The 121,896-nt window shown below is 37.7% G+C and overlaps 1 protein-coding gene across 2 annotated transcripts; it reads right to left on the bottom strand.

Annotated features, from left to right (window-relative positions):
* Positions 1-5,257: 5,257 nt before the first annotated feature.
* On the bottom strand, positions 5,258-64,932 carry VAMP7 (vesicle associated membrane protein 7). 2 transcript variants are annotated; one of them, XM_045470612.1, is made up of 8 exons: positions 64,779-64,932; positions 54,157-54,311; positions 48,916-48,973; positions 46,483-46,620; positions 43,911-44,001; positions 14,161-14,228; positions 11,258-11,350; positions 5,258-7,140 (listed from the first exon to the last, which is right to left on the bottom strand). In XM_045470612.1, the coding sequence occupies exons 2-8, from the start codon at positions 54,300-54,302 to the stop codon at positions 7,072-7,074; spliced, it is 663 nt and encodes a 220-aa protein (XP_045326568.1). In that variant the 5' UTR covers positions 54,303-54,311; positions 64,779-64,932; the 3' UTR covers positions 5,258-7,071. The 2 variants fall into 2 exon arrangements, with proteins under 2 accessions (XP_045326568.1, XP_045326569.1); XM_045470613.1 differs by lacking the exon at positions 48,916-48,973 and having other exon boundaries at positions 54,222-54,311; positions 64,779-64,919.
* Positions 64,933-121,896: the final 56,964 nt, after the last annotated feature.

The raw sequence follows: 121,896 nt of genomic DNA, 5'->3' as shown, positions 1-121,896 counted from the left end.
AATGCAAAACTGCTGGGTGCCTTGGTACTTACTGGTGGCAGTGCTGGTCTGGAGGAGGGGTCGTCTGGTTTGTCAGCATCTATCCCGCTCCAGTAGATATGCAGTTACCAGGTGCAGAGGGGTGTGGTTTCATGTAGGCAGGTCCTGCCTCCACTGTGGACCTGCTGTCTATTCCCTGAAGCCCCACCTTGTTGGTGATGGAGAGAAAAATGGCGACACCCCAGTCTCTCCTCCACGGGCCAGGTTTCTCAAACCACTCTGTTCAGTCCATCCTCAGAGTGCCACAGTCACAAACAAGGCAGTTTTTTCCACTCCGCTGACTCCCACACCTCCCTGGCACTCAGCTGGGATTTAAACCCCGATGTCTTAAAGGGTCTTGCTCCGTGTGCGTCCAGGTTCCAGGGAAGTGCCACTACGTGCCCACTGATATATGGTCTCTGGCTGGTGGGCGCAGGCAGTCTTTGTCCTTCGAATGGTTATATACCTTCTTCCCACAGCTCTCCATGCCTCGTGGGGGTTGCTTTCTTTCACTGAGGACTGCGCCTCTGAACTAGTTACCAAGCCCAGGGCTGGCTCCCCTCCTCCCCAGGTGCATGAATAGGGCAAACGGCCCCAGTCTGGAGAAAGCCCCACAGAGATTGGATCTTGGTTTTTCTCTTGTCCAGATACAGTCCTACACTTCCCAAGCCTCTCTCTCTCTCTTCCCTTTGTCTCTACGCAGAAGGGGATCCCTCCCATCTGTGCCTGCACCACCTGTTTTATCTCTCCCAGTTTGCAATCACACACCTATGGCCCTCCAGGTTGTCTCTGTGGGCCCCTGGAGACATCTCTGTCACTCTGCAGCCCTGACTCTTGGAATTCAAAGTCTTTTGGCCTCAACACTGCTGTGTTTGAAAGACAAGGGAACTTTGGGTCCCCACACTTCTCCGCCATGTTGGATCTCCTCCTACCCATTCATTCCTTAGTAGGATGTTCTTTAATCTCCATAGATTTGTAGCCTTTCAAAATTTTTTATGGTTGACTTCAAGTTTCATAGCATCGTGGTCTGAAAATATGCATGGTATGATCTGTTGTAGACTCTGGGTCTGGAGTTCTCTCTTGTCCAGCAAGAAAGCAGGACACAGGATTAAAAATGTGAGAGAGGCTAATGTCCAGGAGGAAACAGCACCAAGTAAGGGTCCTTTCTCCATTTTTATTAGGATCAGAAGGCTTACAAACATGGTGATGGATGTGCACAGAGACAATGAAATCATGAACATTAATTCATGGGCATGAGGGAAAGGGGGTTTTGAAGATATGCAGTAAGGGTTTGGGTCAATACAAAACAAAATCTTGGTTTACAGCTGAGGTGAGGCCCCACCTCTGTTTACCTAAACTGGCCTAGGGGACATGAAAGAGCATGCTACCCCAGGGTCAACAAGGCACCTTTCTTTTGTTAATTAGTTCCACTCTGGGCAACTTCGCTCTGCTACGGTACATAGCCCTATTTACCTGTTTACCTAATTTGGCCCTTCCTTCCTGTGAAAGCAGCTTTCTGCTATTATACTAAGTCGGGGTGCAATTCCGTCCTGAATACCTAATCTTTTTTACCTCATCTTGGATGTTTTCATCCTGAGATACCCTATTCCTATACCTTTGTCCTATACTGGGGGCCTTCGCCCTGCTTGTCCTATACTGGGGGACTTCGCCCCACTTACCTAATCTTATTTACCTAATCTCATTTACCGAAACTTGGGTGTGTACATCCTATGGCTATTTCTTTATGCTTTGTTACCCATAGGTGCAAGCTCAGGAAATTCCTGAGCTTATTCCCCACAACGATCTAAATATTTTTGTTCTTGTTGAGGGCTGATTTGCGACCCGGTATGTGATCTATTCTGGAGAATGTTCCATGTGCACTCTAAAAGAATGTGCATTCTGCTGCTTTAGGATGAAATGTTCTGAATATATCTGTTAAGTCCTTCTGGTCCAGTGTGTCACTCAAAGCCATTGTTTCCTTGTTGATTTTCTGCTTATATTGTCTATCCATTGTTATAAGTGGAGTATTACAGCCCCCTACTATTATTGTAGTATTATTATTGAGTTTCTTTATGTTTGTTATTGTTTTATATATTTGGATGTTCAAGTTGGGGGCATAAATATTTACAACTGTTAGATCTTCCTCATGGATAGACCCCTTAATTATGATGTAATGCCCTTCTTCATCTGTTAGTCTTTGGTGTAACATCTAGTATAAGTATGGCTACTCTGGCTTTCTTTTGATGTTCATTTGCATGATGTTTCTCCATCCCCTCACTTTCAATCTGCTGGTGTCCTTAGGTCTAAAATGAATCTCTTGTAGGCAGCATATAGATGGGTCTTGTCTTTTTTAATCCATTCTGATACCCTATGTCTCTTGATTGGAGCATTTAGCCCATTTACATTCAGAGTGATTATTGATAGATATGAATTTTGTGCCATTGTACTACCTGTAAAGTCATTGTTTCTGGAGATTTTCTCTGTTCCTTTCTAGTCTTTGTGGCTTTTGGTCTTTCTTTCCCTTTAATATTTCTTGTAGTGCTGGTTCAGTGGTCAGGAATTCCTAGTTTTTGTTTATCTGGTTAACTTTTGATCTCTCCTATTCTGAATGCCAGCCTTAGTGGATAAAGTATTCTTGGCATATTTTCCCCATTCAGCACACTGAGTATATCATACCACTCCTTTCTGGTCTGCTAAGTTTTTGTGGAATGATCAGCTACTAATCTTGTCTTCCCTTGTAGGTTAGGGATTTCTTTTCCCTTGCTGCTTTCAGTATTCTTTCCTTATCTCTATTTTGTAAATTTTACTATGATGTGTCTTGGTGTTGGCCAGCTTTAGTTGATTTTGATGGGAGTTCACTGTGCCTCCTGGATTTGGACGCCTGTTTCCTTCCCCAGATTAGGAAAGTTTTCAGCTATAATTTGCTCAAAAAAATTTTCTGTCCCCCTTTCCTTCTCTTCTTCTGGGACTTCTATGATATGAATGTTATTATGCTTTATGGAGTTTCTGAGTTCCCTAAGTCTACATTTATAATCCAATATTTTTCTTTCCCTCTTTTCAGCTTCATTTTCCATAATTTTATCCTCTATATCACTTATTCATTCCTCTGCTTCTTCCATCTTTATGGTCATTAAATCCAGTTGATTTTACATCTCAATTATAGCATTTTTTATTTCAGCCTAATTTTTAGGTCTTTTATCTCTGCTGTAAGGGACTCCCTGGTATCTTCTATGCTTTTCTCAAGCCCAGCTAGTATCCTTATGATAGTTGCTTTAAATTCTGGTTCATATTACTTTTATCTTTCTTGATTAGATCCTTGTCCATGATCTCTTTGTGTTCCTTCTTTTGGGACAAATTCCTGTCTTGGCATTTTGTCTAGGTCTCTGTCTTCTGTATGTTAGGAATGCCTGTTACGTTTCCTACTCCTGACAGTAATGGATCTATTAAGAAGATGTCATATACTGTCCAGGGCCTGGAGCTTCAGTGTTTCTGGTGCATGCTGGGTTCACTCTGCTGTTGTGTTTTGGCTGCTGTTTCCCTCCGTTAAGTTCTCTGCAGAGTTTCTCTGCCTGTGTTGGGGAGTGTTTGGACCCTGCCCACTGGTTGGTGGGTTTTAATTAGGTGTGTTTTGGTCTGCTTGTTAAAAGAGGCTAGATCCTATTTCTCTTAAGAGCTGAAGCTTTGAAACACTCTATGGCCAGCAGACTTGGTGTGTGTGTGTGTGTGTGTGTGTGTGTGTGTGTGTGGATTTGTGGTCCTCTGGGGGAGGGGCCCACTGCTGCTCTCACAGCACACATGCCCTAGTAAAAAAAGCACCTGCAGAACACGGGGGTGGGGTGGGGTGGTGGGGCTTGGCGCAAGCTGCTCAAGACTCCACTGTGGGCGCTGTGCTGCTCACTGAAGTCTGTCCATACTGATGGGCAGGGGTAAAAATGGCATCATCCCACTCCTCTCTCATCCCTGAGGAGTTCATGCCCACTGCTGTTCATGAAGCTCTCACAGAAGAGTAAATAATCTCCCCTCATGTGTCCCAGGTATCCCTCAGATCCCTGATTTCACCCTGTGTCTGAGCTGTCTGCCCACCCAATAGCACAGTCCTGTGTTTTATCTGCCCACCCAGCAGCACAGTCCTGTGTTGTACCTCAGATGCACTGGTTGGGTTTCAAAACTCCAAATTTTACAGATCTGTCATGGCATGGACCTGCACTGATCTTCTAGGGGAGAGTCTTGCTGTGCTGCAGCTGGTGGTGTGTTCCAGAAGGGCAGTTGCACAAATGCACAGGGGCTTGGAGTTTATGGTAAAGTGCAGCAAAAAGCCAACATCCAAGTTAGCTGCCCTCAGCAGGTGCCTCTGCTATGTTAATGAACTCAATGGTACCTAATGACTCTGCTGTCTGTGGAGAGATAGTGCCACCTCTCCTAAATGCACTCCAAGAAGGGGAACTGTCTCTCCCAGTGCCACCCAGAGGATTCTCAGACCATGCTGTCCATTCTCGGGCCTCTGCCCTCCTCCACAGGAACACCTCTATGCCCACCAAGCTCCACCCTGGTGATGGTGTGCACTTCTAAGACTTCAGACTTTGAGCTCTGTTGCTTATAAAAACTTGGGATAATCAGGTCCTCTCATTTTCCCCATCAATGATTTTGGGGAATTTTTTAAAAGTTTATTTATTTTGAGAGAGAGAGAGAGAGAGAGAGAGCATGCAAGGCAGGGAGGGACAGAGGGAGAGGGAGAGAATCCCAAGCTGGCTCCATGTTCAGCACGGAGCCTGATATGGGGCTGATCCCATAACCTGGGATCATGACCTGAGACGAAACCAAGAGTCAGATGTTTAACCCACTGAGCCACCCAGGCACCCCTGGGGAATTGTTTACCTTGTGCACTGCACATGCACTCTCACTCTCCTTCTCTCCTCTCTCCCTAATCAGGGGTTCTGCTTCTCTGCAGCACCCATGATTCTATTCTCCTCCAGATCCCATCTCTACATCTACCTTCCTCAGTGTGGCCTCTTTTCTCCCACCAGTTGTGCAGTTTGTTCTCTAAGTCCTCAGATTGATTTCTTGGGTATTCAGAATGATTTGATATTTATCTGTGCTCAAGTGATGAGGCAAGCATAGGGTCCCCCTATTACTCTGCCATCTTAACTCCTCCCGGGCCACAATTCTTAATGTATTTTTAGCATAAGTGAACTATGATAAAACGTCATCAGACGAAATTAGATTCAAGGAGGAAAGCTCATTGCAGTAGTCTTAAATTTTATTAATGCCTTCAATTTGTGCGTCATTTAAAACAAGATATGTGCTTTCAAAAGCATTCTTATACATAAATAGACCAATGAACAGTTAAGTAATTTATCCCTAAAACATGCACATCATTTTTACTCAGGTGTGTATAAGAAAGGGAAATAAGCTTTTAAGTCTTTTTCTTTGGATTAAAGACATTTGGAAATTATTATTCAGGAAGGCCAAATGTTCTCCTGGAAGAAATGTGTTTTCCAGTAGGAAATGCTGATGTAATTAAAAGGCATTAGTGTTGATAAAGAAGACCGAGAAACACTTGTGCTATGTGTGATCACGAAGAGTTCCAGTGGGCCTAAAGTATATGTCAAAGAAATGAATCGGAGAGCAGGAATGAAAAGGTGTACGCAGATGGAAGAACAGGTAGCATGAGTCAGATTATGTGACACGTATATATTCAAGGCACGTGACTAGGATTACACAGATGGCTAGGTTTTACAGACTACATTGTTCTTTCATTTGGAAAACAGTCAAATGTAATATAATTTCCATTTACTGGCATTTATTGATAAATAAATGCAATTAGATTTAGGGCAGCAAATGTCCTTTCAGATACACACCAAACTACATAATAGCTAACAGATGCCAGTGCAGCCAAAGCAGTATGATCACACTCCAGTTTTCCCACACTGCAGTTAAATGGATGTTAAACTTTCTGGTATTGTTTCTATACACCATAATGTCTACTCTCAAGTTTCACAAAAGAATTCTTTAAAACTAGTCAGATTAGAGAATTTATTAATTCACAAAGGATACTAAAACTAGTATTCAACAGGAGTCAAACCCAAACCCTAGAGTTGGCAGTTGACTATATTCAGTTTGGGCTTCTCCCAGACTGGAAAAAATTACCCACACTACTCCTCTTCATACATCTCTAAAACACTAGCACATCCACTGTGGTTCTTTTATTTTTCTCTGGTGAGCCAGAAGAATTTGCCTTTCCATCTCCTATACTACCCATTCTATTAACCGTACAATTGCCCTAATTATCCACCAAAGAGAAAGAAATATATAAAAAACCACAACCTTCAACAACATTTAAACCATCATCTTTTCAAATCAACTGCAATGGGGGAAAGAGAGGATATCAAGCTCTGCAAAGTTTGTGAATGGTTAAAACTTTCTTCCTGAAAGTGAATACTAGGAGGACAAGGTTACATCTGTGTGTTTCTAATGGGCTAGCAAAATGTTCCCCATATGACTGAAAGAAAATGTTTAAAACTTTACCTGCATGGGCTCCTGGAAACAAGCAGCACCAACAAATTAATTACAATTCCCCAAGTAACAACAATTCTCCATTTATATTGTTTTCAAGCACCTAAAACTCTTCAATAGCAAAAGACATTAGGATGAGATGTTAGCAATGCTTTCTCTTGAATACTGTTGTGTGCACAAACAAAGTTCATCCAAAGTCTTAGTAGACAGTGTTTAAGACTGGTGGTTTCTACCTTGGTGATAGCTTTGTGCAATTGCAAACAAAAATGTTTCTCTAAGCAGATGACTCTAGTTAATGAACTAAAGAAACAAAAGCCTTTTTAAGGCTACTGCTGCAATAAATGGTTCAATCTGAAGTGCACTGGAATAAACTGGACAAAGATAAATCTGGAAGCATACAACAAGATTAAAAAAAAGAAATAGAAGAGAGTTGAAGAGACTGGCAGACACCATCTGTCAGTATTCAAAGGCTTGAATCACATGGATTGCTTTAACTCCTTGTTCTCTCATATCCTTGGTTAATGATAACTTTTCCTTGTTTTATTTCTTCACACAACTTGGCCATGTAAATCCACCACAGAGAGGTGACACAATGATATAGATGAACACCTAGAGGGAGAGGGAAGGCAATTTTTTTTCTTGAATCTATCATAGGCTCATAAATATAAAGCAAAGCAAAAACCTATTAACAGATATTAGTTCCATTACAGTAGCAGTTGTGTAATAATATAATACACCAACCAAGTATTTTCAAAGGTAGAAGTGGAATTAAAATGATCCTTTTTTTTTTTTTTTTTCCAACGTTTTTTATTTATTTTGGGGACAGAGAGAGACACAGCATGAACGGGGGAAGGGCAGATAGAGAGGGAGACACAGAATCGGAAACAGGCTCCAGGCTCTGAGCCATCAGCCCAGAGCCCGACGCGGGGCTCGAACTCACGGACCGCGAGATCGTGACCTGGCTGAAGTCGGATGCTTAACCGACTGCGCCACCCAGGCGCCCCAAAATGATCCTTTTTATTATAGCTCTCACACGTTTGAATTCCACTATACTTTCTTCATTGGGAGAGAAAGCACTGGAGTTGTTTCTCTTCACTAGGAACCAGGCAGAATCAAGCTACATGAGTTAACTCTCATGAAACATCATTAATTATCAAGATTGCAAATTATCATAATTCTCCTGAAGTATGATTTTATTATGAAGCACATTTTTAGGTTTTACACATGCATTGCTTTTCATTATTAGGATGATTAGAAATATTTAAAAGTATAAGGAGAGATTCTACGTCTATATAATCTATGAGCAAGAATGTTATGAAACTTTTAGTGAATAATGATATAATTACAATTACCGAATCAAAGGAAAGCTGACGATACAAGTAACAGTAAAAACACTAGTCCTATTGTAGATGTGTTAGCTTTTTAACACTATTGTAATTTTAAAGTATGATTTTTTAATGGTATATGCTTGTTCACATTACTAAATTCCAAAGATATATTTATTTTAAAAATTAGGTTCACTGCATTAATTCAGTCATTTGTCTTTCTTTAAATTTCAACTTTTTTGAGATCTTTAAGTGGCTGATTTCATTACTCAGTGCCTGGAAAAAAAATACATTTATGAATTCCATGCTCACTTCCAAAAGTCAGCAGAGTGTTTTTGCCTACTCTATAAATGTCAGGGAGGGGGATGGTTTATAGCAAATTCTGGCTATTAATGAATAGTTTAAACTCTACACACACACACACACACACACACACACACACACACACACAGACAACACACACACACACACACACACACACACACACACACACACAGATATTCCAATTTGACATGAAGTTGACTATTTGCCACAGACGAAATATAAGGATTTTTAAAGCTAAAGTACAATATATTAGGTGACAACAGCTTTTGGGAAAGACTGATACTGCATTAAGAGCGGTGCTATGCATGTAGTAAGTAATCAATAAATACAGTCTGAATTTAACAATAATCTAGCTTTATAAATCAATCTAAATTCCCAGACCCAAGCAGAAAGAAGAAGGCTAATCTAAGGAGCCTGGAATGTGCCACCTGAGTATCCTGAGCAAGGAAACATTCAAGGCCATGGCACAATTTCCAGTATAACATCAACAGATCGATGGCTGCCCTTCTCTGTTAGGTAGATCCAGCTATCTAAACTGGAGGTCTTTCAACAGGGGGTCAAGGAAAAGTGGAGCTGATTCAGAGGAATCTGCTCAGAATTAACTTTGGGCTTCTGCAAATGGCAACAGGATAGGGAGAAAGGCTGCTTTGCCCAGCCACAAACTACCTTCAATGTAAAGCATCTTCCTCCCACTCTCCTTAGAGCAGCAAGTCTCAAACTTTTGGTTCAGAACCTCTTTATACTCTTAAAATTTACTGAGGATTCCAAATATCTCTTAAAATAAAAATAATAGACCCATTAGAGATAAACATGACTATTTTTCTCCAAGGTCAGTTTTATGTGTCAATTTTGCTAGGCTACAGTACACAGTTACCCAATCAAACACAAATCTAGGTGTTACTGTATTTTGTAGATGTGATTAAAGCTCATATATCAGTTGCTTTTCAGTAAAGCAGATTATCCTACATAATCTGAATTAGCCTAAATCAACCAGTTAGAAGTCCTTAAGGGCAGAGCTGAGGTTTCCTTGATGAAGAAGAAATTATGCCTGTGTATTACAGCTTTGTTCCTGCCCCAGAGGTCCAGCCTGCCCTTCCTGACAGCCTGCCCTGAGGATTTTGAACTTGCCTAGCCGTTCCCACCATAGCATAAGCTACTTCCCTGTGATGCATATCTTTTTTTTTTTTTTTTTCTTCAACGTTTATTTATTTTTTTGGGACAGAGAGAGACAGAGCATGAACGGGGGAGGGGCAGAGAGAGAGGGAGACACAGAATCGGAAACAGGCTCCAGGCTCTGAGCCATCAGCCCAGAGCCTGACGCGGGGCTCGAACTCCCGGACCGCGAGATCGTGACCTGGCTGAAGTCGGACGCTTAACCGACTGCGCCACCCAGGCGCCCCGCTGTGATGCATATCTTAATATATATCCGGAGAAATTCAAGGAGATGGTACATCTGTTACAAGGACAATTCCATGGAAAAAAAAAGGTTATACTAAGAATAATAAGAGTTCTTAGAAATTTAAAGCACGGCTATGAAAAATAAATACATAGAATGAAGAGAGCTGAAAAGAAAACTTGCAGGAAGAGTGAACTGAATGATTCTTCCAGAATGCAATGCAAAAAGGAGTTTAAGCATATTAAAATGGTTACCAGACATTTAGGATAGTTCAAAGAGGTCCAATTTATTTTTACATAGGGGTTACAAAAGGAGAACAGCATATAGACTCATTTATATTTATAGACAAGAGAAATACTAGATAAGAGAACTACTAAATAAACATTATGAAACAGAACTCATAATGCATTAAAGGAATACTACATAATAGCCACTTAGTATTTTATCCCAGAAATGAAAGGATAATTTTAAGTATGTTTATTAATGTAATTCTTTATATTAATATTAAATATAGATAGTCATATTATTAATTCATTGGGAACAGAAATATCATTTCCCAAAAATAAATGCCTATTCCTGACTAAAACTTTAGGCAATCTAGAAACAAAAATAAAATTATTTAACTTGAAAATAAAAATCTAACAAGAATTCATAGTACCTATTACTCTTAAAAATGAAATATTAGAAGCATTCCTATTAAAACCAGAAACTAAAGATGCCACTGACACCATAATTATTCCACATTGCTAGTAACTTTAAATTATATATATGTATGTATACATACCTATATGTAATTACACAGAATTATATATAATGTGCATGTATAAATTTGATGAGGTTGAAATTATTAACAGATGGTATCATAATTTACCTATAGCAGGGGCCAGCACATTACAGCCCATGGCTTGTGAGCTAAGAATGGTTTTTATATTTTTAAAGGTTTGTTTTTAAAAAAAAGGATATGTGACAGAGACTACACGCAGCCTAAAAAGCCTAAAATATTTACTACCTGGCACTTTACAGAACGTTTGCTGACTCCTGACGGAAGAATCAGAATACAGAATAAACTGACCAACTACTATAACTAGTAAGAGTTATGGAAAGTTGCCAGACACAAAAACAGATTAGAAAAGAGGAAAGAGAAATAAAGAAATGGAACATGCAATCAACTAGAAAATAGAAATGTAATTAGAAAATATGGAGTCAATTACAAAATGTATTTTTTTAAATACAAAAGGAGAGAGAGGGAGACACAGAATCCGAAGCAGGCTCCAGGCTCCGGGCTGTCAGCGCAGAGTCCAACACGGGGCTCGAACTCACGAACCGTGAGATCATGACCTGAGCCGAAGTCGGAGGCTCAACCGACTGAGCCACACAGGCGCCCCACAAAATGTAATTTTAAAAGAACGCCATTTCAGTAGTGACAAAAACATGAAATATCCAGGAATATTTGGAATGCCTTGCATGACTCCTTACATATAAACATTCTCAATAGCAAGATGAGATGTAAGTAGGATATTTTGGAGTGAATGCATAGCAAAGCCTCTTCTTGCTCACGTGTCTTACCACTGAAAGTTATTTGTAGCTCATTTCAGAGTGCTAACAACTGAGAAAGAATTCCAGCTTCGAACTTCTTAAAGTTTGAAAAATAAAGTAACACACTATAATGCCAAAAACTTACGATTGATACGATGATGATGATGATAGTGAGCTTGAGATTCTTCATACACATGGCTCGTGCAAGATTTCTGCTGGTTGTTTTGAAGGTCACAGACTAGGGGAAAAAAAACATGAATTATTTGATCCCTGGCACTGACTGCATGACTGATTTGTAGTAATTTCTGTAAACATTTTACTTTCATTAATCATGTTGAATCAAGAATTTATTGGGGCGCCTGGGTGGCGCAGTCGGTTAAGCGTCCGACTTCAGCCAGGTCACGATCTCGCGGTCCGTGAGTTCGAGCCCCGCGTCAGGCTGTGGGCTGATGGCTCAGAGCCTGGAGCCTGTTTCCGATTCTGTGTCTCCCTCTCTCTCTGCCCCTCCCCCGTTCATGCTCTGTCTCTGTCCCAAAAATAAATAAACATTGAAAAAAAAAATTAAAAAAAAAATTAAAAAAAAAAAGAATTTATTACTGTCATCACAGGTAGAGACTAGCCATTCATAATCACTAGTTCTCAGAAGCAGGACTCTGTCAGGTATACAGTAAGCAGTATGAGCCCACTGGAAAAGCTTCTCCCCTTTTTCTTCTCCACCAAAGTAATATGTATGGTGCCAAGCATCAGAAGTGGTTCTTCCTGCTAGTGTGAAAGCCTTTTCCTCTTTACGCTTTTCCAGTAAGAAAGGTTCCCTCTAAGTCAGTTGTTTGCAAACACATTTGCCTGTTCTGCCTAATATAATCGTGGGATTTGAGCCATAAAAATCTGTTCAATTTCCACAAGAAGGTTATGTATTTACTTGTATGAGGCCCAAAACCCAAGGAACTTTGCTTCATCCATTATCCATTTTCTTCTGCAAGAGTGACTTCTCAATAATTCCCACCAGGACACAAACAGTTTAAAACAACCGAACAACAAAATTCCCTAAGAGCCCAGCAATTCCACTCCTAGGTATATACCAAACAAAGTTGTATGCTCAAGTTCACCAAAAGTGGAAGAAACATTTCAATTATACATATACTTCAGATACTCAAGAAGGTAGAGGAAAGTATGCATCTGCAAAGGAAACATGTGGAAGATCTAAAAAAGAACCAAATCAAACTTGTAGAGACAAAAAATACATGAGGAGGGAATAATACCAGATTACAAACCACCGAAGAAACGTAATAGAAAGTATCCGAAATGAAATGCAGAAAGAAAAAAGGCTGAAAAAATGAACAGATCAATGGGACAAAATAGAGAATCTAGAATTAGAATGGAATCCCAACAGGTGAGCATGGATAAACAAATTGTGGTAGGTAAATTTATACAATGGAATAGTATAAAACAATAAAATAAACTACTACCACGTGCAACAATGTGGATGAATCTCACAGGCCTAATAGTGAAAGAGGCCAGAGAGAAAACAGTATATAACATATGAATCCATTTCTATACATTTAAAAACAAGCAAAACATCATCTAGAGTGAAATAAGTCATAAAATGGCTACTTCTGTTGGGGATTATTAATAGGAAGGAGCATGAGGCAGCTTTCTGAGGTATTGGAAATGTTTTTTATCTTGACCTAAGCAGTGGTTACATAGGTATAGATATATGTGTAAAAGATTACTGAATGGTACACTTGCCGCACTTTATCCTATATAGGTTATTCCTCCATAAAGAGAGACATCTGTTAATTAGTATCTTTCGTTATTCCGGGTCACACAGCCAACAAAATTAAAGACTTATTTGGAAAGTACAAACTATACTAACACTGGCCAAACACAGACTGTTCTAGCTAAATATAGGGCAATCTTTATAGATTAAGAATTTGGTCTGCAGATCTGGAATCAGATACTTCTTTGCCCCATAGCAATGGGTGACAAAGTGAGCCATTATAAAAACCTGGTATTCTGACTTGCTGTATGGTACCACCCTTCCTCCAATTTCCATGTGCTTTGACTGAAATAAAACTATTATCCTCCTAAGAACTATTGTTAATAGATGTCTCTATAAAACTAACAATAACAGTAAACATTGAAATAGCTCTTATTTTGCACCAGATACTGTGTTAGGCATTTTGCATGCATTACCTGCTTTAATGAGGTACATCTCCATTTTACAGATGATGAGGACTGAGGCATAGAGAGGTTAAGTAATTTGCCTAAGATCACAAAACTACTAAGTGGCAAAGATGTGATTCATCCCAGGCATCCTGACTGTGGAGCTTGTGCTCCTAACCACTACGATCTAGCTGCCAGTAAGAATAAACATGATTACTTACTGATCCATTTCAAGGTGTAAACTACTCTATATTTAAATTTGTAATTGTGTAGACCTAAAATTTAACTGATCTCTGCCCTCCATCTACTCACATCTATTCACTGTATATCTATCATCTTTTCCTCAAAACCTTCATCCACTTTCCGGATGCAAAGTGCAAAGACACATATAACTGTAGCATAAGCAGGGCTCATTGGCCCCTCCCAATAACAAATGACTCTTGCTTGATACAATGAAGGCTCAAGCTGCCATGGTCAGCAAGAAAGAGACTGAACTGTTCAGTTTTCATGATTCATGCTGGATCACAACTGGCCTGCATATTTGTTTCATGTTTCACAAAATGTACAGAAACTGGTATATGCTGCTGAGCTAAATTATAAAGGCACCAATCTAAAGCTTTACAAAACTGTTTCCATACTGTATATTGAGTATATTCCCCAAAACAAAATTTTCTTAATGGCTTCTAATGGGTTGTGGCTTTTATTCTATACCTATACCTCATTATTATCCTCATCGTCACAACATTATCACATAATGGAGGTTAGAAAGGAAAAAAAAATCGCAAATTATTAAATTTAACATATTTCCCTATTATGTTAGCCATCAACCACAGTTTCTCTACTTTATTTAGACCCTGAAAAAACATTACCATATCCCATACTTACCGAATCCACAAGATTTTCTGTTTTATCTATCAATAATTCCAATCTTTCTCCTCGCTGAGCTACCAAATCTGAAAATGTTGGGAAAAAAACCCAGTAAATATCATTTTATATTATAAATCTTCTATTTTTGTTTTTAAGACAAATATGATTTTAATTGTAGTTGGTACTCTTGACAACTCATTTACTACAGGAGCACCTTTAAGTAATAAAAGACTTTAGTAAAGCTGACCAACTAAAGTAGGGATTGGCAGATTTTGTTTCTGTAAAAGGCCAGATACTAAATGTTTTAGGCTTTCTGGGGCAAATGGTCTCTGCTGCAATTACTCAACTCTGTCAGACATAGACAATATGTAAACAAATGGGCATGATGGTATTCCAATGAAACTTTATGTGGATTTGATCCAAAGGCTATAAGTTTGTAAAGCTCTAAATTAAGGGTGTGATTTGAGAGTTTTCAAAGATGGAGCCCTCAACATGAGTGAGAGTTGGACACTTCCAGAATTTCAGTGTGAGAAGTTCCACAGATGCTCTCTCCAACAAAACAACTATAGCTTGAAAAATTATGAAAACAAACCACAGCCACCACCATTTAAAGTGTCCTACGGGCATACAGAAAATGGGAGAAACATACACAAGAAAATTAACTAATTCTTAGTAAAAACAGTGAGTCTACAGCATTTGAGCCATGACCTGCCCCATCTTTCAGCACACTGACACAGAAGTTCTAGTCCTGGCAAGTAAGGCCAGGAGGCTCTCTTTCCCTCCAGGTCCCAGTCAAAGGCTATGCTTTCTCCCCACAAGGGACAAGTCATTAACATTTCTCCTCCTATCCCACGCTACCCCTAGCTCCATAATGCAAAAGCTCTGTTCCAGCAAGGCACACCTGATAGGCCTGGGTTCCTTTCCTTCACCTACTGCCACACATAGGGCAGAAGCTCTATTGGAAGCTTTATTAGATTACACTGGAGTAATTTATGTCTGGGGGACCTCTTACCAAAGAATACAGCAATTAGTGGAGGCTGACATCTGGGTGTGACAGCAACAGAGGCAGACCAGCTATCAGCCTGACAGGGAGATTAGGAAAAGAGACACTCGAAGAGGATTGTGTCATTCCAGGGTGACTGCATATGCTCAAGGCTATTCCCTCTGAGAAATGACATTAGAGGCTGCACACTGTAGGAGAACTCAAGTTCAAAGAAAAAGTGCAGCCCAGTCACTAAGCAAATAAACAACAAAACAACAAACTCTGGAGGATGGGAATCAGTACCCAGAGTTGCTATGATACATTACCTAAAACATCCAGTTTTCAACAAAAAATTATGAGATATGAAAAAAAGGGGAAACTGATCTACAGGGAAAAGAGCAGAGCTTGGAAACTTACCTGGGGGGGGGGTGTCAGCTATTGGACTTAGCAGTGGAATGATATTTGAAAATCAGTAACAGAAGGAAAGCTTATGGGGTGAAGCAAAAGCAGTTCATAGAAGGAAATTTAAAGCAGTAAACATCTACATTAAAAAGAAGAAAACTGTTATGTACTGAATCATATCCCCCCAAATTAATATATTGAAGCCCCTAACCCCTAATGTGATGGCTTTGGAGATAGGGGCCTTTAGGAGATAATTAGGTTTAGATGAGGCCATGAGGGCTTATGGTAGGATTAGTGCACTTGTAAGAAGAGACACCAAAGAACTTACTCTGTCTTACTTTCTACCATGTTAAGACATAGTGATAGGGGCCACCTGCAATCTGGGAAGAGAGTTCTCACCAGAATCTGACTAGGTAGAATATGACTAGGAAGGCACCTTGATCTTGGACTTCAAGCCTCCAGAATTGTGAAACAATGAATTTTTGTTATTTAACCCACACAGTCTACAGTAATGTTTTTATAGTAGCCTGAGCAGAGTAAGAAAAAAAGAGTTCATACTAATAACCTTTCTACCTTAATGAACTGGAAAAAGGAAGAGCATACTAAATCCAAAGCTAACAGAAGGAAGGAAATAAAAATTAGAACAGAAAAATTTAAAACACAGTAGAGAAAAACACTAGAGAAAAATCAGTGAAACCAGAAATAGGTGTTTGGAGAAGATCAACAAAATTGACAAATCTTTGCATAAACTGACCAAAAAAAAGCAAGGAGAGACAACTCAAATTACTGAAATAATCACTATCAACTTCACAGAAGTGAAAGGGATCCTAAGAGAATGCTACGAATAAGAGTATGTCAATGCATTAGATAACTTAGATAAAATGGGCAAATTCCTAGAAAGACATAAACCATCAAAACAGACTCAAGAAGAAACAGACAATTTGAACAGTTATAATAGACTGAATAATTATAATTTTTAAATTTGAGTACAGTTGACCCACAATGTTACATTCGTTTCAGCTGCACAACACAGTGATTCAACTTCTGTTATGCTCTGCTTACAAGTGTGGCTACCATCTGTCACCATATACTACTATCATTGACTATATTCCCTATGCTCTATGCTCCCTATGTTATGACTTGTTAACTCCCATAACTGTATCTCCCACTCCCCTTTCCCCATTTTGCCCATCTCACACCATCCTCCCTTCTTGCAGCCATCAATTTTTTGTCTATATTTATGAGGCTATTTCTGCTTTTTTGATATATTCATTTGTTGTTTAGATTCCACACATGACTGAAATCATATGGTATCTGCCTTTCTCAGTATGACTTATTTAACTTAGCATAATACCCTCTAGCTGCATCCATGTAGTTACAAATGGCAAGATATCTTTTTTATAGCTGCATAATATTCCATTATATGTACATACCACATCATTTTTATCCATTCATCTATCAATGAGCACTTAGCTTGCTTCTATATCTTCCTTATTGTAAATAATTCTGGAATAAACATAGGTATGCACATATCTTTTCCAATTAATGTTTTCATTTTTTGGGTAAATACTCTGAGGTGCAATTATTGTATCATATGGTATTTTGATTTTTAATTTTCTGAGGAACTGCCATACTGTTTGGACAGAGGCTGTAACAATTTATGTACCCACAAACACTGCATGAAGGTTTTTTCCCACATCCTCACAGGTACTTGTTGTATCCTGTGTTTTTGATACTAGCCATTCTCACAGATGTAATGTGATATTTCATTGTAGTTTTGATTTGCATTTTCCTGATGAGGAGTGATGTTGAGCATCTTTTCCTGGGGCTGTTCGCCATCTAGTTGTCTTTGGCAAAATGTCTATTCAGGTCTTCAGCCCATTTTTTAATCAGGTTATTTGGGGCGTTGAGTTGTACAAGTTTTTAAAATATATTTTAGATATTAAACCCTTATCAGATGTGTCATCTGCAAATATCTTCAACTAAGTACATTGCCTTTTTGTTTTGTTGATGGTTTCCTTCACTATGCAAAAGCTTTTTATTTTGATGCAGTCCCAATAGTTAATTTTTGCTTGTTTCCCTTGCCTCAACAGACCTATCTAGAAAAATGTTGCTAAGGCAATGTCAAAGAAATTACTTCCAGTGTTCTCTTCTAGGATTTTTATGGTTTCAGGTTGCACATTTATTTCCTTAACCCATTTTCAGTTTACTTTCATGTATGGTTAAAGAAAGTGGTCCAGTTTCATTCTTTTGTATGTAGCTGTCCAGTTTTCTCAACACCATTTCTTAAAGAGAGTGTCTATTCGGAGTCTTTTGTGGTTCCATACAAATTTTAGTTTTAGTTGTTCTAGTTCTGTGAAAAATACTACTGGTATTTTGATAGGGATTGTATTGAGTCTGTAGATTGCTTTGGGCTAGTATGGACATTATAACAATATTAATTCTTCGAATCCATGAGCATGGGATAATAGCTTTCTGTTTGCTTTTGTTGTCTTCAATTTCTTTCATGGACCTTTTTCTAGTTTTCAGATTACAAGGCTTTTGCCTCCTTGGTCAAATTTATTCCTAGGTAGTGTATTTTACTGTATTTTATTTATTTTATTTTGGTACAACTGCAAGTGAAATTTTTTTAATTTCTCCTTCTGCTACTTTAGTTATAAGCATACAAACTACTGATTTCTGAGTATTATTTTTGTATCCTGCAATTTTACTGAATTTATTACCTCTAGTACATTTTGGTGGAGTCTTTAGGGTTTTCTATGTATACTATCATGTCATCTGCAAAGAGACAGCTCAACTTCTTCTTTTATCAATATGGATGCCACTTATTTCTTTTTACTGTCTGACTGCTATGGCTAGGACTTCTAGTACTATGTTGAATAAAAGTGGTGAGAGTGGACATTCTTGTCTTATTGCTGATCTTAAAGGAAAAGCACTGCAATTTTTACCATTGACCATGATGTCAGCTGTGGATTTATCATATGGCTTTATTATATTGAATTATGTTCCTTCTAAAACCAGTTTGCTGAGAGTTTTATAGTGAATGGATATTGAATTTTGTCAAACGCTTTTTCCCCACCTATTGAGATGACTGTATGATTTTTATCCTTTGTTTTGTTGATATGGTGTATTTCATTGATTGATTTATAGATGTGTAACCATCTTCGCATCCCCATAATCAATCCTACTTGATTGTGGTAATGATCCTTTTAACGTATTGCTGGATGTGGTTTACTAATATCTTGTCGAGGATTTTTGAATCTATGTTCATCAGGGATATTAACCTGTTTTCTTTTTCTGTGATGTCTTTGTCTGGTTTTGATATCAGGGTAATGCTGGCCTCAGAGAATATATTTGAAAGATTCCCTTCCTCTTCTACTTTTTGGAATAGTCTGAGGTGAACGGGTACTAACTCTTCTTTAAATGTTTGGTGGAATTCCCCTGTGAATCCATCTGGTCTTGAACTTTTAATTTTTGGTAGGTTTTTAATTCTGATTTAATTTTGTTACTAGTAATTGGTCTTTCAGATTTTCTCTTTCTTCTTAATTCAGTTTTGGAATATTGTATGTCTCTAGAAAGTTATCCATTTCTTCTAGGTTGCCCAATTTCTTGGCATGTAATTTTTCAAAGTAGTCTATTATAACCTTTTTATTACTTTGGTGTTGGTGAGTACTTCCATTTCATTTCTGATTTTATTTATATGGGTCCTTCTCTATTTTTCCTTCCTTCCTTCCTTCCTTCCTTCGAGTGAGTGAGTGAGTGAGAGAGAGAGCACACACAAATGGAGGAAAGGGGCAGGGGGAGAGAAATAATCTTAAGCAGGCTCTGTGCTCAGCAAGGAGACTAATGCGTGGCTTGATCCCACAATTGTAAGATCATGACCCAAGCCAAAATCAAGAGTTGGACGCTTAACTGACTGAGCTACCCAGTCAGTTTTTTTTTTAAATTAAAATAATTTTATGCATTTGGGTTATTTCAGTATTTAATAATATAATTTTACTTTGAGAGCCATTTAAGGCCTTAACTGTGTGACAGGTGGTGTTTAGCCATCATATAGACTGTTTTGTTTAGTAAACAATCAGGTAATTAGTAAAAGGCATATTTATAGAAACAAGAAAAATATAGATTAATATATAGTATATATATTACATACCAACACGGTTCACTGGCTTTATATATATATATATATATATATATATATATATATATATATATATATATAAAACAGAGCAAATTAGAAACCCAGGGTCTACCAGTGCTGCCAGTGAAAAGTTTTTTAGATGTCAGGCTTGAAGCATCCTCAAATGGGAGTTGGAACAAACAGCAGGAATCAGAAGGGTTTTCTGGTTTGTAATCCAAATGTCTGTGATGATCTTTTTGAACGGCCCATTTTAAGAAGGAATTATTAGTATAAATTGGGGGAAGGAGAATGAAAAAGAAAGGTACAACCATCATAAGAGAAGTTTGACGTTTTTCGCAGGTTCACAGGAATGAGAAGGCACATTAGTTTGCTCATTAGCTTCCTGTGAAGGGGGTACAGGTTTTATTTTGGATATAGGAGCCCATGAAAACTGCCCCTATAGCTTTACTGCAGTGGGTGACATAATATGACCCAGTATCGCCCCTCCACAGTGATAGGAGGAACAAAGGCAAGAAGGAAATGGCAGGTAAAATTAAATTTCCTTATAACCTGCAGCCCATTGACAGATACCTGAGGCAAGCAAGCATAGCATTTCTCCAGGAACCCCCTATGGTCCTAATGTTAATGCTTTGCTAGAGGGAAAAACAACCTTAGCTTGACAATAGCAAGGCCTCAGGTATCTTAGGAGTCCTCTTTAGCATATCAAAGTCCCTCTGGAGGCCTCCCCTTTGACTGTATCCCCCCAACTCCATAGTATAAAACCAATCATTCTTCACAACCCCAATGTAGCTCTTTCTGCCCATGGGTCACCTTTTGCACCATAAATGAATGAATGAATGAATGAATGAATACATTTTAATTCCAGCAAATAACATACAGTGTTGTATCAGCTTCAGTTGTACAATATAGTGATTCAATAGTTCCATATATTACTCAGTGTTCATCAAGATAAGTGTATTCTTAATCCCCTTTACCCGTTTCACACCACTCCCCACCTACCTCCCCCCACTGTTAATCTTCTGTTCACTATAATGAAGAGTATGATTTTTGATTTGTCTCTTTTTTCCCTTTGTTCATTTGTTTTGTTCATTAATTATACACGATTGAACTCATGGTATTTACCTTTCTCTGACTAGCATATTTCACTCAGCACTATACTCTAGATTGATCCATGTTATTGCAAATAAAAAGATTTCATTATTTTTCATGGCTGAATAATATTCCTGTGTGTGTCTAACATTTTCATCCATCCATTCATCTATTAATGAACACTTGGGCTGCTTCCATAGTTTGGCTATTGTAAATAAGGCTACAATGAACATAGCCATGCATATATACCTCTGAATTAGTGCTTTGTATTCTTTGGGGAAATACACAGTAGTGCTATTAAGGATAGTAAGGCAGCTCTATTTTTAACTTTCTGAGGAGCTTCCATATGGTTTTCTACAGTGGCTGCACACTTTGCATTCCCACCAATAGTACAAGAGGGCTCCTTTTTCTCCACATCCTTTCCAGCACTTTTTTGTTTCTTGAGTTTTTAATTTTAGCCATTCTGACAGGTGTGAGGCAACAGCTTATCATGGTTTTGATTAGCATTTCCCTAATGACAAGTGATGCTGAGATCATTTCAGGTGTCTGTTGGCCATCTGAATGTCTTCTTTGGAGAAATATCTGTTCATGTCTTCTGCACATTTTTTAATTAGAATATTTGGTTTAAATTTTTAGTGTTGAGTTGTACAAGTTCTTTATATATTTTGGAAAAAACCTTTTATCAGATATATCACTTGCAAATATCTTCTTCCACTCATAGATTCTTTTAGTTTTGTAGTTTCCTTCACTGTACAGAACCTTTTCATTTTGATGAAGTCCCAATAGTTTATTTTTGCTTTTGTTTCCCTTCCCTCAGGGGACATTATCTTGGAAGATGTTGCTACAACTGTCAGAGAAAATACTGTCTGTGCTCTTCTCTAGGATTTTTATAGTTTCAGGTCTCACATTTAGGTCTTTAATACATTTTGAATTTAATTTTGTGTATGATATAAGGAAGAGGTCCAGTTTCAATCTTTTGCATGTTGCTGTCCAGTGTTCCCAACACCATTTGTTGAAGAGACTATTGTTTTCCCATTGCATATTCTTGTCTCCTTTGTCAACGATTAATTGATCTTATAATTGTGGGTTTATTTCTGGGCTCTCTGTCCCATTCCATTAATTTGTATGCCGGTACCATAGTGTTTTGATCACTATAGCTTTGTAACGTAACTTAAGTCTGGAATTGTGACATCTCCAATTTTTTCATTTTCAATATTGCTTTGGCTATTGGGGTCTTCTAGCCCTGTGAAAAATGCTGGTGGTACTTTGACAGGGTCTTCATTAAATGTATAGACAGCTTTGGGTAGTATAGATGTTTTAACAATATTTTTTCTTACAATCCATGAGCATGGAATGCTTTTCCATTTCTTTGTGTTATCTTCAATTTATTTCATCAAAGTTTGATAGTTTTCAGAGTACAGGTCTTTTCACCTCTTTGGTTAAGTTTATTCCTAGGTATTTTATTATATTTGGTGCAACTGTAAAAAGAATTGTTTTGTTAAGTTCTCTTTCTGCTGGTTCATTAATTAATGTATACAAATGCAATGGATTTCTATACATCTATTTTGCATCTTGCGACTTTACGGAATTCATTTATCAGTTGTAGTTTTTTGATGGAGTCTTTAGGGTTTTCTATATAGAATATCACGTCATCTGCACACAGTGAAAGTTTTACATCTTCCTTACCAATTTGGATGCCTTTTATTTCTTATGTTGTCTGACTGCTGTGTCTAGGACTTCCAGTACTATGTTGATTAAAAGTGGTGAGAACAGACATCTTTGTCTTGTTCCTGACCTTAGGGGTAAAGCTCTCAGGATTTCACCATTGAGTATGATGTTAGCCATGGGTTTTTCATATATGGCTTTTATTACGTTGAGGCATGCTCCCTCTAAACCTACTTTGCTGAGGGTTTTTATCATGAATGGATGTTGTACAATGTCAAGTGCTTTTTCTGCATCCTTTGAAATGATAATATAGTTTTTATCTTTTCTCTTCCTGATGTGATGTGTTACATTAATTGATTTGCAAATACTGAACCACGCTTGTGGCCCAGGAATAAATCCCACTTGCATGTGGTGAATGATTTTTTTTGATGTATTGCTGATTTGGTTTGCTAGTTATTTTGTTGGACTTTTGCATCTATGTTCATCAGAGATACTGGCCTGTAGTTCTCTTTTTTTGATGGCATCTTTATCTGGATTTGGTATCAGAGCAATGATGGCCTCGTGGAATGAATTTAGAAAATTTCCTTCCTCTTCTATTTTTTAGAAAAGTTTGAGAAGAACAGGTATTAACTCTTCTTTAAATGTTTGGTAGAATTCCCCTGGGAAGCTGTCTGGTCATGGGCTTCTTTGTTGGGAGTTGTTTCATTACTGATTTAACTTCATTGCTGGTAACTAGCCTATTCCAGGTTTTTTAATGTTTATTTATTTTTGAGAGAGACAGAGCACGAGTGGGGGAGGCACAGAGACAGAGAGGGAGGCACAGAATCTGAAACAGGTTCCAGGCTCTGAGCTGTCAGCACAGAGCCCGACATGGGGCTCAAACTCGAGAACGGGAAGATCATGACCTGAGCCGAAGTCAGATGCTCAACTGAGCCACCCAGGCACCCCTAGTCTGTTCAAATTTCTATGTCTTCCTGCTTCAGCTTTGGTAGGTTATATGTTTCTAGAAATATATCCATTTTTTTCTAGGTTGTCCAATTTGTTGGTATGTAATTTTTCATAATATTCTATTATAAGCATTTCTATCTCTGGTGTCAGTGGTTATTTCTCCTCCTTTATTTGATTGTTTATTTGCATACTCTCTTTTTTTATGAGTCTGGCTAGATTGATGGATTTTGTTGATCTTTTCTAAGAAGCAGCTCCTGGGTCCTTTGACCTGTTCTATTGCCTTTTTTTTTTTTTTAAACTTTCTATTTCATTTATTTCTGCTCTAATCTTTATTACTTCCTTCCTTCTGCAGGTTTTAGGTTTTGTTTGTTTTTTTTCTCTAGCTCCTTTAGTTATAAGGGTAGGTTGTTTACTTGAGATTTTTCTTGCTTCTTGAGGTAGGCCTCTATTGCTATAAACTTCCCTCTTACAACTGGTTTCACTGCATCCCAAAGATTTTGGACTATTTTATTTGCATTTCTCTCCATGTGATTTCTGATTTCTTTGATTTATTGGTTGACCCATTCATTGTTTAGTAGCATGTCATTTAACCTCCATGTATTCGTGGTCTTTCCAGATTTTTTTCTTGTGGTTGATTTCTAGTTCTATAGCATTGTGGCCAAAGAAAATATATGGTATGACTTCAATCTTTTTGAATTTGTTGAGACTTGTTTTGTGGTCTAATATGTGATCTATTCTGGAGAACGTTCCCCGTGCACTTGAAAAGAATGTGTTTTAGGATGGAATGTTCTGTACATATCTGTTAAATCTATCTGTTCCAGTGTGTCGTTCAAAGCCACTGTTTCCTTCTTGATTTTAAATTTGGATGTGTCCATTGATGTAAGTGAGGTGCTAAAGTCCCCCACTATTATCATATTACTATCAATTCGGTCTTCTACGTTTATTATTAAGTGTTTTATCTATTTGGGTGCTTTCATGTTGAGTGCATAAATGTTTATAATTGTTATATCTTCTTGTTGGGTTTTCTCCTTTCTGATTATATAGTATCATTCTTTGTTTCTTGTTACAGTATTTGTTTTAAAGTCTAGTTTGTCAGATAGAAGTACTACTACTTCAGCTTTCTTCCGACATCCATTTGCATGATAAATGTTTTTCCATCCCCTCACTTCTCATAACCTTTTTCTTATTTTATCAGCTACTCTGTCACCCTGTACCTTTTGATTGTTTAGTCTATTTACATTAAAAGTAATTATTGATATATATTATTACCATTTTGGTACTTGTTTTGTGGTTGTTTTTGTAGTTCTTCTCTGATCCTCTCTTTTGTCTTTCATGGTTTACTGGCTTTCCTTAGTAATATACTTGGGATTCTTTTCTCTTTATTCTTTGCATATGTATTACTAGCTTTTGATTTGTGATTACCATTAGGTTTGTATATAACATATGCATACAGCAGTCTGTATGAAGTTGATGGTCATTTAACTCATTTCTCACTCCTCTTCCCCCCACCACGTTTTACATATATAGCATCATATTTTCCATCCTTTTGTGGATCTCTTGACTGATTTTTACAGATATACTTATTTTTATTGCTTTTGTGTTTCCTACTCTTAATTACAGTCTTTCCTTTCCACTCAGAGTCACCTTTAATATTTCTTATAGGGCTGGTTTAGTGGTCATGAACTCCTTTAGCTTTTGTTTGAGAAACTCATTATCTCTCCTATTCTGAATAACAGCCTTGCTACATAAAATATTTTTGGCTGCAGATTTTTTCCTTTCAGCTCTTTGAGTATATCATGATACTCTTGTGTGGCCTGAAAAGTTTCTGCTGAAAAATCAGCTGACAGCCTTATGGAATTTCCTTGTGTATAATGGTCTTTTCTCCTGCTCCTTTTAAAATTATCTCTTCATTACCACTTTTTGGCATTTTAATTACTATGTGTCTTGGTGTGGACCCCCTCGGCTGAATTTTGGGAAGGGATCTCTGTGCCTCCTGCATGTGGATAGGTTTCTTTCCCCATATTAGGTAAGTTTTCAGCTATTGTATCTTCACATAAATTTCCTGCCCCTCCTTTCTCTTCTTCTGGGATACCTACAATGTGAATATTATTATGCTTGATGGAGTCGCTAAGTTCCCTAAGACCATTCTCATTTTGCATAACTTTTTTTTTTTCTCTTGGCTGCTCAGCCTGATTATTTCCCACTGTTCTGTCTTCCAGGTCGCTAATTCACTCCTTGTTTTTTTCTAGCTTGGTATTTATTCCAACAAGGATATTTCTAATTCCATTTACTGTATTCTTCACTTCAGATTGGTTCTTTTTTATCTCTTTTTTAAGGGTATCACTGACGCCCTCCACTCTTTTCTCAAATATGATGAGTATCTTTATGATCATTACTTTAAATTTTCTACCAGGCATATTACTTATATCCATTTTACTTATGTCTCTTGCTGTGGTTTGGTCCTGTTCTTTCATCTGGGATATATTTGTCTTTCTCCTCATTTTCTCTGTGTCTGTTTCTGTGTGTTAGTCAGCTGAAAGTCAGCTACATATCCTACTCTTGAAGGTGTTGACCTTATGAAGAAGAGGTGCTGTAGTACTCTGCAGTTCAGTGTCCCTTGTTCCCCAGGACCTGGTGCTTCATGGGATATACCAATGTGTGCTGCATGCACCCTGCTGTTGTGTCCTGGTCGCTTTTTCATTCAATTGATACATCTGCAGAGGCTCTCTTTGCCTGCTGTGGGCAGTGTTTGGTCTCTGGTCAGGGTAGGCTGTAAAGTTTTAACAAGGTGCACACCAGTCTGCTTGCAAAATGAGACCTGCAGCCACCACGAGGACCAGGACCAGGTCAGCCTAGGCAGATCTGCAAGGCATACAGGACATGTAATTTTAATAAGGTAAGTCTCAAGCTCCCACAAGGCCTGCCACCACCGCTGCTGCCCCCACCTCCAGGACCGAGGCCCTGAAAAACATGTGGATAGGAAGCTGCAGTGTTGATGAGGTTTGCACTGCTCTTCTGAGCGAGGGGATCCACAGCACTGAGAATGAGGCAAGTATGACTGGGAAGGGTAGATTCAACAAAGCACAGGGAGAGCGGAGTTTCATGTGAGCAGGTTAGGTAGTAAGTGTTGGCCCCACACTTGTTCCCACAGATGCCCTGTGTTTATGCTGGGGGGTGGGGATGTAAGATGGTGCCTGCCGGCTACTTTGTTCCTATAGAAGTCTATCAGCCATCCCTGCTTCTCTGGGACATGCTCTGAAATGAGCAAGCTACTCTCCCTCCCATATGTCCCAGGCGTTTTCCAAACTACTGCTTCTATGCTGTATCTCCACAGGCTGTTCATCATGCTGTCTCTATAAAGGTGGGAACTCAGTTTCCTCTCACCCTTCTAGGCTCTCCCAGAACTGAGCCCCCTGATTTTTAAAATTCCAGGTGTTAAGTCCCACTGGTTATAAGAACTCATGAAATTTGGCCCTTCTAGCTTTCAAAGCCAAACATTACATGGATTTGTCTTCACCACGCAGGCTTCCTGGTATAATAGTCTATTTCTCTCCCCTCTTCACACCCGTGGCTTGCCCCACCACCACCACCATGGATGGCCATGGTCCATTTTGCTCTCCACCACATCTCCACCATTCTTACCCTCTTCAGTGTAGCCTCTTCTCTACCTTTAGTTGTGGAGTTTGCTCTGCCAGTCTTCCAGTCATTTTCTGGGTTATCTACACTGATGTGACTGTTATGTAGTTGCATCCATGGGCCAAGGTGAGTGTAGGGTCCTCCTATTCAACAATATCCCTAGCCTCCTTCCTTTTCTCTTTCTTTATTGATGAGTCTGGCTAAGGGTTTGTCAATTTTGTTTGATCCCTTCAAACAATCAGCTCTCAGTTTCATTATTTTTTTTCTATCATTTTTTCTTTTTTTCTAGTCTCCATGTCATTTATTTATGCTCTGATCTTTATTACTTCCTTCCATATACTCACCTTGGGCTTTGTTCTTTTTCCAGTTCTTTAAGGTGTAAGGTTAGATTATTTGAGCTTTTTTTTCTTTCTTGGAATAGGCTTGTATATTATTTACTTCCCTTTTAGAACTGGTTTCATTGTGTTCCAAAGATTTTGGACCATTGTGTTTTCATTTTAATTTGTCTCCATGTAGTTTTGGATTTCTTATTTGATTTCTTCATTGAACCATTGGTTGTTTAGTACCATACTGTTTAGGCTTCACATGTCTGTGTTTTTACCAGTTCTTCTCCTTGTGACTGATTTCTACTTTCATATCATTATGGCTGGAAAAGATACATGGTTAAGATTTCAATCTTCTTAAATTTGAGACTTGTTTTGTGACCCAACATGTAGTCTATTCTGGAGACTGTTCCATGTACACTTGAAAAGAGTGTATACTCTGTTTGTTGAATGGAATGTTCTTTATATATCTGCTAGATCCATCTAGTGCAGGGTGTCATTCAAAACCACTATTTCCTTATTGATTTTCTACCCAGATGATCTATCCAATAAAGTAAATGGGGTGTTAAAGAACCCTAATAATATATATTACCATCAATTTCTCTCTTTATATCTGTTAATATTTGCTTTACATATTTAGGTGGTCCAATATTGAGTGCATAGATATTTACAATTTTTATATCTTCTTTTTGGAGTGATCTCTTTATCATTATGTAATGCCCTTCATCTCTTACTACGGTATTTGTTTTAAAGCATATTTTGTCTGATACAAGTACTGCTACCCTGGCTTTTTTTTTTTCCACTTCTATTTTTTTGGTAAATATTTTCCTATCCTTTCACTTTCAGATTGTATATGTCTTTAGGTCTGAGGTGTCTCTGATAGGCAGCATAGAGATGGGTATTTTTTTCTTTTCAATCCATTCTGCCACTCCAGATCTTTTGATTGGAGCACTTAGGCCATTTACATTTAAAGTTATTATTCACAGATATATACTTATTTCCACTTTTGTTAATTGTTTTCTGGTTGTTTCCGTAGTTCTTCTCTGTTCCTTTCTTCTCTTGCTCTCTTTCTGTTTGACGAGTTTCTGTACTGTTATGTTTGGCTTCCTATTTTTGTGCATCTCTTATAGCTTTTGATTTTGTGGTTACATTGAGGTTCATATACAATATCCTTATACAGCAGACTATACTAAGTTGATGTTCAAACACATTCTAAAAAAACACTATTTTTTTTTACCTCTCTCCACATTTTGTGTATATGCTGTCATATTTTACTTCTTTCTATTCATAATTTTCTTATGTCTAATTATGGTCTTTTCTTCTTCACTTGAGGAAGTCCCTTTCACATTTCTTGTAGGGCTGGTTTAATGGTAATACACTCATTTAACTTTTGTTTGTCTGGGAAATTCTTTATCTCTCCTCAATTCTGAATGATAACCTTGCCAGATAGAGTATTCTTGGTTGCAGGGTTTTTTTTTTTCCTTCCAGCACTATGAATGTATCATTCCACTCCCTTCTGGCCTGCAAAGTGTCTTCTGAAAAATCAGCTGATAGCCTTATAGAGTTTCCCTTGTAGGTAAGTTTTTGCTTCTCTCTTGCTGCTTTTAAAATTCTCTATCTTTAATCTTTGACATTTTAATTATTATGTGTCATGGTATGGACCTCCTTCAATTCATCTTGTTTGGAATTCTCTGTGCTTCTTGAAACTGGATGTCTATTTCCTTCCCTAGGTTAGTGAAGTTTTCAGGTCTTAATTCTTCAAGTAAGTTTTCTGTACCGTTCTCCTCCTCTTCTGGGATCCCTATAACGTGAACATTTGTTTGCTTGATATTGTCCAAGAGATCCTTTAACCTACTCTCATGTTTTCAAATTATTCTTTTCGCTTTTTGCTATTCAGTTTGGGCGCTTATCATTACCCTGCCTTCCAGATTGCTGGTATGTTCTTCTGCATCCACTAATCTATTGCTGATTCCTGCTAGTGTATTTTTTTTCATTACAGCTATTGTATTCTTCAACTCTGATTGGTCCTTGTTTATATTTTATAACTCTTTATTGAAGGTTTCACTAAGTTCTTCCACTCATCTTCAGCCCAGTGGGCACCTTTACAATCAGTACTTTAAATGTTTTATCAGACATGTTGCTTATCTCCATTTCATTTAGTTATTTTACTGACATTTTTGTCTTGTTCCTCTTAGAGCATGTTGCCCTGTCTCCCCATTTAGCTTAACTTTCTATGTTTGTTTCTATGGATTATGTGGACCAGCTACCTCTAAAATTGAAGGAATGATCTTGTGTCTGGTTGTTCCCTGTGTAGACTGTGTGTGCTTGGTGATTTTTGCTGGCTGGCTGGAGCTGTGGCTGGCATGGGTTGGGGGACGCAGGGTTCTCCACACAGTGGGCACCCTGGCAGGAAAGCTAAAGCTGAAGTAGCTGCAGGCCAGTACAGTCCCTGGGCTCTCCACACAGCAGGTGCCCTGGCAGGACAGCTATTGCTTAAATGGGTGAAGTCAGGGTATTCCACGTTGCCCATGGTGGGGCGGGGCGGGGGGGGGGGGGCGGGGTATGCCCGTATGCCCTGCAAGGTGGCTGGAGCTGAGACCGTGTGTGGGCTGGGAGGCCCATGGGCTCTCCACACAGAAGGTGCCCTGACAGGATTAGCTGAAGCTGAAGTGGCTGGAAGATGGGAGGGTCCTGGGGAATCTATGCACAGAGGCCATCTTGGCAGGACAGCTGAAGCTGAAGTGGATATAAATCAGGATGTTCCAGGACTCTCTGCACAGTCATTGCCCTGGAGGGGCAGCTGGAGCCAAGACAAGGTATATGTCAGGGGGTCTTGGAGTGCTCCATGCAGTGGGCATCCTGGCAGGATGGGTAAAACTGAAGTGGATGTGGGCCAGTGTGATGTCTGGGTTCTCCCTACAAAGTATGCCCTGGCAGAACAGGTGAAGCTGAAGTGGGTACAGCTGACATGTCCTGGGGTGCTCGATGCAGGGGTGCCTTGGCTTGGTGAATGGAGCTGAGGCTGGCATGGGCAGAGGTGCGCCAGGGTGCTTCATGCAGGGGTGCCCTGGTGAGGCAGCTGGATCCAAAGCAGACATCAGCCAGGAGGTTCCAGAGCACTCTGCATCAAAGGTTCCCGAGCAAGCTGTCTGAGGCCAAAGTGGTGAGGTCCTGGAGTGTTCTGGGGTGCCTTGCACCTGTGTCACCTTGGCACAAAAGCTGGAGCTGTACTGAGCACTAACCAGGGGTGTCCCAGTGTGCAGCATGCGCTACTCTGTGGCCACCTTGGTGGGATGGCTTGGGCTGGTGTGGTGTGGTGTGGGCTAGAGGCCTGGGGCTCACTGAGGCGGCAGGTCAGTTTTCATGCCAAGACTGTGTACTGGTCTGTGCTTTCAAGGTGGAGCGGGGGACACAGACCACGTCTGTCAGTCCCTCCCACCCGCAGAGTATGCCAGCAGCTCCCTCACCATTTGGTGGAGTTCTAGGGCTGGCTCTTTTATGTGCTAGTTTCCCTTTTACACTGAGTTTTCCCTGTACCCCAGCTATCCAGGGCTGGTGTGCGTTAGGGAACCTGGGTCTCAAGAAGTGGCAAACTAGTTATGGCATCCAGACCTTGCTGGGTCAGTGCTTTCAAGGGGAAGCAGGAGCATAAACCATGTTGCTCACCAGTCCCTCCTCTGACCCAGAGATTTCCAGCAGCTATGTGGTGTTTGGTGGAGTTCTAAGAGTAGCTCTTTTATGAGCTAGTTTCTCTTTTAAACCATGCCTTTTTTCTGTGCCCAAGGACAGATGACTGCTCCTGGTCCCTCGGTACTATCTCTCCCCACTGCGGTTCACAGCGTCAGGGGTGGGGGTTCCCTTCACTGCTGTGTCTCCATCTCTCTTGCCATTGTCTTTTGCTTTTCTATCTTCTGTTGTACAGAAGCTGTTCAGTTAGCCCTCAGTTCGTCCTCGGGAGGATTTGCTCTGTAAATAGGTGTAATTTGGTGTGTTCAATGGAGGAGGTGAGTTCAGGGTCTTCCTACATTGCCAACTTGAACTGGAACTTCTGAATCAGTAATTTTTAAACTTTGCCCAAGGAAAAGCCCATGACCAGATGGCTTCAAAGATGAATTTCAAGACGACTTAATACCATTTTTTCAAAAACTCGTCCAAAATAGAAGTGGAGGGAATACTTCTCAACTCATCCTATGAGGCCAGTTTTACTCTGATATCAAAATCAAAGACATCACCAGAGAAAAACAGATCACTATCTCATGAATATAAGACATAAAACCACAGTAAAATATTAGAAGAAATCCAGCAATATATTAAAGGGATTATACCTCATGATGAAGTGGCATTTATTTCCACTATTAAAGGTTGATTTAATATCAAAAAACCAAATATTATAATATGCTGTATTAACAGAATAAATCCGAAATCCATATGATCAACTGGTGCATAACAGCACCTGGCAGAATCTAACATCCTTATGTTTATTCTATGTATATAGAAAAACATAAGGAACTCACTAAAAAACTATTAGAACTAATAAAAAGTTCAACAACGTTGACAATACAAAATCAATATGCAAAATCAACTGTATTTCTATACATGAGCAATGAAACCATCCGAAAATGAGAAAAAAATCCATTTACAATAGCATCAAAAAACTAAAAAATAAAATACTTAGAAACAAGGCAAGAAGTATGTTGGAAGAGAGATACTATTAAAGGGAAATTATTCTGACACCTGTCAAAAATGGTAAGGAAAATTTTATTCAAGATGACTGCAATAGGGATCAAAACTATCAAAATAGGTTAAGGAAGATTGAGCTCCACTGTAAATATAACAAGAAGTGGGGTGATGTCAGCATCACGGCAGTGTAAGACATCCCTCTATTTTGTTCCCTCTTTTAAAAAACTAATTAGGCATCCATCGTCAAACAAAAGCACCTATGTCGAAGTTGTCAGATCCAACACCATATGCCAAAGACCTGAGGGGGTCTCATGCACCCATACATTGGTAACAGGCAGACAGACCTAAGTGCAGGCTGTGGAAGCAGCAGGACCAGTGAAACTGCCCTAAGCCCTCTTGGCCACAGTTGGAGAAAACCCGAAGAGTACTGACTTAGGCAGGTACTCATGGATATAAGACATAATTTATAGAAGGCCAGCTTTGCCAAGAGGAGATTTCAGCAGGGGATTGGAGCATAAAATATAGCTATTAAGTTCAGATGCATTGGAGAGGGTAAGAGGAACTCTGCCAGCACTGACCATCCCCAAGGTAACACAACATTGGGCTGACTAGCTGGTGGCAATCTCTCTAGCAGGGGAAAGGAAAAACAGTGAGTGAGTACCTGGCTACATCAGCTATGTGACAAGCTACTGGCGAAACTCACGTCTCTTCAGCAGCACCCAGAGCACCGAGGCAAGAGCTCCAAGACTGTGGGCAGGGAGGAGACTGGGAAAGAGGTGAATAAAAATATCACAGGACACGAAAAGAACATACTTCCTGATGACTGTGCTCAGAACTTAAGCAGGAAGTCCACCCACAAACCTCTTGGAGACCCTCACCCAATGATTCCTCCCCACACACCAGTCGCAAAGTCACCTCCTCCCACTCTGTGGCCAGCTCCTAATGCATGCTCCCAAGTGCAATGGCAAGAGTGAGCTCCAGTAAAAGGAGTGCTCTCAGAATATCAGATCAGGGTCTGAGGGCAAGGGAGAAACCATAAACTCAAACTGTAGTGTCATTTTCTGGAAAACAATAAAAAGGTTTCTAGCTGCCAGCATGGTGAATTTTAAGACCAGAAAAGACATAAAAGCTTAAGAATTCTGCCACAAGAGTAAGAAACATGTAGCAGGAATATCCAGACAAAGTTGCAGAAAACCCCGGATAAGAGGACGACGAATGCTATTTCCTACCTGAGGGTAACTAGCAAAGACTTTAGGAGGTGTCCGCTACTTTAAAAGTGAAGGCAGCCACACAAAAGTTCAAGGAACATAAAGAATCAAGGAAATATGTCAACACTGTAAGATAACAACCATCCTCCAATAACTGAAATCAAAAGCATGAAATTTTGCAATCTAGCTAATAATTCAAAATAGCTGCTTTGAAGAAACTCAACAATCTGCAACCCCCTCCCCCTCAAAAAAAAGGAAACAAAAAACAAAAAAACCCCAGAAAGATAATCAACAAAATCAGGAGGGGAGCGTGGGTGGCTCAGTCGGTTGAGTGTCCGACTTTGGCTCAGGTCATGATCTCACAGTCTGGTCTGTGAGTTCGAGCCCCGCGTCAGGCTCTGTGCTGACAGCTCAAAGCCTGGAGCCTGCTTCAGATTCTGTGTCTCCCTGTCTCTCTCTCTCTGCCCCTCCCCCTCTCGCACTCTGTCTCTCTCTCAAATAAATTTTAACAAAATCAGGAAAACACTACATGAATAAAATCTGAAATTTAACAGAGAGATAGAAATCATGACAAAGAATCAAATTCTGGAGCTGAAGAATTCAATGAATGAGATGAAAAATTCAATAGAAAACATCTACCTCAAAGTAGACCAAATGGAAGACATAAGTGGGCTAGAGGATAGGAACTTTGAAACAACACAGAGGATAACAAGGAGAAAATAATGTAAAATAACCAAAATGCCTACATGATCTATGGGACTCCATCAAATGTACAAATATTAGAATAACTGGGGTTCCAAAAAGAGATGACAGGGAGAAGAAGACAGTAAGCTTATTTAGAGAAATAATAGTGGAAAACTTCCCAAACCTGGAGAGAGACCTGGAAATCCAAGTTCATGAAGTTAAAAGATCACTCTATTATCTCAACACAAAAAGACCTTCTTAAGATACACTATAATAAAACTGTCAAAAATCAAAGATAAAGAGAAACTCTCAAAAGCACTCAAAGAGAAAACAAGATTGTAATCTACAAAGAAATTCCCATTAGGCTATCAATGGATTTTGTAGCAGAAACCCTAAAGGCCAGAAATGAATGTGGAATAACATATCCAAGGTGTTGAAAGAAAAAAACTTGCCAGCCAAGAATACTCTATACAACAAATTTATTCTTCAGATATGAAGCAGAAATAAAGATATTCTCAGACAAATAAAAGCTGGGGGAGTTCATCACCACTAGACTTGCCATACAAGAAATGCTAAAAGGAAAAGACACTAATTAGTGGCATGAAAACTTACAAAAGTATATAATACACTGGTAAAGGTTAAGTATACAGATTTAGAAAACTCTAATTCTGTAACAGGATGGTGTGTTAAACACTTAACTATAGTATAAAGATTAAAGGAAATGAGTATTATAAATCTCTACAGCTACTATAAATTTTTAACAAATACACAATATAAAAAGAGGTAAATTATGACATCAAAAGTATAAAAGGGGAATAAATAGGTAGTTTTGTATTCAGTCAAAGTTAAGTTGCTATCACCTTAAAATGGACTATTTTATCTATTAGATGGTTTATGTAAGCCCCATGGTAACTGCAAAGCAAAAGCCTAGAATAGATTCACAAAAGATAAAGGGAAAATGGAGCACACAATCCCAAAACATCACCAATTTTAAAAGGTAGGCAGAAATTCTGGACAATATAGATGGACCTAGAGAGTATTATGCTAAATGAAATAAAGACAAATACCATATGATTCCACTAATACATGGAACCTAAGAAACAAAACAAACAGAAACAGATCATAAATAATTACAACTGGTGGTTGCTAGAGGGGAAGGGGAGGGGGGGATAGGTGAAATAGGTGGAGTGGATTAAGAGGTGGAAAGTTCCAGCTATAAAATACTTAACATGGATGAAAAGTACAACATAGGGAATGTAGTCAATAATATCATAACTTTCTATGGTGACAGACTCTAACTGCACTTCTTGTGGTAAGCATTTCATAATGTATATAATTGTTAAATCACTATGTTGTATACTTGAACACAATACGGTGTGTCAACTATTTTCCTTTTCTTTTTTGACAGAGGGAGAGAGTGTGCATGCAAGTGGGGGAGGGGCGGGGAGAGAGGGAGACAGAGAATCTGAAGCAGGCTCCATGCTGTCAGCACAGACCCCGATGTGGGGCTCGAATCCATGAACTATGAGATCATGACCTGAGCCAAAAATCAAGAGTCAGACGCTTCAGACACTTAACAGAATGAGCCATCCAGGTGCCCCTCAACTATATTTCAATTAAAAACTACATATATTTTCTGGGATACACACACACACACACACACACACACGTATGTATGTACGTATATATGTACGTACATACATATGTATGTATATATATAGTCTGGGGGAAAATAATAAATAAAAGGAAAAAATTAAAAAGTAGGCAGAAATGGAGGAAAAAGGAACAATGAAATTATAAAAACAACCAGAAAGCAGTGAATAAGATGGAATTAGTAAGCTCTTATATTTCAAAAATTAACTGTAGTAAGTTCACCAATCAAAAGGCACAGAGTAGCTGGATGGATTTAAAAAAAAAGATCCAATAATATGCTGCTTACATGAGACTCACTTTAGATTTAAGTACACACATAGGCTTAAAGTGAAGGGATGGAAAAAGATATGTCATGCAAGTGGAAACCAAAAGAAAGTGGGGATAGCTATACTTAGAAAAAATAAGACTGTACAGAAAAACAGTAAAAAAAAAAAAAAAGGACAAATACAGTCATTATATAATAATAAAGTGGTCAATTCATTAGGAAGATATATAACAATCTTAAATATACATGCACACAATATCAGAGCACCTAAATAAGATTTTTAATACTAACACATCTGAAGGGAGAAAGAGATAATACAATAACAGTAAGGGACTTCAATACACTACTTTCAACAATGGGTAGATCATCCAAACAGAAAATCAACAAGGAAACACTGGACTTAAACCATACAAGTGGTCATAACAGACATACACAGAACATTCCATCCAACAGCAAAATACACATTTTTCTCAAGTGCACAAGGAACATTCTCCAGGATATACCATATGATAGGACATAAAACAAATCTTAACAAATTTAGGAAGACTGAAATCATACCAAGTATCTTTTCCAACCACAGTAGTATGAAAATAGAAATCAATAAGAGGAAAGCTGGAAAATCTATAAATATGTGGAAAGTAAACAGCACACTCTTGAACAACTAACGGGTTAAAGAGATAAATCAAAAGGAAAAAAAAGAAACCTCTGAGCAAATGAAAATAGAAACATAGGACACCAAAACACATAGGATGCTACAAAAGCAGTTCTGCGAGGGAAGATTATAGTGATAAATGAATATGTTAAGAAAACAAAAGACCTCAAATAAACAACCTAACTTTACCCTTCAAAGAACTAGAAACAGAAGAACAAACTAAGCCCAAAGTTAGTGGAAGGAAGGAAATAAAGTTCAGAGTGGAAATTAATGAAATAGAAACCAGAAAAATAATAGAAGAGATCAACAAAACTAATAGCTGTTTTTTTAAAGATAAAATTGACAAACTTCTAGCTAGACTAAGAAAAAAAGAAGATTCAAATAAATAAAATCAGAAATGAAAGAAGAGACATTACAACTGATACTACAGAAATACATAGGATAATAAGAGATTCTTAGGAACAATTATATGACAACAAACTGGATAACCTAGAAGAAATGGATATATTCATAGAAACATACAACCTACAAGACAGAATCAGAAAGAATTAGAAATTATGCATATTCCAATAATGAGTAAGGAGATTAAATCTGTAACCAAAAAGCTTCTAACACAGAAAAACCCAAAACCAGATGGCTTCACTGGTGAATTCTACCAAACATTTAAAGAAAAAATAATGCCAATCCTTCTCAAACTCTTCCAAAAAACTGAAGAGGAAGGAATACTTCCAAACTCCTTTTACAAGGTCAGCATTATCCAGATAAGGACACAACAGGGAAATAAAACTATAGGCCAATATCCCTAATGAACACAGAGGCAAAAATTCTCAAAAAAAAAAAAATTAGCAAATTGAATTCAAACTACATTAAAATGATCATATACCACGACCAACTGGGATTTATCTATGGCATACGAGAATGGTTTAACGTACACAAATAAACAGATGTGATATATCACATTAATATAATGAAAGATAAAAACTTATAATCACCTCAATAGATGCAGAAGAAAACATTTTACAAAACACAACATCATTTCATAATAAAAACCCTCAACAAATTGAGTATAGAACATATTTCAGCATAATAAAAGTCATATATGACCAACACACTTCACCACATATATACATATATACATATATATATACATACACACATATATATATATACACACACACACACACACACACACACACACACACAGAATATTACTGAGCCATAAAAAAGAATGAAATTCTGCCATTTGTGACAATATGGATGGATCTTGAGGGCACTATGCTTAGTGACATAAGCAGACAAAGATTATATACTACTTATACATAATGCAAGAATCTAAAAATGCTGAATTTGTAGAAACAGGAAGTAGAATGAAGGTTACCAGGAGCTGGAAGATGCAGAGCAGGGAGATGTTAAAGGGTACAAACCTGCAACTAGGACATGAATAAATTCTGGAGATCTAGTGTACAGCATACTGAGTATAGTCAACAACACTGTTATTATATACTTCAATATTGCTAAGAGACTAGATCTTAAATGTTCTCACTGCAGAAATGACAATTTATATGATGTGATAGAGGTGTTCTCCAAAAGCTAAAGTGGCAATCATATTGCATTATTTAAAATGTATTAACATGTTGTACACTTTAAACTCACATGATGTTTATGTAAATTATATCTCAGTAAAATAAAAAAACAAGGACAAGTAGGGTTTTATTAACCAACAAGTAGAGTGAAGGGGTGGTCAGTAGATGAAAAATTACTGGCAGAAATCAAGGGTAGGCCTAAACTGGCTTAAAAGTATCTTCCTAAAGGCAAGCCAAGGACTTTACATCAAAGGTAGAGGATGAGGAACTTGATCACCTATCAAGGGTGATCAGATATCAAGGGTAAGGAGTTGACTTAGCAGGATTCTTTGGTTAAGACTCAGGTAGACATGGGACATAGCCTAAGAATGAGGCCGGACAAACAGAGGGCTGAGAAGAGATGGTCTAACATTCAGTCAAGCAGAGAGTCTTTATCATGTATGATCTGTATGCCAAAAACTATAAAACATCGTCAAAAAAAATTAAAAAGACCTAAATAAATGAAAAGACATCTCATGTTCATGGATCAGCTTAATATTGTTGAATTTGGCAGTATTTCCCAAATTGATCTACAGATTCAACACAATCCCTATGAAAATTCCAGCTACCTTTTTTTTTCAGAAACTGCAAAAAATTCTTATGGAAAGGAAAGGTACCCAGAATAGACAAAGCAATCCAGAAAAAGAGGAACAAAGTTGGAAGAGTCATAATTCCTGATTTAAAAACTTACTACAAATCTGCAATAATCATGACAGTGTAATACTGGCATAAAGACAGACATAAAGATAAATGGTACAGAACTAGGAGTACAGAAATAAACCCATACATCTATGGATTAACTGATTTTTGATAAGGGTGCTAAGATCATTCAATAGGAAAAGAAAACTCTTTTCAACCAATGTTACTGGGACGATTGGATATATACATTTGAGAGAATTAAGTTGGACCCCTTCCTTACCTTATACACAAACATTAGCTCAAAAGAGATCATAGACCTAAAGGTAAGAGCTAAAACTATAAAATGTTTAGAAGAAAACACAGGAGTAAATCTTTGTGACCTTGGCTTAGGCAATGGATTGTTTTTTAGATATGACACCCAAAAGACAAGCAACAAAAGAAAAAAAATAAATTGGGCTTCAACAAATTAAAAAACACTTTTGTGCTTCAAAGATCACTATCAAAAAAATGAAAAGAGGGGCGCCTGGGTGGCGCAGTCGGTTAAGCGTCCGACTTCAGCCAGGTCACGATCTCGCGGTCCATGAGTTCGAGCCCCGCGTCGGGCTCTGGGCTGATGGCTCAGAGCCTGGAGCCTGTTTCCGATTCTGTGTCTCCCTCTCTCTCTGCCCCTCCCCCGTTCATGCTCTGTCTCTCTCTGTCCCAAAAATAAATAAATGTTGAAAAAAAAAAAAATTAAAAAAAAAAAAATGAAAAGATAACCCATAGAATGGGAGAAAATATTTGCAAATCATATCTGATAAGGGCCTAATACCCAGAATATGCAAAAAACTCTTACAGCTCAAGATTAATAAGACAGCCCAATTAAAAAATAACAATGTGGGGGGCACCTGGGTGGCTCAGTCAGTTAAATGCCCGACTTTGGTTCAGGTCATGATCTCGGTTTGTGAATTTGAGCCCCTCATTGGGCTCTGTGCTGACAGCTCGGAGCCTGGAACCTGCTTCAGATTCGGTGTCTCCCTCTCTCTCTGCCCCTCCCCTGCTCATGCTCACTCTCTCTCTCTCTCTCTCTCTCTCTCAAAAATAAACATAAAAAATTAAAAAAAAAAAGAAAAAATGACAATGGGGTACACCTGGGTGGCTCAGTCATTTTGGTGCCCAACTCTTGATGTTGGCTCAGGTCATGATCCCAGGGTTGTGAGATCGAGCCCTGTGTCGGGCTCCATGTTGAGCATGGAGCCTGCTTGGGATTCTCTCCCTCTCTCCCTTTGCCCGTCTCCCCCACTCTCTCTGTGTCTAAAAAATAAATAAGTAAATCAAAATAAAAAATAAAAAATATAAAATGATAATGGATAGAATAGAATAGAATAGAAATTTGAATAGAAATTTCTCCAAAGATCTATAAATACAAATGGCCCATAAGCACATGAAAAGATGCTCAACATCATTAGTCATATGGGAAATGCAAACCAAACCACAATATGATACCGTTTCACACATACTAGCTTGGCTATAATAAAAAACACAATAATAAATTTGGACATGTGGAGAAATCAGAATGCTTGTACACTGTTGGGAATGTACAATGGGTGTAGCCACTTTAGGAAAGTTTGGTCTTACTCAAAATGTTAAACGTAGAGTTCCGATGTGACCCAGCAATAATAGTCCTCAGTATTTCCCCAAGAGAACTGAAAACATAGGCTCAAACAAAAACTCATACACAACTGTTCACAGAAGCATTATTTATAATAACCAAAAAGTGGAAACCACAAAAATGTCCATCAACTGGTTTCAATACAATGGACTATAACATAGCCATAACAAGGAATGAAGTACTGATACATGCCACAACATGAATGAACCTCAACATCATTAAGGTAAGTGAAAGAAGCCAAGATACAAAAGGCTACGTATTATATGATTCCATTTGTATGAAATGTCCAGAAGAGGAAAATCGACAGAGACAAACAGAAGATTAATTGTTGCTTAGGTCTGGATGTTGAGAGCGAAAGAGAAGTGACTGTAAATGGGTACAGGATTTCTTTTAGAGGTGATGACAATGATCTAAAGTTGATTACAGTGATAGCTGCGCAACTCTGAATATATTATAAACCATTCGATGGTATAATTTAAATAGGTGAATTGTATGGCGTGTGATTTTTATCTTAATAAAGCTGTTTAAAAAATCAAACTGAGATTATTAGAAATGCTTTTGCTAAATTTTAATTGGATATCTCTGTAATTCTAAAAATAAGTAAGTCGTTTAAAAGTTGACTTAAAAGGTTCATTTTCTGAGAAATTTATGCATTTGTAATAACACTGTAGCAGTTGGATGCTTCACTTTCAGGAGAAGTAAATACATCTGACAACCAAAAATAGAGGAAAAGTAAGTATTAGTAGTTCATTCCATAGGTTCTCTAGTTTGCATCCAGACACACAACTAAAACTAAAATCAATGGTAGGAAATCACTTCAAATAACCAAGAGACAAAACATATCAAGAATTGCACGTTTCTCCCTTTTTATGTTTAACATCACTGATCATCAGGGAAATACAAATCAAAACTACAATGAGATATCTCCCCACATCTGTCAGAATGGCTAAAATTAACAACTCAAGAAACAACAGATGTTGGTGAGGATGTGGTGAAAGGGGAACCCTTTTACACTGTTGGTGGGAATGCAAACTGGTGCAGTCCCTCTAGAAAACAGTATGGAGGTTCCTCAGAAAGTTTAAACAGCTCCTCTACAATCCAGCAATTGCACTACTAGGTATTTATCCAAAGGATACAAAAATACTACTTCAAGGAGATACACGCAGCCCAATGTTTATAGCAGCATTATCTACTATAGCCAAATTATGGAAGCAGCCGAAGTGTCCATAGACTAATGAATGGATAAAGAAGATGTGGTTTATGTATACAGAGGAATATTACTCAGCAATCAAAAAGAATGAAACCTTCCATCTGCAATGATGTTGATACAGCTAGAGAGTAAAATGCTAAGCGAAGTAAGTCAGTCAGAGAAGGACAAATATCATATGATTTCACTCACATGTGGAATTTAAGAAACAAAACCAATGAGCAAATGGAAAAAAAAAGGAAATGAGAGGCAAACCAGAAACAGAATGTCAACTATACAGAACACAGTGATGGTTACCAAAGGCAAGGTGGGTGGGGGAATTAATGCAGGGATTAAGGACTGTACTTGTGGTGATGAGCACCAGGTGTTGCATGGAAGTGTTGAATCACTATATTGTATACCTAAAACTCATATTACGCTGTATGTTAACTAACTGGAATGAAAATAAAAATTTTAAAAAAAGTTCCTCCCTTTTGACTATTAATCTCATTCCTGGGAATAGGCACAAAACCATATATAACAGTACTATTACTGTAACACAAACCTCTAAGTCAGTGCTACCTAAGAGTGTTTGCTACTGCTTCAACTATCTCTAATCACAGAGTTCAGTCCAACTGACATATTCATAACAAGATGTTCTCAATGAAGGAAGCACAGCACTGACTTACATGCTGGAGCAAGCTCTTTATCTGGTTGTAAAACAGTATTCTGAATACCACTTCTCTAAAGAACCAAAGGTCCAAAATAAGGACATGATTTGTAACCTAGAATATAACCCAATTACATACTATATGAGCAAAAAGTAGACTCATGATAGCTAACAGTAATTCAGCTTTTACTATATGCTAGGCACTGTACAATATGCTTCACAAATATTCTCTCCTTTATCCTGGTAACCTTAGGTGCTATCATCTCCTTTTTGCAGATTAGGAAACAAAGTTCAGAGAAGTTAGAGGATTGACCAAGGACTGACTGGAGGTAGAAGTGACATCAGAACTCAAACTCCAGCACACAGGACTCCAAATTTTGGTCACTGTATTATACTGCCCAAACAAAACTGAATATAAACTATTATTATAATATGTATATAGCTAAAAAAATTTTTTAAAAATGGAAATAAATCTTTAGAATGGTGAGACCAAGAGTAAGTAATCTTTTTAAAAATGTCTTTACAGTTTGTACCTGTTCTAATAATAAACGTAAAAGTAATTCAAATAGTAAATCCAAAATTACAAGTAAACTGACATTTATGAAATTTAACAATCTCAATTAAGTATCTTATAAAACAATAATATAATCAGCTTCATTCAATTTTATACAAGTTATCGTCTGAGATGTTCCCCTTAGGAAGAGTGGATCTCAAACTTGAATATGCATTAGAATCCTCTGGAGGGCTTCTGAAAACACAGATTGCTAGGCCCCACTCACAGTTTCTGATTCAACAGGTCTGGGGTGGGTCCCAAAAACTTGCATTTCTAACCAGTTCCCAAGGCATGTTGATGCTACTGGCCCAGGGACAGTTTGAGAACCAGTGTTTTTAGAAAAATTAGCATCATCCCAAATCTAAATACAACTGCATAATCAATTAAAAAATAAACTGAGCCTGGATGGCTCGGTCGGTTAAGCATCCGATTTTGGCTCAGGTCATGATCTTGTGATTCACAAGTTTGAGCCCCGTGTTGGGCTCTGTGCTAACAGCTCAGAGCCTGGAGCCTACTTCAGGTTCTGTGTCTCTCTCTTTCTCTGCCCCTCCCCTGCTTGCACTCTGTCTCTCTCAAAAATAAAGAAACATTAAAATAAAATAAACTTGATGAATTTCTCTGGATTAGTTTAATGTGCTGAACAGCTGGAGAAAACACAGGCTGACTGAATTTCTATCATAGTTCGTCCTCTGAAGAATACAACAGTCAGTTTTTTTGGACCAATTCTTTCTTTCTCTCAATCAAGAGCTACAAACTTTCTAAGGAGGTCAAATAGTTATACTTTAGGCATCTACTGATAACATCAGCTATCTGGGTATCTCTAGCCAAAACTGATTAATTTATTCTTCACTGCTGAACTTTTTTGTAAGAGTCTCAGAAATTAGTATTGCTAAGTCAACTAACAAATTAGAATGAAGAACAGTTATAGTACTAAGAAAAAACCATTCATACAGCAGGCAGTATCATAAGTAGGTAATACCCATATCTTAGCCAATAATTAGTTTCCAATAGTAAGAATAAGGAAGTATTATTTCAGCCTTTCTAGAATAATTTGATCCCAATCAAGTAATCTATTATCATTTTTGCCCACATGGATGTGAACTATGCCATGAAACGTACCTATGTTTCTGACCATGATTCCTTTCAGTTCATCCACTTGGGCTTGAGTCTCCACCACTTTGTCTATGCCCTTATTCTCAGAATGATGCTTCTATAAGAAAATAAGATTTAACTTACCAGACATTATTTACAATAGGAAAACAAAAAGAAGAGGAATGACATTGAGGAATGCTATTAAATTATGCTGGTATTGACACAAAGGATACATGCCATTTCATTTAAAAATTGTTATCAGACCTAGGGAAAAATATAGGCAGCATAAAAAAGTGACAATCTAGGGGCGCCTGGGTGGCTCAGATGGTTAAGCGTCCGACTTCAGCTCAGGTCATGATCTCACAGTTTGTGAGTTTGAGCCCCGCATTGGGCTCTGTGCTGACAGCTCAGAGCCTGGAGCCCGCTTCAGATTTTGTGTCTCCCTCTCTCTCTGCCCCTCCCCAGCTTGCACTCTCTCTCTCTCTAAGATGAATAAACATTAAAGATTTTTTAAATAAAAAAGTGATACCACGTGTTATAGTATAAAAATATCACCTTATTTAAATAATTAAATTAAATGAAATAATACAAAGGTATGTTTATTATAATATATCAATATACATTCTGCCTTGGGACAGAAGTATGTGGTTCTATAATCTATGCTCACACAAGAAAGGAAAAAAGAGGACTGTAGTTGGGGCAGGGGGAACAGGACAAATAAAAGCACCCCAAATTGTTCCCCACTTCTTCGGTATGATGAAGTAGGGACTGGCCCAGCTTCTGAGCATCTGTTCTTTTATCTGTTGAGATCTGAGTATACATCCTATTTTCATTGGCTTCTTATAGGATCTAGAAATCTAAGACACTGATAATAGTATATATATATACACACATATATCCATATGTGTATATATATATATATATATATATATACACACATATATACGTGTGTATATATATACACACACATATATATATATATATACACACGCGTATATATGTGTGTGTGTGTGTGTATATATATATATATATATATATATTTTTTTTTTTTTTTTTTTCCTCCCTCACTCTTCCCTACGCCCAGCACCTCCTCACTGCTAGACCCACTACCGCTCCTCTCTCCAATAGTATATATTTTGAAATTATTATCCATAGCTATCCATGGAGTGCTTAATATACAATATTCTGGTCACTTCACCATGCTGAATGCTTCAAAGAAGAAACATTATTTAATCCACCCAAAAACTCCATGATGAAGATGCTTTTATTATTATCTCCATCTGTAGATAACAATCCTGGCACAGATTCATTCATAGGTCACCCACAGATCTGGAGCTAATGATGAACTGGCTAAGTTGAAAGTTTTGCTGCCAGTTCACCCTATTTACCTTTGACTGTGCATTGGTATATTTCTGGTTGGTGATGTTTTACATGGTTTCGTATATTTGATTGTTTTCTAGTGGGAAGTATGAAACAAATGAACTGACTGAATAAAGATTTATAACTATATAAAGGAACTTCATCCCCAGAAGAATGCATATTTATAAGTGTAATACTCAAAAAGAATATTTAAAAAAACACTTAAAGGAGAAGTGAAAAGGAACGCATTCAATTATAATAATTCTTTTTTCTCTCATTCACAACACAATCATAGAACATATGTCTTTGCACTCAAATAGTTTCATGGATAAAAGGGAAGCATTTATAAAGGTCTCAACATCATTAGTCATCAGGGAAATGTAACTTAAAACCACAATGAAGTATCACCACACACCCACCAGGATGACTAAAATTAAAAAGATAGACTATGGCAAGCATTGGCAAGAATGTAGAAACACTAGAACTGCTGGTGGGAATGCAAATGGTACAACCACTTTGGAAAAAAGTTTGATGATTTATTACAAATTGTGGTATATGCATACAATACTATTCAGCAAAAAAGAGACCTACTTATTTATGCAACATGAATGAGTATCAAAAGCTTTACACGGAGCATGCAAGACACACGAGAGTACATAATGTATAATTCCCTTTATAGGAAATTCTAGAAAAGACAAAACTAATTTATAGTGACAGAAAATAGAGCATAGGGTGCCTGTGGCAGAGTGTGGGGGAGGGGACTGACTGCAAAGGGACATCAGGAACTTTTAGAGTAATGGAGATATATCTTGGAAAGGGTGGTATTTCACAGGTGTATATATATGCAAAACTTCACCGAGCTGATGATTAGGTATTCGTATAGATCAGCAGACTTGAAAATGACTAAGTTGAGCTGTTCAAAAATTACAATTGCCTCATGGGAGGGTAGAAGGTTAATGTACGAGTTAAAGAGGCCATTTGGCATATTAGTGGATTCATGCACTAGACAGGTAGCTAAAGTAGATGATATTTAATGTCCTTCCCCATTCCCAGATACTTTGAACACTAGAATAGAGAATATCACATTATTTAAAATTTTTCTATCTGGTAAGTTTTCTTATGTTCACATTTAATGGCAAAATCAGAAACATATTTGCAGGTCAAGGTCTCCTTTATTCAAAGTGCCTTAAGGTAATAAAGAAGATAGGAATCAAAATACTACATCCTAAAAATATCTTACCAGCTGTGCAGCCAAAACACTTGAGAACTCGCTATTCATGGCATATGGGAGTGCTGTCTGTGCTCTTGAACCATATGTTGTCTGGAACCTCTTCTTTATCTCATTCAGAAAATTAAATGCTCGGGAACGTTCAAAATCCTGAAAAGAGACCAACACAGAGTTCACATCAGAAAGTAAATAAAGATGATATGGATGATTAACAACAACCATAAGAACGGCTAACATTACTGAGCAATGATTCCATGAAGAGGAACTAGCACTGACCTCATTTTACAATAAGGAAACAAAGGCTCTGAAAAGGTAACTTGCCAAAGGTCAAACAACTAGTAAAAGAGCTGAAAGTCCAATCCAAATATTAAACAACTAGTAAAAGAAAGAGCTGAGAGTCCAATTCAAATGTTTGATTACTTCCTACTAAAGATAACAGGATCTAAGTTATCTTCTTGAGAGCAAGAATTGGGCTTTACTTCCTTCATATCTTTCACAGCATCTAATAAGAAGGCCCAGCACAAGAAGATGCTTAATAAATCCGTAATAATACTGCAGTCTTTCACACACAAAGATAACACTACTGATAAATACTTTGAACTGGGTATTTTCCAGTAGTGATGGTACACTTGAAAAGATCAAGTGATGTACTCTTGTCTGGCCCCAGACAAAAAGTATTTACATATGTATAAAATTACAACTCAAGAAACAGAAAACTCAACTCTGATGAACCCAAATTTAGTGATATTTCTCATCTATTCCAATAAAGATTAAACCCTGACCTATGGCAATCGTGCCAATTCCATGCCTCTTGTCATTGATCAATTTAGAAATAAGTATGTAACCTACTCCTAGCCAATGAGCAATTTCAGATATAGCTGGATTTTAAAAATAATTTTAGAAAACAATGGGGCGCCTGGATGGCTCAGTTGGTTGAGCATCCAACTCTTGATTTTGGCTCAGGTCATGATCCTAGGGTCATGGGATCGAGCCCTACATCAGGCTCTTTACTGAGCATGGAGCTTGCTTAAGATTCTCTCTCTGCCCCTCTCACCCCTCGTGCCCTCTCTCTCTCTAAAATGAAAAAAAAACAAAAAACAAAAAACAAAAAACTACTGTGAAACCAGGGATAAATATCATTGTGATGGTCACTATGGTTGACACTCATCTCCATTTCACCCAAGATGATTATTAGTCTATGCCAAGGGTTCGTAAGCTGGGGTCAATGGTCCGAATTCAAGGGGTCCATGTACTTGAATAGAAAGAAAAATGACATTATTTTCAGTAAGTTTTAACTTAAATTTCAAATCTGAGTGTAGGTAACAAACCAAAACAGTACCAAACAGTATCTGTCACTCTGTCACCAACAGAAATCTTTTTTTCACATACCATTAGTTATAGATATCTCAAAATCTCATTTATATCATCGCCATTTCAAAATTATTAGTCATTAGACCTCTGACCAGATCTTGTTACTTAACGAATTCATAAAGAAGCATATACATTACTCTATCAATTTTTAAAACACTCTGAATACTGTATTTCAATATAATTGGTTTTGTTTATAATAACGTATTTCATACACTTAAAAACATCCTAGGAGGGGCCTATGAGTGTCAAAGGAGTCTGTGGCACAGTAAAGATTAAACCCTGACCTATGGCAATCATGCCAATTCCATGCCTCTTGTCATTGATCAATTTAGAAATAAGTATGTAACCTACTCCTAGCCAATAAGACATGAAAAGAAGTTCACTTCGAAAGCAGGGAGAGAGGACAGTGTGCTTTGGAGAACTTCCCTCATTCTTACAATAAGAGATTTGAGAAGACATAGTCCCTCTTCTCTGAATACAAAATAAGTAAGCATGTGGCTGCATGCAACCATAGGGAAATGTATCTAGGAAGAAGCTGACACCAAGGATAGCAGAGGAGAGAGAAATGACCTTGATGGCATTGTTAAGTTACTGAGCATTTTGGTCTAGAACCTACAAACTCTAAAAACAGCCTACCAATGTGAACTACAGGTCTACAAAACTGATTATGATATACTGTGATTTTGTTTTCTGAAAGTCTATATACATTAAAAAATTCATTATTGATTGAATAAAATAACCTATTTAATATTTCAGATAAATAAATTTTGGACTGGATACAAAAAAGTCACGATTATGAAGACCAATTCTCACTGCACAATAGGATAAATGTAGAAGCTGCAAGAAATTAGTTAACCTAAAACTCTACCAAAACTGAGCTGATATGCATGTACTCAGACATCACCTCTTCTTGTCATTTGCTGCTCCATATGATAAATGCAAAGTATAGAAAAAAATGTATCTATGGACACTTATATTCACATCATGTTTACCTACCATAAATATAGATAATTAAGAACTGACTCTATTAACAGTATACATACTTAAATAGCAACATGTCTTCAAGTTACTTACATCATCAGTGATACAAAGATATACAATCCTGTCTTGGCAGATGTAATGAAACAAATAACTGTAGGATAAAAGATATAAAACTTACTGTGGTTATGAGCAATATTGCTTTCACTTCCATCTTCTATGTATAAGCAAATTTAGTACTGCCAATGTGACCATATCATTTACCGATACTATCTATTCTCCCTCTCCCCCTCCCCTATACACCTGTTTCTCTCAAGTCAAACTGATAAGAATAAATAAGACATTAAAAGAAAGTCTCTACCTTAACTACATAGCACAACAGTATGCACAGTACCTATCAAAATGACAGCTGCAAAAGCACAACTGGACTCTTAAGGCCTGAACAAGAGATGACATCTTAGGAGGGACACATCATTAAGATTAACCTCCAATGGGTTATCCGGTCTTCCTTGCCTTCTTTTACGATCTCAAAGCAAACACTTTTTCTACCAAACACTCAACATTAACATTTGTTTGGCATCTACTTGGAGCCAGTTACTGGGCTGGGTGCTGAGGATACAAATAGGCAAAACCATCAGTCCCCGCCTACACCAAGATCACAGTGCAGGGAATTACAGAGCAACATGGTAAAATAGGATGAGGAGAGGCAGTACGCGGTGCTCTGGCAACATAAAGGAGACACCTACAGAGTTTAGCAGAGGGTAACGGGAAAGACATCCTGGAGCAAGTGATGTGTAAGCCAAGACCTGAATAGTAAGTAAGAGATGGCAAGGTAAAGAGCAAACAGAGTGTTCCAGAGTAGAAAACCAATAAACATAAAGGCTTGGAGATTAAAAAAAAAAAAAAAAAAGCACATAATGGGTTTAGTAAAGTCAAAAGAGTCCACATGACTAGAGTCCACATGACTAGAGTATGAAATGGAAAGACAATTTGGCTGCACAGATGAGGCTATGGAAGTAAGCAAATACTAGGTTATAGAATATGTTACAACCTCACTATGCTTTATCCCCAGAATAATGAACAAGCATCAGAGGGTTTTAGCCTGAGGAGAATGTGGTAAGATCGGCCAAGTAAAAGGATGTTTTGGCTAGACCACGGAAGACAGACTGAAAGGAGGACCTGACAGGAGACTGCTGTAGTAGAGCAGGTAAGCAAATGAGGAGGGAAATAAACTAAAGCACTATGGGCAATGGAAAAGAAAAGAGAAGAAATAGAACAGAACTTGACAACTGGCTATTGGAAGTGAAGCAGAGGGAGAACTCAGTTTTGCCTCCTGGATTTTACCTTGGGCAAGTGGATAGATAGGAGTACCTCTTGAATTATACTTTTAATGTCCATATAGAAGCTTAATATGAATAACAAGGAGGTATGGGGAACTCAGGCAAAATGTCTTCCTCCACTACTCTAAAACCGTTCACATCAATTCCATCAATGGCTTCCACATCGCCATGTCCAGTGGCTCTCTCTGAAACATGGTAGTGTTGACCACTTCCTTCTTCTGAAAAGTGTTTTCTCTCCACTAGATTTCCTAACACCAGGCTTGCCTGGTTAATGTGGTAGTCTCTTTCCCTCTCTATTGATGTTTTCCAGCATCTTCAGCTCCCTGCTCTTTTCTCACACACTCCCTGGATGGTGGCATCCACTGTCATGTTTCGTTGTTGTTTGTTTTCAGCTACCACAATTATGATGATGATTCTCACATCTAGATCTGACCTACTTCCTGAGCTCCAGGCTTACATACACTACTGTCTACTAGACATACCCAACTGGACATACCAGTGACAACTTAAACACAATGTTCAAAATGGAAGTCATCAGTTTCCCCACAAAATTTGTTTCTCCTAAACCACATTAGGGAGTAACTTGGTGCAAAGACCACAAAAAGTTACAAGGCATGGTCCCTGCCACCGAGGAGCCTACCGTCAGGGGACAGAGACAAAAAATAAAGATTGCAATTATGATACAGAGTGCTAAGTGCTACAATATGAATAAACAAAGGATGCTATGGAGACAAGCAAAAGGGAGGCACTTGGTCTGGTCTTGGAGTTCAGAGTTTCTAGAAAAGGAAATATCAAAGCTCAGAAAGACAAAGTCAGATTTTTAAAAAAGATAAACATTTTCCAGTAAAAGGTAATAGCTGCTGCAAAGAATAGGAAGAGAGAAAAAACCCAGCACTGAAATGAAAATAGCTGAGTATGGCTGGAGAACAAAACCAAAGGCTAAAGTAGTGACAGAGGAGACCAGAGAAGGAAGCAGTGGCAGATCTTGAAGAATCTTCCTAGTCACATTAATAACTTTACCGACTGCACAGAGTAACTGCTGAAGAAAAGGGACATGATCAGAACTGCCCTTTTAGGACTAAAGTAATAATGAAGAAAATAGTTCATCTGGGACCTGTAAAATTAGCAAAAGTTTACCAGGGGGCTAGGAGGAGGAAGACAGTCCAAAAGCATGAAAAAATATATATATACATATATAACAAAGCCGGGAATAACACAGCTAGGACAGGGTATGGCAAGGAGTCCTGTAGAGATAAGGGTAGAAAGGTCAGGAATGGACAAAATTGTGAAGGCAGAGTTCGGCCTTTACTCTAAAAGCAATGGGTTTTAAGGCATAAAGTGTAATCACAGGAATATGCAAAACAGATTAAAGGAAGGAGCAACCAGAAGCCGAATGGTTAGGAGGAAGCTATTAAAAATGAAAAACAATAAAGGCCTAAACTACCACTATGACAAGTGGGGACAGAGGAAATGGAATGGATTGAAAAATGTCTTGTAGGAGAATGGCAAGGATTTGGTGAGAAAGTCAAATACGATTCTTAAATTTTAGGCTTAGCCAACTGAATGACTGGTGATGTTGTTAAAGAAGAAAGAAATAGCAAGAGGAAGATCAGATTCAGGCAGAAATGGTTGTAATACAGTAAAAAAATGGACTTTTTTCTTCTGGTGTACAATAGTTAAAGATATTTTTAATAGAGATTATGGAACATGATTATAAGAAAGAAACAAAGACAGAAGATTAAAAGGAAAAAACTCAGTGATGGAGCCTCACTCTAGAGAATACTGGGCAGGGGTAGATTAGGAAGCAGGTGGGGAGGCATGGCAGGTGCATAATGTTTCCTTCTTGTACTGTAACCATATTTTCACTGGATTACATACTCTAGCTTCCCTTGTAGTTAGATATGGCTATGTGACTAAGTTCTGGTTGATAAACTGCGAGTGGAAGGTATATCCCCTACTTCCCGGTCTTGTCTCTAGAAGGTCTGAATGTGCTTTTCCCGGGCATTTTCCTGAGAACTGATTTGGAACACAGAGACCACAAGCCTAATAAGTCTGACAAAATTATAAAGCCAGACTCACAAGAAACTGGGATCACTTGACCCCTGAGACCACGTCTGGACCGGTAAACTATACCAGCGGGCAGCAGACTACAAAACCTGTATAGTTCCCAAAGATGACACACTCTCTAACACCCATTTTGGATGTGGCCAGATGATAACGGACCAGGAAGAGCCTCGTGGAGAACAAAGCCAAGATTCAGGGAGAAAAGACAAGGGAGTTCTTCCAATAAAGCAGAACCACTAACCACCCTAGGATCAGAACAGGAAGTCTTTGAAATGGCTGTGAAGTAGTTATTTGAACACTGCTAGGAAGCAGTGACCTCTACGTGTTTCTCATTGTTCCCTTTTCTAAATTGGAGTTTGTAACTTCCACTGTGGTGATGTTGTTCTTCTTCTACAATTGTCTATTGGGTTGGCAGGGGGAGCAGGGGGAACATATGACTTCTCTTTTAGTTTATGGTCAGTAGGTCACAGGAGCCACACCTGGGCCTGATGGAGAAGACTGCATGTCACCCAGACTCTCTGAGCTGGACAGTGACCAGGAGTCTTTCGGGCCATCTCCTGCAGAGAGGATACGTGTTCTAGGTTTGGGAAGAAAAGTACACACAGATATTTGAGTGGCCCAAAAGAGCAGAATGGAAGACTGCACAAGTTGTCTCCTAATATCCTCTAACTTCTAGAGCAATAGAATTTTAGCTGAACATACAGTTGCACAGCTATAAAGGACAAATTCTAACCTCCCTTCTAGCTAGGTTAGCTACATAACTATGTAGAGAAAAATAAAATGTAAGCAGAAACTTCTGAACAATAAAACATCGGCCTACTTCTGGACTTGGCCTTTAAAAACACTGGGCAAGTGCAGGGAGTTAACAAGACTAAAGGAGCTGCCTTGGCCACAGCTAATCAAAGACACTAACTGTAAAGGACAGAGCCACCCCACCAGCCTGGAAGCACTCATCTCTGGGATACCTCATTTAAGTAACACCATAATTTGGGGTATCTCTCTTACAGTGATTTAGAGTAGGTCCTAAATTATACAAGGAGGTAGCTCTGGAAAGCAATAAGAACCTTCTTCTGAGATAAGAACTAAGGAAATCAGGATGAGTTAAATAACAAAAGTTTTTTTAAGTACTGATGAGGAAGGTGGAGGCACTTTTTATCTGATTTAGTACTAAGACTTCCCATCTGTGCCCTCCCCAACCCATTCTCCAACTGCCCACCAGACTCTAAAGCAAAACCTGACCATGTCACACCCAGCTGAAAACCTTCAACACCTTCCCACGGCCCACAGAGTAAAGTCCCGTCTCTTAACATGGCCTATGAGGCCCTATATGACTTCTCTTCTACCTCTTAGCTTTGTTTTCACCAGGCTGGGTACCAGTCACAGAATACCACCTGCAGTTCCCTACACATGCCCTATGATCTCATGACTCCGTATTTCTCTACCAGCTGTTCGTTCTACCCAGAATGTGATCTCCCTACCTGCTACCTCCCACCATCTACTTCAATTATCTATGGATTTGACTTTCTCTTCCATTAAACTCTAACCTCTATGAGGGCAAATATTGTGTGATTTCTTGTTGTATCCCCAGCACCAAGCCCAGTGCCTGGCAATAGTCAGTCAAGTGCTCAAAGAATGAACAAAGGAATATCATCTCTCTTATCTGTTCCATGTTGCACATATCCTAGAGTTCTATAGCAAAGTCATTTTTACAAGTAACATTGCCATATCTTTCTTTAAAATAGTAATATAACTTCAATAAAATAATTTAAATTTATAATGAATAGAAGCAAACCATTTTCTAAGTTGGTAAAGGTTATTGTTCTGTCAGCTTATTTAAACTATCCACCAAGAACCTCGTTTTCCAGTTTTCTACTATGCTGATTATAATACAATTTACTTCTTTCACCCTCTACCCATGCAGAGCAGAACTCACTTGCCATGTGAGTACGTTAGTTTGTTATTTTCAGAAGGTATCTTAGCCAGAATCTGCTCTGTCACCTCCAGGAAGTTTCCTCCACACCAAGCATGTTTGGCAAGGATAGTTGTTCCCCTGGCAACAACTGCAAAAAGAATGGCCATGGCTTCAATCTATCAAAAGGAAAAAAGACACACAAAACTTAGAATATTTCTTTGACATTATCTTTCAAAAGAAAACTATCATATACCAACACCTACCCAAGACCAGTATTTTTTCAATACTCATTTATTTTTTTAATTGAAGTATAGTTGACACACAATGTTACATTAGTTTCAGGTATACAGCATAGTGATTTGACAATGCTATAAGTTATGCTATGCTCACCACAGTGTAGTTACCATCTTTCACCATGCAAAACTATTACAGCATATTGACTATAATCCCTATGGTATACCTTCTATTCCTATGACATCGATTCCATGACCGGAAGCCTGTATCTTCCACTTCCCTTCACCTCTTTTTGCCCACCCCTCTCCCCTCTGGCAACCGTGTTTGTCCTCTGCTTTTATACATCCGATTCTGCTTTTTGGGGTTTTTTAATGCATGTTTTTTTACATTCTACATGTAGGTGAAATCATACATTTGTCTTTCTGACTTATTTCACTTAGCATAATACTCTCTAGGTCCATCTATGTTGTTGCAAATGGCAATGGCTCATTCTTTTTTATGCCTGAGTAATAATATTCCTGTGTGTGTGTGTGTGTGTGTGTGTGTACGTGTGTACACCACATCTTTATCCATTCATTTACCAATGGATACTTGGGTTACTTCTGTATGTTTATTATTGTAAATAATGCTGCAATAAACATAGGGGAACATACACCCATTGAAATTAATGTTTTTGATTTCTTTGGGTAAATATCTAGTAAAATTACTGAGTCATATGGCATTTCTATTTTTGATTTTTTGAGGAACCTCCATACTATTTTCCATTGTGGTTGCATCAATTTACATTCCCACCAGCAGTGCACAAGGGTTCCCTTCTTTCCACATCCTAGCCAATACTTATTTCTTGTCTTTTTGATAGCGGCCATTTTGACAAGAATGAGATAATATCTCATTGTGGTTTTGATTTGCATTTCCCCGATGTTAGTGATGTTGAGCTTCCTTTCATGTGTCTGTTGGCCATCTGTATGTCTTCTTTGAAAAAATGTCTATTCAAGTCCTTTGCCCACTTTTTAATTGGATTATTTGGGGTTTATGGTATTGAGTTATGTAAGTCCTTTGTATATTTTAGATATTAATCGCTCATGAACCTATCATTTGCAAATATCTTCTCCTATTCAGTAGGGTGCCTTTTAGTTTTGTCAGTAGTTTCCTTCGCCGTGCAAAAGGTTTTTATTTTGACGTAGTCCCAATAATTTATTTTTTATTTTTTCCCTTGCCTCAGGATACATATCTAGAAAAAAATGTTGCTAAAGCTGATGTCAAGGAAATTACTGCCTATTTTTCTTCTAGGAGTTTTACAGTTTCATGTTTCACATTTAGGTATTTAATCCATTTTGAGTTTATGTATGGTGTAAGACAGTAGTCCAGTTTTCCCAGCATTGTTTGTTGAAGAGACTGTCTTTTCCCTATTGTATATTTTTACCTCTTTCGTTGAAGTTTAATTAACCACATAATTGTGGGTTTATTTCTGGGCTCTCTATTCTGTTCCAATGATCCATGTGTCTATTTTTGTGCCAGTACCATATTGTTTTGATCACTACAGCTTTGTAATATATCTAGAAATCGGGGATTGTGATACTTCCAGCTTTGTTCTTATTTCTCAGATTGCTTTGGCTATTCAGGGTCTTTCGTGGTTCCACACAAATTTTAGGACTATTTGTTCCAGTTCTGTGAAAAATGCTATTTTGATATGGATTGCACTGAATCTGAAAATTGCTTTGGGTAGTATGGACATTTTAACAATATTAATTCTTCCAATCCATGAGCACAGGGTACCTTTCCATTTGTTTGTGTACCTGGAAGCAGTATTGACCAAGGTCAATAACACTAACACTAATGTAAGACACTTAAAAACAGGCTTAAGAAAAAGGTCACAGTCTTGTACAAACTTACGACCCTAAACCATGTTGATATGCATAGACATATAGAGACACACCAAATATGTACATGTGTGTGTATACAACATAATGTATGTCACACACACACATTGATAGGGTGCATTTACAAATTATACAACACAATCAGATACCACCACTTGAAAAGCAATTACCATAAGCAAAGGGACATAAACAGAGGTGTTTCATCCTTTTTTTAACTGAGGCACAATTAACAGTGTTATATTAGTTTCAGGTATACAATATAATAATTCAACAATTCTGTGCATTACTCAGTGCTCATCACCATAAGTGTACTCTTAATCCTCTTTATCTATTTCACTCAACCACCCCCCACCCCCCGACAATCACTAGTTTGTTCTCTGTATTTAACAGTCTGGTTTTTTGTGTGTCTCCTTTTTTCTTTGTTCTGTTTCTTAAATTCCACATATGCAGTAATCCCATCCTGAAAATTTATCCTAAGAAAATAGTTCAACAGACGTTTGACTCTAGATTCACAAAAAAATACATAATAACAATAAAAATAGCTCATATTTATTAAGTGTTTACTGTGTGCCAGAGACCATTTTAAACACTTTACAATTATTCACTCACTCAATCCTTTCATCAATTAAATTATACACTATTATGATACTTATACTAAACTGAGCAAACTGAAGTATAGATGACTTACACAGTTTTCCCAAAATTACAGAGCTAGTAAGTGGTAACAGCTGGAATTTAAAACCCAGGTGGTATGGTTCTAGAACCCACAATCTTATCCCAAACTATGTAGTGCCTCTACTTTAAAGGCATCATCCATAATAGAAACAAACTGGAAACAACCCAAACCTTCTATAAGAGGAATGGCTCTATAAATTATGGTAAGGTCTTTCATAAACAAAACATTTCTAAAACAATATACAGCGTGAGTTTAGGTCTATTTTTCTCATATAATGAATCTGTACTATTTTTTCCATGTAACTTCCTCATTTCTCTTATCTATAGAATAAATTTATAAAAAGAGATGACAAAGTACTTTTCTATTCTAACTCTTCAACTTAATGTTTTTTGTTAACATGTTCGGTTTCATCCAACAGGCCAGTGGTTCTTAAAATGTAGGTTAATGAGTTATCCTGGGCAGAAGAATGACAGTCACTATTAAAAATTCAAATTCTTGGCATCATCACCTGAAATTATGATTCAGTAGGCTTGAGGTGACACCATGGAAATACGTATTTAAGACAAGCCTGTCTGGATGCAGGTGATTCACACAACCATATTTTGTGAAATACAGCAACAGACCATAAAAATGCTTGAGGTCAGGGAATCCTGAGACTCCTTCCTGGAATCTCACACTAAAAGACAGCATACAGAGAAGAAGCACTCATCTGTCACCTGAGCTAAACACCTCCAGGGTCTCTTCTTCACTCCACTCTCTAAATAAGGGTATTCCCCCGGGTTGTGTCCTTCGCCATCATCTTCTTTCTGGATTTCTCTTTACACATATGTATCAAGTTACAATTTCCAAATCACTTTCTTGTATATTAAATCCCTTGGTCCTAAAAGCCTCAACTGACCCTATAACATGCCTCAGGTACTGCTTCACTTAAAATCACAATCTACACACTATCTCTGCTTCTCTAGTTCTTACCTCTTCAACTTACTATAATCTGGGTTTTGCCCTAAAGAGTCCACAAAACCATGCTTGCTAAGATCATCAACAGCCTCTATGCTACAAAATTCAGTGGACACTTCTCTATTATCACTTACTTGACCTCTTAGGAACAGTCGACATTGCTGACTAACCCTCCTTGAAACACTCCTACATGTCTGGATGCTCCTTGTTTTCTTTTTGAGCCCTCCTCTTCTAGCTAACTTCTAAATGTTGACTTTCCATGGGTATTAGTTCTACGCTCTCATCCCAAGAAGAGCTCATCTACACCTGTTATTTTAAACATGATTTATTTGCTGAAGACATTGCATATAGAAAAAAAAAAAACAAAACAAAGGCACAACCAAAGTTAAGGGAAAACCAAAGACAAAATTCACAGCACGACAAATAGTTGAGAGAAAAGTAGATGAACAGAGACCCACAAAGAAGACTGAGGAGGACCAACTGAGAAAGTCAGAGGAAAGCCAGAAGAGTGTGGTGGCCTGAAAGCCAAAGGGAAAGCAAGCTTCAAGAAGGAACAAGTGTCAGCTACTACCTGTGTTCACTGATGCATAGTAGGGAGACTGTAAAAGAGCCACTAAAATTCAATAAAGAAGCAAGTCATTAGTCAAAGAGGTATGTAGTAGAATGGAACAAAACCACAAAGAGAAACAGAGACAAGAAATTATATGGTCCATGAGACAGATGAAAAAGTAGCAGCTTCAGTCCCTTAGCAGCTTCAAGAAGGAAACTCAATTTGGCAACAATACAAAAAAAGTCTACTGTCTTAGTGGACCAGAAGTTCATTATGAACTGACATCAGGTAATTGCTTAAAATGCTTACATAATCCTAAATTATATTAAGAAACAGTGTCTTGGTCTTTTAAAGTACTATTACCATTATACTCTGTGCTGCTTAGAATACATGTGGAATACTGAACTCAACTCTGAGTATGGTATTTCAAGATTGGATGGAAGGGCAACATTATGGTTGAGGAACCTGGACATGCTATCATTTGAAGAATGGCTAGAGAAACTAGGAACATTTAACATTAAAAAAAGAAGACTTAGAAAGTGACAGCAGCCTTGAAGTTTACATGAAGTACAGTCACCTAGAACAGGAAGTGCATTATTTGGAATATAATTAGGAACAAATGTCTGTTAAACATCAGGTACACAGCCACAGAAATTTTTACTTTCTTCTCATGTGTCAATAATAGGAATTTCTTACTCTCTTCTAGACTGTTAAAAACCTCACCTATTATCAAGTCTCATCTTCCCCCACTGTAACTCTCTTGCAATAGAATCTTTAATGTCTTTTTCGGCTTTTTTTTTTTTCATTTTTTTAGAGACAGTGAGCATGCATGTGGGGGTGGGGGGGCAGAGGGAGAGAGAGAATCTTAAGCAGGCTCTAGGCCCAGCACAGAGCCTGACGTGGGGCTCAGTCTCATGACTGAGATCATGACCTGAGCCAAAATCAAGAGTCAAACACTTAACTGAGTGAGCCACCCAGGAGCCCCAATCTTTTTAAGTTTTTAATTCCAGTTTAGTTAACGCATAGTGTAAAATTAGTTTCAGGTGTACAATTCAGTGATTCAACACTTACATAGAACACCCAGTGCTCACAAGTGCATTCCTTAATCCCCATCACCTGAACCAGTAATGTCTTTTTTTTTTTTTTAACATTTATTTATTTTTGAGAGAGAGAGAGAGAGAGACAGAGTGTGAGCAGGGGACTGGTAGAGAGAGAGGGAGACAGAGAATCCGAAGCAGGCTCCAGGCTGTGAGCGGTCAGCACAGAGCCCAACGCGGGGCTCTAACTAAAGAACTGTGAGATCATGACCTGAGCCACCCAGGCACCCCTGAACCTGTAATGTCTTCATGAGTATTGGGATAATAGAAACAGCTGTAAAAGAATACTGCATTTAAAGTGAGAAAACCTGGCTCTGCTAATTATTAGCAGTATGTGAATGGCTAATAAATCCTAACATGCTATATAAATATAATATTCAAGAAAAAAAGAATGAAAAAGATAAGCCAGAGAGAAAAGAGAAGGGGAAAAAAACCCAATGATGAAATATAAAGGAAAGCCCTGTCTCAACACAGTTCTCTTTCTCATTCCTTTCTGGGTCCCAGAGCCGTTATCCCGATTCTACTTCCTTCCTGCCAAGAGTCCTGTATGAGTTTCCTGTGGCTTCCTTGACAAAGTATCAAAAGCTGCAAAGGCTTAAAACAAGAGAAATTTACTGTCTCCTACTTCTGGAGGCCAGAAGCCCAAAATCAAGATGTTGGCAGGGCCAGGGGGCCAGGCTCCCTCTGAAATGTGTAGGGGAGAATCTTATCTCTTCCTAGCTTCTGGCAGTTTGCTGGCAATCCTTCGCATTCCTTGCCTTTTAATGCAGCACTTCAATCTCTGCCTCCATAGTCATATGGCATTCTCCATGTGTACCCATGTCTTCACACAGCAGTCTCTGTGTCTTTTCTTATTAGGACACCTATTCCAGTAAGTCCTCATTTTAACTGACATCTTAATTACATCTGCAAAGACCATCATTTCCAAATAAAGTCACATTCATAGGTACCAGTGGTCAAGATTCAACATGTCTTTTTTGAGGACACAAAACATCTTAGAAACTCACTGTTCCCCCCAATCATTCCTACTCTCTCTTCTACATGTATTCACATCATCCCAACTTGCCTCCCACTTCTCTCCGAAACCGTTATCTTCTTTCCTTACTCACATTATAGGCCTGTCTTTAGGGTGATGGGCCATAAGGGCAACCTCCAACAGCCTGGAGTTAGAAAGACCTGTTTCTACTGCCTAGAAGATTCCAAGGAAAGGTCATTTTTGTTTCAGTTGCTGGGATTCCAAAAAAAGATATGCTATGGAGGAATCCAACTGAGAATTCTAGATGTAGTTTTTTATAGAGGAATTTTTAAATTGTGGTGAAAGTCTTTAAGTCCATTAAAGATTAAGTAAGATGTTACCAGCTGGCATAACAACTGAAATGTCCTGAATAGCATTATTTATAAAGAAAAAGGCATCAAGTTTCAAATAATCTTAAAAAGGAATTTTTGGAATATATCCATTAGTAAGTAATGGATTACCTGTATTAAAAACAAAGTGCTTCCCATACCCCATCCAGAAAAAAAAAAATAAAAATAAAAAAATAAAAACAAATTGCTAACAAAATAGCACAGGAACAATACAAACACTGCTCCTCAGTGGAGGCATCTTCAAGTAGAGGTTGAAGACTGTTTTAGAGAACTGAGCAAAGAAAAAGGCCAAGTCAATTTTTCTCACATTCAAGTCTATGTGTTCTGACAAATTTTTTAACGTTGATTTATTTTTGAGAAAGAGAGAGAGACAGAAGGAGGGGCAGAGAGGGAGACAGAGGATCTGAAGCTGGCTCTGCGCTGACAGCAGAGCCCAATGTGGGGCTCAAACTCACCAACTGTGGGATAATAACCTAAGTCAAAAAGTCAGATGCTTAACCAACTGAACGACCCAGGCACTCCTAATTTTTTAATTCTATATTTTTATTTTGATAACATCAAAAAATTTATGTAAATATTCTGGATCTACACATACACCTTATAAACGAGCAATGGCACACAATTCCATGCTGCATTTGCATTACGAAGGCCTAAGTGCCAAGAAATTCTCTAAAATGACAGTGCCTAATTTTTAATGTCTTGGAAGCATGTGTCTGGCTGCTCTTAGGCTAGCAAATCCCAAAATCATAATGACAATAATGACTCAAGAACTCCTGTATTCTTGTTGTGTTTTTTAATCAGTTACAAAGACATAATTTATCTTTTGCAGTAACAATTTACAATTGAAATCTATCTGCATAATAAAAACCTTTTATTTGAAGAATTAAGACTTGACATGCTGAAGATGACAGAGTAGCAGAATAACATTAACAATTATCTCAGGCTAAGAAGAAAATAATACTTAAAGATATGTCTGAACCAAGCAGAAACCAAATGATACTATAATGTGTTTTATGAATAAAGGATGTGCAACTGTTCAAACAAAAAAGAAGTGGAAGAATTAACTTCAGACATAGCCCATGGTTATAGTCAGTGTAAAATCAAAAGAACACATTCTGTATCATTATTTATATTATTGCAAGGGGATGTGTTATGTTAATCCCTGCAACAGTTCATTAGAATGTTCCACAGGAAATACATAATGGCAATTAGATTTTTTCCACCTTTTTATACTATTAAATTGGCCCAATAAATTAAATGGGAGAGGGGCATGGAAAGTGCTCAGGAAAGGATGGGAACTCATTCTAGGGGGGAGCTATGGAACAAGAGAAGCTATAGAAGTGAGATCAAATTAGGGAAGGTAAACTAGCCTGATGAGATGGAATGGTCCACATTTGGTGGTTGGGAAGGACTAGGGATAAGTCTAATGACCTTATATAAAGAAGGCCTTGTATAAGTTAAGTAATTAATGGATTGGATCAAATAGTTTTTCTATTTCAGTTCAACACATATGTCCTAAGGGTTTACTATATGGCAACCAATGTAGTAGACACTAGTGGCATGAAGGCCATTAAGAAAGGACCTCTATACTCAAGGGAGCCATAGTATAATTGGAAAGAAAGACATAAATAAATGAAATAAAGTATAACCAGTGAATAATCTAAAAATGCACACAATTGTTCAGATTTCTTAAAGTTTTGTGATTATTTCACCTGGGTGAAGAAAAAAAAAAAACAGGTGTCAGCCTATGTATTAGGAATTTCCTCAGCATAAAGAAGATGTGGTATATATACACAATGGAATATTACTCAGCCATCAAAAATAATTAACCAATGTGGATGGATCTGGAGGGTATTATGCTAAGCAAAATAAGTCAGAGAAAGACCAATACCATACGACTTCACCCATATGTGGAATTTAAGAAACAGATGAACATATGGGGGGGGGGGAGGAAAAAGAGAGGGAAACAAACCATAAGAGTCTTAAAGACAGGAGAACAAACTGAGGGTTGATGGAGGGAGGTGGGAGGGCTCGATGGGTGACGGGTATTAGGAGGTCGCTTGTTATGATGAGTACTGGATGTTGTACTTAAGTGATGAATCACTGGATTCTACTCCTGAAACCAAAAATGCACTGTATGTTGGGGCACCTGAGTGGTTCAGTTGGTTAAGTGTCCGACTTCGGCTCAGGTCATGGTCTCATGGTTCATGAGCCCAAGCCCTGTGTCTGGTTCTGTGCTGACAGCTTGGAGCCTGGAGCCTGCTTCGGATTCCTTGTCTCCCTCTCTCTGCCCCTCCCCTGCTCTCTCTCTCTCTCTCTCAAAAATAAATCAACATTAATTTTTTTAAAAAAAATAATGCACTGTATGTTAACTAGAAATAAAAATTTGAAAAGGAAAAAATATATGTAACTCAGATTTTTAAAAAAGTATTTCATTAACATACTGTTAAAATTATTTCTCTTTGGAAGAAAGGTCAAAGTCTATTTTATCATTACTGGCTTTCCAGTGCCCAGCACAGTGCCTGGCATATAATTTTCCCACAAATATTTGTTAAATGAATGAATACTGAGCATGTTTTGGTTTAAACAACAGATAACTTTATATTCAGTAGGACCTGGTAAGAAGGATATTTTGATTACTAAATTATCTCCTTAAGTAAGACAAAGCAGTTGAGCTGCCTTAATCTAATCTAATCCCCAACTCTTCTGTCCTGGTCTTAGGAGGAAATAAGCCAATGGCAGATCAACTACCAATTCTGATGTAATAACCTTAGAGGAGACAGAAGAATGATGAACAAATATTGATATGGCAGAGGAAAATGTGTTTATGAAAAGCCTGGAGTCTGGTCACAGACGTGGTGTATTCTTCTTGGCGTTACAAATATTCTTTCAGGGTGATGTTCTGAACCCAACCCAATCCCTCTGACTTTCTCAGGATAGAAGCCTACCCTGCTAAATCAACAACCTGTTCTATTTTATATTAACTACCACCCCACCACATCACATCATCTGGATTATTCCTGTCCCCCCCCCCCACACACACACAAACATGTGAACTAATGAGAGTAGCAATCTCGTATGTCTTGTTTCTAGCTATATCCTTTGAACTTGGAAGAGTATCTAGAACATATTAGCTGTTCAATCAATATTTGTTAGACATATGAATGGGTCTGGTCTCAGCCACAGCTATTGAAAGGAAAACATGTCTCTGGGATCAAGTGTGGGGCAATGGAGGTACAGGTAGTTGAGAGCAATTAATAAGACAGAAAGAAAAGGACTTGACAACTGGTCGTTTGGGGCGGGGGTTATGGGAGAGGGAGATATAAAGCATTTACCGAAGTGTCCAGTACATGGCCAGAGTTTGTTAAATATTGGCCAATTATAACAACATACAGGTCTGACGCTGTGGAAATAGATCTGGGTAGAGATACAGAGTACCTATCCGAACTGAGGCAGAAGAGGAATGTCAACAATGGGTGGTGAAGAAACGGCACGCGGAAGGATAGAAACCCACGAAGGAGTTCAGAAGTAGGAGATGAAGCAGAAAAGTGACGTCATCAAAACAAGGGCGTAGAGACGAGTCGTCAAAAGACTCAAGAGAGGTCTTTTAGAATACGAACTGAGGGAAAGTTAACATTTTCCTCCTCCTGTAACAACTTAAGTGACGCATTCTGACACTCTTTAAATCGAGGCCTTTTCAGAGGCAGAAAACGCACTTCGCCAAAACTGAACCTACCCGACAATTCGAACCGTCGACATCAGAGAAGCCCAAGTCACCCTTGCACTGCTTCCTCAATCCACCCCAGCACCTTCCAGTCCACACCTCTACCCTCCCTCCGCCGTCGTCTCCCCGCCTCCTGCCGAGCGTGCCCCGTTCCATTTACCTGTCCGGGCACCCCCTGAGAGCGCGTGGGCTCAGGACAGAGGGGCGCGAGTCAGAGCCGGACCGCCGATTGCCAGCTCCCAGAGGAGGCTGGGACCCGACGCCGCCGGCTTCCGCGTAAAGCGCCCCGCCCGCGCGCGGCCTCCTGGGAATGTGAGCGCTCCTCCAATGGGAGTGGGCTGGGGGGGCGGGGTCTGCTGCATTCCCATCCCCAACACTTCCCAGCAGCCGCACTGCATTCTGGGAATGGTAGTTCCAATTGGCTTATAGCCCGGTCTGTTGCACCGTTGGTAGGTAACTTGTCATAAACAACATCAAGCGCTGATTCTCCGGCAAAAGATAAGAACGCACAAAAGGAAAGGGCCACAAGGAGTCCACCAGTATTGAGTCTGCGAGATAAACGAAGAGCGAAGCTTACCCCGCCATCTCCCTGCTTAGTGTCAGCAGTTAACGTCTCCTGTTACTTCACAAATAAAATAGAATTAGTCTCTCTCTAATTCTCTACTTTCTCCACGAAAGTAGGAACTCTCTACTTTCTCCACGAAATTTTGTGACCTCCTTAGACCCTCAACAATTTTTTCTCCCATGCTTTTGTAGTAATAATAATAACTCCGCTCCTTTGATCTAAGCTCCCCCGTCCTCTTTTCATTCGTATTCCAGTCTTGCCAACTCAGAGTCTAACTCCACTGATGAGCCCTTCTGTCTCGTGACTCTTCAACGGCTCACTGTTTATTCCCTCTTTATTATCAGCATTTAAAGACTGGCAGAATTTCTCTCCTCTAAAACATTACAAAGTCGCCTTTCTCAATCCCACACCCCCCAAACCTGTCACCACACACAGACTTAACCTGTGGTCTTTTTCCCACCTCTCTTTTCTAGTCAAAATTCTCAACTGTGTTGCTAAAACAATTGTCACTTTTCAACAATTCCCATACTTCAAACTTGCAGGATTTTACATTGCTTATTTCCTCCTTCTTTAAATCCTCTGTCTTAGAATGGACTTCTTTAACAAAATATAATAAACTGGATGGCTTAAACGACAGAAATTTATTTCTCAGTTCTGGAGACTGAGAAGTTTCATATCGGAATGCCAGTCAGTTGGGTTCTGGCGAGAACCTGCTTGCTGACTTGCAGACTGCTGCCTTCTTGCTGTATCCTCACATGATGGAGAGACATCAGCTCTCTGACACATCTCTTACAAGGGCACCAATCTCATTCATGAGGGCTCCGCCCTGCTGGCCTAATTACCTAGAAAGGCACCACCTCCAACTAGCATCACATTGAGGAGCAGGGCTCCAACATATAAAAAGGGGGATCACAAACATCCACTTAATAGCACCCTCTATTCTTTTATCTCTGAGATGGTGCGCATTCCTGGTTCCCCTCCCAGTTCTGTGGCAGCTCATCATTTTCCTTTGAAGTGTTCATGTGCTATAGTGCTCCATCCTACACTCTTTTCTCATTCTTCACAAGTTTCTTGGGTGATCTTACCATTCCCATTGGTTTGGTTGTCATCTGCATGTTGATGATTCCTACATATAGGGAGCCCAGAAAAGACTCCTGTAACCCAGACTGAAATGCCTAATGACATATGGGCATCTCTTCCAGGTGCTTAAAACTTAACATAGTCCTCAGTTGACCTAAGACATTTCTACTCTCCCCTCTCCCATAACCTGTTCCTCCTTCTCCTGTAATCCCATGTCAGTGGACAGCACAACCATGCAGTCAGTTGCCACACCAGAAAGCTGGCTATCATTTTGAGTGATTTCACTCCCTCAAAGTTCACATCCATACAATCATCAAGCCATACTAATTCTGTCTCCTAAATACCTCACTTCTCAAGCTTCAGTTTTCTCATCTTTAAAATAAGGATAATAATAGCACCTGTCTTCATGGTTTGTTGCAATGATTAATGAACAAGAGTGTGAGGCAGAGAGTAAGCACTCAAGGACAATAAGTATTTATCAAACAAGCATGGTGTTTGTCATTGGTTCTCCTTCATTTGGTCTTACGTAATGGCAAGTAGCATTTACTTTTATTTAGTTTATATTCAGGGAGATAAATAAAAGGAAAAAATGAGAAATGGTGAGATATTTTGTGCAGGTTACCTCTATTCCATTCCTCTGTATTTTTCCAAGCATGACAAAAGTATAGTACTGGTCACAAGGCACTATACATGTGGTTCCAATCTAATACGTGCAGGATATGCCATTCCTTAGTTATTGTTATCAGCTCTGAGTGGGTTATAGACAAATTGAAGTACATTCAGAGAATCATGACTAAAATTATCAGAGCACTAGAAATCAGAAATAATGTCTCTGTACCTATAGTATCTCCTTCACCATCTCCCCACCTGCCCCTTCTTGTCACTTGAGATTGCTCTATCTAAAACAAAATCTGATCACTTTGAAATCCTACTTGAAACCTTCATTGGCTCCTCATTTTGTAGAGGATAAAGTCTAAGATTGTCAACAGAGAATTCAAGGCCCTCTGTGATCTGGCCTCTTTCTACCCCTCCTTCTTCATATTCTGCTTCTCTCACCTACACACTCTGTGTTAAAGCCTGCTCCTCTATGGTGGCATTCACTCATTCATCCAACCATCCATTCCTTCCATTAATATGCACTGAGTGCCCACTATGAGACAGGCCTGTTATGTATTCTGGAGATATAGCAGTGAACAAGACAGACAATGTCCTTGCTTACGTGGAATTAATACTTCGATACCATGCTCTTTCCTGCCTCAGCACCTTTGCACAGCTGCCTCTCCTATCTAAATCTTATTTATTCTTCAAGACCTATCTCAAATACCATGTCTTCATTTTATCTTTTTAATGTTTATCTTTTAGAGAGAGAGCATGAGCGGGGAAGGGGCAGAGAGAGAGGGAGACACAGAATCCGAAGCAAGCTCCAGGCTCTGAGCTGTCAGCACAGAGCCTGATGTGGGGCTCAAACTCACAGACTATGAGATCATGACCTGAGCCCAAGTCGGACGCTTAACTGACTGAGCCACCCAGGCGCCCCTCGTCTTCATTTTACATCAAAGTATATGTTGCTTCTTTCAGCTTTATCCACCACCTGCAAAGTTATGCTTTTCATATCAGTATTAATTTTATTCAGTACCTATTCTTTGTGAGAGAGAATAGTTTCTTAGAAAGAGAATGAGTTTTGGAACCAGACAATCCTGAGTTAAGAGCTCTGTGAACTGTAAATGCTGCCTCATTTAGAGATTTTAGGGCTCTATCAAAGCCTCAATTCTTACTCCATTTTCTCTCATAAAGTAATATTTGTATTCCAAAATTTGTATTTCTAGCACAAGCCTTTATATTGGGAAATCAGGGAAGGTGTCTCTCAGGAGGTAACATTTAAGCTGAAACCTGAATGTCAAGAAAGAATTGGCCACAATAAGATAAGAGAGAACAGAAATAAAGGCAGAGTGGCTGGAAGGTAGTAGAAGTGAGAGAAGAGTGGTAGGAGAGGAGATCACACCAGCCTTCTTTCTGCTCTTTAAATATGTTGAGCTCCTTCCCATTTTATGATCTTTGTACCAGCTCTCTCTGCTTGGAGTTCTATTACATCTTATTTTCTTATGGCCAGAGGGTCTTGCAAGGCTGTGTAAGCCAGGAGAAGGAATTTGGATTTTATTCTAAGTATGATAGAAAATCATTAGAGATGTTCAAGCAGAGCAGTGACATGATCTGATGTATGGGTATTAAAAAAAACTTATCTAGCTTTATTTAGCATGCCAATATACTATCTTGGTAATAAATTAATGTCTACAGTTTTAAAAATATGTTGGGTAGTTTCCAAGAAAAATGTTCCTGCATGTGTATACTAACGTGCATACAGAACCATTTAAATAGATGGCTTTATAATTTTATAATTTTCAATTCAGAAATTCTGTTACCATTTCATCAAGTCGCTGAAGAATAGAATTTCTTCTTTATAATCCATTATTTTAGACAGTTTGAGTTTATGGAGTAAAGGTTTCAGTTTCCATTTCAATTCCTGCAGCTGCCAAGCCTGGAATTATAGAACTGATGGCTTAGATAACCTAATCCAGTCTCCTAATTGTACACATGAAAAATCTTCTGGTCTTGACAAAGATTACAAAGCTAAGAAATGATAGAGTCTGGATTACAAACCGGATTTCATGTACTAGATGCTCCAGAAATATCTGTTGGGCTAAAATAAAATACATATATTATACAGAGCTCTAGTGGTATCTGGGAGACCCTGTTTTTACATTCTGCTTAACAAGATTGCATCCTGATGTGTTATTTTGTGGTTCACAAATCGAGTAGCTGTTGTGTTGGCATCAAAATTATGCACGATGTTGCAATATATCACTGATCACCAGTGCTGTTTATGCTTCTTTTCTCCTGGATATTTGGTCTTGGGCAAATTTTCTTCTTGTTCTATGCTCAAAACAGACCTACCTCAAGAGTGCCTGTTCGCCTTTGAAATTCACAATCAGCAGAGGGAGCTAACACATTACCAATAGCTACAAAATCATTGGCATTTGAGTATGGTACAGTTCATTTTTTCTTTGCAGCTTATTCTAGTCAGTCATCACATATCCTAGTCTATTTCTCCGAGGCATCAGTGGTTCCAACACCAGCTTTGGCAAAGCAGCTCTGAGGTGTCTTTCTCACACAGGAATGAAATTTCTCATGATATTGGGAACGTGCCATTTATTTACATCTGCAGTAGAACAATGCTTCTCATAACATACCAAACACTTTCAACATCCAGGTTTTGATGATTTATTACTTCTCAGTCTAATGGCTATACATAGCCATAGTGCTAGTAGGCAAAAACAAAATAAAACAAAACAAAAAAACGTATAGAGTTGTTTTCATTTAAACCTCCAGTGTCTGTGTGCAACTATCAGTAATAGAATGTTCATTTTCTAATTGCAGGAGCCATTTCCCAAAAAAAACTGCCGGATGTCAGTGCACTGTTTTAAAGTTTTTATTTATTTGAGAGAGAAAGAGAATAAGTTGGGGAGGGGAGGACAGAGGATCTGAAGCGAGCTCTGTGCTGACAGCAGAGAGCCCAATGCAGGGCTCAAACCCACGAACACTGTGAGATCATGACCTGAACCAAAGTTGGAAGTTTAACTGCTTAACTGACTGAGCCACCTAGGCGCTCCCGGGCATTTTTGTTAATTTTATGTACACAAGGGAAATTTACATATACAAAGGGGTTTTTCCAATTTCCATATAAGTGACTAATTTCTTGCTTCTCCCAGCACTATAACACAGAAAAGCTGATGACCTTTGTGTGTTTCTTTTTCTCCAGAACAACATTTTTCTGTCAGAGTGTGCCTCTAGTTTGGTTGTAGATTATAGAGGTTCATTAGATGTGACCCATGAATACATCTACTCAGATTTGACCTCTCATTTTCAAGAGAGTCTTAGCAGTTACTTTAGACGCTTCACTTTGTAGGTGAAGCGAGATGACATTGTGATAATGCTGAAAGCATTATTGCCAGTCATAAAGAGTCTACATCAACTCCCATCTGGAGAGCAATTTCATTAGCCTTTTCTAAAAACCACTGAACCTCCATACATAGAAATTCCAAATTTTGTGACCATTTCACTTTTTTACTTTTATCCACAAAATTCTAGTTCTGGAGAAATTGGGAGCTCACTAAATTTTCTCTTTAATGGCATGACTAACACCAAATGGTGTGCAACAGAAACTACACACTGCTTCACAGAACAGTAACATTCAAAAAGGGACAAGACCAAGGGCAAGCCTGAGGCTTGGTGCAGAACATGGAAGTGCAACACTGGCAAGGCAACTCATTGTCTTAAGTTTTAAAGTTTCTAAAGCAAAGGTGATGTCCAATTACAAGAAGGGCTAATTTGAATTATCTTTATAACCAATTCAAAAATAAGGGATACTAATGCCTTTGAGGTAGATACTGCTGCTATCAGATAGCAAGTGATTAGGTTTAAGGCATAAAAATGATGGAATGGAGGAAAAGAAAACACTGAGTTGAAATAATCCTCCTTTAAAACTCTGATGGAAAATCAAGAACACCTCCAGTTCTGAGTTCTAAGCATAAAATCCAGATATGTCACATCTTTTGGCTTATTTCTCATATGATGTAAAGAATCTACATTCTAATGGAATAGCAAACCACAAGCCTACTATCCCTAGGGAAGAGGCCTGTAATTTGTCATTTGGTGTTTTACATCTTGGCTCATTCCCAGTTGTTCAGGATTTTGACTCCTCAGGCCTTCATCATGTAACCAATTATTCATTGGTGGAAGGGGCTTGGGATTGTTTCGCCACACCTAAAGTGACCTTTGTCATTTTATGATAAGAGAACATTGAGGACATGTAGCTACATATTTCCTATTCTCCAACTCTTCCTTGGTGAGGTTGAAGACGCCCATATAAATTATCCTCACATGTGCAGGGGTAGAAATACATCTGCAAGGCATGATCATATTGGAAGTGCATGTTTTCCACCTTGGAACAGACCAAGTATGTTCTCACCTTTGAGTTTTTGCATCCGCTGCTTACTCAGCATTTAATGCTGAATCTCCAGATATGTGCACATGTCTTTCTTGTAATTCAGTTCCCAGCTTATATGGCTCCTCCTCAGATGGACTCTCCATGACCAGTGATCATTAACATTTTTCTGTTTTATTTTCTTGATAAAATATATGATCAAAATAATTTTTCAATGTTTACTTCTTTACTGTATGTTGGCTCCATTAAATTTTATTTACTTATAGAAAATATAAGTTCCATGTAGGAAGAAAGTTTAATGCTCTTGCCCACCATTGTATCTCCTTAAGGTGACACAGAGTGAGTGCTCAATTACAGTTTGTTGAAAGCATGCATACTAACAAGAAGGACTAATACTCCTCTGGTACCAAATAGTATTACTATGGTAAATATATATTACTGCACTTTATCATTATAATAATGCTGTGAGCTATTGTTATGGTCAACCTCATTTTCCAGATAAGGAAATGGAGGCTCTAAGCAGCACAGAAACTGACTGGGGCCAAGGTTTGCCTATGGAGGTCTTGGTTTCCTGACCCTGTGGCTCTTGTGTAAATTTCAGAACCTCTTTTTTTTTTTTTTAATTTTTTTAACGTTTAATTTTATTTATTTTTGAGACAGAGCATGAATGGGGGAGGGTCAGAGAGAGGGAGACACAGAATCAGAAGCAGGGTCCAGGTTCTGAGCTGCCACCACAGAGCCCGACGCGGGGCTCGAACTCACGCACCGCGAGATCATGACCTGAGCCGAAGCCGGCCGCTCAACCGACTGAGCCACCCAGGCGCCCCCAGAACCTCTTTAAGAGGGAACACAAGGAGTGGGTGGGCAGTCAGTGTTGATTGCCAATATCAGTCCCTGGTGGGTACACAACCTGTTTGCTTCCCTGCCTCTCTTTCATTAGTGTTCCTGCCTCCAGGGCTGCAGCACTTAAAAGGGGACTTTTCTGACGACTTTGCTGGGGTGGGGGAAGGGAGCGGGAAGCGCTCATTTCACAGCAGAATGATTGGAAGACAGTAATTCCAGCCAGGGGCGAAGTTTTTTGAAGTACATCGCCCAGGGACCTCGGCAGAAATGCCCAAGGGCCTCAGAGCTTAAAGCGGGGAGGAGGATGCGGTTGAGGGACAGGGAGGGGGAGGCCTGGCGTCGCGTCCCTGCGGGCGGCAACGGCTCTGCAAAGGGTGCGCTGGAAGGACAAGACAGAGAGCCTTCACTGCAGTTCTTCTCTTCCCTCCATAGGTGAGAGGATTCAAGGACCGCTCTTCTTAGATAGAGAACGTGGTGCTCGTGACCCGATTTGAGAAAGTGCCGGAAACGGGCTGGACCGGAGACCTTAGAGCAGCAAGGCGACTTAACAGCCCCGGTTCGCTTTGCTTTTATTCCATCTCTTTTACTGCTCCTGGAAAACACAGGGTTTCATCTCCCTCCCCACCGGGTTCGCGTGGAACATTTCTCCGAAAGAACAAGTAGACTGGGGTTAGGAGTAAGGGGAAAGCACCGCTGGAATTCACCCCTAGAGTCTAATACAGTAAGGCTCAAAGGTGGTGTTCGAAATCACCCTGGAGTTAGAGGCTGCGGAGCCGGGACTAGAACCATAGGTGGCTGCCTCCTGAACCCTTGCGCTCCCCAACATGTCTTAAGGACTTTTTTTCCTTCCCTCTACAGCCTGCAACTTTTTTTTTTTTCAAATCTGTGTCTGCACTGGTTCCCTGTAAGGATAAAAACAAAAGCTTTAAATAGCTCTCATGTTAAGGTAATGGTTTTCATGTTATGCTTTAGAGTATTTGACACATGTGAGTGAGTACATATGTAACACAAAATCAAGGGATATATATGTTGTATATTATATATGTTATAGTATATATAATTTGTCCATCTTATTCACCTCTGGAAAATAATTCCATAGAGTTTTAGAAGCTCTAAAAAAGTAGCTAGAATTCATTCACTCATCTTGTGGCTCACAGGAACACTCTCAACTCTACATTGAAGGTAATTGGTACATCTTCACGCAGCTGTGCAGACCATGAACTTTGTTGAGAGATGTAAATTCTTTTTGTAATAAGACTAAGTTTCTAAGTATAATGATAAGTCATATGGAAATTTAAGAAGATTGAGGAGCGCCTGGGGGGCTCAGTTGGTTGAGCATCCCACTCCTGATCTCACCTCAGGTCATAATCTCAGGGTTATGGGATCAAGCCTTCTGTTCGGCTCCGTGCTGAGCTTGGACCTGCTTGAGATTCTCTCTCCCCCTGCCTCTCTCCCCCACTTGCATGCTCTCTCGCTCTCTCTCGCTCTCTCTCTCAAATAAATTTTTTTTTTTAATTTAGGAAGATTGAAGCAACAGACACGCTAATGGCTTCTATTTAGTAAGCCTTTATTTTGTTTCTTGTTTTTATTTTTTTAATTTAAATCCAAGTTAGTTCATATAGTGTAACAATTTCAAGGGTAGAATTTAGTAATTCTCACTTACATACAGCACACAGTATTCATCCCAAGTACCCTCCCGAATCCCCATCACCCATTTAGCCCATCCCCCCACCCAGAATCTCTCCAGCAACCCTGTTTGTTCTCTGTATTTAAGAGTCTCTTCTGGTTTGCCTCCCTCTCTCTTTTTATCTTATTTTTGCTTCCCTTACCCCTATGTTCATCTGTTGTGTTTCTTAAATTCCACATGAGTGAAATCATATGATATTTGTCTTTCTCTGACTTATTTTGCTTAGCATAACACCCTCTAGTTCCATCCATGTTGTTGCAAATAACAAGATTTCATTCTTGTTATTGCTGAGTAATATTCCATTGTTTGTGTGTGTGTATGTGTATATATGTATACACATATATATAGGTGTATATTGTTTGTGTGTGTATGTGTATACATGTATACACACACACATATATATATACACCTATATACATAAGTGTGTATATGTGTGTGTGTGTGTGTATACATATATGCATGCCACATCTTCATCTTCTTTATCCATCCATCAGTCGATGAACGTTTGGGCTCTTTCCATAATTTTGCTATTGTTGATAATATTGCTATAAACATTGGGGTGCACATGCCCCTTCAAATGAGCATTTTTGTACCTTTGGATAAATACCTAGTAGTGCAATTGCTGGGTCATAGGGTAGTTTTATTTTTAATTTTTTGAGTAACCTCCATACTGTTTTCCAGAGTGGCTGCACCAGTTTGCATTCCCACCAGCAGTGCAAAAGAGATCCTCTGTCTCCACATCCTCGCCAACGTCTGTTGTTGCCTAAGTTGTTAATGTTAGCCATTCAGACAGGTGTGAGGTGGTATCTCATTGTGGTTTTGATTTGTATTTCCCTGATGATGAGTGATGTGGAGCATTTTTTCTTGTGTCAGTTGGCCATCTGGATGTCTTCTTTGGAGAAGTGTCTATTCATGTCTTTTGCCCATTTCTTCACTGGATTATTTGTTTTTTGGGTGTTGAGTTTGATAAGTTCTATATAGATTTTGGAGACTAACCCTTTATTTCATATGTCATTTACAAATATCTTCTCCCAACTAAAGGCTGGTTGCCTTTTAGTTTTGCTGATTGTTTCCTTCACTGCACACAAAGTTTTTATCTTGATGCGGTCCCAGTAGTTCATTTTTGCTTTTGTTTCCCTTGCCTCCAGAGACATGTCAAATCTGAAGTTGCTGCAGCCAAGATCAAAGAGATTATTTCCTGTTTTCTCCTCTAGGATTTTGATGGCTTCCTGTGTTGCATTTAGGTCTTTCTAACATTTTGAGTTTATTTTTGTGTATGATGTAAGAAAGTGGTCCAGTTTCATTCTTCATGTCGCTCTCAAGCTTTCCCAACACCTTTTGCAATAGAGACTTTTTTCCATTGGATACTCTTTCTTGCTTTGTCAAAGATCTGTGGATCCATTTCTGGGTTCTCTATTCTATTCCATTCATCTATGAGTCTGTTTTCATGCGAGTATCATACTGTCTTGGTCATTATAGCTTTGTAATACAGCTTGAAGTCTGGAATTGTGATGCTTCCAGCTTTGGTTTTCTTTTTCTTTTTCTTTTTCTTTTCTTTTTTTTTTTTTTCAACGTTTATTTATTTTTGGGACAGAGAGAGAGCATGAACGGGGGAGGGGCAGAGAGAGAGAGGGAGACACAGAATCGGAAACAGGCTCCAGGCTCTGAGCCATCGCCCAGAGCCCGACGCGGGGCTCGAACTCACGGACCGCGAGATCGTGACCTGGCTGAAGTCGGACGCCTAACCGACTGCGCCACCCAGGCGCCCCTCTTTTTCTTTTTTTTAAATTTTTTAACATTTATTTATTTATTTTCAAGAGAGAGATAGAGACAGAGCACAAGCAGGGGAGGGGCAAAGCGAGAGGGAGACATAGAATTTTAATCAGGCTCCAGGCTGTGAGTTGTCAGCACAGAGCCCGACATGGGGCTTGAACCCATGAACCATGAGATCATGACCTGAGCCGAAGTTGAATGCTCAACCAACTGAGCCACTCAGGTGCCCCTGGTTCTCTTTTTCAACATTACTTTGGCTATTCAGGGTTTTTTCTGGTTCCATACAAATTTTACAATTCTTTGTTCTAGCTCTGTGAAGAATGCTGGTGTTACTTTGATAGGGATTGCATTGAATATGTAGATTGCTTTGGGTAGTATCAACATTTTAACAATATTTGTCCTTCCTATCCAGGAGCATGGAATGTTTTCTCATTTCTTTGTATCTTCTTAAATTCCTTTCATAAGCTTTCTATAGTTTTCAGTGTATAGATCTTTTGCCTCTTTGGTTAGGTTTATTCCTAGGTGTTTTATGGTTTTTGGTGCAATTGTAAATGGGATCAATTCCTTGATTTTTCTTTCTACTATTTCATTATTGGTGTATAGAAATGCAACTGATTTCTGTACCTGGATTTTATATCCTTTGCTGAATCCATGTATCGGTTCTAGCAGTTTTTTGGTGGACGTTTGGATTTTGCATGTAGAATATCATGTTGTCTGTGAAGAGTGAAATTCTGACTTCCTCCTTGCCAATTTGATGCCTTTTATTTCTTTGTGTTGTCTGATTGCTGAGGCTAGGACTTCCACTACTCTGTTGAACAACAGTGGTGAGAGTGGACATCCCTGTCATGTTCCTGACCTTAGGGGGAAAGCGCTCAGTTTTTCCCCATTGAAGATGATATTAGCTATGTGCCTGTCATATATGGCTTTTATAATGTTAACGTTGCTCCTTCTATCCCGACTTTCTTTAGGGTTTTTATTAAGAAAGGATGCTGTAGTTTGTCAAATGCTTTTTTCTGCATCTATTGAGAAGATCATGGGGTTCTTTCTTTTATTAATGTGATGTATCATGTTGATTTGCAAATATTGAACCAGCCCTGTAGCCCAGGAGTGAATCCCACTTGATTTTGGTGAATAATTCTTTTAATGTGTTGTTGGATCTGCTTGGCTAGTATCCTGTTGAGAATTTTTGCATCCATGTTTACCAGGGAAATTGGTCTGTAGTTCTCCTTTTTAGTGGGGTTTTAGTCTGATTTTGGAATCAAGGTAATGCTGGCCTCATAGAATTAGTTTGGACATTTTCCTTCCATTTTTTTTTTTTTTTTTTTGGAATACCTTCAAAAGAACAGGCGTTAATTCTTGTTTAAATGTCTGGTAGAATTCCCCTGGAAAGCCATCTGGTTCTGGACTCTTGTTTGTTGGGAGATTTTTGATTACTGATTCACTTTCTTTACTGGTTATGGGTATGTTCAAATTTTGAATCCTACTGAAGACCATGAACTGGGAGACTACAAACAAGGGTAAAACCATGTGTTCACAATCTAGGTGGAGGCGTAAAATAGACAAATACATATGCATGGTACAATAATGATTGGTATGGGAGATATTTTATGAACAAATTAGGCACAAGAAGGAAAGGAAACACATTAACATTTTATTTGTTGAACATAATTTTTTGAGTTCTTGCTATGTCCAAAATACTAATGGCACAGAAAACAGTTTCTGCCCTCTTGGGGATTACATTTTTTTGAGTTCCTACTGAGTGTCAGGCAATGTTTCTTACATTGTTTATTTTTAAATATACATGGTTTCAGTTAATATTCCAATAAATCTGGGTGGTATAATTTTGAAGTCTATCTCTTCAAATTTCAGCAATAACTAGAATTTTTAAAACAATCCATAGACATCTCCTTATGTAGATATATAAAAGGACATGGTGACAAATGATGAGAAATTTTAGGTTTAAAGAGGTTAAGTACTTTGTTAAAAGTTAATAGCAAAGCTGAAATTCAAATCCAATGTCTATTTTGATTCCAATGTCCCCTATATACCTTTATACAATGCAGCTTCCTGTGGGGCCAAGCCCAAACTGACTTCACAATCAAACCGCATTTTAAGAGATGAGTGGGACAAAAGTGCAATAGAGAAAAAGATTATTGCTTATGTAATAAATCCCGCAGAAGGAACCTATTTTTCAGTCATTAAGGTAGCATGATTCAGTTGTCCAGACATAATGAGAGAGTTATTCATACAATTTTAGCCTGTCAAATTAGAAAGACCTACATTTAGGACTATTTTTTTTTGAAGTTAACACCATGACTTTTATTTTTACCTCCTGCAATTAAATAGAGCACTTCAGTTCAACAAAGTTTTACTGAGGCATCATGTACCAAGAAGTATGCTAAATACTAGAAATACATGTTCTCAAGGAATTCAAATACTATACGTAATTGATTCATTAAAATACATGCAAGTGTAAGAGTCATCGTGTCCTGGATTTTGTAACAGTTCTGGTTTCAATACAATTCATATGACTTCACCTTTGTGACTTTCATCTGTAAAATTATGAGGTTATATTAGCTGATCTTTAAGAAAAATTTTTATGATCTTGCGGTATTGAAATCTATCAAAAAGTTTGCTTTTATAAAAAAATTTCTTTAATTTTTTAAAATTTATTTTTTGAGATTGCAAGAGAGAGAGAGAGAGCATGAGCAGGGGAGGGGCAGAGAGAGAGAGGGAGACACAGAATCTGAAGCAGGCTCCAGGCTCTGAGCTGTCAGCACAGAGCCTGATGTGGGGCCCAAACTCGTTTACTGCAAGATCATGACCTGAGCCAAAGTCAGAAGCTGAACTGACTGGGCCACCTAGGTGCCCCAAAAAGTTTGCTTTAAGTGATAGCTTTTGCCTTTCAAATTTTGCTGCATTCTATTGTTTGGTACTTGATACTGAGGAATAACACTGTTACCATTTGCTTTCTCTTGGTTGGCAGGTGCTGGCGTTGATAACAGATAGAAATTGTACCACATTTGTATTGCCCAAGGAGGGCCATACCTTAAGAAACTCTCTTCATTATATGATCATTTTGAAATGAATGTAAATGCCCATTCACCAAGAGTTTGGATATTGCTTCACAGAATCACCAGACTAAAATGTTAATTCCTTAAAATCAGTAATATATATAGGGCTATATAAGAATCACTTGAGGGTGTCAGCTGTTAATATAGATTCTTGGCCTATGAAGTCACATTTCTTTTTTATTTTAGAGAGAGAGAGAGTGCACACTCATGAGCTGGGGAGAGAGGCAGAGGGGCAGAGAGAGAGAGACAGAGACAGAGACAGAAACAGAGAGAGACAGAGAGAGAATCTTAAGGAGGCTCCATGCTCAATGCAGGGCTCAATCTCACAAATTATGAGATCATGACCTGAGCTGAAATCAAGAGTCAGACACTTAACCAACTGAGCCATGTAGGCACCCCAATGAAGTCACATTTTGAAGGGTGGAAGAGGATCGGTATTTGTAGCAAGGGACCTAGATGATGCTGATAAGCTTAGAAAATACTGGAAAAGACGATGAGAAAGTGTTTAATCCCCCAATCTCAAATTAGGATCTGATTTAACCTGTAATTTAATCTGTAATCAATTAATTAATTAATCTGTAATTAATCTGTAATTTAATCAAATTTAATCTGTAATTTAATCTGAAAAATCTAGGATCAGATTTTTCACTCTGTAGTAGTGCCTACCGCAGTTAACAACACAAGCAGTTAGAATGTTATTTAGTAGATATAACCTAAATTTTTCATTCTGTAGTTTCAAGTCTATTTACTGTCCCTAGCAACTGGTACCCTATAATTCTAGGCTTAATGACTCTAGGATATACTGCTATCAAGGCCTAATTTCAGTTGCCAGTTTGTAAAACCAATGCAAATGGAATCTGTCACTAGACAGAGACCGTATTTCATTGTTTTCAAACATTATTCAAAGCTTACTTTCATTTGATGAGTCATACAAGGTTTTTTTAGTTACACAAGTAATGCATGATCAGTAATAGAAAAATCAGAACATGCAAGTAGGTAATAAAGAAAATATAAAAATCAGCTTTAATCCTACCATTTAGGATATATATCTCACAAGACTTTCTATATACATGTATAGATGTGCATATATATACATGTATATATGTACATGTACAGATGTGTGTATATATATATATACATATATGTACATGTATGTATGTGTATAGAATTACTTTAAATGTTTTCTGAGTGCTTATGATTTATAAGGTTGTATAGGAAAGCAAAAATCACTATACCATGGAAAAGATCACCAGTAAATCAATCACTTATATAATTATTTCTCCTCAAAAATCCCTCCCTGTTTAGCAATAGCCTCTATACCCTCCATCACATCATTGATCCTCTGTTGACTAATGAATGTTAACAATGTGAAAATTACAAATTAATTGCAAGGTGAAATTATACATCTTGCAAAAGATACAGGATTTCATAAAATTGAAAGTGGTGTTGGATACCTGCTTTAAAAGGCCATAGCCACAGATACGTGAATTAGATCACTCAAAAATTGAAGTGAAGAAAATCTGTATGGATGATGAGTGATATGGATTTTGATACCAAATTGATGAGGGGTCTTTAGAAGAAAGGGTGAGTTTTTCAAATGTTTTGGCAGAAGTGATCCTTTTTCTGCTAGGAGAATAAAAAGTGTGGTAAAGGATACTGTATCACGGTAGTTCTTTTATTGGAGCAATGCCCCAAATCCCCCAGTTATTGTATTCTTTGTGCATTTTAAAAATTAGTGCATAACTTCAGTTAAAACCTAAAATCTTTTAAATATGAGATTAGCAAGCATATTTTCACAATTTTTGGCCTATTTTTCTAGGTGAACTCCTGAAGAAATCTTGTTTTTTCCATTTGTGATGAAATTTTCTTCCCCTTTTTAAGTCGATTCTCCTATCATTTTAAGTACTAGTTGTCCTTAGATAATGAGGACTTCCTGTGTATAAGTGTGCATTGTATTGTTTTTGTTTTATTGAAATATAAGTGACATATAATATTATATTAGTTCCAGGATACAACATAATGATTTGATATTTGTATATATTATGAAATGATCACCACAATAAGTCTAGTTAACATCCATCACCACACAGTTACATTTTTTTCCTTGTGATGAGAACTTTTAAGATCTATTCTTTCAGCTACATTCAAATATACAATACAGTATTATTAGCTATGGTCACCATGCTGTACATTAAATCCCCAGGACTTATTTATAACTGAAAGTTTGTACTTTTTGACTACATTCACCTATTCAGCCTACCCATATCCCTCACCTCTGGAAACTACCAATTTGTTCTCTGTATCTATGAGTTTGTTTGTTTCTTTGTTTTTAGATTCCACATATAAGTGAGATAATACAGTATTTGTCTTTCACTGTCTGACTTATTTCATTCGACATAATGGCCTCAAGATCCATCCATGTTGTGCAAATGGCAAGATTTTCTTCTTTTTATGGCTTAAATATATAATATTCCATTGTGTACATATTCACCACATTTACTTTTCCATTCATTCATTGATGATATTTTAGGTTGATTCTGTGTCTTAGTTATTGTAAATAATGCTGTGATGAACATGAAGATGTATATTATCTTTTGAGTTAGTGATTTTTCCTGGATGAACTCCTAAGGAAACCCAGTTTTTTCCATTTGTGATGAAATTTTCTTCTTTTGGATAAATAATCAGAAGTAGAATTGCTGGATCATATGGGTCTATTTTTAATTTTTTGAGGAAACTCCATACAGTTTTCCATAGTGACCGCACCAATATACATTCCCACCAACAGTGCACAAGGGTTCTCTTTTCTCTATATCCTTGCCAACACTGGATATTTCTTGTCTTTCTATAATAACCATTCTAGCAGGTATGAGGTAGAATCTCATTGTAATTTTGATTTGCATTTCCTTGATGGTTAGTGATGTTAGTCATTTCATGTACCTGTTGACCATTTGAGTATCCTCTTTGAAAAAACTTCTAAGGAGTTCCTCTGCCCATTTTCAATTGGATTATTTGTTGGTTTTGTTTGTTTCTTTTTGGTCATTGCTTTATATGAGTTACTCATCTATTTTGGATAATAATCTCTTATCAGATGTGTGGTTTTCAAATATTTCCTCCCATTCCATAGGTTTCATTTTCATTTTGTTCATCATTTCTTTTATGTGCAGAAGCTTTTTAGTTTGATGCAGTCTTACTCATTTTTTATTTTGTTGTTGTGCTTTAGGTGTTATATCTAAAAAATCATGTCAAAAACAAGGTCAAGGAGATTTTCCCCTTTGTTCTCTGCTATGAGGTTGATGGTTTCAGGTATGATACTTAAGTCTTTAATCCATTTTGAGTTATTTTTCTATGGCTGGTGTAAGATAGGACTATAGTTTCATTCTTTTGCATGAGAATATCCAATTTTCCCAGCACCATTTATTGAAGAGACTGTCTTTTCTCCATTTAGTGTTATTGACTCCTTTGTCAAATGTTACTAGACTAGATAGATAGACATGTTTATTTCTGGGATCTTGATTATGTTCCATGGGTCTATGTGTCTGTTTTGTGCCACTACCATACTGTTTTGATTACAATAGCATTGTAATGTTGTTTGAAATCAGGAGGTGTGATGCCTCCTGCTTTGTTCTTTCTCAGGATTTTCTTGTCTATTTAAGGTATTTTGTGGTTCCAAATGAATTTCAGGATTGTTTTTTATTTCCGTAATAATTGCCATTGAAATCTTGATGGAGATTTCATTGAATCTATAGGTGGTTTGGGGTAGTATGAATATTTTAATATTAAATCCTTCAGTTCATGAACATGGAATATCTTTCTATTTATTTGTATCTTCTTCAATTTCTTTCATCAGTGTCTTATAGTTTTCAATTTCTTTTCTTTCTTTTATTATTATTATTTTAAATATCATTTATTGTCAAATTGGCTTCCATATAACACCCAGTGCTCATCCCAACAAGTTCCCTCCTCAGTGGCCATCACCCACTTTCCCCTCTTCCCCAAGCCCCATCAACCCTTAGTCTGTTCTCGGTATTTAAGAATCTCTTATGGTTTGCCTCCCTCGCTCTCTGTTTGTAACTTTTTTTTCTCCTTCCCCTCCCCCATACTCTTCTGTTAAGTTTCTCAAGATCCACGTATGAGTGAAAACATATGGTATCTGTCTTTCTCTGTATGACTTATTTCACTTAGCATAATATTCTCCAGTTCCATCCACATTGCTACAAATGGCCAGATTTCATTCTTTCTCTTTTCCAAGTAGTATTCCATTGTATATATAAACCACATCTTCCTTATCCATTCATCAGTTGGTGACATTTAGGCTGTTTCCATAATTTGGCTATTGTTGAGAGTGCTACTATAAACATTGGGGTACAAGTGCCCCTATGCATCAGCACTCCTGTATCCCTTGGGTAAATTCCTAGCAGTGCTATTGCTGGGTCATAGGGTAGGTCTATTTTTAATTTTTTGAGGCACCTCCGTAATGTTTTCCAGAGCGACTACACCAGTTTGCACTCCCGCCAACAGTGCAAGAAGGTTCCTGTTTCTCCACATCCTTGCCAACATCTATAGTCTCCTGATTTGTTCATTTTAGCCAGTCTGACCGGTGTGAGGTGATATCTCAGTGTGGCTTTTATTTGTATTTCCCTGATAATGAGTGACGTTGAGCATCTTTTCATGTGTCTGTTGACCATCTGGATGTCTTCTTTGGAAAAGTGTCTATTTATGTCTTCTGCCATTTCTTCACTGGATTCTTTGTTTTTTGAGTGTGGGGTTTGGTGAGTTCTTTATAGATTTTGGATACTAGCCCTTTATCTGATATGTCATTTGCAAATATCTTTTCCCATTCTGTTGGTTGCCTTTTAGTTTTGTTGATCGTTTCCTTTGCAGTGCAGAAGCTTTTTATCTTGATGAGGTCCCAATAGTTCATTTTTGCTTTTAATTCCCTTGCCTTTGGAGATGTGTCGAGTAAGAAATTGCTGTGGCTGGAGCACCTGGGTGGCTCAGTTGGTTAAGCGTCCGACTTCAGCTCAGGTCATGATTTCGTGATTTGTGAGATCGAGCCCTGTGTCCGGTTCTGCTCTGACAGCTCAGAGCCTGGAGCCTACTTCAGATTCTGTGTCTCCCCTTCTCTCTGCCCCTCCCATGTTCATTCTCTGTTTCTCTCTGTTTCTCAATAATAAATAAACGTTAATAAAAAAAAAAAAAAAAGAAATTGCCATGGCTGAGGTCAAAGAGGTTGTTGCCTGCTTTCTCCTCTAGGGTTTTGATGGTTTCCTATCTCACATTCAGGTATTTCATCCAATTTGAGTTTATTTTTGTGTATGGTGTAAGAAAGTAGTCTAGTTTCATTCTTCTGCATTTGCTGTCCACTTCTCCCAGCAACATTTGTTAAAGAGACTGGATACTCTTACTCATTGGATACTCTTTCCTGCTTTGTCAAAGATTTGTTGGCCATACATTTGTGGGTCCAGTTCTGGGTTCTATATTCTATTCCATTGGTCTATGTGTCTGTTTTTGTGCCATTATCATCCTGTCTTGATGATTACAGCTTTGTAGTAGAGGCTAAAGTCTGGGATTGTGATGCTTCCAGCTTTGGTTTTCTTCTTCAATATTACTTTGCCTTCTCAGGATCTTTTGTGGTTCCATTCAAATTTTAGGATTGTTTGTTCTAACTTTGAGAAGAATGTCAGTGTAATTTTGATTGGGATTGCATTGAATGTGTAGATTGCTTTGGGTAGCATTGACATTTTAACAATATTTATTCTTCCAATCCATGAGCATGGAATGTTTTTCCATTTCTTTGTGTCTTCTTCAATTTACTTCATAAGTTTTCTGTAGTTTTCAGCATACAGATCTTTTACATCTTTGGTTAGGTTTATTCCTAGGTATTTTATGATTCTTTGTGTAATTGTAAATGGGATAAGTTTCTTCATTTCTCTTTCTGTTGCTTCATTATTTGTATCTGGAAATGCAACCAATTTCTGTACATTTATTTTGTACCCTGAGACATTGCTGAAAGCATGTATCAGTTCTAGCAGCCTTTTGGTGGGGTCTTTCGGGTTTCCATGTAGAGTATCATGTCGCCTGCGAAAAGTGAAAGTTTGACTTCTTCTTTGCCAATTTTGATGCCTTTGATTTCATTTTGTTGTCTGATTGCTGATGCTAGGACTTCCAACACTATGTTAAACAACAGTGGTGAGAGTACACATCCCTGTTGTGTTCCTGATATCAGGGGGAAAGCTCTCAGTTTTTCCCCATTGAGGATGATATTAGCTGCGGGCTTTTCATATATGGCTTTTATGATGTTTAGGTATGTTTCTTCTATCCTGACTTTCTTGAGGGTTTTTTAAAGAAAGGATGCTGTATTTTGTCAGATGCTTTTTCTGCATCTATTGACAGGGTCATATGGTTCTTATCCTTTTTTTATAAACGTGATGTATCACATTGATTGATTTGTGAATATTGAACCAGCCCTGCAGCCCAGGAATGAATCCCACTTGATCATGGTGAATAATTATTTTTATATGCTGTTGAATTCGATTTTCTAGTATTTTGTTGAGAATTTTTGCATCCATATTCATCAGGGATATTGACCTGTAGTTCTCTTTTTTTGTTGTTGGGTCTCTGTCTGGTTTGGGAATCAAAGTAATGCTGGCTTCATAGAATGAGTCCTGAAGCTTTCCTTCCATTTCTATTTTTTGGAACAACTTGAGCAGGATGGGTACTATCTCTGCTTTAAATGTCTGGTAGAATTCCCCTGGGAAGCCATCTGGTCCAGGACTCTTATTTGTTGGGAGATTTTTTATGACTGATTCAATTTCTTCACTAGTCATGAGTCTGTTCAAATTTTCTATTTCTTCCCATTTGAGTTTTGGTACTGTGTGGGTGCTTAAGAATTTGTCCATTTCTTCCAGGTTGTCCTGTTTTTGGCATATAATTTTTCATAGTATTCCTTGATAATTGCTTTTATTTCTGATGGATTGGTTGTAATAAATCCATTTTAATTCGTGATTTTATCTATTTGGGTCCTCTCTTCTCTTTTTGAGAAGCCTGGCTAGAGGTTTATCAATTTTGTTTATTTTTTCAAAAAACCAACCCTTAGTTTCATTGATCTGTTCTACTATTATTTTAGAATCTATATTGTTTATTTCTGATTTGATCTTTATTATTTCTCTTCTTCTGCTGGCCTTGGGGTTTCTTTGCTGTTCTGCTTGTAGTGCCTTTAGGTGTGCTGTTAGATTTTTTATTTGGGATTTTTCTTATTTCTTGAGATATGCCTGGATTGCAGTGTATTTTCCTCTTAGGACTGCCTTTGCTGCATCCCAAAGCATTTGGATTGTTGTGTTTTCATTTTCATTTGTTTCCATATATTTTTAAATTTCTTATCTAATTACCTGGTTGACACATTCATTCTTTAGCAATACATGCTTTAACCTCCATGCTTTTGGAGGTTTTCCAAACTTTTTCCTGTGGTGGATTTCAAGTTTCATAGTATTGTGATCTGAAAGTGTGCATGGTATGATCTCAATTCTTTTATATTTATTGAGGGCTGTTTTGTGACCCAGTATGTGGTCTATCTTGGAGAATGTTCCATGTGCATTCAAGAAGAAAGTGTATTCTGTTGCTTTAGGATGTAGAGTTCTAAATATATCTGTCAAGTCCATCTGGTCCAGTGTATCATTCAGGGCTTTTGTTTCTTTACTGATTTTATGTCTAGATGATCTGTCCATTGCTATAAGTGGAGTATTAAAGTCCCCTGCAATTGCCACATTCTTGCCAATAAGATTGTTTATGCTTGTGATTAATTGTGTTATATATTTGTGTGCTCCCGAATTCGGTGCATAGACATTTATAATTGTTAGCTTTTCCTGGTGGATATACCCTGTAATTATTATATAATGCCCTTCTTCATCTCTTGTTACAGCCTTTAATTTAAAGTCTAGTCTGTCTGATATAAGTATGGCTACTCTAGCTTTCTTTTGACTTCCAGTAGCATGATAGATAGTTATCTGTCCCCTTACTTTTGATCTTAAGGTGTCCTCAGGTCTAAAATGGGTCTCTTGTAGACAGCAGATAGATGGGTCTTGTTTTTTATCCACTCTGATACTCTATGTCTTTTGATTGGAGCATTTAGTCCATTTACATTCAGTGTTATTATTGAAAGATATGGGTTTAGAGTCATTGTGTTATCTTTAGGTTTCATGCTTGTAGCAATGTCTCTAGTACTTTGTGGCCCTTGCAACATTTCACTCACACAGTCCCCCTTAGGGTCTCTTGTAGGGCTTGTTTGTGGTGGTGAATTCCTTAAGTTTTTGCTTGTCTGGGAAAACCTTTATCTCTCCTTCTATTCTGAATGACAGGCTTGCTGGATAAAGGATTCTTGGCTGCATATTTTTTCTGTTCATTCCATGGAAGACTTTCTGCCATTCCTTTCTGGCCTGCCAAGTTTCAGTAGATAAGTCTGCTACTACCCTTATGTGTCTACCTTTGTATGTTAAGGCCCATTTATCCTTAGCTGCTTTCAGAATTCTCATTTTATCCTTGTATTTGCCAGTTTCACTATGATATGTTGTCTAGAAGATCAATTCAAGTTACGTCTGAAGGGAGTTCTCTGTGCCTCTTGGATTTCAATGTCTGTTTCCTTCCCAAGATTGGGAAAGCTCTCAGCTATTATTTGTTCAAGTACACCTTCAGCCCCTTTCTCTCTTTCTTCTGCTGGAATTCCCATGATACGGATATTGTTCCATTTGATTGAATCACTTAGTTCTCTAATTCTCGCCTCATGGTATAGAATTTTTTAGCTCTCTTTTTCTCATCTTCCTCTTTTCCCATAATTTAACTTCTAATTCACCTATTCTTCCCTCTGCCTCTTCAATCCATGCTGTGGCTGCCTCCATTTTATTTTGCACCTCATTTACAGCATTTTTAAACTCATCATAACTAGTTTTTTAGTTACTTGAACTCTGCAGCAGTAGATTCTCTTCTGTCTTTTATGCTTTTTTCAAGCCCAGTGATTAAATTATAACTATTATTCTAAATTCTTGTTCAGTTATATTGCTTATATCTGTTTTGATCAGTTCTTTTTTTTTAATGTTTATTTTTGACAGAGAGAGAGAGATGGAGCATGAGCGGGGGAGGGGCAGAGAGAGAGGGAGACACAGAATCCGAAACAGGCTTCAGGCTCTGAACTGTCAGCACAGAGCCCAATGCGGGGCTCGAACTCACAGACCGCGAGATCATGACCTAAGTCGGAGTCAGACACTCAACCGACTGAGCCACCCAGGTGCCCTGTTTTGATCAGTTCTTTAGCTGTCACTTCTTCCTGGAATTTCTTTTGAGGAGAATTCTTCCATTTCATCATTTTGGCTCTTTTTCTGTCCCTTATGAGTTTTAAAAGCTTGTTATGTGCTCTGCACATGTGAGCACTGCTATATTAAATGGGAGTCATATGTTGTCCAGGGCCTGGCCCTTCGGGTGGTGTTTTTTGGAGAGTGTTACTTGCTCTCTGTTGTGACTTTGGTTATTTTATTTCCCTACTTGTAGTGATGCTTTGGACCCTCCACCAGGTGTGCTTTGATTTGTTCCTTGAAGTAGCCCTAGAAAGGAGAACAAACAAACAGGAAACAAAAACATGCAAACACAGAAACAAATCAAACAAACAAACAAACAAACAAACAAAACAATCCAAAAGCAAAACACTGGAAACACCAGCTACAAGTAAAGAAGAGGGTGGAGGTGGTGCTGATGGAAGAGCACATACAAAGAGAGAAATGACAGGGGAGGGGAAAAAGAAAAAATAAACATTGACCAGGCAGAGAGACTAAAGGGCTTAATCCAGAGAGAGAGAGAAAGGAAAATAAAGAAGGTAGTTGGGAAAAAGAAATGATGATAAAGTTACCCAGACAGAGAAACTACATGGCTTGATTTTTCCAGAGAGAGAGAAAGGAAAGAAGGGGGTATAGAACAGGTTTCAAGAGAATGGATTAAATATATCTGCTTAAATAAAGCAACAACCAGAGTAACCATACTAAAGGAGGGAAGAGATAAGAAGGAGAAAATGAAGGAGGAATGTATGCAAATAACCAGAATTGTCCAAGAATTAATCCAGGCAATGCAGCAGCACTGGTCTGGAGGAGGCGGCCATCTGGTTCCTCAGCTCTATCCCACTCCAGTAGATATGCAGTTACCCATCAGGGAGGGGCATGGTTTGGTGTGGATGGGTCCCACCTCCACTGTGGGCCCCACAGTCACATCCCTGAGGCCCCGCCTTGGTAGTGGTGTCCCAAATCACTCCATTCGAGCTGTCCTCACTGTGCTGTCTCAGACGTGGCAGTCTGTCTCACTCCACTGACTCCCGTGCCCGGCACTTCACTGGGATTCAAACTCCCGCTCCATGCACCCCGGCCCTGGGGAAGTGCCTCTCTGTGCAGCCCGATGTGTGGTCCCGGCTGGTTTTGTCCTGTCCCACAGCTCTTCAAGCAGGGGACCACTTTCTCCTACTGTGGACTATGCCCCTGACCTAGCCACCAAACCTGGGGGCGGCAGACACAAGCAGGCTTTGTCCTGTTCTGCAGCACCCCAGGGAGGGAGTTGCTTTCTCCTGCGGGCTGTGCCCCTGATCAACCACTGAGCCTGAGGCTGGCTCCCCTGATATAGATAGATATATAGATACAGATATATCACATTTTGTTTATCCACTTATCTGTCGATTGACACTTGTGTTGCTTCCACATTTTAGCCATTGTGAGTAATATTGCTACAAGCATTACTATGCTATGAGCATAAACTATCTCTTTGAGACCTTGCTTTCAACTCTTTTGGGTATAGATCCAAAGTGGAATTGTTGGTAAATGTACTTCTATTTTTACTTTTTTGAGGAACTGCCATATTGTTTTCCACAGTGGTAGTTCCATTTTACATTCCCATCAACCCTGCACAAGATTCCAATTTCTGCACATCCTTGCCAACACTTATTTTCTGTTCTTTTGGAATTAGTCATCATAACAGGTGTGAGTTTTTATTTGCATTTCTCTAATGATTCATGATGTTGAACATCTTTTCATGTTCATGTTGGCCATTTGTATATCTTCTTTGGATAAAATGTATGTTCAATGGCTTTACCCATTTTCGTATCTGGTTGTTTGTTGTTGAATTTTATGCATTCTCTATATATTCTGGATGTTGATCCCTTATCAGATATATGATTTGCCAAATATTTTCTACCATTCTGTGAGTTGCCTTTTCACTCTGTTGATATTGTCTTTTGATGCACAGAATTTTACATTTTTATGAAGCCTAATATGTCTATTTTTCTTTTGTGTGTCTTTGGTGTCATATCCTAGGGAACCATTGTCAAATCCAATGTCATGAGGCTTTTTCCCCTGTTTTTTTTTTATTTTTTAAGAATTTTTAATGTTTATTTATTTTGAGAGAGAGAGAGAGAGAACGAACACGAACGGGGGGAGGGGCATAGAGAGGGAGAGAGAGAGAATCTCAAGTAGGCTCTGTGCTGTCAGTGCAGAGCCCAACATGGGGCTCAAACTCACAAACAATGAGATCATGACCTGAGCCAAAATTAAGAGTCAGACACTTAACTGACTGAGCTACCTAGGCATCCCTCCCCTATGTTTTTTTTCTAAGAGTTTTATAGTCATGTCATGCATTTAGATATTTCATCTATTTTGAGTTAATTTTGTATATCATGTTAGGGTCCAACTTCATTTTTTTGCATGTGGATATTTAGTTTTCTCAGCACCATTTATTTAAAAGACTGTCCTTTCCCCCACTGAATGGTTTTGATGCCTTTGTCAAAAATCATTTGACTGTATGCATGAGAGTTTATTCCCGGGCTCTTTATTCTATTCCATTGGTCTATATGTCTTTCTTTATGCCAGTGTACCACACTGGCTTGGATTTGCATTTCCCTGATGATTACTGATAGGTACCTTTTTATATACTCGTTGGCCATTTATGTATCTTTTTTGGAGAAATGTCTATTTCGTTCTTTAGGTCATTTTTAATCTGGTTATTTGTAGTTTTTGCTATTGAGTTGTTTAGGTTTATTACATATTTTATATATTAACACTTTATTAGATGTATGGTTTGCAAATTCAATAGGTTGTATACTCACTCTGTTGATTATTTCCTTTGCTTTGCAGAAACTTTTTGGTTTGATTCAATTTGACTTGTCTATTTTGCTTTTGTTACCTTTGTTTTGGGGGCCTGTGATAGTTCTTTTTATTTGTTAACTTGACTACACTATGGAAGACCTAGGTAGCTGGTAAATCATTATTTCTGGGTGTGTCTGTAAGGGTGTTTCTAGAAAAGATTAACATTTGATTCAATAGACTGAATAAAGAGATCTGACATCAACAATGTAGAGGGGAACATCTGATCTTTTAGGGGCCCAAGTGGAACCAGAAGGGAAAATTTTTCTCAAGCTGAGATGCCCATCTTTTCCTGCCCTTGGACATTGGGGGTCCTGGTTCTTGGGTCTTTGGACTCTAGGATTTATAACAGTGGCACCTTGGTTCTCAGGCCTTCGATGTCAGACTGGGAATTACACCATTGGCCCCCCTGGTTCACAGGCCTTCAGACATGGACTGAATTATACCACTGGCATTCCTGGTTCTCCAGTTCATAGACATCAGCTTATAGGACTTCTTGGCCTCCATAACTATATGAGCTAATTCCTATAAGCAATCTCCTCATATATTTATATCTATAAATCTAAATGTAAGTATATATCATCTATATCTATGTCTATGTCTATATCTATATCTATATCTATATCTATATCTATATCTATATCTATATCTATCATTATTTTATTCTGTTTCTCTGGAGAACTGTGACTAATACATGGTCATGTCCAAAAAAATCATCGCACAGACTAATGTCAAGAAGTTTTAACCTATATTTTCTTCTAGTAGTTCCATAGTTACAGGTTCTACATTTAATCCTTTAATTCAGTTTAAGTTAATTTTTGTATGTATTATATAAGGGTCCAATTTCATTATTCTGCATGTGGATATCCAGTTTTCTCAGCACCATTTATTGAAAAGATTATTTTATCTCTTTGTGCATTTTTGCACCCTTATCAAAGATGAGCTGACTGTAAATGTATGGATTTATTTCTTGACTCTCCATTCTACTCCGTTGGTATAGATGTCTGGTTTTATGCCAATAATCTTAATGTTTTAATTACTATAGGTTTGTAATACCTTTTGAAAGAAGGAAGTCTGATACCTCCATCTTTGTTCTTCTTGCTAAAGCTTGCTTTGGTTATTCAGGGTATTTTTTAGTTCCATATTAATTATAGGATTGTTTTCCTATTTCTGTGAAAAATATAATTGAAATTTTCATAAGGATTGCATTTAATCTATATATGGCTTTGGGGAGTGTGGACATTTTAACAACATTAATTCTTCAATACATGGATATAGAATATCTTTGTATTCCTTTGTCTTCTTCAGTTTCTATTATCAATGTTTTATAGGTTTCAGTGTACAGGTCATTTATCTCCTTGGTAAAATTTATTCCTAAGTATTTTTGATATTATTGCAAATGAGATTTTTTCTTAATTTCTTTTTTGGATATTTGGTTGTGTATAGAAATGCAACTGATTTTTTGTGTTGTTATTGTATCCTGAAATTGTACTGAATTTATTAGTTCTAACAGTGTTTAGTTAGAGTCTGTGGATTTTCTATATATAAAATAATATCATCTGCCAAAAAAGTATATTTTTACTTCTACCTTATTTGGATACCTTCCGTTTCTTTTTCTTGCCTAATTTCTCTAAGTCTTCCAATACTATGTTGAATTGAAGTGGTGAGAGTGGGTATCCTTGTCTTTTTCCTGATCTTAGAGGAAAAGTTTTCAGCTTTTGACTATTTTACTGTTGACTATGATAATTAGCTATGGGCTTGTCATATATACCCTTTATTATGTTGAAGTACATTGTTGATTAACAACCTCAGGAACTTCTTGGGTATAATCTGAAGCCAGCCCCTGTATGTGGAGGACAGGGAGAGACCAAAGAAAGATGCAGACTACTCCAGATTGTTATGTGGCAGATTTAATAAGTAATGGAATTTATATATGAGGCTTCTCTGAAGTGGCCACAAGATGAGTAGATCTCCTCACCACCTGCCAAATCTTAAAATTTTACATAGATGCCTTAACTGGGTTCAGTCACATATACTGTCCATATCACTATCTCAAGGCTATATATTTGGGAAGGCTTCTGGGAGTGAAGAAGTGAAGCAGAATGCACAAAGGACTGGGGAGGGGATGAGGAGCCCCTGATTGCTGGGGCCCAGCTCATGGGTAAACCAGTGGTCACGTCCTCTCAATGACCTCCCCCAATATACATTCCTTTGATACGTAATTTATTGAGAGTTTTTGTCATGAAAGGATGTTTAATTTTGTCAAGTGCTTTTTCTATATCTATTGAGATGATCACATAATATGTACTCTTCATTCTGTTACTGTAATGTATCACATTTATTGATTTGTATATGTTGAACCATGTTGCATGATAGGGATCAATCCCACTTGATCATGGTATAGGATCTTTTAAATATGCTATTGAATTCAGTTTGCTAGTATTTCGTTGAAGATTTTTACATCTATGTTAATCAGGGATATTGACCAGTAATTTTCTTTTCTTACAGTGTCCTTGTCTGGCTTTAGTTTCAGGGTAATGCTGGCTTCATAAAATGAGTTTGGCAGTGTTCCATCCTCTTCAATATTTTTTGGAAGAGATTGAGAATTGGCATTTATTCTCCTCTGTTTGGTAGAATATACCAGTAAAAGCCATCTAATCTTGGGCTTTATTTGTTGGGAGATTTTGATTACTGATTCAATCTCCTTATTCATTATTCACTATCAAAATCTATTCAGATTTTCTATTTCTTCATGACTCAGTCTTGGTAGGTTGTATGTTCCTAGGAATTTATCCATTTATTCTAGGTTGATAAATGTGTTGGCCTATAATTGTTCATAGTAGTCCAATATGATCCTTTATATTTCTGTAGTATCAATTACATTGTCTACTTTTTCATTTACAAATTTATTTCTTTGAATCTAAACTCTTGTGTTCTTAATAATCTAGCTAAAGGGTTGCCAGTTTTATCTTTTCAAAAAACAGCTCCTAGTTTTATTGATTATTTTTTATTGTTTTCGAATCTATTTCTGCTCTAATTTTTATTATTTCCTTCCTTTTGCTAACTTTGGGCTTAGTTTGTTTTTTTCTAGTTCCTTGAGGTGTAAAATTAGGTCATTTATTTGAGATTTTTTCCTTAATGTAGGCATTTATCACTGTAAGCTTCTTTGTTAGAACTTACTGCATCCCATAAGTTTGGTATTCTGTGTTTCCGTTTTCATTTGTCTTAAGATATTTTTTGATTTCCCACTTGAATTCTTTGATCCATTGGTTGTTTAGGAGTGTGTTGCTTAATTTCTACATATTTGTGACATTTCCAGTTTTCTTCTCATTATTGATTTATAGTTTCATATCATTGTACTTGGGAGAGATACTGATATGATATTAATCTGCTTAAGTTTATTAAAACTTTTTTTGTGGCCCAAAATATGATCTGTCCCGGGGAATGTTCCATGTGCTCTTGAAAAGAATATGTATTCTGCCATTGGATGGAATGTTTTGTATATATCTGTTAGGTCCATTTGTTCTATAGTGTTATTCAAGTGTTCTGTTTCCTTATCCATTTCCTATATGGATGATCTGTCTATTGTTCAAAGTGGGCTATTGAAGTCTCCTACTCTTATTTTATTACTACTATCTCTGTCTTCATTTCTGTTAATATATTCCTTACATACTTAGGTGCTCCAATGTTGGTAGGTTATATACGTGCAATTGATATATCCTCTTGATGAATTTACTCCTTTATCATTATATGACCTTCTTCATCTCTTCTGAGAGTTTTTAACCTAAAGTCTATTTTCCCTGATAGGAGTATAGCCACCCCTGCTCTCTTTCAGTTATATTCATGGAGTATCTTTTTCCATCTTATCACTCTCAGCCTATATGTGTCCTTAAAGTTTAAGTGAATCTCTTGTAGTTAGATCCTATGGGTTTTTAAAAATCTTTTTAACCACCTTGTCTTTTGATTAGAAAATTTTAATCAATTTAGGTTTTTTTTCACTTGTAATTTCAAAACAAGTTTATTGTACACTATGTATCAGGCACTATGCAAAGTGTTGGGGACACAGAGATAACAGCCCCAACCTCAAGTTCACAATGCCAGCAATCAATCTATTTTTACAGCAATGTTTGAACCGTCTCAATTTTTACAGATGAGGAGAGCAGCAAAGTCTGGCTAGAAATAATATCCAGTTAACCATGTAGCTGGGGAATTCAAATCTAGTATCCTTTCAGCTATAGCATAAGGCCTCTTAGATTTTTTTTTAATGTTTATTTATTTTTGAGACAGAGAGAGACAGAGCATGAATGGGGGAGGGCCAGAGAGAGAGGAAGACACAGAATCCGAAGCAGGCTCCAGGCTCTGAGCTGTCAGCACAGAGCCCGACATGGGGCTCGAACTCACGGACAGCGAGATCATGACCTGAGCCGAAGTCGGACACTCAACCGACTGAGCCACCCAGGCGCCCCGCATAAGGCCTCTTAGATAACACTTATGATGGTCCTGGTAATGTTCTAGGCACTTTACAGATATCAACTCATCTAATCCTCTCAACAGTCCTAGGAGATAGGTACTATTATCCCCATTTTACGAATGAGGAAACAGGCACTGAAAGACTAATTTTTCCACAGTCACAGAGCTATTTATGGGCAAAGCTATGATTTTAACCCCAGAAATTCTGGCTCTTTACTACACTATACTGCCTCTAGGTAGGTTTTTCTTGTTTGTTTTTTGGTAATTTCTTTTTTAAAGGGGGGAGGGGAAAAACAGCTCTTAAAGATAGGACCCTTTTAAGCAGAGAAGCAGTGTACTCATATTGTAGCAGTCATGGAAAATGGATTTGGCAAAGCAGCCAGTTTCTAGAGATCTTTGATTGACTGATCATTCTGAAGTCCTTTAAACCAATAGCCATCAACCATTTTTTCCTACAACCCATGGTAAGAAATAATTCTATATTGCAACCAAGTACCGGCAGATGCATACATACACAAACTTTATGTTAGAGATTCATGATTATATGCTGAAAACTTAAATTTCTTAAAAGAATACTTCTCATTTCCTGTGCCATGCATGCTGAGACTTTCTATTCTATTTCATTTTTTTAAACATTTATTCATTTTTGAGAGACAGAGAGAGATAGAGCCTGTGCAGGGGAGGGGCCGAGAAAGGGGGATATGTAGAATCCGAAGCAGGTTCTAAGCTCTGAGCTGTCAGCACAGAGCCCCATGCAGGGCCAAACCCACAGGCCATGAGATCACGACCTGAGCCAAAGTCAGATGCTTAACCAACTGAGCCATCCAGGCACCCCAATTTCATTTAGTTTTTTAAAGGCTGATTTAACCCCTTAAATTTATTTCATGATCCACACTAATGGGTGATAACCCAGTATGAAAACACATTAGGCACAACATGAAACAAGTAGCAGTGACACACACACAAAAAAACCAGTGATGTGCTTTGAAAGGAAAAATTAAGCAGCAGTAGAAATGATCAGGGAAAAGGAGACTAGGTGGGAGAATACAACAATACAGGAAAGTGAATGGGAATGGAGAGAACATTTCAGAAGATTTTGTTTAAGACAGAATACTCTGAACTTACTTACTGGATATGCAGGGAAAGGGAGAGGGAAGAACCAGAGATAATCCTGTGATTTCCAGCCCAGGTGGCTGAGCAAATGAAGTACCTTTAAAAGGAATGGGGATTTCAGGGGGAAAGGCAAGTAGTACACTTTTAAGGTTAAGAGAAAAAAACAAAAGACCCAAGAGTTAGAGAAGTTCCACAAGGGAGCAAATTAAAAGTGGTTGATGCAACTGAGATGGAAAGATGACTGAGAAAAAGCACTGGATTTAATTAATAAGAGTGAGAGGTACTTTGAGTGAGTGGTAGGAGGAGCCAAATTCAAACAAGTTAAGCAGGGAGTGATGGTAAGAAAGTGAAATAAATTTAAGTTTGTCCAAACCCCTCTCTGAAGGTATCTTGTCCCAGAAATGTTCATTGGATTAGTAGTCGCATGGCTCTGGCTCATGCTTGCTTGCTTGTTTGCTCTCTGTCATATTTTTGTGTGCGTGTGTGTGTGTGTGTGTGTGCGCGCGTGTGTGTGTGTCCATGTGCATGCTCTGGGCTCTAGGTGTCGTAGAAGTCCCAAGCTAAAATATGCTTGTTTGTCTCTTCTGTACTGTCAGTACCTGGTACCAGTGCCTGGCTTGTCCCCACTCCCTGCCACAGCCCTGGCCTGGATGTGAGAGCCAAGGCAGTGAGCATATCCTGGGCGGTGAAGTGGGCACTGAATATAATCAGGAGATGCCTTCTCCAAAGAGCATGTCCATGCAATCACCAAGCAAATGGAAGTGGTAAAAAGGACCTTTTGCTGCTTACTGCCTGGGGAAGGTCTTCATGGACTCCAAACCTGCTTCACAGATCAAAGTCCAAACCCAGCCAAGACTGCTGCCACAGTGACCTCTGCCCCAGAAGTAACCAACTTAGATTTAAAGTAATTATTGCTGCACCAGTTTGCATTCCCACCAACAGTGCAAGAGGGTTCCCATTTCTCCACATCCTCTTCAGCATCTATAGTCTCCTGATTTGTTCATTTTGGCCAGTGGTTTATATACACAATGGAATACTATGTGGCAATGAGAAAGAATGAAATATGGCCTTTTGTAGCAACGTGGATGGAACTGGACAGTGTTATGCTAAGTGAAATAAGTCATACAGAGAAAGACAGATACCATATGTTTTCACTCTTATGTGGATCCTGAGAAACTTAACAGAAGACCATGGGGGAGGGGAAGAAAAAAAAAGTTAGAGAGGGAGGGAGCCAAAACATAAAAGACTCTTAAAAACTGAGAACAATCTGAGGGTTGATGGAGGTGGGAGGGAGGGGAGGGTGGGTGATGGGTATTCAGGAGGGCACCTGTTGGGATGAGCACTGGGTTTGTATGGAAACCAATTTGACAATAAATTTCATATTAAAAAAAAGATTTAAAGTAATTATTGATAGGTAAGGACTCACTATTGCCATTTTGTTAATTGTTCTTTGATAGTTTTATAGTTCCTTTTTAATTCCTCTCGTGCTGTCTTCCTTTGTGATTTAATTGTTTTTTTGTAATGGTATGCTTTGATTCCTTTCTCTTTACCTTTTGTGCATCCACTAGAAGTGTTTTCTTTGTGGTTAGTATTAGGATTACAAAAATATCTTACAGTTTATTTTAAGCTGATACAGACCTTCCTTCAGAGGCACCTGGGTGGCTCAGTTGGTTGAGTGTTTGACTCTTGATTTCAGCTCAGGTCATGATCTCATGGTTCATGAAACAGAGCCCCTGCATCAGGCTCTGTGCTGACAGTGCAGAGCCTGCTTGGGATTCTCTCTTTTCCTCTCTCTCTCTCCTTCTCTCATTTCCTCTTTCTCTCAAAATAAATAAACTTTTAAAAAATTTTTACTTCAATTGCATACAAAAACTCTATACTTTTACTCCCACACCACATTTTATGTTACTGATGTCTCAATTTGTCTTTTTATAATATGTGTTCATTATCAAAGTATCATAGGTCTAGTTGTTTTTAATACCTTTGTCTTTTAACTGTTATACTAGAGTTAAAAGTCATTTAAGCACCACCGTTACAGTATTAGAATATTCTGAATTTGACTATATACTTATCCTTATCATTGAGTTTTATACTTTCATATGTTTTAATATTATTAATTAGCATCCTTTCATTTCAACTTAAGGAACTCCACTTAGCATTTCTTGTAAGGCAGATCTAGTGGTGATAAACTCCCTCAGTTTGTTTTTTTAAATCTTTATCTCTCCATTTATGAAGGACATCTCTGCTAAGTATACTATTCTTATTTGGCAGGTTTTTTTTTCTTTCAGCACTTTGAATGTATCATCTCACTATTTCCTGGTCTGTAAGGTTTTTGCTGAGAAATCCACTGATGGCCTAATGGTGTTTTCTCTTGTATGTGATGAGTTTCTTTTTCTTTTACTGCTTTCAAATTTTTCTTTTTGTCTTTGAATTTTGAGAATTTGATTATAATGTGGTTAACCTTGTTTGACTATTTGAGCTTCATGCTTCTGGATGTCCATGTTCCTCCCATTATTTAGGAAGTTTTCTGTCATTATTTTTTTAAATAAACCTGCTCTTTTCTCTCTTCTTCTATGAGTTCCATAATGAATATATTAATTCATTTCGTAGTGCCCTATAAAACCAAAAGGCTTTTTTCACTCTTTATTGTTTTTCTTTCCTTCATTGGATAATTTCAAATGATCTGTCTTCAAGTTCACAAATTCTTCCATTTGACAATTTTGCTGTTGAAGCTCTCTATTTCATCTTTCATTTCTTTTATCATTTTCTTCAGCTCCAGAATGTTTGTTTTTTTAAATAATTTATTTTTTCTTTGTTGAAATTCTTTTGTTCATATATTGTTTTCCTAATATCATTGCATTGCTTATGTTTTCTTGTAGCTTTCTGGACTTCCTTAAAAGAATTATTTTTAATTATTTGTCAGACTACTTGTAAATCTCCATTTCTTTGGGGTTGGTTACTGGGAAATTATTGCACTCCTTTAGTAGTGTTATGTTTCCTTAATTTTTCATATTCCTTGAGTTCTTGCATTGCCATCTTTGCATTTGAAGCAGTCATTTCTTTTGGTCTTTACTGATTGGCTCTAGTGGTCTCTTAGACCTTTCCTATGGATCCTCTTGTTCCTCTTAGGGGAGATTCTTAGGATTGTATGCCCTTTCTCAATCCTGCAAGACTGGACCACGTGCTGAGAGCCTCCCACTTATTTTCCCTAGGCAGGGCCCTGAAGCATTCAAGGTTATGTGTCTTCTCCTAACACAGTACAGTTGCGCCACCTCTATGTGCTTGTGCACAATCTGTAGAGGCTTGAGTATGTATTTTGTGGGGGTTGTGGAGGGGACCAGCTCTGAGGGGGTGAGGGATGCATGTAGATCTAGGTTGCACTTGTGGAATAATTGGAAGAGACTGCAGGTGATGTATCTTACAAGGTTTGTTTGTGGGGTTCCTGGCAGATTATGCAAGGTAAGTAGTAGAATCTATGCCTCTTTGTTGACGTCAACTCTCCAGTTACTCTGAGTCCCCATCCCTTTTCCCTGCTCCTTGCTGCCCCCTGACTACTCAGCTACTAAGTGTTATGGGCAGGACGAGAATGGAGCAGCTAAGGAAGTCAAATACTCATTTTGCCCCATGGGAGAAATCATAGGCTGAGAGGGTCCTCTTGGCACTGAGCTGTTTGCGGAGGGTTTATACAGGTAAAGTGAAACTTTTTGTTATCCTCTTCAGTGAGTCTATTCTCAGATATTTTGGCCCCAACAAGGTGCTAGAACCTCTCTGTGGATTTCTGTACTTCCACAAAGGTATTCTTATCCATGGGTGGTTGTCAAAATTTGTTTCTTTGTGGGAGATGAAGGCTAAAACTCCTATTCTACCATCTTGCTGACATTTCTTTCCTGAGGAAATAAAACCAGATTTGTCTTGGGGTGCCTGGGTGGCTCAATTGGTTGAGCATCTGACTCATAATTTCAGCTCATGTCATGATCTCATGGTTTGTGGGTTCAAGCCCTGCATTGGGCTCCCTGCTGACAGCACAGAGCCTTCTTGGGATTCTCTCCCTCCCTCTTTCTCTCTGTTTTTCCTGTGTGCACTTTTTATCTCTTTTTCTTTCAAAATAAATAAATAAATAAGCCTAAAAATTTAAATAAAACCAGGTTTGTCTCAATCAAGCATCATGTTCTTTGAACTCTGTAGCACTACCTTATTTGCTGATTATATCCACTTAAAATGTGCATATTAAAATTAAACATGCATTTTTCATTTTATCAGGTCTATCAATAGCTTTCAACGTAACTGACTCTTCCCTCTTTTAAGTCCTTTTCTATCTTGGCTTCCATTAAGATACATTTTCCTGGTTTCATTCCTATTTTTGTAGCTACTTTCCAGTTTCTGTTTCTAGATTCTTCTCCTCTACATGGCCCTTCAGTATTGGATACTCAGGACTCTTCCTGTGCCCTTTGCTTTTCAATTCTACACAGTTAACTGAAGAAATGTCTGTCATCCATTCTTATGACCAACTGTCATTAATATGCTGATGACTCCCACATTTGTATCTCCAACATCCACCATTTTTTCAAACTCAAGACTATATCCAACTACATACTCTACATCTGCATACATCTGTTACCTCAAGTTCAGTATACACAAAACTGAACTAATTACCTTTTTTTTTTTTGCCTCAAACCTGGTCATCTTCTGGGATTCTCAGACTTGATAAATGGTAATACTGCCTGCTCAGCTATTGAAGCCATAAGCTAATGAATCAATCTTATCTCCTCCTTCTTCACCCCATATATACAATGAATCAAAATGTCCTGCTAATCCTACTTTCTTAAAAATCTCTCCAATTGATCAGCTTTTCTACCTCTCTACAACCATAACATACAAACCACAAAGCTATTAACAATGCCTGGTTGTGGTGTTTCAATAGCATCTTAACTAGTTTCTTATAAGATCTTTTGCTCCACACTAATATTTTATCTACATACCAAAGAGTAAAAAAATTTTAATGCAAATTTGACTACGTAATTGCCTTGATTTCCATTGTTTTTTGCAGCTCCATAATTACTAAACCAAACTTAACATTGCCAGGTCACTGACAACTTCTCTCCTATCTCATATCCTACTTTCTACCCCTCAATTTATTCCAGGTATACTAATCTTCTTTCATTTCCTTAAACATACCAAGTTATCTCCTGCCCCAGGCATTTGGCCATATTAGTCTATCAAACCAACCCCTCCTTCTTATTCTTTAGATCTCTTAACTATCCATTTTGGTTCTGGTCCCTTGAACACTGGATTATGTCCTTCATTATACACTTCCTTAGCACTCAGTGCTCTCACTACTAGTAATTACGTGGAATTGCTTAATTCCATGTAATTATTTAATTGTGTGCTTCTTTCTTTCTTCTTCTAAAATATAAACTTCATGAGGGCAGAGATAATGATTATATTGTTAAATATTGTGCCCTCACTACCTGGAATATTGTTAAACTGCTGGAAAAATAATACATATCAATATATTACAATCTATTCCACTAATAAATAAAACTATTTCAAATTATTTTTCATTATAGATCACTAATGTCTTTACTCCCTTATACTGAAACATAAAACTGAGAGATATACATATTATAACTATGTCTATGACTTGGACCTATTCTTCATTCTCTATTACAATCCTATTATAAAATGTACCTGAACTGCCGACTCAAAATTTTTAATTTGTATTATATACTGCTTGAAAGTCATGCATTATTCATTCAATGTCAAAATGCCCAGAAATACTTTTAATTCTTCCTTATTTCCTACTGCAACTTTTCAAATCCTGCTGGGTCAGGCAGTGTTGACTCATCTTAGAAAATATACTCATTTGACTTCACTTACTTTGACTTTCAAATAGGAGTTCCTTATATTACAAAAGAAAGAAAAGAAAGAAAAGAAAAGAAAGAAAAGAAAATGAAAGAAACATTTTCTCTTCTCTCTTGGATACAAAACCAAGATACAACTACAACTATGTGTTGTCTATAAGAGTCTCACTTTATTATAAAGACACAGATAGGTTAAAAGGAAATATAGGGCAAGCAGTATACAATATAAAAAATAATCCAAAGAAAGCTGGAGTAGCTATATTAGTATCAGATAAAATAGTCATGGAACATTTACCAAAACAGCCATACTTTGGGCCACAAGTCTCAATAACTTTAGAAATAGTGAAATCATGCAAAGTATGATGCACAGTGGAATTAAATTAGGAATCTATAACTATAAGATATCTCAAAGATATCTAAATGTTTAGAATTAAAAGCATGTTTGTACATAACACATGAGTCAAAGAAGAAACCATAAGTTAGAAAATATTTTTAACTGGGGCACCTGGATGGCTCAGCCAGTTAAGCATCTGACTTTGGCTCAGGTCATGATCTCCCAGTTAGTGGGTTTGAGCCCTGCATCAGGCTCTGTGCTGACAGCTCAGAGCCTGGAGTCTGCTTTGGATTCTGTCTCCCTCTCTCTCTGCCCCTCACTGCTCATGCTGTCTCTCTCTCTGTCTTTCAAAAATGAATAAACATCAAACAATTAAAAAAATATATTTTTAACTAAATTAAAATGAAAACATGGCAAACCAAAACATGGGTTTTAGCTAAATCAGTGTGCTCTAGGGAAATTTATGTTATTAAGTACTCATTATATATTAGAAGAAAAGTATTTAAATCAACAATATAAGCTTCTACCTCAATAACTAGAAATGGAAGAGTAAATAGAGAAGGGGGATCAATGAAATTGAAACCAGAAAAACAGTAGAGAAAATCAATGAGATCAAGAGCTGGTTATTTGAAAAGATTCATAAATCTTAATATGATCAAGAAAAAAGGCTGAAGAAACGAATTATGACCATCAGGAATGAAAGAAGGAATGTCACTGCAGATCCTACATATATGAAAAGGATAGTAAGGAAAAATTATGAACAACTTTATGCCAAAAAACTTTATAGCTTAGATGAAATTGACAAATTCCTCAAAAAATCAAATTTTGAAACTGACCAAAAAAAAGAAAATATAAGTTTATATTTTATAAAGACATTGAATTCCAAACTTAAAATACTACAGGACCAGATGGTTTCACTGATAAATTCAATGAAACATTTAAGGAAGAAATAATATAAATCTTACACAAACTCAGAAATTAGAAAATACTGCTCAAGTATTCTAAATCAAGCTTTTGGGCCAGCATTACCCTGATTTTAAAACCAGACTAAAGTGGTGCCTGAGTGGCTCAGTTGGTTGAGCATCTAACTTCAGCTCAGGTCATGATCTCATAGCTCGTGGGTTCAAGCCCCATGTCATGCTCTGTGCTGACAGCTCAGAGCCTGGAGCCTGTTTTGGATTCTGTGTCTCCATCTCTTTCTGCACCACCCCCTGACCCTGCTCACACTCTGTCTGTCTCTATCAAAAATAAATAAACATTAAAAAAATTAAAAAAAAAAACAGACTAAGATATCGCAAGAAGAGAAAGCTACAGAACATCCCTTAAGAACAAAGATACAAATGTACTTAACAAGATATTATCCAATTGGATCCAGCAATATATATAAAGGATAATCCATTACATCCAAATGGGATTTATTCTGGGAATACAAGGTTGTATTAACAATTGAAAACAAATTGTTGTAAAGTAAATGACCATAGGGAGAAAATAAGAGAGAGGCAAACCAAGAAACAGATTCTTAAGCATAGAGAACAAACTGATGGTTACCAAAGGGGAGGTGGGTGGGAGATTGGGTTAAATAGGTGATAGGGATTAAGGAATGCATTTGTGATGAGCACCAGGTATTGTATGGAAGTGTTGAATCACTAAATTGTACACTTGAAACTAACTGTTAACTAAAAGGAATTTAAATAAAAACTTAAAAACAGAAAATATTATAATTCACCATATCAACAGAATAAAGGATAAAAGCCATATGATCATCTCAATACATTTGGAAAAAGCATTTGAAAAAAATCAAGATTAGTTCATGAAAAAAAAGCAAAAGAACCCATCAAAAACCACAAAAATCTTAAGGTTACTTCCTCAACTAGATAAAGGGCATATTAAAAAAAAAACAGCCCTATTGTTTTACTCTTAGAATTGAAAACAAAGCAAGGATGGCCACTCTTGGTATTTCTTTTCAACTAGCCACTGCAATGAGATCAGTATAAAAAAATTAAAGACAGGAAGATTGGAAAGAAGAAAACAACACTATCTGTATTCACAAGTGACAGAATTATATACATGGAAAATCCTAATGAGTTTCCAAGAAAACTATTAAGTATACAAGTGAGCAAGATCACAAGATGTAATATCAACATACAAAAGTCAATTGTATTTCTATAACAAATAACAATTAGATATTGACATAAAAAACAATTACATTTAAAATAGCATCTTGGGGCGCCTGGGTGGCGCAGTCGGTTAAGGTTAAGCGTCCGACTTCAGCCAGGTCACGATCTCGCGGTCCGTGAGTTCGAGCCCCGCGTCGGGCTCTGGGCTGATGGCTCAGAGCCTGGAGCCTGTTTCCGATTCTGTGTCTCCCTCTCTCTCTGCCCCTCCCCCGTTCATGCTCTGTCTCTCTCTGTCCCAAAGATAAATAAAAAAAAAACTTAAAAAAAAAAAAAAGAAATAAAATAGCATCTCCACACATGTATTACTTTTTTATTTTTTTATTTTTTTAAGTTTATTTTGAGAGAGACAAAGCGTGAGCTGGGGAGGGACAGAGAGAAAGAGGGAGAGAATCCCAAGCAGCCTCTGCACAGTCAGCTCAAAGCCTGATGTGGGACTCAAGCCCATGAAACTGTGAGACCATGACTTGAGCCAAAATCAAGAGTTGGAGACTTAACCGACTGAGCCAGTCAGGCACCCCAAACATGTATTACTTAAAGTTACATTTAACAAAGTAAGTGCAAACCTGTACAATTAAAACTTCAAGTTTTGCTTACAAAAATAGAAGAAAAATAAATAGAGAGATATATCATATTCATAGATTAGAAGGATCAGTTGTGTCAAAGTGTCAATTTTCTTCATATTAATTCATAAGTTTAACTCGAGCTGATCAATATCCCAACAGATTTTTAAAGGATATTTACAAGCTGATACTAAGATTTATATGGAAATGCAAACAATCTAAATGCCATAAAGAATCTTCTAAAATAAAAATTTACCTGATTTTAAGACTTACTATAAAACTACAGAAATCAAGATAATTTGGTGCTGGCAAAAAGATATTCCTTTAGATCAATGGAACAGAATAGAGCATCCAAAAATAAAGCCACACAATTATGGGTAGTTGATCTCTGACAAAGGTGGCAAATAATTAAATGGAAAAAAGATAATCTTTATAGCAGGTGGTGCTGGAACAACTAGATGTCCACATACAAAAAAAAATAAAATAAAACAAACTTGACACCTCATGTCATATAAAAATTCACTTTAGATGGACAATAGAAAAAGACATGAGAAAATCTTTGCAATCTTGGGGTGAGTAAAGATTTCCTAGGACACAACTGTAAAACATGGGTCATAAAGGAAAAGAAAACACTGATTAACTGGACTTCTCCAAAATTTTAAAGCCTTTAGTTTTCAAAATATACTGTTAAAATAAGACAAGTAACAGATTGTGAGAAAATGTTTGCAAAACATATCTGACAAAGGATTTATATTTAGAATATACAAAGAATTTTCAAAACTTAATAACAACAAAAGGAAAACAACCTGCAGAAAAGTGGGCCAAAAATTTGAATAGTCATTTTATTAAAAAAAGATACACACGCCAATAAGCACATGAAACGATCCTCAGCAAAACTAGTCACCAGAGAAATACAAATAAAATCACAAGGTGATACCACTGTACACCCAGTAGAATGGCCAAAATTAAAGGATGTTATGATACCCTGTATTGGTAAGGATGTAAGAAACTGAAACTCTCATATCTTATTGGTGAGACCATTAAATGATACAACCACGGTGGAAAACAGTTCAGCAGTTTCTTATAAAGCTAAATATATGCTGTCCATACAACCCTGTAATTCCATCCATAGGTATTTATCCAGTAAATACAAAGATATTTCCATAGGAAGTCTTGAACTTGAATATTCATATCAGCTTTATCCATAGTAGCCCTAACCTGGGAACAACTGAAGTTTCCATCAACAGATGAATAAACAAAGGGTTACATCCATACAATGGAGTACTACCCAGTAATTAAAAAAGAATAAACTACTGATACATAAAACAACATAAATGAATCTCAAAAACTGTCTGCTAAGTGAAAGAAGCCAGACACCAAAGGGTACATTCTGTATGATTCCATTTTTATGGAATTCAACTGTAAACTACAGTGACAGAAAGCGATGGACTTAAGGGTTGGAGGAGGGGTGTGAGAATACTTTCTTGGGTGATGGAAATGTTCAGCCTCTTGATATTGATGGTAGTTACATGATCATATACATTTTTCAAAACTCACCAAACTATAATAGGTACATTTACTGTGTATAAATTATGTCTCAGTGATTAAAGGTGATTACATTACAAAAAAGAAAAAAGGAGAAATACTTTGTATAAAAAACGAGTATAATGTCTGAGATAAATAAATAAAAACTAGTACAACCTTTGGAATAAATAGGAAAATGGATACAGCTAAGGAGTGGATTAACAAATTCTGAAACTCGACTGACGAAATATTTTTTTTTTTCAACGTTTATTTATTTTTTTTGGGACAGAGAGAGACAGAGCATGAACGGGGGAGGGGCAGAGAGAGAGCATGAACGGGGGAGGGGCAGAGAGAGAGGGAGACACAGAATCGGAAACAGGCTCCAGGCTCTGAGCCATCAGCCCAGAGCCTGACGCGGGGCTCGAACTCACGGACCGTGAGATCGTGACCTGGCTGAAGTCGGACGCTTAACTGACTGCGCCACCCAGGCGCCCCATCGACTGACGAAATTTTTCAATCAGAAAGAAAATGTAAAAGAAAACCTTGGAAATGTGTGTGATAAGAGTAAACCATTTGGGTAATGGGAGTGTCAGAAAGGGAGAAGAAAATTAAAATAGGGAAGAGAAAAATGTAAGGAAAAAATATAGGTAAGTTTTCCAGAATTAAAGATAAACAACATTTCTCACTGACAGTGCTCTTAAGGATAAATAAGGAAAAACCCACACCTAGTGATAGTGAAATTTCATAATATCTTAAAGAGAAAATTCTAAGAGCTTTTAACTGAATGAGCAAATTGCCTAACAGTGGTATACCTAGTGCATTTATCACCTGGAGATCATTTTTTAGTGTCCTCTTCCTTCATGTGACAAAATTATTTTCAATGGTAAACATAATAATATGTAAATAATTATGGTAAACATATGCAAATAATGATAAACATAATATTCAAATAATTATAATAATGTTGCCTAATTATGTTTTGCAATATTGCATAATAATATCGCAAATAATGCAATAATAAGTTATCTTCTTGGTTTCATCTTTAGTTTATTTTTTGGTTTCTTCTTTAGCTTAAAAACAATGTTTTAAGAAAACTAAATTTCAATTTTAAGCACATTGTTCAAACTGAGTAAAATATTTCATGTGTGAACTAAAACTTTCACAATCCACATGAAACAAAATTTTGTATCTTTCAGTTCATACTATGTTACACTAGTAACAGAGTTCAAAACAAATAAAAACTCTAAGTGATCAAAGGAATGTTGGAAATGAAGTACTATCTGTACTTACAACTACTGTGCTATCGTTATTTTAAATCCACCATTTAAATGCAGGAATATGCAGTAATAGAGGGGTTGGTGACATGAACTGTACCTGCAGCAAGCTGGAACAATTAGAAATCATTATGAACTAACTGCCCAAATGAATGTGTGTCGTTGAGTCTGCATATGTCATGGGCCAACTGCACAATTGGGATTTCTCTGAATTAACTTCCATGTACAATTAAAGGGTAAATGATCAAAATGTACTAATTTGAAGGTTACATATAAATTGTTAAAAGTAATTCTTATAAGTCAACAATAATAATGTCAAATGCTTAGAACTTAGCCAAATAAAAGGGTTTATTTTTAGTTGGTAGAATACAGAAAGAAGTTGACAAATCTACTACATGGAGACTTTCACACATTTCTCTCAATTAATGTAAGATCAAGGAGACAAAACAATTCAGAAGAATATAAAAGATATCAACATCACGGTTAAGAAGTTTGACATAAACTAACCAATACTGGCCCAAGAAAATACAAAAATTTTGAAAGTCCTAGAGTCATGAAATGATTAAAGCAGTATTTTAAAAATATTCCTCCAATGAAAATACCTGGTCCAGATGGTTTCACAGGCAAGTTCAACTAAATTTCAAGATGATCATTCTAATTTTAATCAAACTCTCCCAAGCAACAGATAAAAAAGAACACTTTATAACTTATCTTTGAAGACAGCATAATCATAGTACCAAAAAGACAAACACATTATATAAAAGTAAAATGACATTTCTCTTTCATTTATAAATATACATGTTGAATCCTACATGAAATATTAATAACTGAATACAATGGTTGGTTTTATGCTAGAGATGCAGGAGTGGTTTAATATTAGAAAATCTATAAAAGCAATTCACCATTAAAAGATAAAACTATATGGGGGCGCCTGGGTGGCTCAGTTAAGCGTCCGACTTCAGCTCAGGTCATGATCTCGCAGTTTGTGGGTTCGAGCCCCACATCGGGCTCTGTGCTGACAGCTCAGAGCCTGGAGCCTGCTTCTGATTCTGTGTCTCCCCTTCTCTCTGCCCCTCCCCTGCTCATGCTCTGTCACTCTGTGTTTCTCAAAAATAAATAAACGTTAAAAAATTTTTAAAAAAAGTTAAAACTTCATGATGATAGAAATCTATTACAGAAAGAGCCTTTTATAACATTTGGCTGTTGGAAGCAATGCAATCCATTTTCCAATAGATAGGAACAAGGAAGAATATAATTCTGATGTGTGCTGGCAGCCATCCTATGACTTTAAAAGGAGTCAGCCATAGGATAAGTCTGACAACATGAATGTCAGAATTCAATGGAGAGATTTGAACAGGAGATAATACATCTTGTATTATCAACATATATATGGTATTTAACACTACAAAACTGGTTAAAGGAGGAGAGTAAGTGTAGGCAGGGAAGAGATCCAAGGATGGAGCCCCAATGTTTGGAAGTTACTTAGTCTTATGGGAAGCAGCTGAGACTTACCTTAAAGGGCCGGGGGAAAAAGACAGCTCTGAATTCAGTGACTCTAATAAAAGAGCACATTCTGGGTGGGATCAAAACTTGATAACCAAAGGGTGTATAAGGGCCTAAAGATACAGATTCAGGTATGCTGATGTGGCCTCCCTAAGATTTCTCTTATTTCTGAGAGTAGAGGCCAAGATTGTCTCTGGTTGAGGAAAATATCTGTCACCTGGCTTCAGAGGGGAAATTTGGGTAGATCTGAGGATTGGAATAACATAGGCAATGTCATTTTAAAATTGAAATACAATTTTATATTAGCTTCAGGTATACAATATACTTATTCAATAATTCTATAGGTTACTCGATGCTCACGATGATAAATGTAGTCACCATACAACATTATTATAATATTATTGACTATATTCTCTATCCTGTACCTTTTATCTCCATGACTTTATTTTATGACTGGAAGTTTGTGCCTCTTAATCCCCTTTATATATTTCAAACGCCCCCTTACCCACCTCCCCTCTGGCAACCATCAGTTCTATGTATTTAAATGTCAAATTTTTTGTGTGTTCATTTTTTTATTTTTATTTTTTAATGTTTATTTATTTTTGAGAGAGAGAGACACATACACACAGCTCCAGTGGGGGAGGGGCAGAGAGAGGGAGACACAGAATCCAAAGCAGGCTCCAAGCTCTGAGCTATCAGCACAGAGCCTGACGTGGGGCTCAAACTCGTGAACCAAGAGATCATGACCTGAGCCAAAGTTGGATGTTCAACCTACTGAGCCACCCAGGTGCCCTTGTTTGTTCATTTTTTTTTAGATTTTACATATAAGTAAAACCATATGGTATTTGTATTTCTCTGATTTATTTCACTTAACCTAATAACCTAAGTCCATCCATGTTGCTGCAAATGGCAAGAGCTCATTTTTATGGCTGACTAATATTCCATTATATATATCTCCTTCTTTATCAATTCATATTTTTTATCCATTCACCTATGGATGGACACTGGCTTGCTTTCATATCTTCCCTCTTGTAAATAATAAAAATAAATATCTTCCCTCTTGTAAACATAAGGGTGCATGTATCTTTTCAAATTAGTGTTTTCATTTTATTTGGGTAAATACCCAGTAGGGGAATTACTGAATCATGTGGTATTTCTATTTTTAATATTTTGAGGAGCCTCCATGTTGTTTTTCACAGTGGCTGTACCAATTTACATTGCCACCAGTAGTGCACAAGGCTTCCCTTTTTTCTACATCCTTGCCAATACTTGTTATTTCTTGTCTTTTTGTTACTAGCCATTCTGACATGTGTGAGGAAAAATATCTTTTTGTGGGTTTGATTTGCATTTCCCCGGTGGTTAGTGATATTGAGCCTCTTTTCATGTCTGTTGTCCATCTGTATGTCTTCTTTGGAGAAATGTGTATTCAGGTCCTCTGCTAATTTTTAAATCAGGTTATTTTTTTTTTTGGTTTTGAGTTGTATAAGTTTTTTATATATTTTAGATATTAACCCCTTATTGGATATATCATTTGCAAATATCTCCTCCCATTCAGTACATTGCCCTTTTGTTTTGTTGATGATTTCCTTTGCTATGCAAAAGCTTTTTATTTTGGTATAGTCCCAATAGTTTATTTTTTGTTTTTGTTTCCCTTGCCTGAGGAGACATAGCCATAAATATATTGCTAAGGCTGATGTCCAAGAGATTACTGCCTGTTTTGTTTTGGGGATTTTAGGGTTTCAGGTCTCACATTTAGGTCTTCAATCCATTTTGAGTTTATTTTTGTGTATGGTGTAAGACAGTGGTCCAGTTTCATTCTTTTCTGTAGCTGTCCAGTTTCCCAACACCATTTATTGAACAGACTGTCTTTTCCTATTGTATATTCTTGCCTCCTCTGTCATAGATTAATTGACCACATAAGAATGGATTTGTTTGTGGGCTGTCTATCCTGTTATATTAATCTATGTGTCTGTTTTTGTGCCCATACCATTCTGTTTTGATTATTATAACTTTGTAGTATATATTGAAATCTGGGATTGTGATACCTCCAGCTTTGTTCTTTCTCAAGATCACTTTAGCCATTTGAGCTCTTTGGGATTCCATACAAATTTTAGGATTATTTGTTCCAGTTATGTGAAAAATGCTGTTGGTATTTTGACAGGAATGGCACTGAATCTGTAGATTGCTTTGGGTGGTATAGACATTTAAATGATATTAATTCTGCCCATCCATGAGCATGGTATATCTTCCCATTTGTTTGTATTGTCTTCAATTTCTGTCATCAGTGTCTTATGATTATCAGAGTAATAGGTCTTTCACAACCTAGGTTAAATTTATTCCTAAATATTTTATCCATTGTGGTGCAAAAGTAAGCACAATTGTTTTCTTAATGTCTCTTTCTGCTGCTTTGTTATTAGTGTATAGAAATTCACTAATATAGTGCATTTTTGTTAGTTAATTTTTGTTAATTTTACATTCTGCAACTTTACTGAATTCATTTATAAGTTCTAATAGCTTCTTGATGGAATCTTTAGGGTTTTCTACTAATAGTATCATTTCATCTGCAAATAGTGACAGTTTTATTGCTTCCTTACTTATTTTGGATTTTTTAAAATTTATTTTTCTTGTATGATTGCTGCAGCTAGGACTTCTGGTGCTAAGTTGAATAAAAGTGGTTAGAGTGGACATCTTAGAGGTCATTATCTTAGAGGAAAGTTCAGTTTTTCATCATTGAGTATGATGTTAGCTTGTCATTTATGGCCTTCATTACGTTGAGGTGTGTTCCATCTAACTCTATTTTTTAAGAGTTTTGTTTTATCATGAATAGATGTTGTATTTTGTTAAATGCTTTTTTGTCATCTATTGACATGATCATATAGTTTTTATCCTTCCTTTTGTTAATGTGATGTATTGCATTGATTGATTTGAAAATACTGAACCATCCTTGTATCTTTGGAATAAATCTCACTTGACCATGGTGAATGATCCTTTTAATGTATTAATGAATTCAATTTGCTAATATTTTGTTGGGGATTTTTGCATCTATGTTTATCACTGATAAATACTACTTTTTAAAAAAATACTACTTTTTTGTAGTGTCTGTCTAGTTTTGATATCAGGGTAATGCTCTAGGCCATGTCATTTTAAGGTTTAATTTTCAGTATTTCCTATGTAGGGTTATGGATTGAAGAAAAAAATAGATATAAGAAAATTATCACTGAGTATAACTGGAAGGGCTGATTGAAAGTACATTAAGGAAAAAAACTGAACTACAAGTTTCTGTCATATGTGTTTCCAAAATTAACTGCCCTATGGTTATCTTATGTAAAATAGTAACCAGAGGACAAAGATGAATTAGAACAGTTCCACAGGGAAACATAGAGACCCTGATATATGTTTATTTTTAATTAGACACCAGAAGGGTTAATTATATGAGGTCATTAGAAGAACAACTGCTCCAGATTATCTCTCTGATATGTACAAAAGTGGAGAGTTGCAATAGCAGATATACTCTCCCAGCAACAAAAATACTAAGTCCTACACTTTAAGTAGAACACCACTGAACTGGAATTAGTCCAAAGGATAAGGAGGGTGATAGGAAATCAAATAAGTGCAGGAGTTTTTAGTCTGAAGAAGAAATGATTCTAGGGTGGCAGGATCACTGTCTATAAATATTCAAAAAATTGCCATGTAAAAGATGAAAGAGAATTGATTTGTGTAGCTATTGTAGGAAAATGAGCCAGTTTTTGAAGTTGCTGAGTTGCTGATTTAAGATCAACATAAGGTATAGTTCTAGCTGTTCAACAATTGAACAGTCTGCTTCATGAAATAATGATTCCTCTGTTCAAAACAATAATACTTAAGAAGAGGTACAATGATTCTTATTGGGGATACTGGTGAGAGTAGTATAGCATGAAGTGGCTGTTGGATGAAAGAAACTTTAAGATCTAATTTAAGGTTACTTTACTTTATGAAAAAATTATTTTCATCTTATTGGATTCAACCCTGCATATTATCTGTGGGATTTGTATTCCCTTGAAGATTTATGTAATCTGCACTTTGTTTATTCTTCTCAAATTTTTTACAAAACTATTGAATAGTACCACATCATGCCTTTTCAGGGAGAAAGCAGTCTATGAATGAAAACACATTGGACACAATTGCACATAATAGGTATGCAAAATATTTAATGAATGAATCTGCTATGAATATCCTAACAATACCATTCAGACCATATTTATCATCTCATTTACAAGAATAATATCCAGATACCCTTAATGTACCAAACCAGAAGTCTATTAAGAAGTGGAAATAATAATAATTCTTTGTTCATTTTTGTTTCTTAAATTCCACATAAGTGAAGTCATATGGTATTTGTCTTTCTCTGACTTATTTCACCTAGCATTATACCCTCTAGATCCATCCATGTTGTTGCAAATGGCAATATTTCATTCTTTTTATGGTTAAGTAATATTCCATTGTGTATATGTATATACATTCCACATCTTTATCCATTTATCTATGGATGGACACTTGGGTTGCTTCCATATCTTCCCTCTTATAAATAATGCTACAGTAAACATAGGGGTGCATAGACATTTTCAAATTAGTGTTTTCATTTTCTTTGGATAAATATCAGTAGTAGAAAATCCTGGATCATATGGTTGTTCTATTTTTAATTTTTTGAGGAAACTGCATACTGTTTTCCATAGTGGCTGCACCGGCTTGCATTCCCACCAACAGTGACAGAGGGTTCACTTTTCTCCACATCTTTGCCAACTTTTTTTGTTTCTTGTGTTTTTTATTTTAGCCATTCTAACAGGGATGAGGTGATATCTCATTGTGGTTTCAATTTGCATTTCCCTAATGGTGAAATAGGTGAAGGGGATTAAGAGTACACTTATGATGAGCATTGAGTAGTGTATAGAAATGTTGAATCATTACACGGTATACCTGAAACTAATATAACACTGTATGTTAATCATACTTGAATTTAAAAAATAAATAAATAAAATTTTAAAATAATAAAAATGACCAGAATTTATTGATCACTATGTACTAGGCAGTCTGTTAAACCTCTTGCATGTATTGTTTGAATACAACCCTTTGAAACAAGTACTACTGGTATCTCCATTTTAAAAATAAGGAAACATGGGTGGCTAAGTCAGTTAAGCGACTGACTTGGTTTCTGCTCAGGTCATGATCTGGTGATTCATGAGTTTGAGCCCTGTGTGGGGCTCTGCAGCTGACCGCCCATAGCCTGCTTGGGATTCTGTCTCTCCCTCTCTCTCTGCCCCTATCCTGCTCGTGCTGTCTCTGTCTCTCTCAAAATAAATAAATAAACTTTAAAAAAAGTATCAGTGGGGGCGTCTGGGTGGCTCAGTCAGTTAAGCGTCTGACTTCATCTCAAGTCATGATCTCACAGTTCATGAGTTCCAGCCCTGCGTTGGGCTGTGTGCTGACAGCTCAGAGCCTGGAGCCTGCTTTGGATTCTGTGTCTCCCTCTCTCTCTGCCCTTTCCTCCTTGTGCTCTGTCTCTCTCTATCTCAAAAATAAATAAACATTAAAAAAATAAAAATTAGGGGCGCCTGGGTGGCGCAGTCGGTTAGGCGTCCGACTTCAGCCAGGTCACGATCTCGCAGTCCGTGGGTTCGAGCCCCGCATCAGGCTCTGGGCTGATGGCTCAGAGCCTGGAGCCTGTTTCCGATTCTGTGTCTCCCTCTCTCTCTGCCCCTCCCCCGTTCATGCTCTGTCTCTCTCTGTCCCAAAAATGAATAAACGTTGAAAAAAAAATTAAAAAAAAAATAAATAAAAATTAAAAAAGTTATCAGCGGGCTTTACTATAAAAAATAAATAAAAATAAAAATAAGGAAACAGAAGCATGAAGAATTTATGCGTCTTGCTCAAACACAGCTACTAAACTGCAGAACCAGGATTCAAACCCAGGAAGTTCCACTCCAAAGACCCTGTTCCTAACCACTTCACTATGCTATTTACTATTACTTGATTGCAGATAGGCACATGTAATTACTTCACTCTTTTAAGTTAGATAAAAGATAAATTTGCAAGTAACATGTAAATATATTTTTATTATAAAATGAAAGCATTATTTTAATTATTTTTTTAAATTAAATTTATTTATTTTTGAGAGATAGAGAAAGACAGAGCACAAGCGGGGGAGGGGCAGAGAGAGGAGACACAGAATCTGAAGCAGGCTCCAGGCTCTGAGCTGTCAGCACAGAGCCCAACTTGGGGCTCGAACTCATGGACCCTGAGATCATGGCCTGAGCCGAAGTCGGACGCTTAACCGACTGAGCCACCCAGGTGCCCTGTGAAAGCATTACTTTAAAGCTAAAAGTTCTCTTTATCATCTCCCCAAACTCATATTCTATCCCAATATAGCCAATATTATGTTTGTTGTATAGTATTTGAAATATTTTTAAATTTTTATCACACATATATAAACATATGTATATACACATGCACACACACAGTTTTTTAAAGGTATCAACATAAAAATAGAAGTATTCCTCTGCAACTTGCATTTTTTATTCAACAATATACCTTGAAGATCTTTTAATTATAGTACATAGAGATAGCCTACCTACTTTCTTTTTAACTATTGCATAATATTCCATAATTTGAAAATATTTTTAATTTAGCCATTCCCCTGTCAGTGGACATTGGGGTTCTTTCAGATTTTTACTATTACAAATAAGGTTGTGGGAGTATTCTCGTCATGTCTGCTTTTGCTCATGCACAAATGTAACTCTAGGGTAGATACAGAGAAGTGGAATTGCTTGATCATTCAGGATGTGCATTTTAATTTTAATACATACTGCTAACCTATCCAAAAATGACTGAATACACTGACATTCCCTGTAGGAATGGTAGAAACTGTAAAAGAACAAAATAGCTCCTACCTAATCTAGAAAGTATTAAAGATATGTGGATAGATGAGTTCACATAGGGAGAGTGTAAACTATAGAATCTGGAGACCCCCAAAGGTCTATCTCCAGCATGACCTCTCAGCTGAGCACTTGACTCTCATATACAATTATCAGACTGATATCTCTACTTCTACATCTAATAGACATTTCAAATCTAATGTATCAAAACCAGAACTCCCGATCTGCCACTCCACTTATCCCAATCCAAATGTGTTTCTCTCTCTCTGGATTTCCTATCACATTAACTATACAACCATGCACCCAATTGCTCCAGCCAAAAACCCAGGTTCTTAGCCAGTCTTATCTGTACCCATACCCACTGCCCTCCAGTTTGAAACAAGACCAAGATACATCATTTTATCCATAAACATTTAAGTATATATCTTGAAAAGATAAGGATTCATTTTTAAACATAATCACAATACCATATGTAAAGATACCAGCTATCCCCTAATTGCATCTAAATATATTATCACATGTAACGATAACAGCTCTTCCTTAATATCACCAAATATCCATCGTGTCTAAATTTCCCTAGTTGTGTCCCACATTATTTTTCAATTGGTTTGTTTAAATTAAGATCCAAGCAATGTACTAAGTCAGACTTGATTGACATGTCTTTAATCTCTTTTAATCTATAAATTATATTTCTCTTCTCCTTCCTTTTAATGTATTTGAGGAAGAAATCAGTTGTATGCCCTGAAAATTTTCCCAAACTCTGGATTTTGCTAAATGCTTCTCCCCATGGTATCATTTAACTTCTTTTTTTTAAATAATTTTTTAAAATATTTATTTATTTTTGAAAGAGAGAGAGAGAGAGAGAGCACAAGCAGGGGAAGGGAAGAGAGAGAGGGAGACGCAGAATCTGAAGCAGGCTTCAGGCTCTGAGTTGTCAGCACAGAGCTGGAAACAGGGCTTAAAACCACAACCCATGAGATCATGATCTGAGCTGAAGTCGGACACTTAACTGCCTGAGCCACCCAGGCGCCCCTCATTTAACTTCTTCCAGGGTTCCCAACCCATTAACTGCTACCACCACTCATCAGTTCCTCTGACTCCTGCATTTCCTGTAGCGAGGTATAGAGGTTTATCAGATTTAGATTCAAATTTTTGCAAGAATAAATTATGTTTGTATTTTCTATTGCATCACATTTGGAGACACATGAGATTTGGTTGTCTCTCTGTGATGTTGACACTGGTTAATTTGTTCACATGTTGACATCCAGATCTAATTATTTTTTGAAAATTTATTCACTTTTTGAGAGAGAGAGAGAGAGAGAGAGAGAGGGAGAGAGCAAGCGAGTGAGCAAATGGGGAGGGTGGGGTGGAGGGAGAGAACCCTAAGCAAGCTCTGTGCTGTCACTGCAGAGACTGACATGGGGCCCAATGTGGGACTCAAACCCACAAACTGTGAGATCATGACCTGAGCTAAAATCAAGAGCCGGACGCTCAACTGACTGAGCCACCCAGGTTCCCCTATCTATTTTTTAAACTTACCCAACCACTTTTCACCTAATATTTTTTGCAGTTTTTAATTATCTCTGCTTAGAACTATCATTTCATTATAGGTTTCAAAATGGTGATATCCTCCCATTCTTCTTGCATTTATAAGCTGGGATTCTTCTGTGAAGAAGAACTTTTCCACATCAACTATTGGGTTACCCTGAAGCACTTTCATCAAGAAAGGCAGAAAAAATGTTTGGTTCTTTCCACCTATTTACTAGTTATCTATTATCTATTATGGTTATTGCCTGAAATAATGCCATGTAACAAACATCTTCAAAATTTCAGTGGCTCACAAAAAGTATTTATTTCTTGTTCACAGGTTTGCTAGTTCTTTATGGTTCTGCTGAGCTCTGCTGGGCTTGGCTAGGTTTGACTCCAGACTGAGAGTTCAATTCAGATCTGCTCCATTTATCATTGTAGGACCCAAAGCATGTTCTTCTCATGGCAGATAGCAAAAGTAGAAGAAAAAGCCAATACACAACAAATACACTTAAACCCTCTGCTTGTGTCCTGTCAATTCATATTCCAATAGCCAAAGTTACACAACTAAGCCAAATATATCAAGTATTCTATTATCAACTTATTTGAGCTTGTAACTACATTTCCTAGAAACCCTTTATTTGAATGGTTCCATGTTAAAGGACCCTGTGTGATATTTAGAAAGTAGAAATGAAACAATGGCTATACTTCTTGGGAAGTTTTCATGATCAGCTACTGTTCTGATTATCTATTGTTACATAAGAAATCATCCCAAAACTTAGTGGCTGAAAAAATTTATTATTCTCTCTTATTGTTCTGTGAGTTGACTGGGTTCAGCTCAGCAGTTCTTACTTGGGGTTTCACAGCTTCATTCAGATGATATCTGGTGCTGGATTTATCTTAAAAATTAACTCAACTGGATATCCAAGATGGTTTATGCACATGGTTGGCTCTTGCCTGAGAACTTGTTGACTGGGAACTTAGCTGCTGCTGTGGACTATAGCACTTATATATGGTCTCACCATGTGGCTTCGGCCTCTACAGTATGGAAAGTGGGTTCCACAAGGGAATGTATCAACAGTGGGTGTTCCTGGGTGCCTGGGTGGTTCAGTCAGGAGAGCATCCGACTTGGTTTCAGCTCAGGTCATGATCTCATGGTTTTGTGAGTTCGAGCCCTACATAGGGCTCTGTGCTGGCAGCATGGAGCCTGCTTGGGATTCTCTCTTTCTCCCTCTCTCTGCCCCTGCCTCACTTGTGCTGTCTCTCTCAAAGTAAATAAATAAACTTAAAAAAAACCAACAGTAAGTGTGTTCCAAGAGGCAGGAATCAGAAGTTTTATGCCAGGTAAGCGCTGTGCCTAGAACTGGCATAGTTCCACTTACAATATATACTTTTAGTCAAAATAGTCACAGATAGGGGCCAGATTCAATGGGGTGAGAAATAGACTGTACCTCCTGATGGGGGAATAGCAAAGTCATATTGCAGAAGAACATATAAGATGGGAGATATTGTTGCAACCATCTTTGAAAAATACAAATGTGCTGCAGATATAGTGATAATCAAATGCAGAGGTGCCTTATAGATTAGTTTGTCATTACTCTCCTCTGCTCAGCCTTTATCTCTTCTTATCAACTGCTGCCCCTGCTGACCAACAGCAGCCTCAGATCTACCATCAGATACTAAGTTCAAAAAAAAATGATGGCTTACACAAAGGCATAAGCTTTCCACAGATACCTACGTAAGTTCCCACTTCATAGTCTTACTTTAATGACTTGATGTAATTGGGTTCTCAGATTACCCTGAAAATTTCCAACTGATTTATTTGCTCTAGTGATTCAGAGGACTGATCAGCAACTCTTTCTCTGATCCTCAGCCCTACAACTGCAAGGAAGTAAATTCTCCAATAACCAGTGAGCTTGGAAGAGGACCCTGAGCCTCAGATGAGATCACAACTCTGGCCAACACCTTGATTTCAGCCAGCCTAGCGATTCCAGCCAGCCAGCCGTGTACAGAGAGGATCCAACTAACTTGTGCCTCAACTCCTGATTCACAGAAGTTATGAGATAATAAATTTGTGTCACTTTAAGTCACTAAGTTTGTAGCAATTTCTCACACAATAGAAAATTAACACAGCATCTTAAAAATATTGAACATTCCAATGCATGGCCATACTGTATCTCTCTATTTATCTTAACAATGTTTTATACCTTTAGGTGCACAGTTATTGCACTTATTTTATTTAATTGACTCATCATGTTTAATGTTTTTATATGCTTCTGTAAATGACATTTTTTAAATTTCAATTTCCAATTGTTTGTTGCTTAGTATATTGAAATACAATTGATTTTTTTTTATATTTACACTCTATCCTCTCACCCTACTAGTTCAAATAGCTTTTTATATAGATTCTTTAAGATCTTATGCATAGATGATCATGTCATTTGTGAGTAAAGGATTTTATTTCTACCTTTGAAATCAGTATGCCTATTATTTCTTTTTCTTCCCATACCTGCCAACTAGGATTTCCAGTACTGTGTCAAATAAAAATTGTGACGTTGGCAATATTGACTGGTTCATGATCCCAGGAGAAAGTACTCATTTTTTTATTTTTGGGCATTATGCATATTGCAATATTTTTGTAGATATCTTTTACAAAGCTGAGCTGCAGGGAAACCTTTTTCCCTTTGGTTCCTTGACCCCGAGTTGCTGCTGCCTCTTCCCCATGTACCTCCTAGAGACCATCAAGGGCCCAGGCCCAGCCACCCTTTACGCCCTCACATATGCTGCTAAATGTTTGCACTGTAATCCTCAATGTTTTTAAACACATCCACAAGACCAGATATTTGGTGACTTGGGTGCCTATATCTTAGTTATAAAAGTTTGAGTCCCTTCTCTCCCCTCAAATTCCCCAGTATACTTTTTTTTTTAAAGCACTTGAGATTGGGATACAAGAAGAGAGAGTGATCGGGGGTGTAGAATGAAAAAGAAGTTTCACAACAAAACTTTACGTTTATTTTGTTTTCAAGTGGATACCTGCTCAGGCTCAACAAGTGAACTTCCGACGTTTTGATCCAAAGTTCTATATTCTCATTGCTGACACAGTATCCTTATTGCAGGCCTTTTGACTCAGCAGTCAGCATACATTGTATTTTGGTTGAAGTCCCAGGGCTTGCTGCCCCATTGTCATGATAATATCCCTACAAACTCCCAGAGGAGATTGAGCAATAATCAAAGCATCATTGCAGTGGCTTTTTGTAATCCTTGGTCTCATTAACAGCTAGAACAGTGGAGGAACCCTATTCCCACACTGGCCTTCTCACCACTAGGGAGAAAGGATTCTTTCTCTATTACATCCTGGAGAATCTTCTCATATCCTCTAACACAGCACACACTCATCCTCATTGCCAAAACTGTCAAGAACCATGAGGGGTCTAGGATTTTACTCTGCTTACAAGCTAATTGAGATTATTACTGTTTACTGTTATTACTATTACTATTACTATTACTATTACTATTACTATTACCGGTTCATGAATGCTGTAAGATAGATGCTTATAGATTCTGTGGGTTGCATTACGAGAGAGAAACACTGAGATTAGGGTATTTGCCATTTTTATAGTGAACCACTGCTCTTTGTCTAAGGGACAGACATTACCTCATCCCTCTAGGCTGCTCACTGAAAACACAACACTGAGAAATGACTGAGGTAAAGAGAGCTCAGAGCCTTGTATTCTTGGCATACCCAGCAAGAACTTGCAGGGATACTCAGGTTCCATTATAGATTGCCTCTCTCAATTGAAAAAAAGTCTCATTCAAGAAGTAATAGATCACTTGAGGAGTCA

Source organism: Leopardus geoffroyi, chromosome X, assembly GCF_018350155.1.
Source record: "Leopardus geoffroyi isolate Oge1 chromosome X, O.geoffroyi_Oge1_pat1.0, whole genome shotgun sequence".
Classification (NCBI taxonomy): domain Eukaryota; kingdom Metazoa; phylum Chordata; class Mammalia; order Carnivora; family Felidae; genus Leopardus; species Leopardus geoffroyi.
The sequence above is the reverse complement of the archived record's forward strand: the minus strand, read 5'-3'. Positions and strand labels throughout refer to the sequence as shown.

Bases quoted from the DNA above. Each gene is read 5' to 3' on its own strand.
- VAMP7 (XM_045470612.1), bottom strand. From the start codon at position 54,302: ATGGCCATTCTTTTTGCAGTTGTTGCCAGGGGAACAACTATCCTTGCC. The intron at 48,974-54,156 runs GTGAGTTCTGCT...TTTATCCTACAG, and splicing joins CTAACGTACTCACATGGCAA to TTATTTGTTTCATTACATCT. The intron at 14,229-43,910 runs GTACGTTTCATG...CAACATTTTCAG, and splicing joins AATCATGGTCAGAAACATAG to ATTTGGTAGCTCAGCGAGGA.